This window comes from Hemiscyllium ocellatum, chromosome 21, assembly GCF_020745735.1.
Source record: "Hemiscyllium ocellatum isolate sHemOce1 chromosome 21, sHemOce1.pat.X.cur, whole genome shotgun sequence".
Taxonomy (NCBI): Eukaryota; Metazoa; Chordata; class Chondrichthyes; order Orectolobiformes; family Hemiscylliidae; genus Hemiscyllium; species Hemiscyllium ocellatum.
The window spans coordinates 35,652,654-35,773,830 of record NC_083421.1 but is presented as its reverse complement, the minus strand read 5'-3'; the positions used below and the strand labels follow the sequence as shown (position 1 = coordinate 35,773,830).

General features: G+C 40.2%; 1 protein-coding gene across 3 annotated transcripts; it reads left to right on the top strand.

The window, feature by feature from the left end:
- Positions 1–18,927: 18,927 nt before the first annotated feature.
- On the top strand, positions 18,928–117,993 carry LOC132825815 (dual specificity testis-specific protein kinase 2-like). Of its 3 annotated transcripts, none has more exons than XM_060841322.1 (9): positions 18,928–19,266; positions 57,898–58,094; positions 89,676–89,797; positions 95,213–95,261; positions 95,376–95,525; positions 102,399–102,572; positions 106,624–106,707; positions 108,685–108,771; positions 113,561–117,993. In XM_060841322.1, exons 2-9 carry the CDS (start codon positions 57,909–57,911, stop codon positions 113,660–113,662), a joined length of 954 nt encoding a protein of 317 aa, XP_060697305.1. In that variant the 5' UTR covers positions 18,928–19,266; positions 57,898–57,908; the 3' UTR covers positions 113,663–117,993. The 3 variants fall into 3 exon arrangements, with proteins under 3 accessions (XP_060697305.1, XP_060697304.1, XP_060697306.1); XM_060841321.1 differs by lacking the exon at positions 18,928–19,266 and adding an exon at positions 52,294–52,362; XM_060841323.1 differs by lacking the exons at positions 18,928–19,266; positions 106,624–106,707 and adding an exon at positions 52,294–52,362.
- Positions 117,994–121,177: the final 3,184 nt, after the last annotated feature.

The following is a 121,177-nucleotide window of genomic DNA, read 5'->3' as shown; positions in this document are numbered from 1 at the left end:
TTAGCACTGCTGCCTCACAGCGCCTGTAGACCCCGGTTCAATTCCCGACTCAGGCGACTGACTGTGTGGAGTTTGCACGTTCTCCCCGTGTCTGCGTGGGTTTCCTCCGGGTGCTCCGGTTTCCTCCCACAGTCACAAAGATGTGCGGGTCAGGTGAATTGGCCAAGCTAAATTGCCCGTAGTGTTAGGTAAGAGGTAAATGTAGGGGTATGGGTGGGTTGCGCTTCGGCGGGTCGGTGTGGACTTGTTGGGCCGAAGGGCCTGTTTCCACACTGTAAGTCTAAATAAAAAAAATAAAATAAAAAATGTTTGTGGGCGGCACGGTGGCACAGTGGTTAGCACTGTTGCCTCACAGCGCCTGAGACCCGGGTTCAATTCCCGACTCAGGCGACTGACTGTGTGGAGTTTGCACGTTCTCCCCGTGTCTGCGTGGGTTTCCTCCGGGTGCTCCAGTTTCCTCCCACAGTCCAAAGATGTGCAGATCAGGTGAATTGGCCATGCTAAATTGCCCGTAGTGTTAGGTAAGGGGTAAATGTAGGGGTATGGGTGGGTTGCGCTTCGGCGGGTCAGTGTGGACTTGTTGGGCCGAAGGGCCTGTTTCCACACTGTAAGTAATCTAATCTAATGTCAGACCTCCAAAATAAAGCGAAGAATTGTGGATGCTGCAAGATCTGGAACAAAAACAGAAATTACTGGAGAAACTCAGCAGGTCTGACAGCATCAGTGGAGAGAACAAAACAGAGTTAACACTCTCAAAGTTGGGCAGAAGGGTCAGTGGACTCGAATCATCAATTCTGTATTTGTTTTCCCTCTCCAGATGCTGCCAGACCTTTGAGTTTCTTTTGCAGTTTCCGTTTAAGGTAAAGCTGCTATTGTTGTGCTGGACCATACTGTACTGTTTCATTAGAGAGAGAGAGAAGACTGGAAGTAGTTTAACATGAGTTATCATGCCTCAGGTGAATGGAGAGGTTGAGAAGATGAGTTGTTCATGGTATTGTCAGCCAGTTTGAGAATTGAACTCACACTTGTCAGGCTTCCTGGAGAAGGGCTCATGCCCGAAACGTCGGTTCTCCTGCTCCTTGGATGCTGCTTGACCTGCTGCGCTTTTCCAGTAACACGTTTTAGGCAGAATCGCAAACCAGCTAACTGACCCCAGCAATTGAAGGTATGGCTGCAATCATACACCAATCTCTATCCTACATTTGGTTTATCATATGAGGGAAGGTCGCGTTGACAGGACCTGTATTCATTGAGATTGGAAAGAACAAAACAGAATCTCATATGTTTCTGATAGGCTGAACAGATTAGATGCAGGAATTATGTTTTGCCAAGTGGGTGATTTAGAACAAGGGATCATAATCTCAGAGTACGTTGTAGGTAATTTAGGACTAAGGTTAGGAGAAATTTCTTCACTCACAAGGTGGTAAACCTGTGTAATTCTGTACCATGGAAGGCTGTGGAGGCCAAATCACTCGATGTATTTATAAAATAAATAGGTTTCTAGAGGCTAAAATTGTCAAGGTAAGAGAGCAGGAATATGGTATTGAGATAGAGGATCTGCTATGATCTTACAGGGTGGGCATAATGGACTGAATGACCTACTCCTGGAGCAATTTTCTGTGTTTCTAATTGGAATGGAAGGGAGTATTACATGTAGTAGTAATGGATATTCATGGAAATGTAATGATTTACTTTAATTAACTGTAAAATCAGCAATTGAAAGTTACTGTGTATCTTGATTCTTCCACGCTACTGCTTGATTCTAGAGTCATAAAGATGTTCAGCATGGAAACAGACTCTTTGGTTCAACTCATCCATGCCGACCAGACATCCTAACCTAATCTAGACCCATTTGCCAGCATTTGGCCCATGTCCATCTAAACCCTTCCTATTCATATGTCTTTTCAATGTTGTAATTTTACCAGCCTCCACCACTTCCTCAGCAGCTCGTTCCATACACACACCACCCTCTGCGTGAAAAAGTTGCACCTTAGATCCCTTTTAAATGTTTCCACCTCACCTTAAGCTGATGCCCTCTAGTTCTGAACTCCCCCACCCCAGGGGAGAGACCTTGTCTATTTACCCTATCCATGCTCCTGATGATTTTATAAACCTCTATAAGGCCAACCCTCAGCCTTTGACCCTCCAGGGAAAACAGCTCCAGCCTATTCAACCTCTCCCTATAGCTCAAATCATCCAACCCTGGCAAGATTCTTGTACCCTTTTCTGAACCCTTTCAAGTTTCACAACGTTCTCTCTATAGGGGAGAGACCAGAATTGCACACAATGTTCCATTCTTTCATTGCTGCCTCTAAATTATACTAAACCTTAAGTTTGGCGTTTTTAATGCTCTTGTTTGATTAAATATATTTCCGGATGTAAGTTTGCTTGCTGAGCTGAAGCAGTGAGCAAACTTGCATCCAGAACATCAAACCTGAGCTTTAAATGATATCAAACTTCGCTAAATATATTTCAGTTACATTGATGGGCTTTAACTATTTGATCTATAAATAAGCAAAGAGAAACAAAATTACATTTAATTTCAGAGTATGCAACAATAACATGATAACAATGATCTCTCGATCGCTATATTTAGAACGTACTCAGTTTAGTTTTATTCTTGCTACGCGCTTGATAAAGAAATGAGCTGAATGTGAAAATAAACAGATGCTGAAAATTTGAATGAACTTTTAAAAAAGTTGGAACATTTTGATCAATGGATCAGAAGATATTTCTGAAGAGACACAGAGATAGTGTTTCAACTGATGACCTTTCATCATTTATAACTGAAAATAAATACTGCCATGATGAAGACTTTTTAAGCCATGGGGCGGGAGAGGAAATAGGAGGAACAAAGGAGATGATTTGTGGAAGGGTAGGGTGGAGACCATGGAAAATTAAATAACAAAATATTTCATAATACAACAGCCAAACAGTCTGGTAAAAGTAAAGTAACACAGATTCTCTCCAAGAGAGGCAAGAATAAAAAAACTCTACATAGAATGTGAAGGCATAAAGTGAGAAACAAGCCGTAAATCAATTCTAAAAAATACGAGGAAATAAAGCAAAGTAACAAAAGCGCATAAAACAAGAAACAACCCAAAAATTGCTGGAAAAACTCAGCAGGTCTGGCAGCATCTGTGGAGAGAAATCAGAATTAATGTTTTGGGTCCAGTGACCAACATTTCTGTCTCAGGTTTGCTGCAGTGCTCCTATGAAGTTCAACACAAGCTGGAAGATGCACGTTTTATTTTTGGCTTGAGGGCCCTACAACCTTCAGGACTCAACATCAAATTTGATAATTTTAGGACCAGAGCACCTTCTACCATGTCCTTTCTACCAGGCTATCATAATCATTTCTGATGAAGAGCTTTTGTTCGAAACGTCGATTCTCCTGCTCCTTGCATGCTGCCTTAGTGGCTGTGCTTTCCCAGCACCACACTTTTCGACTACAATTATTCCATTGTCAGCTACTAATTTTGGTAAGGTAAACCAGGGCAGGACTTATACATAGAATGTTAGGAGAAATGTTGCCGAACAAACATACTTTATTCATTGTTCCTTGAAGGTAGAGTTACAGGGAGACAGGGTAGTCACAAAGATGTTTGGTCCATTTGTCTTCATTGGTCATTGCACTGAGTGCAGGAATTAGGATATCACTTTGTGACATTGATTGGGCCACCTTTGGAAGACTGCATTCAATTTGCTATCGGAAAGATGTTGTTAAACTTGCTAGGGTGCAGGAAAGATTGACAAAAATATTGCTGGGGTAGAAGGGTTTGATCTATAGGGACAGGCTGAATAGGCTGGGGCTATTTTCCCTGGAGCATTGGAGGCTGAGGGGTGACTTTATAGAGGTTTATAAAATTGAGTGGCATGGCTATGGTGAATAGCCAAAGTCTTTTTCCCATGGTAGAGGAGTCCATAACTAGAGGGTGTAGGTTTAATGTGATGGGGAAAGATACAAAAGGGACCTAACGGGCAATGTTTTCATGCAGAAGGCAGTGCATGTGTGGAATGAGCTGCTAGAAGAAGTGGTGGAAAGGCATCTCTATGGGTATATGAATAGGAAGACTTTAGAGAGATGTGGAACAAATGCTGGCAAATGGGAATAGATTGATTTAGGAAAACTGCTTGGCATGGACAAGTTGGAAAAAGGGTCTATATCCATGCTGTACAATACTATGAATCTAATGGTCCCCATTAGCAGCTATTGATTCTCCTAGGCCGACCTTTACTTTGTCTGTCCAACTGTTTTTCTCTCTGGGCTTTATCTCCATCTATTGTTTACTCATTGCCCCATTCCCTCACCTCACCTTCAGCATGTATACCAACCTTTTCCTAGCTGCAACGAGTACTGAAGAAGGTTCACGAAACCTGAAACAGTAATTCTGCTCTCTTCCCCCAGATGCTGCCAGATCTGCTTAGTTTTTCCAGCAATTTCTGTTTATACCCATACAAATACCTTTTAGATATTGTAATTGTACCAACCTCCACCAAATCCTCTGGCAGCTCAAATCATACATGCACTACCCTCTGTGTGAAAAGGTTGCCCTTTAGGTTCATTTTATATCTGTTTTGTCTCTTTATCTGAGATTGTTTTAGATCACATTGGACCAGATAAATACTGCAATAATAAAAAAAACTTAAAATAACTATTCTCTCTAAATGTAAACAAAATAATCTACTTCACATTGATTTTGCTGATTATTTGAATATTCTTCCAATATGGTTGATTTAAATTCATTCCCTCCAATGACCTTCCATCCATCATAAGGTCAGAAGTGAGGATGTTCGCTGATCATTGCACAATATTCAGCACCATTTGTGACTCCTCAGATACTTGAGCAGTCCATGTCCAAATGTAACAAGAGCTGGACAACATCCAGGCTTGGACTGACAAGTGGCAAATGACATTCATGCCAAACAAATGTCAGGCTGTGACCATCACCAATAACAGACAATCTTAACACTGCCCCTCAACATTCACTGGTCTTACCATCATTGAATATCCCATTACCAATATCCTGGGAGTTATCATTGATCAGAAACCCAACTGGACTCACCACATAACATAGTGTCACCAAGAGCAGGTCAGATAGTAGGAATACTGCAGCAAATAACTCAGCTCCTGACTCCCAACGCCTATCCACCATCTACAAGTCACAAGTCCAGAGTGTGATGGAATACCTGGAGTGGGGGAGTCCAGAACTAAAGGGCATAGGCTTAGGGTGAGAGGGGAAAGACATAAAGGAGACATAAGAGACAACGTTTTTACTCAGAGGGTGGTACGTGTATGGAATGAGTTGCCAGAGGAAGTGGTGGAAGCTAGTACAATTGCAACATTTAAAAGGCATCTGGACGGCTATATAAATATGAATGGTTTGGATGGAAATGGGCCAGGTGCTGGCAGGTGGGACTAGATTGAGTTGGGATATCTGGTCAGCATGGACGAGTTGGACCAAAGGGTCTGTTTCTGTGCTGTACATCTCTATGACTCTCCACTTGTCTGCATGAGTGCAGCCCCACCAACCCTTAAGAAGCTTGACACCATCCAGGATAAAGTAGCCCATTTGATTAGCACTGTATCCAGAAGCATCCAGTTCCTCCACCATCTCAGTCACTCAGTTGGAGCAGTGTGTACTATTTACAAGATGCACTGAAGAAATTCGCCAAAGCCCCTCACACACAGCGCCTTCCAAACACATGACAATTTCCATATAGTAGGACAAGGGCAGCAGATGTATGGGAACACCATCACCGTCAATTCCCCTGCAAGCTACTCACTATCCTGACTTGGAAATATATCACTGTTTCTTCAATGTCACTGGGTCAAAATCTTGAAATTCCGCCCCCTAATGGCATTGTGGATCAACTTAACAGCAGATGAACTGCAGTGGTTCAAAAGTAGAGTTCATTGCCATCCTCTCAAGGGTAACTAGGGATGGGCAATAAATGCTGGCCAGCCAGTGATGCCCAAATTCCACAGATCGAATTTAAAAATTCTGTTTAATTCCCATGAGTTATTTGATTACAGGAAAAGTTTGCACTAGATTCATAGTCCACCGTTTAATTGGATTATAAACTCAACTTCAAGAATCTAACAAACCTAATATGTTACTAAACCAAAAAAACATACAAAGAACTGCAGATGCTGGAAACCAGGAACAAAACCAGAAATTCTGCAGAAGGTTCACTGGACCCAAACGTTAACTCTGCTTTCCCTCCACAAATCTAGTTGTTGCTTTATGATGCTGCATCTAAATTTATTCTGTGGAGATAAGTTCAGGAAACTATGAGCATTTATTATATAGGAGGAGAAAGTGATGACTGCAGATGCTGGAGATCAGAGCTGAAAATGTGTTGTTGGCAAAGCGCAGCAGGTCAGGCAGCATCCAAGGAACAGGAGATTCGACGTTTCGGGCATAAGCCCTTATTCCTGAAGAAGGGCTTATGCCCGAAACATCGAATCTCCTGTTCCTTGGATGCTGCCTGACCTGCTGCGCTTTTCCATCATCACATTTTCAGCATTTATTACATAGCTTGGCATGGTGCACTTTGTTCCCAGCTGCCTAATATACTTTCAAATCTGTCACGCAGCTGACGGTTTACTGATCATTTCTCAGTAGCTTAAATGTTTCAGTGCTTTAAGACATTGCCCACACTGTTCATTATATCAATAATTTTCTCCACTTGTCATCCAATCCTATCTCTTATTTTGCTGATCAATGCGCACTGCTTTCATCTACATGTACACCCTCACCATTCATAGACTTCAAGCCACTGATAGTGTGATTGATGAGTCACCATGTCATGATCTCGTCCACTACTTATTTGTCAGCTGCCTTTTAGCGCTGTACCATTTTCTTTTCCTTTCCCTTCACTCAAAGCCTCTGTCCCTTTTTAATACCTTAACATTTTACTCTTCCATCCCAACTTGGATAAATTGTTCTCCAGTGCCTCACCCAATGTTGCTCATTGGTGAACCATTTCTCTTACTGTTGTTTTAGAACACATTCTGTCTGCTTCATGTTTGGTATCTGCCATTGCACTGGCTTTTTCAGCCTACCACTTACTGACTGGTAAATGACCCATGCCTCATTCTAAACAAAACATCCACTTGAATTCCTTCCAAGAAAGTCATTACTCTGATTTCTACCATATCTCTCTTTTTTACCCCCAGTGTGTCTGGTAAGCCTCTAGCATTATTCTTCAAATTTTAACTCCATAAGCTTTACTTACAGATAAATATTTTTGACCCTGTATAACTCCATTGTAAGGTCTTATGAGAGGATGTTTACTGATGATTATGTTCAGCGCCATTCAGAACACTGTAGATTTTGAAGCAATGTGTATCTGTGGGAAGCAAATCCTAGACAATATCTAGCCTGAACTGATAAATGGTAAGAAACATTTGTACCACACAGGTGCCAAACAATGAACGTCTTCAACAAGAGAGAATCTGACAATCACCCTTTGACATTCAATGGCATACCCACTGCTGAATGGGCCGGCAATTAAATATCCAGGATTACACATCCTATCGAAAGGACAGAGAGATGGGCAGAGGAGTTAGTAAGAAATGAAACTAAATCAAAGGCAAGAAATGATATGGAATCAGAAGGTGTAAAATCTGTGTGGGCAAAGTTGAGGAACTGCAAAAGGGAAAAAAATGACTTTGATAGAAGTTGTATACAGGTGTTCTAGTCAGGATTTAGGGAAGAAAATAAATCAGCAGATAGAAAAGGCATAGAAGAAAGACACTATTGCAATTATCACAAGATACCTCAAAATGCAGGTCAACTGGAAAATCAGATTGGTAATGGATCCCAAGGAATGGAATTTGTGGAATGTCTACAAGACTTTTTTTTAACAGCTTGTGAGAGAGCTCACTAGGGAGCAGGCAATTCTGGATTTGGTGATTTGTAATGAGGCAGTCTTGGTTAAGAAGCTTAAGGTGAAGGAACCTCTAATGGGCAGTGACCATAATATGATAGAATTCAAACTGTAGTTTGAGAGGGAGAAGCTGGAATCAGATGTAACAGTATTACAACTGAGTAAAAGTAACTACAAAGATATGAGGTAGGAGCTGGCCAGAGTTGGTCGAAAGGGGAGCCTAGCAGGGAAGATAGTGGAGCAGCAATGGCAGGAGTTTCTGGGGCTAATTTGGGAGGTACAGCAGAAACTCATCCCAAGGAAGAAGAAATGTACTGAGGGGAGGATGAGACAACCATGGCTAATAAAGGAAGTCAGGGACAGCAGACAAGCAAAACAAAAACATACATTGTGATGAAGGTTGGTGAAAGCCTTTAAAAACTAGCAGAGGGCACTTAACAAAGATATAAACGATGAAAAAAATTAAATGAGGGTAAACTAGCTAATAACATAAATGAGGTTTGCAAGAGATTTTGTTTTGCATCTCTAAAAGTTAAGAGACAAGCAAGAGTGAATATTGGACCACTGGAAATTTGGGTTGGAGAAGTAGTACTGGGGAGAAATGGGAAGAAAATAAATGATGGAGGAACAGATCAGGTACTTTGCATCTGTTTTCACATTGGAAGACACCAGCAGCATACCAGAACATCAAGAGAGTTGGGGGCAGACATTTGCAGATATGTAGTGGGATGTAACCCATCTGGTCCAGGCCTCATTCCCAAAAGGTCTGATTCCCTCTTAGACCTTGATTATTGACAAGAAAAAGACAATATACATTTACATAGAATAGTTTTTATTGCCTCGACCTATCATGCATACACAAAGACAAGTCTGTGCATAAAATGACCATGCCATCAGCAAATGGTTACTCTTTATGTAGTTTGTAGATGTTCTGTTTAATCACATTCATGTCTTCCTCAACATTCACTCCTTGATCCTCATTAACTTCCACCATCCATGACTGAAAAAAACCCTCTTCTTTATAACTAGCTATTTGTCTGAGTCCAAATTCTCCACTACAACATCTTTCTCGCTGTTAAATTGCTCAACAAATTCCTGCTTTCAAAAAGCATTCCAAGATAAAAAGACAGAATTTATTTTTGGAAGGGGAAATGAGGAAACTGGTGAAGTCCACATTGATGTGCTGGGGTTGAAGGCTTCCCAGGCAGAGGATGAGGCGTTCTTCCTCCAGGCATCAGTTAGTGAGGGAGTGGCAGTGGAGGAGGCCCAGCACCTGCATGTCTTCCGCAGAGTAGGAAGGGGAGTGAGAAATTGTTGGTGGTCCTTACCCTCAACAATTTCTCTTTCAAATCCTCCCACCTCCTCCAGATGAAAGGGGTGGCCATGGGCACCCGCATGAGCCCCAGCCATGAACTGTCTCTTTGTTGGCTATGTAGAACAGTCATCTTTTGTAGTTACACTGGCACCACTCCCCACCTTTTCCTCCGCTACATTGATGACTGCATCGGCGCCACCTCGTGCTCCCGCGAGGAGGTTGAGCAGATCACCAATTTCACCAACACATTCCACCCCGACTTTAAATTCACATGGACCATCTCAGACATCTCCTTCCCTTTCCTGAATCTCTCCATCTCCATCAACGACAACCAACTCAACACCGACATTTTTTACAAACCCACCGACTCCCACAGCTACCTGGATTACACCTTCTCCCACCCTACCTCCTGTAAAAATGCTCTTCCGCATTCCCAATTCCTCTGCCTCCACCATATATCTGCTCCCAGGAGGACCAGTTCCACCAGAGAACTCACCAGATGGCCTCCTTCTTTAATGACTGTAACTTCCCCTCCCACGTGGTTGAAGATACCCACCCCCACGCATCTCGTCTATGTCCCGCATCTCACCCCCACCCCTCCAACCGCAACAAGAACCCCCCTGGTCCTCACCTTCCACCTCACCAACTTCCGCATAAACCATATCATCCGCTGACATTTCCACCACCTAAAATAGACCCCATCTACAGGGTTTATTTTGCTCCCCACCCCTATCCACTTTCCGCAAAGATAGTTCTCTCCGTGACTACCTGGTCCACCACCCCCAACAACCACACTTAACTCCTGGCACCTCCCCCTGCCACTGCAGGAATTGCAAAACCTGCGCCCACACCTCCCCCCTCACCACCATCCAATACCCCAAAGGAGCCTTCCACATCCATCAAGATTTCACCTGCACTTCCACAAATGTCACTTATTGCATCCATTGGTCCCAATGTGGTATCCTTTACATGTGGAGACTGGACAACTTCTCGCAGAGTGCTTCAGGGAACATCTCCGTGACACCCGCACCAATCAACCCCACTGCCCCATGGCTGAACATTTCAACTCCCCCCCCCCCACTCTGCCAAGGACATGCAGGTCCTGGGCCTCCTCCACCGCCACTCCCTCACCACCCAACACCTGGAGGAAGAACGCCCCATCTTCCACCTCGGAACACTTCAACCCCAGGGCCTCATTTCCCCTCCCACGACATTACCCCAGTTCCAACTTTCCAGATCAGCACCATCCTCATGACCTGTCAATCTTCCTTTCCACCCTCCTCTCTGATCTATCACTTTTACCCCTTCCTCCATCCACCTATTGCACTCCCAACTACCTTCTCCCCAGCTACACCCTCTCCCATTTATCTTCCACCCCCGAGGCTTGCAGCCTCATTCCTGATGAAGGGCTCCTGCCCGAAATGTCGATTTTCCTGCTCCTCAGATGCTGCCTGACCTGCTGTGCATTTCCAGCACCACTCTAATCTTGACTCTAATCTCCAGCATCTGCACTCCTCACTTTCGCCTAGAATTTATTTTGGGTTGATCCACGTATTTAGCAGGTACTGCGACTTTTAGGCATTGGTTAGTCAAATTGTGACAATTATGCTGGTCTGTGCGCTTTTGGAGTATGAACAAAGTAGTTTAAGTTGAGGTGATGATATTTTTGGATCTAGAATAAAAGCAGAGCTCTACTGAAAATTTAAAATTAAAGAATGATCATATTAACTCTATTTCTCTCTCCACAGATGCTGCCATAATAGCTGAGTTTGTCCATCTTTCATTTAATTTCCTTCCTTTTCAGAACTAGATTTTTCTGCAGGATGATATCTTCACCACCAGCACTTGTCTCAATGCGATGATCATGCAACTGCAAGTCTCTGTGGTCAAGCTTGTCAATTTATGCCATTAACATGCAGATTACAGATCACCTTTACGACACTCTGACTTCCTATTGCGTAGTTGTCTCCTCAGCAACGATAAGCTGCCATCATTGTGGAGCTCCAGGGCACCACTAAAAACATTCCATTGCCCCCAGAAATTAGATTAGATACTTACAGTGTGGAAACAGGCCCTTCAGCCCAACAAGTCCACACCAACCCGCTGAAGCGCAACCCACCCATACTTTTACCCCTTTACCTAACACTATGGGCAATTTAGCATGGCCAATTCACCTGACCTGCATATCTTTGTGACTGTGGGAGGAAACCAGAGCACCTGGAGGAAACCCACGCAGACACAGGGAGAATGTGCAAACTCCACACAGTCACCTGAGTCAGGAATTGAACCCGGGTCTCTAGTGCTGTGAGGCAGCAGTGCTAACCACTGTGCCACCGTGCCGCCTGAAATAGCTGCACCTCAATTAGTTTCCCACTGCTGATTGGCACACTGCTTTAGAAACTTCCTCCCAACAAATTTAGAAGAAGAGTAAATGTGACATTTATTTCTACCTCATTAAAAAAAAATCCTTGTGAGACCCCCACTTCCATTTATCTGCACATCCTATTCTGAGCACCTGGTAAAATTTGACCCATTATCAAGAGCATGGATTCCACAAGACAGTCAAACTCTTATCTTTTAGCATGATATTGCAAAGTGAACCAGAAGAACTAATTCCATAAAGGAAATGATTCTGAGCATAGAATGATATTTTACATGCAATGTCTCCAGCTTGTCTTTTATGGATGATGAAAACTGTTCTAATGCTTGCAATAGAACTCTATGACCAGAGGAGGGGGTAAAGTGACACAAATGTCTCAGTCTTTGATGAAGATGACTGCAGGTCTCCCTGAGGCTTTCACATCTGGGATTGGAGTCCAGGATTTGAATCCATGCAACCAAATCTCTCATGATACACCACCTACAAGAGCAACAACAATTAACTATTATATTGTGCTTTTAAAGTATTAAAACATCTCAAGCTGCTTCATGGAACTTGAATGAGAAACATATTCATGCAAATCTACAGAAGCAGCTCAAAAGTGCAAGCGAGCAGACGTTTAAAGCAACATCTGAAAACAGAGAGTGAGAGGTTGAGAGGTGGAGGGGGTGGGGGAGGTCTGTGCACTTAATGCCTAGATGGCGAAAGCCACAATCACCATTAGAGAAATAAAAAAATTAATGGAGACCTAAAAGAACAAAGAAGAAAAGACACATTTATACAGCATTTTACACATGCATTGAATATGTCAAAGTACTTTACTGCCAATGAAGTACTTTTTTCAGTGTATTCACTGGCGTAATGCAAAAAACATTGTGCTTGTGCATGTTTGGCTGCTGCTGGTCCTGGGTGTGCTGGTGATTCTCTATGCCTCTGTTGCACCCTAAACACAGTGGCATTAACCCCTGTTTTTGGCCAGATCCATTGCTCATGGTTGCAATAAACCAGGGAACATTGAAGGAAGACAGCTCTTTAGTATTAGAGTCATAGAGATATAGAACATGGAAACAGACCTAAAGGTCCATCTTGTCCATGCCAACCAGATACCCTTAATACATCTAATCTCACTTGCCAGCACTTGGCCCATATCTCTCTAATCCCTTCCAATTCATATACCCATTCAGATGCCTTTTAAATGTTGCAATTATACCTGCCCCCACCACTTCCTCTGGATCATTCCATACACGCACCACCCTTTGACTGAAAAATTTGCCTCTTAGGTCCCTTTAAATCTTTCCCATCTCACCTTAAACCTATGCTTTCTAGTTTGGACTTGCCCACTCCGGGGAAAAGACCTTGTCTATTTACCCTGTCCATGCCTCTCATGATTTTATAAACCTCTTTAAAGTCAACTCATCGTGAGCAGTCGGCAGTCAGATCAAACACAACTTACTATTTGGTATTGTGCTCAAAGTAGTGGGGGGCATGGTAAATTATGACGAGTGGCTATGGGATGCCTGCATATGGAGTTTGACATAGGGCTCTTATTCCAATGTATGCAGCACAAATCATGTTACACAAATACAATTGGAGATTGTTAAGTGCAGTAGAATTACCTTGTGCACTCACCCCCACCACTCTCAAATTGAAGAAAGGCACCATTGCATATAAAGCATGCTGTTAAAGTATTACAGTTCAAGGTGAGAGTAAAGCCTGTGAGACCTTGGATTGTCTTTGTGAATTGTGGCCAAGGTGGCAATTTAAAGGTCATCTATAATTACTTCTGATTCACAGAGATGACTATGTCAATTTTGTAATCTCAGCAATATGGTTACGTTTTTAAATTTCAAAAATAAACTTTGATCATAAAATCATTTATAAGTACATAGAGTAGTTTCCCTGTATCCATGAGAGATATACTCCATGACCTACCAAAGAAGCCTGAAACTGCAGAAGGGAGTGAAGCCATTCATTTAAGTGGGAACTGAGCCTTCCTGGCAGCCTCCTGGTTCCAGCATGTTCCCTATAATACGTTCAGGCCATGGGAAATCGTGGAAAACGATTCACTGGATATGGTCACCCTGTACAAAGGTTCTAAATCATGTCCATACAGTCTTTGCAGAAAAAAAGAACAAAACATGGGAATTTTAGCATTTCTCAGAGCTACTCTGCAGTTGCAAAACAGGCATTGTCGACTTATACAGGGAACTATTTGTGTCCATTTGAGGCACTGACATGGTCTGACAACTGAATGGATCCTTGTTACACTTAGGTAGAAAGAACTTATATAATGGTCTCTCCACATTGTACCTTTGCCCCAAGCTTTAGTGTGTCCCTCAGCACTTACTCCTCAACCTTGGAATGTGGCAGTCTGCAACACTCAGGCGAGGTCAGTTCTTTATATTTGAAGGCCAAGAAGTTTTGGGCAGACTAAAAAGGTGTTTTTCACCAAGTTTTGGTCATCCAAGCACAATTGATGCTTGTCTGTTTCTGTGTCCCGTGGAACAGCCCATACAGCATAGAGACCTGTATCACAGAGCTAATTGGGATGAACCTCAACAAAAGCCCCTGCATTTATCTCTAGATCTTCTTTCCAAATGGTCAAGATTGTTTCTGGCCAGCATATATATTTGACAGAGTTGATCACTGCATGTGGTTCATGTCCAGATTTCTGTAATCATAGTTGACTTTAATCAGTACTAAGTAAATGTCTAATTAAAGCAATTGTTTGTTGAACAGATTCATATAACCCACAAATAGAGCCTGCTCCCTCAGAAAGTAAACAAAAATACACTCCACCCATTCCAGGTGTGGTGGCAGCCAATTTCTATTGTGCATTTGCAAATCAAATGAGGTTGTAAATCAAAATGAGTAGCACTTCATAGATTGATTCAAGGGTGAGTTTATTAACCTAGGTTAACCACCCTCACCCAAATCTTAACTTTTCTTGCACTCCCTGTTTTTCCATTGCGTTTGAGCTTCCACACTCTCCCACCCAACTTTTATTTTTAACTTGTCATCTCCCACTGAGCCCTAGACTATAGTTTAGTTATTACCAATCATCAGGATGCTTTGACCAGCCCCACCCCACTGAAGCCACAGAGCTGGTCACCATTGATGACCATACCTTTTCCCTCCAACACTCTAATCATCTTTCACCCTCATGTGTTGAGTTGCCTCTCTTCACAATTATTGTCTCCTCTGCATCCCAGCATGCTGCCTCCAAGACCCATAACAGGCTTCCTCAACCTGACCTTCACAGCAGTGGCCCCTTTCACTTTCATGAACAGTCCCCAAGGATGACAGTGGCCCATCTCCTGACTGACTTGGAATGACAGCCTCTACTGCTGACTTACATTCACTCTAAGCTATGTGGGCATGCAACCATTTGGAGGTTCTGCTCAGGCTGAAGCAAGGAAGGGAGGTAGGGTGAAGGAACCTTGGATGACAAAAGATGTGGAACATCTAATCAAGAGGAAGAAGGAAGTTTACTTAAGGTTGAGGAAGAAAGGGTCAGACAGGGCTCTAGATGGTTACAAGGTAGCCAGCAAGGAACTGAAGAATGGACTTAGGAGAGCTACAAGAGGGCTACAAGAAAGCCTTGGGTGGGTAAGATTAAGGAAAATCCCAAGGTGTTCTACACTTAAGTGAGGAATAAGGGATGGCCAGAGGGCCATCAGGGATAGCAGAGGAAAGTTGTGCCTGGATTTGGAGGAGGTAGGGGAGATCCTTAATGAATACTTTGCTTCAGTATTCACTACTGAGAGGGACCTTGCTATTTGTGAGATCAATGTGAAACAGGCTGATATGCTTGAACAGGTTGTTGTTAAGAAGGAGGATGTGTTGAAAATTTTGATAAACATGAGAATAGAAAAGTCCCTTGGGCCAGATGGGATATACCCAAGATTACTACAGGAAGCAAGGGAAGAGATTACTGCTCCTTTGACAATGATCTTTGCACCTCACTTGAGTAGTACCAGATGATAGGAGGCTGGCAAATGTTATTCCCTTATTCAAGAAAGGGAATAGGGATAACCTTGGGAATTACAGACCAGTCAGTCCTATATCAGTGGTGGGAAAATTATTGGAGAGGATTCTGAGAGACTGGATTTATGATTATTTGGAAAATCATAGATTAGTTAGAGGTAGTCAGCATGGCTGTGTGAGGGGAAGGTCATGCCTCACAAGCCTTATTGAATTATTTGAAGTTGTGACAAAACATATTGATGAAGGTAGAGTGTGGATGTGGTGTACATGGATTTTAGCAAGGTATTTGATAAGGTTCCCCATGGTTGGCTTATTCAGAAAGTAAGGAGGCATGGGATACAGGGAAATTTGGCTGTCTGGATAAAGATTTGACTGGCCCGTAGAAGACAGAGGGTGGTAGCAAATGGAAAGTATTCAGCCTGGAGCTCAGTGATCAGTGGTGTTCTGCAGGGATCTGTTCAGGGATCTCTGCTCTTTGTGATTTTTATAGATGACCTAGATGAGGAAGTGGAAGGGTGAGTTAGTAAATTTGCTGATGACATGAATGTTGGTGGAGTTGTGGATAGTGTGAAGGGTTGTTGTAGGTTGCAACAGAACATTGACAAGATGCAGAGCTGGTCGGCGAATTGCAGATGGAGTTCAACCTGGAAAAGTGTGAGGCGATTAATTTTGGAAGGTCAAATTTGAATGCAGATTACAGGGTTAGGCAGGATTCTTAGCAGTGTGGAGGAACAGAGGGATCTTGGTGTCCAGTTCCACAGATGCCTTAAAGTTGCCACCCAAAGTTGATAGGGTTGTTCAGAAGGCATATGGTATGTTGGCTTTCACTAGCGGGGGATTGCATTTAGGAGCTGCAAGGTTCTGCTGCAGCTCTATAAAGTGCTGGTTCGACCACACTTGGAATATTGTATTCAGTTGTGATCGCCTCATTAGAGGAAGAAGGTGGATGCTTTAGAGAGGGTGCAGAGGAGATTTACAAGGATGCTGCCTGGACTGGAGGGCATGTCTTATGAAGAAAGGTTGAGGGAACTCAGGTTTTTCTCATTGGAGGAAAGAAGACTGAGAGGTGATTTGATAGAGCTGTACAAGATGATGAGAGGCATATATAGAGTGGATAGCCAGAGACTTTATCCCAGGATGGAAATGGCTATCAAGAGGGGGCATAATTTTAAGATGATTGGAGGAAGATTTTGGGGAGATGTTACAGATAGGTTCATTACACAGACACTGGTGCATGCATGGAATGCACTGTCAGCAGTGGGAGTAGAGTCAGATACATTAAGGACATTTAAGCGACTCTTGGATAGGCACATGGATGATAGTTAAATGAAGGGTATGTAGGTTAGTTTGATCTTAGTGTAGGATAAAAGCTTGGCATAACAATGAGGGCTGAAGAGCTTGTAATGTGCTATGTTCTATGTTCTAAGTTCTATGCTGATTGGCATACTACTGCCATTCCAAGCATAGACTTCCAGCTTTGGAAGCCGCTGACATAAACAGTCCTTGGAGGTTCATGCAGCAGAAAAATAATGAGAGGGAATTTTGTTGCTGACTGAACAGACTCCTGACTGAAAACTGTGAAGGTCCCCAAATGAGTTACCATTTGGACTACTGGACTACTTCCATCAGAACTGACTGTGGCCTACTCACAGAACTGTAGTGACATGGACGCCCTAACCCTGAAATGCACCAAGTGGCTGCCTGACCGTGTCCAAGTCTCTGGACAGAAATCAGATGCTGTTCTTGACTAACAGCAGCAATGTCCTTTGATTGGCCATAGTCCCCCTTGACTGAAGACAATTAGACTTGGCCATTTCATTGAGGGACATTCAGTGAGCTTGCTGCATAAGCTGCTGGCGGATGTTGTAGGTATGGCATTAACATAGCATAGTGCCATAAAACAATATGCCTCACCTTTCGACTGATTACTTCCCACAGCCATGACAAGCTGCCTGGCTTTGTGGTTGTGCTCAAAGACAAGGCAATGCCTTAAGTATTTTGTGAGAACAAATGCACAAAAAGCAAGACAAAGCGAAGATGCTGTTTGCGTCCAAGTAGATGCACAAAATGAGTCAGTGCTAGGGAAAAAGCTTATAGCCCTGAGATGCACCCTGTCTGAGATGAGTGTCTGTCCCTGGTGCAAAGCAGTTTGCTAGCAGCACTGCAATGTCAAATGTCAGTGAACTGTGGTATTGAAATAGTGAATTGTATTCCAAGTAAGAGGGAAATATGTCATGATACGTATGTCTGATACCAACATCTGCAGATTGGAGGTGGGGGGGGGTGTTGCAGATGGTCACTGTGCATGGTGCATGCATGTCCTGAGATGAGAGGAGTGTCAGCCAAGATACAGACCCAGAAGAGCAAGTGCTTGTGGGGCTCCGGGGGACCCAGTCTAACTTTCACATTGGGAAGTGTTGCAGTCTAGTTTCACGCCACTGGCTGGAAGAACTACAACTTCATGTAAATGAGGTAAAATGAGATAATCATAATGCATGCAAAAAAGCCTTTTTGCCACCACTGGTGAGATTCACATCTTGCTTTGAAATTGGACCTTATTTCGTGACATTGAGAATCCCATTTTCTTGATCGAGCCATTGACCATGTTATTCCGGAGTTGGGGATATTCTGCCAGTTAACTGTACTTCTCTCTATATAAATACTGCCAGAGCTGCTGAGTTTCTCCAGCACTTTCTGCTTTAATTTTGGGTATTATTTTCTGATTTAAATGAAGATGTTTAAAATGGCTATGATATTGAAAATAACACCCCTGCTCCTCAGGTATGAGACCTTTTTCCACATACCCAATGCCCCAGCTTAAAATGTTTAAAATGTGGTGCTTCCTACAATGCAGTACCTTCCGGATACTGTACCAAGTATCAGCCTTGATTTGTGTACATAAAGGTGGGGGGAGAAGTGGACACTGGAACCTTTTGGCTCCGAGGTCGGATTGCTAAGGACTGAGGAACAGTTAGAGAAGGAAAGAGACTTAGGATTGTTGGAGTGGTTTCAAGGCTGGAGGAGATGATAGAGAGGAGACAAGGATATAATGATGAGGGTTGAGTGGACTGTGAATCGCTGACTCCAAGACTGAGGGACGGAAGCAGCAATGTTGGAGTGTCAGTGAGGCAGGGGAGACTTATAACATCAGCTCGGGATTGTCGAGGGTAGAAAACAAAACCAAAACAGCTTGTTCCATTGATGTTTGTAATTTCAGGCCGGTCTTACCACTGTCGGTTTAGATTTCATTTCTCGGTTGGGTTTTTGAGACTACCGGCAATAAAGCGAGCACGCAGCGTGTGCCTGTGTGAATGGCTGTGGGGAAGTACAGCCCCGGCGCTGTGGGTGACATGCGCTGAATCCTGTGATCTGGCCGTGTTCTTGTGAGCGGCGAAAAGGAAGCCGGAGTTTCTCGGACAACGTGGGAGAGCGGAGCCCGGGGGGAATGCGACTCCAGCATCACAGCTAGCTGAGTCCGCTTCTGCCCGGGGGCTCGGATCCCCCCCCGCCAGCCATGCCCTCGGCAATGCTCCCGCCCCAAAACATCTTGGGGCTGTGAACCGGGAGGAGATTTCCCCCACTGCGGGCGTTTGACACCGAGATCGAACTCAGCTTGGAACAGAGGAGACAGGAGAGAGCCTGGTCCCAGTGACTGAAGCTGCCGGCTCCTTGCCACTTGCCGTCTGGGGTAGGTTTGAGAAGCCGGCTTTCGATTTGCGACCCAAACTTTCTGTGTTTATCCCGTCACCTCCGATCTTAGAATTGGGGTGATCGATGTATCGCATCGTTAAAAGTGTTTACAACCTTTTATTCTTTTACACCACAGTTACGGTAAAGTCTAATGATGATCAGGAATAATAGTTCTAGTGCCTTGCTCACGGTTAGAGCTCAGAAACGGTTGCCGAAACTCACTGGAGTCAGGTCTCAGTTTAAAGTTAAGAAGGCACTATAAATGTAAATTTACTTGTGTGTAAATTGCATGATCAAATTGACATCCGTAATGCCTCCAGTACAGTCTGTGTTCTGCTGGGTCAGTGCACCACCGCCAAGGCTATGGATTGATTGGGAACAAAAAAAAGACTGCGAATTCATTCTATCCAGATTAATAGAGAGCATTTTACTTGATCGGAGATATTTCAAAGTGCCTTTTTCCAAAATACGAAGGAAAATAGCCTCGGGGATTTGCATAGGCAGAGAGCGTCAACGGTGCGAGGTTGCTAGTTGTTAATGCATAAGTAACATCTGCTTCATTTTTCACTATAGTGGCCTTTACTAACATGCACCAAATGTAGATCTATACCTGGTTAGACATTAGACAGTTACCACCTTTTGCTCAGGTCTATAGTGACAAATTGCACTTCAAATCTGTGACTGGGTATTGGGAAATCAGGATCTTCATTATCCAGGCTGATCCCTTGAAGAAACAATCATTCTTCTTTTGTTATCTTTAGATTAGATTACTTACAGTGTGGCCCTTCAGCCCAACTAGTCCACACGGACCCGCCGAAGCGCAACCTACCCAGACCCATTCCCCTACATTTATCCCTAACACTACGGGCAATGTAGCATGGCCAATTCACCTGACCTGCACATTTTTGGACTGTGGGAGAAAAACGGAGCACCTGGAGGAAACCCACGTAGACACGGGGAGAATGTGTAAACTCCACACAGTTAGTCGCCTGAGGTGGGAATTGAACCCGAGTCTCTGGCGCTGTGAGGCAGCAGTGCTAACCACTGTGCCACCATTCCTCCCACAGATTTAATTATTCAACCTATTCCACATTCCATAGATTTAAGATCACCTAAAACTTAGCTTCTCATCTCTTAATTCTCATTAAGTCCCACTTAACGATTGCAGACATGTATTGACTCCAATTTGAGCAAAACCTTGACTTTAAAATCCTCAACCTTGATTTCAAGTCTATCACCCCTCTAACTTTACAATCTCCTGTTCTACAATGCTGTAACCTCTGGTGCCTCCAACTCACTTATCCTGATTCACAGTTTGAATCTTCACCAAGAGTGGCCACACTGCAGCTTCTGAGGATCTGCGTTTTGGAATTCCTTCTCCCAATCTCTCTGCTTCTCAGCTTCTCATTGAGTCATAGAGACGTACAGCATAGGAACAGACTTTTCAGTCCAACTTGTCCAAGCCAACCAGATATCCCAACCTAATCTAGTCCCACCAGCCAGCATCCAGCTCATATCCTTCCAAACCCTTCTTATTCATACACCCATCCAAATGCCTCTAAAATGTTGCAATTATACAAGCCTCCACCACTTCCTCTGGCAGCGCAATTCATACACATTCCACCCTCTGTATGAAAAAGTTGCCCCTTAGATCTCTTTTATATCTTTCCCCTCTCACCTTAAACCTATGCCCTCTAGTTCTGGATTTCCCCACCCCAGGGAAAAGACTTTGTCTATTTATCCTATCCATGACCCTGATGATTTTATAAACCTCTATAAAGTCAGCCCTCAGCCTCTGATGCTCCAAGGAAAGCAGCCCTAGGTTATTCAATCTCTCCCTATAGCTCAAATCCCCCAACTCTGACAACATTCTTGTAAATCTTTTCTGAACCCTTTCAAGTTTTTGTTTTCTATTTTAAGATGCTTTGTTAAAACTTACATCTGTAACCAAGCTCTCTGAATATATTATAATGTGACTGGTGCCAACTTTTGTCTGGTAATTTTCCTTTTACACAACGTTGGATGTTCCACGACGTTAAAGCTATTAGATAAATGCAAGTTGTTAGTGACAGTTCAATGTCAAGGCAACGCAGAAGCACGGACATAACTATTATACAACTACTGTTATGATCCCAACTACTGTTATTATTGGACAAGTCAGATCCTAGAATGAAATCTGTCTTTATTGGTTTAAATGAGGTTGTCTTTCACTAAAATATGAACATGCAAAACTGCTGATTTGGGTTTAACAATAAAACATAAGTTTATCATGCAAAAGAAATGTAGATAAAATACAATGAACCAAAATATTCACATATAATGAAGTTGAAAGATTTCAAAAGAAAGTAAAAATTCCTATTAATCCAAAAAACATGCCTTTGTAGTACTCATACCAGAGGGAATTCATTTCTATTTCACATATATATAAGTCTTATTTTAATGCGACTACAATAACTTAAGAAAATCTGATTGCCTCTTCTTGGAAACCTCATGTAACTGAGCATAGACTTTCTCAGCTTCAGAAAACCCCTTTCGGTTTTTTGATCAAATATTTCTGATCTGGAACATACAAATTAAACTACTGTCACTGATGTAACCTCTTTCTTATCAGTCCTAAAACTATGCCCTCATTCTCAGGAGCAGCTGGTTTACACGTTCAGCTTCAGCCAAGACATCTGGAACACTACCCCAAACTGAAAAAATAACACTTAGTCTCTCAGTGTTGGTGCTTCCCTAAGCAAACCCAAAAATCCAAAACCTTCTAGTGGAAAACATGATACAGTACAGTGCTTACTTTAATTGCTGGTTACTTTTTCCAGTGTAAACAAATCCTCATTATTTTTCAGGAGGTCACTGCTAAAACTGTGTTTTAAAAGAAATCACCATAGTTACAGAAATAATGGTGTTAATCATTAAACCCCATAAAATACATGAATATTCCATGTGCCATTAATTCTAAATTCAAAAATCCAAAAATTAATGATATCAAAATATATATGAATCTCAAACCCTACATCATACTACAAAGGAACATCAGTAAAACTGCACTTTTATCAGTTTACAGATTCCAACACCCAATTGTGAAACTGATGGTTTTAAACTAATGAAATGTACCCAGAAAATAATTAATACTAACTCCAAATTCATGATAGGCATGTGTCAGATGCCAATCTCTTATGCTGCAATGTAAATTATTGTCATAGTAGTGTACTTTGAGTCCACTTTAAAAAGTACTTCTGCTATTCCACTGTATCATTACTATTACCTGTATACTGTTCTAAAATCCCTTGGGAGATATTGCTGTACAGTAGTTCTAATTAGCATGGAACTCAGATACTTTTGCTTCCTGGTTTCTCCACTGTGAACTGCTAATGTTTCAGTGTCGGTTTCATTTTGGTTCTTGTAGTCAGAGTGGAGACCACGATTCTGTAAATCCAGAGAATGATTCAAATGTACAGAAGAGAAGTGAAATCATTATCACTGACAGATGTAGGGCTTAGCAAAATAGTGGTGAGCTTATATTGTGCATAGCAGCATTATTTCTAGGTACTGTGGAATCCATCCTGATCAAATTGTCGGGTGGATGTCAGAGCACCAACGGAAATGTAAAATTCAACCTATGACTTAGTTGGAAGTTGCAGCAATTGGCCCGTAGTTTTGGGTCAACAGACCTTTCCTGCTGTTGTGTGCTAACAGCATGAAAACAACACTGTTGTTTGATATGGGCAGACTTGAGTGCTGAGCACACTCACGGCCAGCGAAATTGGGTGGTGTGGAATTTAGCAGTAATAAAGTAAGGTAAAGTCACCATCGTCTTACCATACCGTCGGCTTCTCTCTCTTTAGACAGATAAAACTGGTGGTGGCTTACTCTGAGAACCACTATGTCTCAGGTGAGGGGAGAGGTTGAGAAGGTGAATCCTTCTTGGAAACCTGGCCTGGTGCAGGAATTGGAGCCACCCTGCTGCCAGTGCTGACGTCAGCGAGGAAATCATTTTACAGCTTGAAGCCTGTATAATACAACTTTGAGGAATCATTTGGCAGCTGGGACAATCACCTTCCAGTGTGTTAATATAAATTGAGGAGACAATGGCCTAGTGGTGTTATCACCAAAATGGTAAACTGGAGACCCAGATAATATTCTGGGAGCCTGAATTGAAATCCCAGCATGACAGAAAGTGGAATTTGTATTTAGCTCCACTGAAAGTCTAATTATGACCACAAAACAATTGTGAATTGTTATACAATCCTGTGAGACTCACTGGTATCCTCAAGTGTAAAAAAACCTGTCCCTTACCTTGGTTTGATCAGGTGTGATTTCAGAATCTCAGAACTGTGGTTGACTCTACTCTCCTAGCATGCCCCTGAGGTCCCTTTTAAATGTTTCCCTCTCACCTTAAACCTATGCCCTCTAGTTCTGGACTCCCTCACCCCAAGGAAAAGACCTTGTCTATTTACCCTATCCATGCCCCTCATGGTTTTATAAACCTCTTTAAGGTCACCCCTCAGCATCCAATGCTACAGGGAAAACAGCCCCAGCCTGTTGAGCGACTCCCTGTGGTTCAAATCCTCCAACCCTGGCAACATACTTGTAATTCTTTTCTAAACCCTTTCAAGTTTCACAACATTCTTCCTATATGAGGGAGACCAGAATTACACACAATATTCCAAAAATAACCTAACCAATGTCCTGTACTGCCTTTGGCTTGTTTTTTCTGGAGTATAAAGGAAGGAGAGTTGATCTCGTTGAAGCATATGAAATTTTTGCAGAACTCTACAGGTTACATTGGAAAAAGCATTCTCCCTTCCCCCAACATGAAGGTCGCATTGAGTTCTGATTCTGGAAGTCGCTGCTGTCACAGATGTTGGAGCTAATGCAAAGGAAAGGAAGTTTAGAAGGAATGCTGCTGTGGAGACTCAGTCAGTGTATTCAAGGTAGAGATCATTTTTGGGATATGGAGATAATGCAGAAAAATGGCATTGAGATGGAAGATCATTCATGGTCTAGTTGAATGTTGGGGCAGACCCAACAGGCCTGAATGGCCCACTCCTGCTCCTGTTTCCTATGTTACTATGTTACAATGCTGCTGCCAAAGCAACCTAGTGATGATAGTGTGATATGGTATCACATAATAATAAGCCTAACTAGGCCAGTACTGTCAACCCACACATATTATTTTCTTATTGTTTTATTATTCCTGATACAACAATCAATTGTGCTGTTCAGGTATTTTAGGAATTGCATTGCCAGTGAGTTCAACATGCAGCGAATCATTTACGTTCTCCAAAAAAAGTAATGTCTACACAGGCATGTTCTTAAATGTTGGAGGTTGTAAACAGGTTACTTTTTTTTTAAAAAAAGTCACTGCTATAATCTGCACATATGGATTTATGATCACCAAATATTACTTGATGTATATAAGCAAAGTGCTGTGTGAAATATTGACATTACTGTGAATGAAGTGAAACTGTAGGTGGAACTGAAATTACTTTTTAATAGATTCCTATTGCAGTCATCACTCATTTAGCCTTGCTAATATAGAATTTGACAGGCAGACTGGGGTATTGAGAATTGAAGGAAAATTGAGTAATAAGTACATTACATTATGGGTACAATAGGAAACCTAGCACCTTCTATGTGTGTGAATGTGCAATGGAAACTCTAAATTCTGGGATAATGAGTGGAAACAATCTTCATTTTTCTGAATTACTTCATGTAAATCTATTGAAAAATGGACATCATCAATACAAAGTATTTCCATTTTTTAAAGTTTCAGGGTAAAGATGTTAGTGAATGGGCCTCTTAATATTCTCGACTGTGACATTACCTAACTCCATTACAAAGACAACACTGTTCTGCGCAACAGCACTCTCATTCAGCAATACCAAACAAAAGAGATGTGAGAGCGGGGAGGGCAGGGGGGAAACTGTTGCAGATGAGCTCACTGATGATATTCAGGAACAGTTCCAAGACAAGAAGATTGAACTGTTAAAGGTTCGTGATTAAATAAAAGTTTACAGTTGTGTTAAATGTTTTAGCAAGTTTTCTGCTGAGTTTAAAGCAGAAAGTGAATTTCAGACTGGGCAAGAGAGCCTGTATTAATTAACTTTTATACTCCCACAGCATCATTACGCCTTCTTGCTTATTCACTTTAATCTTTAATACGTGTTCATGAAATTTTCCTCATGGAGTTTTAATGTCAGAAATCTTGTGCTGAAGGTAACAAACATACCAGCCATTGTTAGTGTGTTTTCAGTAATACCATGGGAAAATGATGGTACATATTACTGATTACATTAGCTGTCGCCATGGTTGTGATTAAATAGGCCAAACTCACATGTTTTCTTTTAAGTAGTGAATTAGGTGGCCAACTGAGTGGTGATTTCTTCTTTGATGGGTCAGTGAGTGAACAGCTTGGATGAGGGATATTGCTGAACCATGGAAACCAGAAACCAGCTTAGAACTCTGATCTGTCCTGAGTTCGCTGTCGTAGAGTCATCATAACTGGACATAGAATCTCAGGCTACAGAGTGCAGCAAAAAAATGAATCACACTGTTTCCCTTCCCGCTAAAAAGAGTGTTGGGGAGTGAATTGTGCCTCTTCAAGTGAGGAAAACATTAATTTTACAAGGTCAAAAATCCTGTCAAAACTGCCAATAAGAAATGCACTCAAAGATTTGATTGAAATGATAGAAAGTGCATTCCCCCCCAACCCATACCAACCTCGTTGTAAAACTGAGCGTGAGTCACAACCTTTAACAGTCACAGGAGAAAATCAGAAGTAGGCATTACAATATTGATATTGCAGGTGGAATACTCTAGTTCAGTTGGGATGTGATAATTTTTCCAGAAATGCACCATTGTATAGTGAATGTAGAGCATTGTGGAATTTGTTAATTATGCTAATTTTTCAGATTTCAAGGAGTGATATGAGCTATTTCTAAATGTTGAAGAGCTGGTGTGAATGCTGCTGAAATGATTCCTATTTCCGCAATTATCTGAAAATACCTGGCACAGATTTTGCGGCAGTCAGAGGAAGTACGGGGTGGCTGCTGTTGAAAGTTGTGTGTAAGTGTGCTGTAAATGATGTGACTATTAAAGGGATTAATCACAACAGGGTGAAAGTTTAAGAAAGAATCAAAATGTATCTCATCAATTAGAAACTTCTGTCAAGAGGAAAAGAACAAAGGATTAATGGACAAGCATGAGGTGAAAGGAAAGCAAGATTAGTTGGTTTCAGCAATGACTATGGGCTCATAATATGAAATTTTTTATTAAGATTTTTCTTTAATATGAAAAACAGAAAAAAAAAGTGGTGTCCTGCAGGGTTCAGTATTGTGGCCATAGCTGTTCACTTTATATATTAATGATCTGGATGAAGGGACTGGGGGCATTCTAGTGAAGTTTGCTGATTAAACGGAGTTAGGTGGACAGACAGGTAGTACTGAGGAGGTCAGGTGGCTGCAGGAAGATTTAGACTGTTTAGGAGAGTGGTCCAGGAAATGGCTGATCAATTTCAACGTGAGCAAATTCAAGGTCTTGCACTTTGAAAAAAAGAATACAGGCATGACCTATTTTCTAAACCGTGAGAAAATTCACAAAGCCAAAGTACAAAGGGATCTGGGAGTGCTAGTCCAGGATTCCCTAAAGGTTAACATGATTAAGAATGCAAATGTAATGTTGTCATTTATCTCAAGCGGGATGGAATATAAAAGCAGTGATGTGCTTCTGAGACTTTATAAAGCTCTAACTAGGCCCCATTTAGAATTCTGTGTCCAATTTTGGACCCCACACCTCAGGAAGGACATACTGGCACTGGAGTGTGTCCAGCGGAGATTCACACGGATGATCTCTGGAATGGTAGGCCTAACATATGATGAACGGCTGAGGATCCTGGGATTGTATTCATTAGAGTTTAGAAGGTTGAGGAGAGATCTAATAGAAACTTACACGGAAATGCATGGCTTAGAAAGGCTCGATGCTGGGAATTTGTTTCCGTCAGGCGGGGATACTAGGACCCATGGGCATAGTCTTAGAATTAGAGGGGGTCAATTTAGAACAGAAATGAGGAGATATTTCTTCAGCCAGAGAGCAGTGAGCCTGTGGAATTCAATGCCACGGAGCGCAGTGGAGGCTGGGACGTTAAATGTCTTCAAGGCAGAGAATAATAAATTCTTGATCTTGCAAGAAATTAAGGGCAACAGGGAGAGTGCAGGTAAGTGGAGTTGAAATGCCCATCAGCCTGGATTAAATGACGGAGTGGATTCGATGGGCCGAATGGCTTTACTTATGTTCCTATGTCTTATAATGGAGCAGCTCAGAAACTGACCTGTTTTCTAGCTGTTAAAGCGAAGCTGGTGTTGTATAATGGAACTTATGAATAGGATTGTTCAATATCCCATTCCATAGCATTATTATGTTCAACCTATGTTGCAACTTTCATTGAAGGAGATGGATGCAGGCCTGAGTAATAGCTGACTGGTACAGCCACTTGTCATTGCATCTTTCTCTGGCTTTTCAGCAACAGAATCCTTTAAAGAAACTCTCTAAAGTTCATAACTTTGCTCACTCTTTTCATATACTCTTCCAATATCTCAGACTTTGCTTCCATTTGTTTATAGCAAGTCCATGCTGGGATGTGACACATTAACTGTGCTAAAAGATTGTAAGATCATATGACGGAGGAACAGAAATAGGCCACTTGGCTCATCACGTCTGCTCTACCATTCATTGGGATTAAGGCTGAACTGATAATCCTCAACTCCACTTTCTCACCTTTTCCCCATAACCCTTGAATCCTTTCATGATTAAAAATCTCAGCCTTGAATATACTTGATGATTCAGTCCCGACAGCCTTCTGCAGTAAAACTTCCACAGATTCACTATCCTCTGAGAGTGAAAGAAACCCTCCTCATCTTTGTCTTATCTGGGTAATCCCTTACTCTGAGATTATGTCCTTTGGTCTTAGTCTCTATCAAAAAGGGAAACAACCTCTCTGTATTTTCCATACAAGACCCTTTAATATTCTTATATGTTTCAATAATGTCACCTTTCTTCGTTTGAAATGCCAACAAATACAGCCCAAACCTATTCAATCTCTTCTGGAAAGAAAATTCCTCCAAAACTGGGATCAATCTAAGGAACAATGATTGGTCTGTCTCCAATCCAATGTATCTTTCCTCAGGTACAGGGATCAAAATTGTTTACAGTATTCTAGGTGTGGTCTAACTAGTGCCTTGTATAGTTTGGCAAAACCTCCCTTTATTTCATACACTATTCCCTTTGAAATAAAGGCCAACCTTCGATTTGCCTTCCCGATTACCTGCTGAAGTTATATGCTGACTTATTGGGATTTGTGCACAAGCAACACCAAACCCCTGCGTTATAACATTGTGTTTTTTTTCCATTTAAGTAATATTTAGCTTCCCGGTTCTTTTTGCTAAACTGCATAACTTCATATTTTCCTACATTATATTCATATGCTAAGATTTTGTCCACACACTGAACCTATCTGTATCCCTCTGTAGACTCTTAGGGTCATCCTTACCCCTTGCCTTCCCACCTATTTTATGTCATCCACAAACCTGCCCAAAGGATATTCATTTTCCTCATCCAAGTCATTGATATATATTGTATAAATGCAATTCATTACTGATATGCATGCCACTTAGCAAGAACCCTGTACACTATAAACGAGTCATAACTACATCACATTTGTATCATTACCATATGTTTTGCAAGGTCTAATCAACCTGAGGTAGGAGTTACCCAATGCTACCTATTGTGCTATTTTCTCAAATGATCACTGCTGGTACCTTGTGGTTATTACCACTCACAGTATGTGGTACTGTTGGAGGTACTTCACTGCTACCGATATTCTTTTTTGTTTCTTTTGCCTTAGCCTACCCAGTGACTAGAGAACACACCACCTTAGAGCTTCTATAGAAGAGGAACTATTCTTAAATAGTGAGAAAGTTTATTGCATGATAGCAATAACTGCAACTACATTTGTTCAGACCTAATTACAAGGACCTACGTCTGCAACATCTGAAAGCAAGAGTCAATCTGCTCCCTACCCACAGACTGCATGAAAATGGTTGATGATTATGTAACATAAACATGAACCACTTCAGAACCATTACCTTTTACAATAACCATTTGTCTACGAAAAATGCACATCATGTACAAAATCTCTCTGCCTGTTTTACAATTACCTCCTATTATTTGTCAAGACTAGTCAATAAACTAATGGTGATCACAACAGGCCTCCATGCATTTTGAGTTTTATGGAAAAATATTTTGTAAAGAAATCACTTTATCAAGGTTGGTCAAGCAGTTGGAACTCAATCTCACATGAAACGGCAGAACCTTGCTGTATAAATAATTGCATGTCAATAGCAAATGATGCTTTTGGTGTGCAAATCAGCCAGCAAATTCAAGGATTAAGGTATCTATAAATTGTGAATTTCCAGAATTTGCCAATAAATATAACATTGCTTGTTTTTTGCTTAATACATGCAGATCTTGCTCCTCGCCTTCCAGTGATCTTTTTAGAAATTTTCTGAATTTTCACATTAATTGCCCATCAATCATACAACATGAAATTAAACATGACGTTTAAAAACTGCAAGCACTCCTTTATTACTTTAAAAATTGTTAATGCAATGCCAATCAATCTTTTCATCACAATCTCCTTCTTGCATGTTGGCCAAAATCCATATTTTTAAAATTTAAGAACCTTTATTTTCTTCTTTGTTTCTTGATCTTTTTCTGTGTTTTCTTAATTCAATCTTTCTTCAGGCCCATGCATCTTATTTAACTTCAATTCAACTTACTCTCAGTTGTTCCTTAATTTCTTCCTCAGTCATTGAATCACTTTGGTTGGAAGACATGGTATTGGTTGCACTATTTACTGAGATTGCAGATTCTGTGTTGTCCCTCACCACAGTGTTAGCAGTTCACATTTCAAAGAAGTTGTAATGTGAAAGCATGCATTTTGAACAAAGCTAGAATAAAAGTATAACAACACACACTGCTAGTTGCTCTACTCCAGCAAGATCTGGTCCAGTTCAGAATTTGAACACAATATACTGGGAGCAATTTCATAAACTAGCTGAAGTAAGATGTTTCCAGCTTTTATTAACTACATAGATACGAATGAAACATGTCATATTATCCTTGGAAAGTGAACCGTGTGAAAGTGGATAACTCAGTGGCCATAAGTTAAAAAAAATTAGAAATTGAGGGGGAATCACCGACATGGAATAGCGCTTTTTTTCTACGCTATAATTCAAATTGAACTACTTTCCTCTGAGAAACAGTTATATGGCAGTCTTTCAGCTTCATGTACTTAGGGAGTGATATTGTACTCTCAAAAGATTAACTGAAATACTATGCTAAGAGTGAATGCTATATATACATTGTTTACACCTTTAACTAGAACCTGGAAGAAGCAACTATTTTTCAAGAGTAGCTCAAACTACTTGGGGGCAAATTAATAGAGTTTGTGTTGCTAGCAGGAACATTAGCATGTTATTTAATCATTGCGCTGATTACAGCTCTGAAGGTATTTCACAGATTCTGTTTCAAAGAAATAGCAGTGTTTGGCAAGTCTCAAAATATAAAATTGCCGTAATTGGAATAAGCCCAGGTTGGCCCACTTTCAAAGGCTAATAGCAAAAAAGCTCTGTTGATGGCGAGTAAAGAGGAGATCCCTTATTCTTATTCTATGATCCCTAGTTCGGGATTCTCCCAAAACATGAAACACCATTTCCGCTTACACCCTGTGAGAACGCTCAGATTTTATATGTTTCAGTCAAGTATGTTACTGTTCTAAACTCCAGCAGAGTTCCCATGAGTCAGCATGACACTTTTAGGTCAGGTAAACCTTCCCTGAGCTGCTTAAGCTCATTTGCATCCCTCCTTAAATAAGGAGATCAATACAGTACACAGGACTCCAGATGCCTTACATAACTGAAGCATAACCTCCTTACTTTTAAATTCAGTTCCCCTTACAGTAGACAATAACATTGCATTAGCTTTCCTAATTACCAGCTGTACCCTCATATTATCATGATTTATGCACAAAAACACCCAGATCCTCTCAGAATCTACAAGCTCTCACCATCTATAGGGAGAAGCTGAATAAACTCAAATTATTTTCCCTGGACCTTCAGAGGCTGAGGGGTGACTTTATAGAGATTTATAACATCTTGAGGGGCATGGATAGGGTAAATAGACAAGGTCTATTCCCGAGGGTAGGAGAGTCCAAAACTAAGAGGGCATAGATTTATGGTGAGAGAGAAATATTAAAAAGGGACCTAAGGGGCAACATTTTCACGCAGTGTGTGATGTGTGTATGGTGTGAGCTGTCAGAGGAAATAGTGGAGGCAGGTGCAATTACAACATCTAAAACGCATCTGGATGGGTATATGGATAGGCAGGGTTTAGAAGAATATGAGCCAAATGCTGGCAAATGGGACTAGATTTATTATGGGTGTTAGCATGGATGAGTTGGACTGAAGGGTCTGTTCCCGTGCTGTATATCTTTATGACTGTATGATTTGTAACTTTTCCTGCCATAATAGACAATTTCACATTTTCTCACATTTGCCTGACCTTTGTTCACTCACTTAACCTATCCACATTCCTTTGTAGTCTCCTTATGTTGTCTTCACAATTTACTTACCTAATTATCTTTGTATCATTAGGAAACTAAGCAACCATACCTTTGATCCCTTCATGCAGGTCATTTATATAAATGGTAAATTTTGAGACCCCAACAGCCTTCCATACTGCACACCACTTATTATTATCGTGAGAACTAGAAAAATTATGGCTACTCTCTGTTTCTGTTAGCTGGCCAGGTTTCTATTAATGTCAATAGGTAGCCCACAAAACATGAGCTTTTATTTTATGCAATAACCTTTAAGGTGGCACCTTACTAAATGTTTGCTGCCGATCCAAATAAAGTATATCCACAGGTTTCTCTTTAGCACAGCGTATGTTACTTACTCAAAGAAGTAATTTCCTTTCACGAAACCATATTGACATTGCCTGCTTAATTTAAACTTTTCTAAGTGTCCTATTATAACATCTTTTACAGCTTCTAACATTATGACTGTGACAGTTGTTAAGTTAACTGGCCTGTAGTTTTCTGCTTTCTGTCTTCTTCCCTTTTTCAGTAAAGGGTTCCCCTCACTATTTTTCAATCCAATGGAACCTTTCCTAAATCTAGAGAATTTTGGAAAAGTTACAAACAATCCATCAATTGTTTCACTCATCGTACCTTTCAATACCCTAGGATGAAGTCCATCATGTCCAGGGGACTAATCAGCTCTCAGCTCCAACACTTTATTTACTTTCACCTCCCTGATGATTGTAATTCTAAAATATTCCCTTAAATGTCCACTACTGCATTTATAATAACATTTTCATTAAACAAATTTGCCATTTCCCTTCAGCTAGCTCTGCTATATTGTCTTCACAATTGCTCTTATTCAAGTTTGAAATACTAGCCTTGGGCCCACATTTCATTCCTACTTTTATTATTTATCATCTCTATCTAAATTTGCTTCTATATCCTCAAATCTTGAATTGAGGCCATCCCCCTCTGTTGTGCTACTACTATAAATAAATAACAGACCCATTGCTCCACCTTCTCCTAACTACCTGTTCTTCCTCAATGAAATACACCTTTCAATATTCAGATCTCAATCTATGTCATTGCACAACTATGATTCTGTGAGATTAAATTATGGTTCTTTGTTTTTCTTCCTTTATACTATAAAGTCATCTATTTTGTTTTTAATGCAACATGCATTCAGATACAGAGTCTCTAACTGTGTTCATTCATTATTTTTATACCTTTAGCTATATCTGTAGATTTACATTAGATTTGAGACCTTTATCTGTTCCTGTCATAATTGTTTATCCCATATTAATATACTTCCCTCTAGATTTGCCTTAATTCTTTGATTTCTCCTATCTTTCTAATTTTGATCTATTGCCCACTATTTAATTAAAACCATCTCTACTTTTCTAGTTATTTAGCTTGTAGCCCCAGAATCATTCAGAATCATTCAGATATCAACTGTCCACTTTTGGAACACTGCATTCAATTCTGGTCACCCTGATATTGGTGGGATGTTGTGAAATTTGAAAAGGTTCAGAAAAGACTTCCAAGGATATTGTCAGGGTTGGAAGGTTTGAGCCATAGGGAGAGGAAGAATTGGTTGGGGCTATTTTCCTTGGAGCATCGGAAGTTGTGGGGTGACCTTATAGAAGTTTCTAAAACCATGAAGGGCATGGATAGAGTGAATAGTCAAGCTCTTTTCTCTAGGGTAGGGGAATCCAAAACTAGAGGGCATAGGTTAAAGGTGAGAGGGCAAAGATTTAAAAAGGGACCTAAAGGGTAACCTTTTCACACAAAGGGGGGTATGTATGTATGGAATGAGCTGCCAGAGGAAGTGGTGGAAGCTGGTACAATTACAATATGTAGAAGGCATCTGGATGCATACATGAATAGGGATGGTTTAGAGGGATATGGACCAACTGCTGGCAAATGGGACTAGACTAATTTAGGATATATGGTCAGCATGGTCGAGTTGGACTGAAGAGTTTGTTTCCGTGCTGTACAGCTCTATGACTGAATAACTCTACAGCTTCCATTTTTGCCAGCAATAATGCCAGTGTCTCACAAACTGGAGCCCACTTCTACTACTACAATCTTTGATCTGTTAATGATATTAAACCAAAGCAGAACATCCTCAAATGTGACAGAATCTTTCAGTTTTAATAACAAAATTAGCATTTGAAAGACTTGAACCTTGGTGTTGCAATGTGACAGAAGGGACTTGAAAGGAGATAAATTGATTCACAGCTGATGGATACCATGTTTTCAAAGTAGAGCAAAATTAGATTTCAATATTCCATTTATATAAGTTGTGAGTGTAGATGACTGAGCTTCACAGAATCTATCAATCAGTCATAATTTTTAAAAATAGTATTGTTCAACAACACTTAATGAAAATGGTGTTCACAGACAATGCTTTAAGGCCAATTGAATGATAGCCTGCTTGACGCTGAGTTATACTTCATTAAATGACTGTTATAACAGAACAAACGGAATTAATATAGAGGCCATTTTATTGGCCATTGCTTCTACTGTCCTGTTTCACAGTTAGCACTTTGCAATGTGAACATGAGAACTGCACCAATTATTTGTGGAGATGATTATTATAATCACACTTACATCCTGTAGTGCCTTTAGCAAAAACAGACATCAACTAAAAATAGTGACCCAACAATCAAAAAAGAACTAATAATTTAGTTTTGTTTAGAGTGGAAAAAATGATTCATACTTTAGACAAATACGCTCCTCCCATGACTCAGCTGACAAATATGTTGGCTAGTTTGGAACCGAGCTATACAGTTAGACATTCAGCCAGTGCTTGGTATGCTGTGATCAATATATTTGGAAGTTGTTGCTGCGGTGTGTAGTCCCTGTGATTTTTCCCATCTCATCCATATTTTCAACTGTCCCAATAATGAGGCATAATGGTTTGATTTTTTTTTCCTCCCAGTTTTAATCCCTGCACCTTGCACTGGAACGCCATACTTGGCTTTAGTGTCTTTTTTCAGCTATGATAAATCAATAAACCTGGGTCATGCATTCATTCATTGTCCGATGACTTCTTAAAGAAAGCATACATTATTAGCCCTTGCATGAAAAAGGATAAAATTTGGAAATCATACCCCCCTCTCCCATCACTCAACATTCAATCATCCAACCTTATTCACCAATGATACATTTAATACATTGGACCTGACATGTTAACTCTGATTTCTGTCTACAGATGCTGCCAGACCTGTTCAGCTTTTCCAGCAATTTCTGCTTTTGTGGTTATGTTAGTTTGCTTTATAAATTTTTTATTGCTCATTACCCTCCCTAACGACTGAGCATTGTCTGAGGTGATTGTTAACATCCTTGTGTATCTATGTGATTAAAGCTTGTTGTTTCTACACATGTTCAAAAGAAATTCTTTGAATGATAGCCTTTGACTGAACTTTTGAAATGTTCATAGCTAATATGAAAACTCGTGTTGTTTACCACTCACTTTATTCAGTATTGAAAATGGTGAGTGCCTATTAAGTTGAGGCATAAAGGATTATGGAACCAGGTTAAGACACAGATCAGCCATAATCTAATTGAATGGTTGACTAGGCTCGAGGGCTTTAATGACCTATTCCTTTGCATTTTGTGTTTGACATTTAAATAATTGTGGAAGACCACAAACCCACAATGCTGTAAAAACTTAAATGAGACAGATTACAAGAGATCAATTTTGTTGATAAACTTGAGAGGGAAATAGAGTATTTGTAACAAAGTCATTTCAATTTGTGTTAAAGGAGTTTTACGCTAAGCAAAACATTTTTAATTTTATTATATTACATGTAGAAATAAATTAGCATGAAATTGATTACATTAGTTGTTGAAAGTAAAGACTCCAATTGTAAGCAAGCTGCTGAGTGTAGGGAATAATAGGAAGCGATGCAGGGATGTCCTTCATTAAATGCAAGTAACTGTTAACTGGTTTAATGTAAAACTTTCACAAACAGTAGTCTGCTGTAATGATTGTAACAAGGTCAGCAAGATGGACCTCACGGAATATGAGTTCCTTGATTGAGGCTATTAATGTGGTCCATCAGGGAGCCCTGGCTGACAGATAAGAACAAGGGTGTTAGACATCCTGTTCATTCTGAGAGCTGGCTCTGAGGGAGCTGGATCAGTGTCTAGGACAAATAAAGGGTGACTTGGTGATTGGATATCAGCCTCGGTGGAGTTATTTCATCCAACACTCATTGCCTTAGTGTTGCTGCAGCAGTAAGGAAACTAGCAATCTTCTCAACCACAGGAATTACTTTGCGTAGTTTTCCAAGCCATTTTTTTCTCTGGATAAAATCATGTGCGCACACAATAGAGTAACAAAATAACAACAACGCACAAGACCATTTGGTCTACTGTAACTATGCAGGACTCTGCAGCAGCAGTTCAACAAATCCTTCCCTAGCTGCCCTTTATCTGGAATCCTGCAATTTCTTCCTCTTCAGATGCTTGGCAAAATTCCCTTTTGAAAGCCATAGTTGAATCTGTCTCCATGAGCTGCTCAGACAGTGCGTTCTGGATCACAGTTACAAGTTGCATTTCATTTTGTATTGGGTTCTTTTGTCAGGTGGACTGTGATGGTTCAAGAAGGCAGCTGACCACCACCTTCACCTGGGCAATTAGTGGTGGGTGATAAATATTGGCTTAGCCAGATGCCCCATATCCCTTTTACTAAATATAAAGGAGAACTGGTCGTGTGTCTGAAGCTGTTCATGGGTTACTCGGCCCTCCAATGGTACAAAACATTCAAATTAGAGAAGAAATTTGGGAAAAACAAATCAAAAAGAGGAGATAGCAAATGTAATTTTTTTTTCCATTGACCTTTCACTCTTGGACATTCAGCACAATTGTCAAAAAAAAAGCAGACTGAGCCTTAGGTTAACATTTTTATTAAAGGTTGGAGTTATAAGAGCCTGAAAGTTACAATTGTTGAATTAACTGGAGGACCCTATCCCAGTCTGTGACACATAACAATGGAGGTGGCAAGGAGTGGGGCAGTCAAGCAGAGACAATATAGCCCCATGTTAGACACAATTCAAAATAACTCAAGCACAGGCTGAATTTGACAGCTGTAGACCGAGAGCAGGTTTCATTGTTTTAGATGCAGTGGATGCAAATGCTTCACTTCAATTAAGGCAAAATAACGTAAAAGATAACTTGCGTTTTGTTTTAATTAGCAATTTAAATCGGCACTTAAAAAAATTAAGCTTCAAAATCTAAAAACAAATGTGAATACATAATGCGTACATCTATTAAAGAATATGCAAGTGAATACTTACAAACCAGATAAAAAGAAAACATTATCAGACATGACTCCACCAAGACTTTAAGACATCCTGACATTTTGTAATGGCCTTTAAACCCCTATGAGGGCAGGGGCAGGTCTGCATGCAGTTCACTTCACAGTATACAGTAACTTTAAATTTGGGCCCATGATTATGACATTTAAATAAGTTTGCTTTCCCCAATATCTAACAGCCATTTGAAGTTGATGGCTTTTGGTCATTTATCCCATGATTCAGGAATCTAAAAGTTGAAGGAGAGATGGGAGCTGCACTTCCAGCAGATTAAGTGCTTTTCCAGCATTGTTTGGGGGACAGGTGGAACAAAATTGTTTCCTCTGGCCCTTTGGCAAAATTTCTCCCTCAATCTTCAGACCTCAACGTGTTCTTCAGAATCCTGCATGATCTTCAAATTCCCACCACCCCTCCTCACAATTCCTGAAAATCAAGAAGACTTGTCAATAACCTTAAACTATTGAGCCCTCCTCAGTCCTTTTCAAAAATGAGGTAGAATGGATGAAACGCAATTTAGAATTAGAATATTCTAGTAACGTCTAACAATTAGATTTTGCTCACTGCTTCGTGCAATTACAATGCTGTAGTACAGAATTCTATATACTAAAATATGCACATGCAGCTTAAGGGATGAAATTACAGGGCACATGCAGCTACGGCTATTTATACTGGGATGAATGGCATGGGGAATACACAAGGAAACTGGCTGAAGGAGACCAGAGTTCTCAGGAGGTTTTTGGATTAGAAGATTTACGGAGATATGGAGGGATGAAACCCTGTGTCGAGAGCAAGTGGGATATGCGCACAAAGATAAAAAAAATTAAATCAAGGCATTGGTGAACCAGGAACTGATGTGAAACAGTGAGCTTAAGATCTCCAAAAGAACCTAACTAGCCTCACTTTTGCTGTGGGTGGAGGATGGTGGTTTGGGTTGGACATACTTCACCTCTGTTCCTTCTTAACTGTCCAATTAATTGACAACTTGATAATGGAAATCATGTCAGAGAAATAAAACCATCAGTTGTTTTTGCAGGTTATATTTAGATTAAGGGAGTAAGGGGATACAACAAGTGTTGGGTCATTTCCATTATACGGTGAAGTGGAATTTAATTTCCACTTGTTAGGTTTTTATTCAAGCGTTACGAAAGCAGAATGCAGAACAGATGGTGATGTCATGGTGTACGCTTTTGGATTGTTAATGATGCAAATAAAAATGGTATCCCATACAAGCATCCACTTAATAATCTGTATTGTACATAAGTGAATGATAAATGGTACAGCTTTAAACCACTATAAAGCTTCCTAATGTTGTTAGTTTCAGAAGGTACAGTGCATTTAGTTTTCCATTGCTGGAGAATTAGGATGTGAGGAGCTACTTAAGCATGATAAGAATTTCATACCCTTCCATTTTCTATAACTAATCGTATCTAATCCCATTTTACCTGCCACAAATTTTGAACATCTTCTTCGTATCTCATTCCATTCTTTCCTCCTTCAAATATTTATTTCGAAATCCCTTACAGTCTTTTTTCTGACCTATCCATCGCATTAATGTAAGTGATGAACATTCTTTGTGACTGCAATGAAATGCATCATTCTTTGCCCTATTTGTGGTATGCAATAGAGTTGATCATTTCATCCTCCTCTGATAGTGCTCTGCTGTACTCAAGCGCCAGGAGACCATTCACACTTGTACCAAAATTCATCTAGCAATGACACCCATGCACCGTAAACTTAACAGCATTTAAAAGTTCCATTCCTGTTCCCCTCCTTGTTCTCATTTCAGGTTATCAATGGAAAATGAAGTCAGTTTCATCTGTCTCTTGATATGGGGAGGTGATGGTCTAGTGGTATTATCACTACACTGTTAATCCACAAAGTCAGGTAATCTGCTGCGGACCTGGCCTTGAACTCCACCAGGGTAGATGCTGGAGGTTGAATTCAATAAAAATCTGGAATTAAGAGTATGATGAACCCATTACCCATTGTCAGACATACTAATCTCATTCACTGATGTCCTTTAGGGAGGAAAACTTCCATTCTTACTTGGTCTGACCTACTTGCGAGTCCAAGCCTACAGCAATGGAGTTCTTTTAACTAATATCTGGATGATGCCCTCATCCTGTGAATGAATAATAATGATTTTGCTCAATCTTCTTCAGTTCTACTATTACAAGGATAGAAAAAAGATAGTTAGTAACAGAGGTTGAGTGGATAGGAAGAAAGAAATATAAATATGATATTAAATGTAAAAGATTCTGGACAGAGTAGATTTTTAAAAACTTTTTCAGGCATTGGGAATGTATTACCAAAGTTAAAGACTGAAGATTAAACAATATGAATATTTAAGAATAGGTTAGAAAAAGGGGTGAAGGAAATGGGATGAAGGAAATGGGAATAGGAATAGAGATAAGAAATTAGAACTGATATTTGGAATATTGATTTCAGTATGTATTTAGAATAAACACCAGTACAGACAGGATTTGTCATCATTTGTTCCCGCATTGTAATTTGTATATAATTCATAGACATTTTTGTTGGTACATTGGATTTCTGCTTTTACAACGGCCAAAAATGTGAGCCTTCTATACTGCCCAGTGAATGGAGCTGTAAATAATGAGCTGCTGGCATTAGGAGCTTTGCTGCACTAGCACACTATCAGTGTAAGAGGCACTGATCATTGGGACATGTATACTTTGCATTGATGTAAAGTGGTTTCAGCTCTTTTTTGATACAAATGTTGGAAGAAAACTTATCAAATTATGACCAAGTTACATTGTCAAATATTACTGAAAAGAAACAGAGATGCACAAATCTTTGAAACATATTGTAATCTGAACATGTAGATTTCTTTTTACAACACACACTGTTATTCAATCAAGTGGATGCAGTGCTTGTTGCCAGAACTCTCATTCTTTTCATTTAATCTTTCCTCATCCATTATTCTCTTCAGGCATGGGGTCAATTGTCTAATCCTTCTCTATGTCTCATCAAGTTTCTTTCTTAAATAGTAACACTAAAACTGCACGTAGTATTGAAAATGTAGAACAAGGTTTTCTTGTAGGTTATTGTACCTTGCTGTGAGATTCAGTTGAAGTTCAGAGACCTGCACTTTGTCGGAAACCGGCACTTAATGTGATTTTCCCTCATTAAGGATGGTACACGGACTCTTAAAGCTATAGGGTGAATCAGAGGTTGCTAAGCTTGAAAGCTGCAGCAGAGTAAATTACATGAGGCAGAGAAGTTTGAAAATGGAGTCCTGTTCTCTGCAACAAAGTTTAAATAACTAATGGCTTCTGCAGTTAGGGTGCCACTGCTAATGGGAGATGGAGAGTTGAGGATTGTGGGGGTAAGAATCTCCTCTGGGACAAATGTGGCTACTCCTTCAGCCATGCAAGCAGGGAGGGCTTTCCACTTACTTGGAGTGCTGATTCCCTGGTTTGCCTCCAGTCAGTTACACCTGTCCCCTTTGTTAACAAACCTTAATAGGTTCTTAACTGCTTTAAGTGGCTATCTATCAGGTAGGCCTGATAGTTTTAAAATGAGTTCTGTGGATTTATGTATTCATCCTTTATTTTGCATTTCAACTTTCTGTTTGTCTTTTAACATCAGAGGCATTGGACTAAAGATTTCAGTGACCTATCCATTAAGACCCCAAATTTGTTTTATTCTTTCATGGGAACTGGGAATCACTGGCATTCCTCTTCACCTTAAGTGTGTGGTTGTGAGCCATGTTTTTGAACCACTGCAATCAATAAGATGCAGGTACATCTATAGTGCTGTTAGGCAGGGAATTGCAAGATATTGACCCAGTGACAGTGAAGGAATGGCAATATAGTTCTTAGTCAGGATGCCTTGTGTGGCTTGGAGAGGAACTTCGATGTAGTGGTGATCCCATGTATCTGCTGCTGTTACTGATCTAGATGATAAATTTCACATGTTTGGAAGGTACTTCCAAAGAAGCTTGATGAATTATTTGGACTCTAATACCTGAAGTGCAATTTCCTTTAGTATATTGCATCTATTTTATAGGTTCAAACCCTTTTCATTAAGCTGTAATGTTGGATATTGTGTAACGTCTTTCTGAAATCAAGGCGGATAACATTTACTGCCTTCTCCCTAGCTTGAGGTGTGTTATCTTGTCAAGAAATAATAATTGTCTTGGGTTAGCTCACTTCTCAAAATGCTCCCTTGCATTGTCGTTTATAATACTTTCAAGCAGTTTCCCAATTTTGGAAGCAAGGTGTCAGGGTCTATAATTTAAAGATTCATGTCAAGTCTCTTTTCTGAAAATAGGAGAGGTATTAAACAGGAAGGCATCGTTAAAGTTATGAACTAACTTAGGCTACATGAATAGTAGCAACAATTTGGTTTAGCCTGTTGCTAAGAGAACCATCTGCTCTCCAGCTGTTTAATCTTAGTGAGAGATATTGCAAACTGTAGGTGGATTAACATCAAGGTTATTATCGTTAGGATGGATTGACTTATTCCTGGCCTTTTATTAAGGCTTTGAGTCGGTTTGCATATGTTTTCATGAACAGACATTGAGCTATTCACCCTTATAATGCAACTGTGTTATTCTACAGAAAATAGGCTTCCAGTGTGCTTGAAAAAATACTCATGTAAATGGTTTTTTAGCCAACAAAACAGTTGGTAATAAAGATAAAACTAAATAGTGTATGATAAAGAGTTCCTGTCAAACATTAAAAACAGAAACTAAGGGAGAATAGCATAAAGGATGATAACCCAAAAATATCATTATAGTTTACATTCTGCATGAAATTATGCTTTAGAAATTTAGAAATTTATGTTTAGTCTTACTGCAACATAAGGTTCCGCTACATATCTTTATGGTCTCCAATATTAATGTTTAATTCAACATAACTGAATGTAAATTGAAAGCATATAAAACTGGATGACCCAGGGAGATTTGTGCTTCCGTGAGTCATTGCCAGTCAAAATGGGTAAATGAGAGGAAGTACATTTTTCAAACGGCAGCAGACAATTTGTAATGAAAATCCCCTTGCTCCTTTGCTTGTTCTTCACAAGTATCTTTGTATCAGAAAGCAAATCTCTTTCTCTTCTGTCACAAGGCTAACACTTGTTGAAGTGTATCATTTGCACTTTTTAAAAATGACTGATTCTTTGTATCTTCTTGACACTATTCTTTACATTATTTTATCTGTTTTCAGGAGAGGAACTATGGACAGCTAGCAACGTAAAAATATGATGAACAAACGCAATATAATGCTTTATAAGTTGACATCAGAATGAGACATGATTTGTTATAAAATGGAAGGAAAAAACAAAACATTCTGAAATCATAATTGATAAAGTCATTATTGGCAAAACTGTGCTAGCAACAAGCAAACTCCTTGAATTGAGATACTTACTTCTATTATGTACACAATAAGAACAAAAAAATGCAAAATGGACATTTATTTTATCGCATGTCTTTTAGGGAAGGGAATCTGCTCTCTTTCCCTGGTCTGGCCTACATGTGACTCCAGACTCACAGCAATGCGATTTACTCTTAACTGCCTTCTGAAACGGGCGAGCAGTACACTCAGTTCCTGGGAAATGAGGGATGAGTAACGAATGTTGGCCTTGCCTGTAACACCATGAAGAAAATGAATTTAAAAAGGTGAAGATAACCATCTCTGTGATCTAAGGTGTATGCTGGAGATTTGGCACTGTGAGTTGTGAGTACTGATCTGAGTCCAACAGTTCTGCAGCAGACAGGCCAGATGCAGCAGATGATTTGAGTTTTTGGTTACGTTTCTGGCTGAGGGTTACCTCTTTTTAAATTAGATTAGATTACTTACAGTGTGGAAACAGGCCCTTCGGCCCAACAAGTCCACACCGACCCGCCGAAGCGCAACCCACCCATACCCCTACATTTACCCCTTACCTAACACTACGGGCAATTTTTAGCATGGCCAATTCACCTGAACCGCACATCTTTGGACTGTGGGAGGAAACCGGAGCACCCGGAGGAAACCCACGCAGACACGGGGAGAATGTGCAAACTCCACACAGTCAGTCGCCTGAGTCGGGAATTGAACCCGAGTCTCTGGCGCTGTGAGGCAGCAGTGCTAACCACTGTGCCACCGTGCCGTCCTCCTCTCCCACCTCTGATGTGCAGTTGCTTTTGAAGGAAACCCTGCCCTTTTTTAATTTTGCTGTGCCAAGTGACCCAAGATGAGCTTTTCCTGTGGACTCAGAGTCAACATCAAAACTCCAAGATGAAATTTGCAGAAATGTCTTTGCATTGTTAACTTAGACTGCACCCTAACCTCAACCTCTCCATACATAGGAAGTTCAACTTGATGAATAAGTATCAGGCATTCTGGCTACTGCTATGGACCAGGCCAGACTACTCAAAACATTCTTAAGCAGGTAGTCTCAGAATTTGTTGCAATTTGTTTCAGTCAGTGGACAGTGAACGTTACTTGGAGTAAGTTAGCTAGGTTGACTATTAGATTTTAAAACAGACAAAACGTATTCATAAAATTACACAATGAAACACAAACTACAGAATAAAGAACCCCTACAGAACTCAGTCTATCCAAACTAGATTTAATTATGTTGTTCTGAACACACACACACACAAAACAGTCCCAAAAAGCAATAAGCAAACTCCCTTTAAAAACCAGTATAAATGGAACACATGCTTACAGATTGAAGTTGTAGAGCAGAAAGAGAGGGAGAGAGTTCCCACAAAGTTCACTGTTAAGCTCCTAACCAGTTCAGGCCTGAAATAAACTGCTCAGCTAGAGAGCTGACCACTCTCATTATACAGGTCACTTCTAAAACATGACCACTCTGGCCTGGAATACTATCTGTTTACATATAAGCAAAAGGCCTCACAAAATATTTTTCACCTCTGTACCAAACCAGACTAATTGGAGCCCGGCTTGGTTTATTACCCCTCTGAAAAATATCAAGGACAGAGTCTCCTTGAGCCAAGGAACAGCTTTTAGTAAAAAAAAGGGGACTAGCTTTGTGATACTATATGAGCAACCCAAATCACTTCTGACTTCCTTAATAGGGTGTGGATGCTTGTTAAGCCAGTTCAGGGGAGGATCTTGATATTCTGGTCTGCCATCTAATTATCAGAAGCTTCTAAACACAGCTCAAGTCAAAGTGGTTAAGCTTCTTGGTATGCTGGTGTCAGGGTATGTACAAGCAGGGCTACGAGGACAGAGGTCATGGGCCCCGGTGCTGCTACTGGCTTGGCCTTTGTCCGAGCTCCTGACCCAAGCTCAGAGACTCCTGGCCTGACCTCTAACCTGAGTATAGCCCACTCACCACAGGGAGATTAAGCATCTTTCATGTGGGAGAGATGACTGGTTTTTGGGAGGCAGGATGCACCTGTAAGACACACGAGGCAGAAGGAATGGTTGCCCACACTTACTAATGGTGTTTGATGCATTCCATTGACTGACTGTCTGGTTACTGTGAGTGTTGTAGTGGAATGACAAATATTATTGATTAGATTAGATTACTTACAGTGTGGAAACAGGCCCTTCGGCCCAACAAGTCCACACCGACCTGTCAAAGCATAACCCACCCAGACCAATTCCCCTACATTTGCCCCTTCACCGAACACTACGGGACAATTTAGCCTGGTCAATTCACCTAACCTGCACATTTTTTTGGATTGTGGGAGGAAACCAGAGCACCCGGAGGAAACCCACACAGACACGGGGAAAATGTGCAAACTCCACACAGAGAGTCGCCTGAGGTGGGAACTGAACCTGGGTCCCTGGCACTGTGAAGCAGCAGTGCTAACCACTGTGCCACCGTGCCACCCATTGACTCTGGTGTTGGGTCATGCATGTCCCAAGGAGCAGTCCCCATCTACAAAGCATTTCAGAGGGTAGTTAGGGTCAACTAACTGATTAAATAAGACAGATTTGCTTTCCTGAAGTCGATTTATAAGCTAGATGCATTTTTAGGAAAACCCATGTTGGCTGTTACTGACTGAAGCTTTGTAGTTTCAAATATCATTTAATTAAACCCACAGCTATGGTGGGATTTGGTCTGAAGTCCCCAGATCCCTAAATGAACCAGTTTGATTACTAGGCCACTAACATTACTACTCAGAACTGTACCCTGGTTACCTCTGTGTTACAGTTAACAGAGTAATGCTTGCAGAAGAACATTGATAATTTCTTTAACATGAGTTCTTTCTTGACAGATGTGGTCAGTTGCACTAGGAGCAGCACCGAATAATAATGTAATGGTTCCTGTATTGAACAATGGCTGCATTACAAAATACACTGGTGAAGAGTCATCTAGACTAGAAACGTTAGCTTGCTGCCTCTCCATGGTTGTTGTCCGACCTTCTGTGTTCTCTAGCATTTGTTGTTTTCAATAAATTCCAGCATCTGCAGTAATTTGCTCTTACAAAATAGTTTGTCAGCTATAATACGGTTTGGGACATACTGAGTTTTAAAAATGTGTGAGAGAAATGCAAGGCTTTCTTTAATAAAAGGAAAAATTGAACTGAAATGGTGCAATTTTGAGCTGGGCTACTATCTTATATTCTTATTTTTCAGGTCAATAAGCAGTGGGAGAAAGTAGCAGGTCACAGTATCACAGTATCAGTCATGCTAACGTTTTGTGTTTCATGCATAGGAACAGCCAGATCTCTCGGTGCTGTCTTCTTTTGGACTTTCTGTCCATTTAATTAATGGTCTGCCTTATGATTCTTTCTTCCAGAGCACATGGCCTAACACTTTACTATACTTAATTTCATTTGCCAGGTTTTTGTCCACCTACTTAAACAATATGTATCCTCTTGCACATCCCTTATGCTCTGATCACAATATGTCCTCTCACCTATTTTGTATCATAAGCAATTTGAATATGCGACAGTCTGCCCTCTGCCAAGTCATCAATATTGATGGTAAATAATTGAGGCTCTCAGATTCACCCCAGTGACACTACACTAGTTCTGCCTTTCTGACCTGAAAACGAAGCAATAATCTTGACTCTGACTTCCGTGTGTAGTCCAATCCTCAATCCGAGCTATAACATTGCCCCTAATATTGTGAGCGATAGCCTATGACTTCATAGAATTTTAGAGGCATAGTTGCAAAGTCATCACCTTATTATGCAATAACCTTTAATGTGGCACTTTATCCAATGCTTTGTGAAATTCCAAGTAAACTACATTCATTTATTACCCTTTTCCAACTCTGTTTCTTATATCCCCAAAGACCTCTAGTCAGTTTATCAAACATATTTCCCTTTCATAAAACCATTTTAACTCTGATTGTGCTCTTAATCTTTAGCTGTCCCACTATTTCTTTCTCAATGTTGGACTCTGGCATGTTGGACTCTGGCATTTTTCCAATAACCAGTAATATGTTCACTGGCCTGTTTTCTGTTTTTTTATTTTATATTTCTGCTCTTGATTTCATGCCCTTCATGGGTTTTATACCTGATACACTTCAAATTGCAATAATGCCTCCTGATTTAAACCACTTGGCCCATCAATCACCTCCCTGTTTAACTTGGATGTCCCATTTTGGCTGTGACAGATAGAAACAGGTTGAAGGCACAATCTACCCAGATTTTATCTTCCACTGTTACTGTTTTCCTCACACAGGTCTACTTTTCTCTTTATGAAACTGCTGTCCTCTCTCTCTCTCTCTCTCTCTCTCTCTCTCTCTCTCACCCCCCCCCCTCTCTTTGTCTCTCCTGTTTATGAAGCTGCTGTTCTCTCTCTCTCTCTCTCACCCTCACCTGTTTATGAAACTGCTGTCCCAGCTTTCTGTCTTTCCCACTCTTTATGAAGATGCTGACCTCACTTTTTTTCATACACAGGGACCTCCTCTTCCTTACTTTTTAGGTACTAGTGGCTCCTCCTCCCTCCATTTTCTTTGCTTCTTTATTTGGTGGTGACTGTGTCCGCGATCTCCAATTTCACTTGATTAGGTGCTGGTGACTGTCCCTGGCTCCTCTTCTTTACTGCTCGTTTATGTCTAACGTAGACAGGCAAGAAGCTGGAAGAACCCAGCAAGCCAGACAGCATCAGGAGGTAGAGAAGTTGACGTTTCAGGTGTAACCCTTCTTAGGACTATGACTATGTCTATGTCTAATGCAGTTCCTATGAAGCACTTTGTATCATTTACAATGTAAAAGGTGCTACACAAATGAAAACTAGTTGTTATAGTTAATTTAAATTTGTTCTGGACCTGGTTAATTCATTGTAAGCATATGGATCCTAACACAAGTGAGCAAATTAGTTTATAGTACTATCAATAATCTGGTTCAGTTACCCCAACTGTATTTGAAAGATAGAAAAAATGCAAGATCTCCTTAAGAAAAAAGGCTTTGGAGTGTATTTAAATTATTTTATTGAATTCAAGAAGCTTTTGCAGTCATCTTACCAAGGGATGCATAAAAGGAGTATTTTATTGCATTCTGTTTGTGTTGATAATTATTTTCTGAGACTCCAACATGTCTTGCCTTTCAGTTTTGTCTCCAATGCTCCCTTGTTGTTTCCTGATTTTTTTCAGAAAAATTGAAAATACCAGAGCAAATAAAAAGCAGATTAATCTGATAAATGAAAGGCAGGTTAATATTTTGAATGCTACCTTTTTTTCACTTTATCCAAAATATGGAGCTATTTTTGTTTCTGGGTATAGACTAACTTGAGATGCACCTCCAATATTTTCTATTTTATTTCAAATTCCTAGCATTTATGGTTTGCCTTTGCCTTTGGTTCAAACTTCAATGTGGATGCTCAGTGGTTAGCACTGCTGCCTCAGTGCCAGGGACCCAGGTTTGATTCCAGTCTCGGGCGACTGCCAGTGTGGAGCTTGCACATTCTCTGCGTGCCTGCGTGGGTTTCCTCCGGACGCTCCGGTTTCCTACCACAGTTCAAAAGATGTTGGGTGAATTTGCCATGCTAAATTGCCCATAGTGTTCAGGGATATGTGGGTCAGGTGCATTAGTCAGGTGTAGATGTCGGGGAATGGGTTTGGGTGGGACTTTTCAGAGGGTCGGTGTGGACTTATTGGGTCGAAAGGCCTGTTTCCACACTGTAAGCATTCTAAGATTCTAAGGATGTGTATCAGTTAATATCAAGGTAAACACCAAAACATCATCAACTAATTTTTGTCCTCTTGCAAATCCTGACTGACACACCTTATTGCCCTGAAGTGCTGGAGATAGGCCTGATTCTTTACAGAAGCATTTGCTTCTGGTTTTTTTTTAATCTTCATAATGGCTCAGTGGTTAACATTGTTGCCTCACAGCACCAGGGACCCGGGTTCAATTCCAGCCTTGGGTGACTGTCTGTGCGGTGTTTTTACATTCTCTCCGTGTCTGCGTGGGTTTCCTCCCACAATCCAAAGATGTGCAGGTTAGGTGAACGGACCATTCTAAATTGTCCATAGTGTTCAAGAATGTGTAGGTGAGGTGCATTAGTCAGGGGTATACATAGGGTGGGGGAATGGGTTTGTGAAGGTTTGTGAGTGTGGACTTGTTGGACTGTTTCCACACTCTAGGGATTCTATGGTAGGTTATGTCTGAAACTGTTAAAATTTAGTCAGTGTGTTGAACTGGATTTGGGATAGGACAGCAATCTTTTGTTTCTGAATGACATTCATTAACCCTTGGTCTTTTATAACAATTTGAAAGTTTTCATTATGATTTTGTTTTGTTGGAACAAACCCTAAAACACCAAATTTATTACATTCAGCTTCACAACTTGTCTAATGAGATTTTGAACAGATGACTTCTGATTAGCAGTTTTGTACCATAACAATATACTGTAAATATAAATTTTAAAAAAAAGAAAATAACATTCTTATTCTGGTGCTAGTTGAAGCTTTCTACCTTTGTCTCCTGGGACATTAACGTTATTGTGGGATCTGTTTAAGAACAAGCACACAGCGAGTTATTACCCTATTATTCATACTGTAAAATCAAATGTGTCAATCATTTGCTTGTTTTATAGTTTTATTTTAGTTAAAACCTTGTAAGTTATAAAAGACATGAAAAATGCACATTAAAATACGTTAAGATGCAGTTGACATTGTGGAGTTCACACAAAGTTGGCAATGATGGGGTGAAAATCTAATCTGTTCTAAACAAGTATCTAATCTAAACAAGTATCAGAATCAAAATTCACCTTGCCTACTTGAATTTTTGAACTGAGGAGAGAAAAATTAGGCTACAACAATTTGTATTTATATATTGTCTTTAACATAGTATAATGCTTCCCAGGACTCAAGTCAGACAAAAAAATTCATGCCAAGTCAAAGAAAGATTGGCAACTAAGGGATTATTCAAACAGAGAGGTTAAGCCATGTATTAAAGAAGGAAAGGTGAAAGATTTTGGATATTTCAAAACTAGTTGACTTATGATGTGATACCAAACTAATAATGTAGCTACATTTGAGGGAAACAATGTAAGTAGTTGAGGTAGAAAGGAGATGGGCAAGAAGGTTATAAGAGGTAGGATCAGAGAAAACTCCTATGAAGTATAAGCACGGGTATACACCAGTTGGACTGAATGGTGTTTGTTCTGTAATTTTGATTTAAATCTCTGTAAAAGTGTATGTGAGAATGTGGGAATGAGAAAGAAATTAGAATGAATTATAGATGAAAGAGAGAAAAAGGGAAAGGGAAAGAAAATGATGGTGAATATGGCATGGGGAAGGACCGAATGGCAGAACCAGAGGAAAGGATAAAGAATGTTCAATTTTATTTTAAGTTGGAAGTTGTAAGCAAATCCAGATCATATTTATGTATAATAAAAGTTAATGTTGCTTCACTGAACTGGTGTAATGAAAATAAATGGTGAAGGAAGACATCAGGAATCGTTGCTCAAGGCTGGATTGAATGGACAGGTTTTGAGCAAATTTTAATAATGGAGACTTTATATTGTCTGTGAAAAGGTAGGAACGAAATGACCAGGAATCAATTATGTGTTTAAGTGTTTGAGTGAGCCACATTCATGGCTACATTGGAGAGTCGAGTTTTGTGTAAAATGACACCAGCCTTCCCAGGCTTCTTAAAAGGCAGCACCATGAGTTAGAATTGAAGACAAAGTTCATTGTGAGTGCCATCACCAGATGGAGCAGCTATCACACATGCACAGGAACCCAGTACAATGTATGTCACTATCCAGTGACAGACTGACAACAGTAGCTGCCTGTCACCAATATAATTATTAAACAGTGATTGTAGTGAGGCTCCCTTTCCTCCTGAGCAGCTAATTTCTCCCTGTTCCATCTCTAAACTGAATTGGCTGAACGTGCTGGGACAGAGCAAGAAAACAGGTTGGGTTGGCATGGGGGATTGGACATCACTTTTGAAAATGAATTAACTTGAAGTAAATGTCGGGCAGTCTGCAGTTCCTCTGGGGCTGATGTCGCTGTGTACACAATGTGCACACACAGAAGAATCCTGAAGCATATCCGGCCAATTTATGTCACCCAGCCTATCTGCACATGCAGCGAAGGCCATTGTAGTGCTCAGTGTAGTCATTTTCTTAAGACAGAGGTCACAGATTTCCAATCTAAAGGTGATTACAAAGGGTCTCTGATTTACAAAAGTCTGATATACAAATATTCATACTTGCGAACATGATCTCGTGCAGGGTGTAAATTTAAAGATGCAAAATATAAGCATTTCCTGTATTTATGAACAGCCACTTTACAATGTGCTGCATTGTGTCCCAACTTGCGTACAAATCAACTTGCAAATACACTCCAGAATGGAACCCATTCAGAACTCTGGGTACCGCTTGCTTTTCAAATATCTAGGAATTACAAAATAAGAACACATAATATTGAGAGAAATTCAGTGAGGGAGTCAGATTGAGGCAGTTCAGGATGCTGCCACCAATGTTGGGAATGAGGGTTTATGCAAGGAGTTGAGTAGAAGTTAAAATCAGGGGGCAGGATTTTTAGTTCCATAAGGAGGCAAGACTGGCTTTCTGCAGGGTAAATCCTGCCCAGGCCATTTAAGAGGGAAGGAAAACCTGGAGGAAATGGAATGAAGCGAGATCATGAACAGATTTATAGATAAGGGTCAGGGCTCTGTAGTTTGGAGAGGGAACCAATGATACTAGGCTAATGTAAGAGATTGGGGAATGATAGGTGAGTGGGATTTAGAATGGCGCAGCATATGTGTGTAAGTCATGTCAAATATTACACTAAATTTAAAAAAATACTGCAAATGTTTGAGATTTGAAATAAAGGAAAAACAAAGAGTGGTGGTGAAGCTCTGTAATTCTGGTAGCATTTAGGGAAAGAGAAACACAGCTACCATTTTGAATCCAATCAAAAAGAAATTGAAAGTCTTAGTGATGACCATGAATCCAATGTCAATTGTTAGAAAAACCCGTCTAGTTCACTAACGTCCTTTAGGGAAGGAAATCTGCCATCCTTATCTGGTCTGGTCTACATGTAACTCCAGACCCATAGCAATGTAGTTGACTCTTAACTGCCCTCTGGGCAATTAGGGATGGGCAGTAAATGCTGCCTAGCCAGTGAGGCCTTCATCCTGTGAATGGATAAGAGAGAAAAACTCTGCTTGAATTATGTGGGGAGGAGGGTCAAAAGTGATCATTTTCAAATAGTTGAAAAACTTATGAATGCTGACCTCCATTTTGATTACATCTTGCACCCCTCCCCGGGCATATTTTCCAGCTTTTGATATTTAAAAGATTAGCTACTCTTAGCAAGTTACAGAGTATGAGATTCTAATCTGTTCCATTTGCTGAGCATATTTACTCACTCAGTTAAGTTTAACTTTGTTCACACAAGCAGCCTGGGTTATAGCTCCAATCTATCAAAGAGTTCGCAATTTGCAATGCATGGAACAACAGTTAGTTGTTCTATCACAGTAACTTGCCTGGTTTCAAGAGTCACTATTGTGTGGTAGTTGTTCTTATCTCAAAGGTCAACAGCAGGATGAAAGCTTTTGCTTTCTGCTGGTTCTTTTTTGCGGAGGTGCTTCTTGTGGTTTGACTGATTCCTTCCTGTTAGAAGCAGACTGTCGGTCGAATAGTTTACAAATGCTTTGTTTGAAACAGCAGCGATGTCAAAGTTTGCAGGTTCCGAAGTGCACAATGGAGGACCTCCTTGTCAGATGCCTGAAGGTATTCCCTGGCTGTTATATTCTTTGCTTCAGGTTGAGCTTAGTCAGCATCTGCTGAGATTGCTTGCTTGGCTTGATAATCATCTGCTGTACGTTAAATCAGACCAGGGAAACATTCAGTTACAGAATTGGCAGTTTCTGAGCTTCTACAGAAATAGATTTGTATTCTTGTTTCTGATTTCCTGCATCCTTGGTTCTTTGTTTCTGTTTGTTTAGGTTGAGCTTCTGTCTGCCGGGTTTGAAAATTATTCTAACCGATGGTCATGTTGTACTTGAAGTAAGACATTATCTTTCTTGCCCTGTCATTAACCTATTGTGTTTTCAGAATTTTAATTTTCTCACTTGTCTCCTGCTTTCAAGCCCCTTTTTTATTATTTGCACGTTCATTACAATTATCTGGAATGGGGCAAGGTGCTTATTGTTCAGGTTCAGTTTGTTTATGGAAACATTGATATTTACATGATTCAGGCACATAGCTTGAGCATGCATAGATAATACAAGATGACAAAGTCTGCCTATTGTTGGAAATGCCCCAATGCAGAGGGTGAAAGGTAGATTAAGATGTAGCACTCTTTTTTCTCGAAAAGGAACAAAAACTGCTGAGTCCTGAAAAGGAGAAATTTCATTAACAAAGTTAGGAAAATTCCCATTGGAATTACAAGATTATTGCTACCTTGATGAACTGACGTGTGACGTTTCAGACCTGTTTATGAATGTATGCTTACGCAATTGCAATGCCAATTAGGCTGCTGTTAAAATCTTGAAGTGATTAAGAGCTGCGTTGCAATAGCTTGTATGAAATAACACAGCTGTGGACTACACCTTGTGGTTTGATACTGGTATCTACTTTTCACTAATGGAAGCTGGAAACACCTAACATCTCTCAAACTCTCCATTTAGAAGCTGAAGAGAATGTGTTGCAACTGCCCAGCTAATCATTGTTCAAATATGGGTCTGATTTATAATGTTAATGAAAAGCTTATGGTCTGTTGACTGTTTCTCAATGTTAAATACACAAAATAAATTCTACTGAACTATAAAACTGTGTTGAGATGGCTGCAAAATACAGGTGATCTTAGAATTCAGATCAATTTTGCTTCACCTACACTATCCAAATGATATTAATGTGTTACAATCCCTGAAACCATTGATAACTTTTAGAAAAAACTTTGAATTCTTGCTGGCCGACTAAAAAAGATCATGCAAGAGTTATCATTTTCGACTTTAACTGTAACAAACTAAAGCAGACATCCACTCACCATGCCTGGGCAGGTAACCAACATATTGCATTACAGGAAAGATGTCTCTCTTAACTTCCTGAAATGACCAGCAAGCCCACACCACATTTATACATTACACCAAAATGTGTTTACACACAATATTATACTGCACTCTTTTGCAGAACTGCAGTCTTAATTGTACCCCATTTCAAAATTTATCCTAACTTCCACCAGGATCACATCTCCCTGCCTTATAATATCCGGTGGTCATAGCAAATGGAAGTTAAAACACCTCCACAGTGCTGAAGTTGCACTGGTGATCTGCACCCATGGAAACTACACAGGCTATGCAAACCTTCTCAGTCTTTGATAGTTTTATGGCTGTCTTCCCCGGTTCCATCTTCCCTCGATGCTTCAGAAAATGAGCCTAAGCTAAATGATAATTTGAACCGCAACTGTGACTCTTTCTCATTACCATTTGTGAGCTCTTTCTGTGTGCCTTGGCAGTCATATCTGCGTTCACAGTGCCATTGCAAACAATAGTGAATCTTTGTAAAACCCTAATTGGATGTCAGTTTGAGTATTGGTACACGTCACATTTCCAGAAGGATTTTATTGCCTCAAAGAAGGTACAACACTGATTGACCAGGGTACCGTCAGGCATGAGGAAATACAAATATTAAGATGGATTTCAAAAATATTGTCTGTTTTCATTGTGGCAACATATTATGGACAATACAACACAAGTCTTTAAAATGATAGAAGAATGGGACAAGGAATAAGATGGAGGCGGAAGTTTCAAGCAGCTAAAGGGTAAAAAATGAAACATCAATTTACAAGATTAAATGTGAGAGAATTGGGACATTGGGCAGTGAATACTTTGTTCATATGGACAGGACTATTAAGATGGCTGCTTTCCCATCCCAGCACCCAAAGAGTCAATATCGATCACATTCCTGCCAATAGTGGCTGCTGCTCAACCCACTTTACACTCCAAGAAGAGTTAATAGCCATAAACAAGAAGTCATCAGTGAGCAAGTCCGGCTCAGAGAGTTGGAAAAAATCTGATTGGTCAGCAACTCAGCAGTCATGGTAACCCTGTGGGGAGAAAGTGAGGTCTGCAGATGCTGGAGATCAGAGCTGAAAATGTGTTGCTGGAAAAGCGCAGCAGGTCAGGCAGCATCCAAGGAACAGGAGATTCGACGTTTTGGGCATAAGCCCTTCTTCAGGAATGAGTAACCCTGTGGCCAGGACTGGGACTGCAAAGTTCTGTAGTCCAGAGTCCAGAAGCAGGTATGTACAAATGGTCTCAAGGTGGAGAGAGATGAGGTGAGGCTAGGTTGGGTTGGGGGCAAGGGAGTAGTGAAGGTGTGATGAAGAAGTTGGGCTGAGGGAGCACCTGTGAGAGCCAGAGCTTACAATGGGGAAGTGTGAAATGTGGAAAGGAGACCAGTGAATGAAGTTCTGCTACTTTCAAGGCTTCCCTCTGCCCCTGAACTGCTCCTGCCAGCCTGAAAATGGAGACAAGGGTCAGAAATTGACCCTTAAGTGGGCATTAGTTGCCCACTTAGGACCTCAGTTAGATAAGGTGGGCTGGCAGGCCTGGGCTTTGCTCATCCCATTGTAAAATTACAGAGAGGTCAGGTTGTGAGTAGGAAATCTATCCAGGGAATTTTACAGGCCTCTCCTCCCTATAATCCCACAGAACGCTAAATTCAGCCCAACAAGACTGTGGAATTATCATTTTAGGCAGTAACTATCTTGACCATCAAGACTAGATTGTGTCAAAGAAGGATAAATTACAATGCAGACATCTTACTGGAACAGATCGGAAATGTTTAATGGCATGGGGGATAACATTGATAAGGACTGAGTTGTATTGCAACTTTTGGAGATGGAATAAAAATTGGTTCACCAAACCTGTTTTGCTGTTGGGGAGTTGTTCACAATGGAAGCACAAGAGCCTTTTCTGGAGGGTTATCGCTGATCTGGAAAGTACAATTGCCTGTTTAAATTGTTTAATCAATCAACTTACCCTTTGTTAAAAGCCTTTCTGGAATATTTCAGGCTTAGGAACTGCATTAATTAATGGCAATTGTTTTGGATATTTATCTTGACCATCTTGTCACACACGTCCATATCGATGTAATATCTTTTATAAAAGTAAACAAAATTACCAAACTAAGAAAAAAAATTGCATTCCAAAAAGTCATTCACTCCTTGCTTAATTGCTTTTTTGAGAATTCAACTCAATAAAATTTGTAAAATCTATCCCAATGGGTCACTACCAAAGGAAACCACAAACCTTAGATCAAGTTTTAGTGATGATTTTATGATAGGGACCCTCAAACCTGGAATGAGCATGTTTTGCTTGGCATTCTACATAGGAGAATGAAGACACTTTCACCCAACTACAGTGCTGGGCTGAATATCAGGCATTTTGTGGGTTAAATGTATCCAGCTCCATGGACTGCAAAAGTATAGGAAGCTGCATTTGAACAGCTCCCCCAATACCTTCCAAATGCTGGGCAAGTTTCCCAAGGCTGGTGTGCACAATAAATCAGCTCTGTTCCACAGAAGTGGATAGCTAGTTATTGTTATTGAGGTGAGGACTGCAGATGCTGGAGATTGGAGTCTAGGTTTGAGTGGTGCTGGAAAAGCACAGCAAGTCAGGCAGCATCGAAGGAGCGGGAAAATCGACGTTTCGGGCAAAAGTCCTTCATCAGGAATGACGACCCAATTCCTGGTTAATTTCTGTGGTTTCACCATCATTTCACCATCAGTGGAATGCTCCCCTCCCCCTGCAACTAGAGGTTGTGCTTTGAGTCGACGCCTCTCCTGGCTTAAAGCTAGAGGGACAGCAGGCCAAGAGGCTTCATATTGTGAGAAGGGGATTATATTTATGAGACCTCATAATCATGGCAAAGACTGATCAAGCGAAATGAATTCACCTTCAGGCCAAATCATTGACCAGTTTAGATGCCAATTATTTGATACTTGTGTGTGAAAGCCAGTGGGAGTGTCTCCACCATGGAAGTGTGCTTGACCTGCTTCAGCAATGCCTGCCTCTCCCAGTGTAGCTGCCAGCTCTGAGGACTGCAGCGTGGCATGGTGGCTCAGTGGTAAGCACTGCTATCTCATTGCGCCAGGGACCCGGGTTTGATTTTAGCCATGGGTGGAGTTTGTATGTTCTCCCTGTGTCTGCATGAATTTCCTCCAAATGCTCTGGTTTCCTCCCACAGTCCAAAGTTGTGCAGGTTGGGTGGACTAGTCATGTCAAATTGCCCATGTTATTCAAAGATGTGCAGTTTGGTGGATTCGCCATGGGAAATGCAGGGATAGGATAGGGGAGTGAGTATGGATAGGATGCTCTTCAGGAGGTCAGTGTGGACTTGATGAGCCAAATGGCCTGCTTCCACACTGTAGAGATTCTGCGATTCTATGACTGCCATCCCAGATGTCCTTAATATGAAGAAGATGTTGGTGTACATGAGTTTGAGGGCTAAGGACCATCACTTCAGACCAATGTCAGGATTGTGAATCCCACAGGTTCATTCTGACATCAATCTCATTCTCAATATCTTGTTTTAACCTTGGTTTTGTGCAGTGATTCAAAATGGCAAATGATGAGTCTTTGATATGATCTCATGAAAATATACTTGACATTGGACATCACTAATGTGAGTGAGATTGAGCTGTGAACTAAAAAGGATTAGTAAGTGGATGACGTCACCAAGTGGAGAAAAGGAAATTGTGAGTAGTTTGTTTGTGGTCTAGAACCTTGTAAATCAACTGTAGGTCACTGGTAGTAGTTTTGCCTTTCTGACAAATCATTATGGGCTCAAGACCCATTCCAGAAAGCTGAGCATGTAATCTAGACTAATAATTGAGGTGCACTATTTCAAGGTACCCTTGTTTATGAAGCTTTTTGAAATATTTGTGAAGGTTATGCTTAAGTAATACATTAAACACATGCTGTCTGCCATCTCAGGTGGATCTAAACCATCCTAAGGAACTAATTGAATAAGAGAAAGAGAGTTCTCTCAATCTCCTAGGCAGGATTTATCCCTCAACCAATACCAGCTCATTTATTTCAGTATTGTTTATGGGAACTTGCTAGGTGCAAATTGGCACTTTCTACATTGCAATAGTGACTAAGCTACAAAATACTTCAATGGTCATAAGAGTGGTTTTGAGTCTTCTAAAGTTCGCGAACGGTGCCATCTCAGTGCACATCTTTCTTTTTTTTAATATATTTCACTGCTATACTTTGTTCATTAAAAGCTATAGTGTCTCTCTAATTTTTCCTGTTCTAGGCACCGCCAAGATGTGTGAAACAGGAAACTTATCAAATGACCCTACAAGTTCATTATCGTACTATGGCGAATCATCTAATTCATACTACCATGTTGACCGCTGGCAAAAACTCCGAACAGCTGTCCGGAAGCTGGAGTTCTGGGAAAACTTCAGTGCTGAACTGGCAGGATGTGGGTTCTTTTCTAACGTCTACAAAGTAAGAGAACCATTACTTACTACCTTAACGGCGCAAATCATAGGTACACCACTTATGCCAAGAATGAGATACCTTCTTGATTTTGTGGAAGTGAATACTTTGAAGGTTTAACTAAAGATTTGGTTGAAAATCCTTTCATATGGACCTTATAAGGGACAACTCATCTATTAGTAAATCACTTATTATTTAGTTCTGTTCTGAAGAAGAGTTATTTTTAAGCCTTAACTCTGTTTCTCTCATGACTTATGCTACTGGAGCTACTCAGTATTTCCAGCATTTTCTAATTGTATTTCATTATTAATGATTAGTTCTGTTTGAAAATATGAAATGGATCTTCATGGTATTGACAGTCTTGCAGGTGAACAAATTAGCTACTTGTTTTGAGACAATGCTCATGTACAGAAATACACAAATTATCCCTTGATGACTGAATAACTAAAGATCAGAATACTCAGCTTGATATTTGTCACTAAAAATAATCTCCTAAGTATCTTGTCGAACAGATAGTTAAAGAATAATCATGCCGCACATGAACTGTGTATGTCTGATTCACACAGTCAGTATTTACTCATGGCATTTTTCAATGGTGATGTCCTATGTAACAAAAAGTACCAATACACTAGATACATAGAAAGAAATGCACCCTGTTTGTGTACTCTTGCTCAAGTGAATAATTGAGGCCAAGAAATTCCCAACATAATCTGGTGACATTCTATCACTATCTTAACATGAGACTGATGATTTAATTTCCTCCTATGCATCACAATGTTTTTGATGTTGCATCAAGAAGAATGTCAAGTAGAAATATTGCCCAGGAAATATTAATGTTCAGAATCACTTGTGATGAGTTATGATAGAAGTTCATCTGAAAGGCATGGTAAGAAGATATAATGAGCAGTTACAAGGTCATCGATGCGGTAGATTAAATTTGTATTGTCATTTGTCAGGTTCTTGGGTGGCACAGTGGCAGAGTCTTACAGCATCAGGGACCCAGGTTCGATTCCACCCTTGGGTCACTGTCTGTGTGGATTTTATAATTCTCCCCATGTCTGTGTGGGTTTCCTCCAAGTGCTCTGGTTTCTTCCCACAGTCCAAAGATGTGCACATTAGGTGAATTGGCCATGCTAAAATGCCTGCATGTCTAGGGATGTGCAGGCTAGGTGGGTTAGCCATAGGAAATACAGGGCTATGATAGGATAGGGAATGGGGTTTGAGTGGGATGGTGTTCGGAGGGTCAATGCAAGCTCAATGGACCAAACAGCCACTTTCTGTACTGTACAGATTCTTTGGTTCTGAGCTTTTACAATGTCCACTGTGCTGCTTCATTTTTCTTCCCTATAGCAATATTCTTTGCACCAATGTGATCCCAAGTTACTTTAGTTATTTGGATAATATAAAATGACTCACAATGTTGTTGCACAGGTCAGGTTGCTCCAGAGATATTCTGTGTCACTCACTGACATTCTGGCATCTGCATTTACAAGAAAAGCTGTAAGTCACTTGCCGAGACTTGAATATGGCCACGTATTGACCTGATTAATCCAATGCAAAATCATTCCCCAGCAGCATCTGAAACACATAAAGAATGCATGCTGAAGTGTTTTTACAACCAAAATTTCCTGCTTGGTCACACTTTGCAAGATACCACCCATGAAGTCTGCAGCTACTGTCAAACTGAGACTGCGTTGATAAAGCAGAAAATATAAATCTGAACCAACAGCTACACGCAGCTCCAGCTGCGATATAATTCAGAGCTGGCATGACCAGTCAGAGATATCTGGAAGATCAGACCTGCCATCAATTCCCAGGCATTTATATTCAATCATGGGATGAGGGCGTTGCTGGCCAGGCCAGCATCTATTGCTCATCCCTAATTACCTAAGAGTCGATCGCATTCTTGTGGGTCTGGAGTCTGTAGGGTTGAACAAAACTCTCCATCATCTAAAAGGGACAAGACCCTGGATTTTCTAACATGTAAAATAGAGGACAGGATCCTGAGCTCAGGCTGCAATAAATATACACAAAGCCAAAACGATTTCTGTCTGGACTATTATTCAGCCTGAAAGTCCAATTTACACCTCCACTCTAAGAGAACATTCGACTAAGCCTAACACACTAGACTGATGTGGAGATGCCGGTGTTGGACTGGGGTGGACAAAGTTAAAAATCACACAACACCAGGTTATAGTCCAACAGGTTTATTTGGAAGCACTAGCTTTCGGAACGCTGCTCCTTCATCAGGTAGCTGTGGAACCTGACGAAGCAGCAGTGCTCTGAAAGCTAATGCTTCCGAATAAACCTGTTGGACTATGATGTGGTATTGCGTGGTTTTTAACTCTGGATTGAAACTAACTTTTATACCTGGGGCTACCCAATATGGAGTCTATTCAGATGCTGTACATTCAACTTAAATCAATATTCACTCACAGATACCGGGCATTCAACTTCAATCAAAATCTATTTACACAAATTCTTAACTGTCAGGAAGCCAATTGACTTCAAAGTGAACACTACGAACACCATGGCAAGTGCAGGTTTGGTGTGAAGATAAGAACCCCACAATTAGTTTAATTGCAGGCTCCGATCTCACCTGAGAGAGCTATTCCCACAGCTATCTCCAGAAGAGGGATTCCCAAAAGCTACCTCCCCAAAAGCGATTCCCCAGCAGCTAATCCCCAAGTGGTGTTCCAAACAATGATCCCCAGAAGAATTCCAACAGCTAATTCTCGCAGCTATTTCTGAGAGCTATCTGCACAGCTATCTCCAGGAGGGATCCCAATGGCAATTCCAAAACCTACCAACACAAGGCTGTTCAATACCAGGGGAACCAAAAGCAACTGACCACAACCAAAGAACTGACAACCTCCAAAAATCACAGACCCGACCAAGGCTTCAGACAGATCCTGAAGTGAAAACTGACCCACAAAACCATCACAAAGTAAGGAAACTCAAGTACTAACCTGATAAATGCAATACACGTCCTACTGCATGACTGGACTCAACCCAGACTCAAGGCTTGCACCGTCTGAAGTCTTCATTGAGACACCAGATACGGCAAGCAGGAATAGTCAGCTGTACTTCAAAACAACGTTTATCCTCAGTGGTGAGCTTAAACCTCCGAGACACCAAATGTTCTAACCTGGAAAAGTTGGAACCTGTCAAAAAGTTGCAGTAAAAAGATGTGTGTGTGTGTGTGTGCGCGCGTACATGCTATTTGGAGACTCACCCCGCTAAAGGCAGCAGCAGTCTTGTTGTGTCTAGTCTGGCTGGCTCGGAGAGGAGGTGAGGGTGGGCAGGGCCGGGGATGGGGGCTGGTGTTGGATGGGGTTGGGGGACAGGCGGGGGAGGGTGTGGTGTTGGACAGGTTGGGGAGTGGGCGGGGGTGGCAGTGTTGGACGGCTTTGGGGGTCAGGCAGAGGGTGGAGTCTCTCGTGCGGTGTGCTGCTGCATAGTCTCCTGAACGGGGAGTGGACTTCACAGAAAACCCTGAGCCCCAGAGGAAAGATAATCAATTAACTGATCGAAATAGTGCCCGCCCATCTCGTTCGGATAATTGAGGTTCCTCTGTATTTAATTACTGTCCTCTGTATAGTTTGTGTCAATTTCACTGTTTATTATATTTACCTTTATTTTTCTATTATAAATTTTCTTTTTAATAAATGTAGAGGTTCTTTGGCCCTGAAACACCTGTCTACTGCCTTCTTCATTTGATATTCCTAAGTAAGTCCAGTGTCAGAACCAGGAATCTGGGGGTGATTTGTACCAACTAAAATCAACAAATTACTGACTGCAAACAAGAACTCTACAAGTCACATGTAGCCAGACCAGGTAAGGTCAGCAGTTACCTTCCCTAAAGGACATTAGTGAACGAGATGAGTTTTTCTGACAATTGACAATGGATTTGTGGTCATCATAATTCCGAATCTTGATGTTAGCAAGCCGTGATATCAGTTATCACCCACATGAGCTGCCACTCTGTCATGGGTTAGGTTACCCTGCAATGGGTTTCTTTCTTTTCATTTCTGCTTGTTGTCTCTTCTTTTAAAAGAATGAGGGGGGGTCTCACAGAAACATATCAAATTATGAAGGGATTAGCTATGATAGAAACAGGGAGGCTTTTTCCACTGGCAGATGAAGCTAGACCAAGAGGGCATAGCCTCAAAATTAGGGGGAGCAGATTTAGGACTGAATTGAGGAGAAACTTTTTCACCCAAAGGGTTGTAACTCTGTGGAATTCCCTGGCCAGTGAATTTGTTGAGGCTTCCTCTTTGAATGTATTTAAAGCTAAGATAGATGATTTTTGGAACAGTAGAGGATTATTCCTCTACTGTTATGGTGAGAGGGTGCGCAAGTGGAGCTGAGGCCACAAAAAGATCAGCCATGATCTTATTGAACGATGGAGCAGGCTCAAAGGGCCAGATGGCCTACTCCTGCTCCTGGTTCTTATCTCTTACTCTCATGTATCATCAGCCTTTACAAAGTTTACTCATACATTCAGTGCCACTGAGCTTTTCTGACACCTTTTCATCACCCTATTGTTGATGTTTCCCTTTAATTAATCCTCTTATATAGTTTTTTTGACTGTAGCTGCTTCATCTTTGTATTTTAGATTAGCAACATACTTACTTTCAGGGCCTAATTTTTAGGTATAATGCTCAGAATAACAAACAGAAGACTTTTTTTAAAAAGTGCTGAACTTATCCTGTGCCTCCACCGGAACTTATTTCAATATTCAAAAAAAAACAGTAAAAATTTCAAAGTTTAGAATCAGGCAAATATATTGAACAAATTATGAAAAATTGAATATTTACATGTATAATAACTGAATTGACATTTTGAACAAAAATATTAAATTAACTAGATGCTAATCTTTTATTTTATATATATAAAATATTCTTGAACTGAAGAGTAACTGAGCTTAACCTAACTCACAGCACAGTAAAAAGCTATTCATCCTGCCAACCCACTGCAAGAGCCACTCAACTAGTCTCATTTTTCTCCTGCTTTTTCTCCATAGCCCCATGAATCTTTTTTAATTCAGATAATTATCTAGTGACCTTTAGAAAATTACATTTGAATTTGCTTCCACTGCATTTTCAAGCACTGCGTTCAAGAGTCTAACCTTTCACTGCATAAAATTGTTTATTCCTATGTCACCTCTTGATCTTCTGCTAGTCACTTTATATCAGTGCGTACAATTACTGAACCCTTCAGTTTCCTATATTACTCTGTCTGGACTCCCCATGATTTGAAGTACCACTAAGTTATCTCTTGATGGAAATATTCTTGCCAAGCCAACCTATCCAAGTCTCAAGTCTCTTATCCCTCCTTTTTGCACATGGTATCTGGAATTTGACACAAAACTCTAGTTGAGAACCATTGTTTTATGAAGGTAAGCACCTTGCTTTTTATAATCCATATCTCTGTTCAAAAAGCCAAGAATCCCATTTGCCTTAATAACCACTGATTGTTGAACGTTTACCAGCAGGTCCTTCTGCTCCTACTCTCCCTTTAGCATCGCTTCCTTTATTTTATATTGCTTTACCTTGTTCTTCCTGCCAAACTGTTTTCTTTCACACTTCTGTACAGTAATTTGTATCTGCCCATGTTCACCCATTCCAACATCCTGCCTACTTCTGAAGTCCACCACTATCTTTCTTATATTTAACAATACTTCCAAGTTGGGTGTGTCATCTGTGAATTTTGAAATTGTGCTCTGCATAGCCAAGGTCATTAAAAGATCAAGAAAAAGCTGTTCTTTAACACTGATCCATATATCTAACTGACTTAATGATTTGAACAATTGTAACTATTTATGTAACCCTGAAACATTTGCCAAGCTTCCTGGCTTCAACTAGTTGTCAACCTGATTACAAAAAGAGCTGTCAGTCATATGCTTTACTGAAAGTGGCATATTTCCTTCCCTTGAGATTTGCAAAGCTTTGAAAGTTCTTGGGCAAATGAAAACAATGTTTGCATTTATGTAGACTAAGTTTGTGAGAAGATTTGTAGCTCGGGTGCTCGTTGTTGTGGTTCTGTTCGCCGAGCTGGGAATTTGTGTTGCAGATGTTTCGTCCCCTGTCTGGGTGACATCCTCAGTGCTTGAGAGCCTCCTGTGAAATGCTTCTGTGATGTTTCCTCCAGCATTCATAGTGATTTGTACCTGCCGCTTCCGGTTGTCAGTTCCGGCTGTCCGCTGCAGTGGCCGATATATTGGGTCCAGGTCAATGTGCTTATTGATTGAATCTGTGGATGAGTGCCATACCTCTAGGAATTCCCTGGCTTGTCCTATAATAGTAGTGTTGTCCCAGTCGAACTCATGTTGCTTGTCATCTGAGTGTGTGGCTACTAAGGATAGCTGGTCATGCCGTTTCATGGCTAGTTGGTGTTCATGGATGCAGACCGTTAGCTGTCTTCCTGTTTGTCCAATGCAGTGTTTTGTGCAGTCCTTGCATGGGATTCTGTACACTACATTGGTTTTGCTCATGCTGGATATCGGGTCCTTCGTCCTGGTGAGTTGTCTGAGAATGGCTGTTGGTTTGTGTGCTGTTATGAGTCCTAGTGGTCGCAGTAGTCTGGCTGTCAGTTCAGAAATGTTTTTGATGTATGGTAGTGTGGCTAGTCCTCATTCTGTTGCCTTTCCCTTAGGCACCTGTTGATGAAATTGCGCGGGTATCAGTTTTTGGCGAATACATTGTATAGGTGCTCTTCTTCCTCTTTTTGCAGTTCTGGTGTACTGCAGTGTGTTGTGGCCCTTTTGAACAGTGTCTTGATGCAACTTCTTTTGTGTGTGTTGGGGTGGTTGCTTTCGTAGTTTAGGACTTGGTCTGTGTATGTGGCTTTCCTGTATACCTTTGTGGTGAATTCTCCATTTGGTGTTCTCTGTACCATCACGTCTAGGAATGGGAGTTTGGTTGTCCTTTTCTTCCTCTCTAGTGAATCAGATTCCTGTGAGTGTGGCGTTGATGATCCGGTGTGTGTTCTCTATTTCTGTGTTTTTAATGATTACAAAGGTATCATCTACATATCTGACCAGAGTTTGGGTTGAATTTGCGGTAAGACTGTTTGTTCTATCCTTTGCATTACCGCTTCTGCTATGAGTCCAGAGATGGGTGAGCCCATTGGCGTGCCGTTGATTTGTTCATATATTTGGTTGTTGAATGTGAAGTATGTTATGAGGCATAGGTAGACTGGGCACAAGATTCCAATAGGTGCTTTTGTTTTAAGGTCCAAAAGGCATGGGTTTATAAAATTGTTACATTTTGTCTCTTTAATTTGAGGTAAAATGTTGGAATGAAAAGGGTCATGTGACATATTCTGACTTTTAACCAACAAGAAGCTTGGGTTGCTTGGTTGTTAAAGGTAAAGGGTTGCTCACAGGTTGATTTAATGGGAAGAAGGTACAGATATTTACACTGTATAGATAATATGAGGAATATCTTTTCAGATTGTAAGTTTCCAAGTCTCACCTAGTGTTTTAGGAATGTCATGCTTTACTTTATACTTTAGGCTGTCCGTTTAATTCCAAGATAGAATAGCGTTGGTGTCTAATGGATGGTCAATTAGCATTCCTCAGTGGATAAAAGACCCGTGTGATTCACATAAAATTATAAGAATTCGTAACACCAGTAGGCCATTTACCCTCTCAGGACTGTACAGTGATTTGACCAGAAAATGGCCGATCCTTACTGGAATCTTTAATTTCCTGTCTATCCTCAGTACCCTTTTCTGCCTTGTCATCAATGTTGCTATGGAGATGGCCATTATAGAATTGGCTTATAGGGTTTCCTAAGATTTCACTATATCTCCCAGACCCAAGTATATCTGCAAACGTCTAAGTGAGGGAGGAGATACATTGATGCAGAAGATGAGTAAGAGCTCCTACTTAGATTGAAGAGACCCAGTTTGTGAGGATCCAGGGAAATTCTTCAAGGAAGGGTTGCCCAGATTTGAGTAGAGGGAGAAATCTTGAAGGTAGTGCACAACTTGAAAGCCGGTTTGGAGCTTAATGGTTGCCTACTGGGAGAAGGAGAACGAAAGCAGTCATTAGGAATGGAGAACAGCTCAGGACAAGAGAAATGAAGAGTCCATTTCAGGTGTGGACTAAAGTATAGCAGAGTTTTTTTCAGTTTGTTTAAAAGTTAAATGCAGGAAATTGTGCTCTTGTCTAGATTTAAGATATTCACAAAAATAGTGCCTTTTACAAGTCTTCAAGTACAAGTGTTAAAACTTGAAATCTTGTCAGTCACTGAGAATGCAAATATCCCTTTAAAAAAGGTTATTGGTCTCCATGGGATCATAGCAATCATCATGAATGGAATGCTGAGGGAAATGAGGCACGTGAACTACAAATTTTCCCCAATTTTTCCTTGTTTTAAATAATGTATTTATCTTGTTTATTTTCACAAATTTAGAACAATACTGCCAGTTCTCCTGTTAACCCTTGTACTTGTGAGAACAGCCTCAGTTCCCCAGCAGTCTCTCTTCATAATCAAATGCTTATTATTCTTAGAATTCCATACAGCTTATAGTGCCTACACATAGCGCTTCAACCCCAGTTCCCTGATATCTCACTAAGATTGTTAATTACTAAGATTGTCAAAAGCTTTCTGAAAGTTCAAGCTCATTCTGTCATCTATAATCCCTTACGCATAAGTCAGTAAATTGTGTTTCAAAGGAATATTTACTCCCAAGCATTGGGGTAATTGACATAAAATGTGCAGCTTCATAATGATGAAAAGGAATTGCAGTTTAATTGCTTTGGAAATATAATCAAAGTTCACACTGAGGGAAACTACTCTCAGAACTCATTATGTTTATTAACCAGTTTGAACAATAGCAGCCAGTCCAATGCGGTTATCCAAAACAAATCAATGTTTAATGAAGATATACCAAAAGGAGCATGTTAATATTGGTATAATATTTCAAAGAGCACAACTTTAAATATTAAAATCCTTAAATAATAATGTTGTGCAATCACTACTGAACAGATGTATTGTTAAATTAAATTACATAGGAGCAATTCACCAAGCATTGCTCATTTTGTTAAACTTGAAAGGGTTCAAAAAAGATTTACAATGATGTTGCCAGGATAGGAGGGTTTGAGCTGTAAGGAGAGGCTAAATAGGCTGGGATTATATTCCCTGTGGTGTACAGGCTGAGGGGTGACCTTATACAAGTTTGTAAAATCATGAGGGGCATGGATAGGATGAATAGTCAAAGTACTTTCCCCATTTCAAGGTAAGGGATCCAAAACTAGATGGCATAGGTTTAAGGTGAGAGGGGGAAAATTAAAAGGGACCTGAGGGCCAGGCTTTTCACACAGAGGGTGGTGTCTGTATGGAATGAATTGCCAGACGAAGTGGTGGAGGCTTATACAATTACAACATTTAAAATGCATCTGGATGGGTAAGTAAATAGGAAGGGTTTGGAGCAGTGAGGGCCAAATGCTGGCAAATGGAACTTGATTAATTTAGAATACTGGTCAGCATGGACAAGTTGGACCTAAGGGTATATTTCTGTTTGTGCATCTCTGTGACTCTATAATAGTGAAATTATTTCATGGTTTTATGTAATAATGGCCAAAAATGCCTTTTTCATTGAAGTGAACAATCAAAATGGAGTTAAAATTTGAAAGGAAACTTCAGGTTAAATTTATGTTATTTATTTAGCAAATGCAAAACTCGAAATGCAGGCAATGATCTCTTCTTTTTCTCAGTTTAATCATCACTTAGTCTGTCAAGATGGCATCCCTCAGTTAAAATCCAGCATGTCTGCTCTCCTCCAATGCATAAGTGATTTGTACTGAGGCCCAACGATAGATGTTGTTGGCACAGGGGCCTGGCCAGTCTGGGCCTATCAAGGGCCAGTCTTTGCTTGGTAATTAAAAGCCTGTCATTCAACAGATGGAGTTGGTTACCAGGAATTTGTTAATAACTTGCAGTATTTGCTATACCTTGATCCAAAACTTTCTGCTGATCATCTTGCTCAGGCAGGTTGTACCAAGTGAAGTGTTGTGATGGAAAGTGTTCAGCATATGGGTTGACTAAGTCAACATACTGTGGTAAGTGGTATGGATGGTTTCAACTAGTATATATGTTTTCATCAATCAGTTGATGTGCAGTCTGTTGTGATATAACGTGATAGGTCTGTTCCCGTGCGATTCTATATTATAAGAAAATCATGTAACAGCAGCACAATGGACCAGAATTGTGCTATAGCCAATACAAATAAGGAAAGTTTGCATTCTACAAATAATGATCTAAATTCTTCAATCGCCTTATAGTCAATTTGCATTGAAGAAATGCATGTTGTGGCAGAATCGGTTGTATAGTACTCTGCTCAGGACAAAATTTGTTACATTTCAAATCAGGAAATAAAGGGGAATATTGATTTTAAAGTACTTGCATGTGTTTTCTGTTCTTTACTCCTACTTCAAGGGGGAAAGTGATGGCTGAGTGGTATTATTGCTTGACTGTTGATCTGCATACCCAGGTAGTGTTTTGGAGACTCTGGTTCAAATCCTGCCATGGCAGATAGTAGAGTTTGAATTCAGTGAAAATCTGGAATTAAGAATCAAATGATGACCTTGAATTGATTGTTGGTGGTTGGGGAACATCTGGTTCACTAATGTCCTTTAAGGAAGGAAAATGCCATTTTTGCCTAGTCTGACCTACATGTGAATCCAAATGCATAACAATGTAAATTGACTTTTAACTGCCCTCTAGGCAATAATGCTGATCTAACCAGTGATAGGCGCAATCTGTGACTGAATTAAAAAGAAGAAAAAATTGTTGCACAAATCGATATTGCTTCTTGGATTACAGGTGATATAACATATTGCCGATTACATGATAAATATATCAATGTGTAAGAGTTCCTTCCGCAGTTTAATACATTTCGGTAGCATTATATATTAATAGAGTTGAGTTTGGTGCTGAATACAGGAAATACATCAAGCATGAAAATGAGTTCACTAGATATCAGGTTTCATTAAGTAAATTTTCAGTGTGTTTTTGAGTGAATGCTGCTATGACACTCTCATTCATTAACTGATGACATGTTCTATAGCTTTGATGACTGCTGTTTAAAATGTCACTTGAATGAAATGAGTCTTAAAGAAGAAGTCCCAGTGGCAGGTACCCTATAAATTGAGTTGGCAGCTGTTTAGTATTAAGTCTCCTAGAATTAAAGATGATGTGGAGGTGCTGGTGTTGGACTGGGGTGGACAAAGTTAAAAATCACACGATAGCAGATTATAGTCCAACATGTTTATTTGGAAGTACAAGCTTTCAGAGCGCTGCTCCTTCATCAGGTAACTAGTGGGGCAGGATCATAGGACACAGAATTATAGTTAAAGATCAAAGTGTCATACAACTGATGCAATGTATTGAAGAAATCTTGATTGTTGTTAAGTCTCTAATCTCTAAGAATGGGTTGCAGGTTTTGATTCATTCATATGTAAATCCTAGAACTTCTTTCAAGTCACATTCCTGAGATAACCTGAAGGTTTTATAAAAAGAAGGTGACATCTCAGCTCAGACAATGCATTAAAGGTGTGAAGTTAGAATCTGTATGTATTCCAACCTTGAATTAGACTGGTTCTATTTTCAAAGTAAGAATTTATAAAATGTCATATGAACTGACTGCCGAAACATGAAGTACATGGGGATGATTTACTATGTTAAAGATCCTATATAATTGCGATTTATTGTTGATCAAATGAACAACTGACGGACAACATTATGAAGGTTTTAAAACAATTTATGTCTTCTGTAAATTATCTTTGAACAATTTCATTTATTAGTTACAAAAATATTCGCAATTCAAAAAACAAGTTGTTTCATTGTTCGAAATAGTGAGACCGAACAGTAATGAGACTTTCTGGAATTAGATCAAATTAAACAACATTATTATGTGCAATGAAGATTACATTATCGCAGGTAAGAGAAATGTGGGGTTGTATTTTGGGCATCTGCAGAAAGACTGGATGAATAATTGGTATTAATTATATTTTAATTGCTTTGTCTCATTATATTCAGGTGATGGTAATATTGGACAAGTCAGATCCTAGGATGGAATCTGGTTTGATAGCCCATGAGTTTTATTTTTGCAATTTGGCTACCATAGGACAATATCCAAAAGTTGCTGACAACTTATTTTAACAAAAGGACATCAAGGTTTATTTTGCATAAAGGGAAAAAGAACGCAACTTACTTAACATTATCTAAACATTATTCGAAATAGACTTAGTACAAATATCATCAATAAAGATTCAACCGTTTATCCCTGAACAATGCTCTTACAGATACTTAACCTTCAGTTTTGGGTCACTCTGTTTAAAACCCCTTTTTCGGTTGGCATAGCTATAGTTGGTTTATTTCCAGTAAACATCAGCATTTACTCAGTGCTAGCTCCTTCAGCAAATTTCTTTTCATGTACTCCTTTACAAATTACTAACGGCTCACTTATTTCTTAATGTGAGTTCCTTAAATCCCTCTTCCACAGCCTTCTGTTTCTGAAGGTTCTCAGGACTTCCTTCTCCAGCCCTGACCATTATGGAAACTGTTAAGTTTCACTGCTGCTTTTTCACTCTGAAAAAAATCCTACATACATACACTTGAAGGAAACCTTCACACTTACGGAACTTCTGAATCATTCTCTTTCTAACAGGAAACTTTCTGTATCTGTCTCCCTATGTCACAGAGCACTTTGTTTCCTGGAAACAGGCCTCAAATAAAAACCAAAAGAACTGAAGATGTTGTAAATCAGAAACACGAACAGAAATGGCTGGAAAAGTTCAGCAGGTGTGGCAGCATCTATGAAGAGAAATCAAAGTTAACATTTTGGCTCAAGTGACCTTTTCTCAGTTAACAGGCTGGGGTTTTCCAGTCATTTCTGTTTTTGGTTTTGTTTTCTCTTTTTGCTTTAGTTTTCTCTTTTTTACTTTTTCTTTTACTATCTACCTCAAGAATTTCTTAAAAATGTCATTTAAATGCAAATGAACATGAGACAATCTTGCACAACTAACAGAACTCAAATTAAATTATAATTTCCTTAGCAGCTTAAAAACATAAAGCCATTATAATCTCAGGTGAGGTTAAGACCTTCATGAGACCGCAACTGGTAGAGGAATTGAACCTTGAATTGTTGGCCTCACTCTATTCCTGAAGAAGGGCTCATGCCCGAAACATCGACTCTCCTGCTCCTTGGATGCTGCCTGACCTGCTGCACTTTTCCAGCAACACATTTTCAGCTCACTCTATTGCCCAGCATTTACCCAACAGACCTAGCCTTTGTAACGTGCACACTAGTGAAATACAAATCAAGCTTAAAGCTATATACAGTTCTATCCACTTCAGAACCTAAGTTTCCAAATAATAATAATCATGAGCTTTCACCAGAGTGAGCATTAACTGTGAATACATATGTACTCCTATAAGTAGAAGCAGATTTAAATTGTCTTTGTTGGGCTGGGGATACACATTTATAGTGTCAATCTGTCGAAACAAAAGCTTAAGCAGTTAAAGAATAAGCCTTAGTTTTATCTTTCATCAGCTACTAGCTACATTGTAATAAATGTGACCAGCATTGATTATTTTTTCAGTTCATAGTCTGAAAGGAACAATCTCGGATATTTCTTTAAATTCTAGCTATCTGTGGAGAGATTTTTACTGAAGTGCTGACATTTCTCTGTTAATTTGATACTGGAAAAGAGACGTCATAAAATCAAAGGTTAAATCATTGTGAAGAGAACCAGTGCAATTGAATTATGCTACGTTTATTTGGCTTGATCACACTTAGGAGAAATTTAAAACATATTATGCTATGGAGGACTATTTACTCTTGTATTACAATTCCGTTATTATTTCTGGGAGTCATAAAATATGCAGTTGTGTTTGTGTGGCATGGAAATATTCATAATTTTGTGTTAGCGATGATGATGGCAGTAAAGAGATACACAAATTAGAAAAGTGCTTGATTACTGACATTCTTAAGAGTACAATAAATATTCAAATGCGATTAATTTTAATTTTAATTTCCCAACAATAAAAAAATCCTGTTATTGTCACCCAGAAATATTGGAATTGTATGATTGTTTAATACAGATTAATTATAATCATGATGTTCATTACCCAATCTCTCCAGCTTGAAGTTCAAACCTGTCTAATCCTGTTAGTCACCTTCCTAACTAAAATATGGAGTGGAGTTATTGTGAGCAGTGGAACGGATTTGATCCCTATGTTACAATTTAAGTATTGAGTGAATGACAGGTGTCTTCTCTCTAGGGTGGGAGATTTCAAAACTAGGTGACATATTTTTAAGGTGAGAGGTGAAAGATTTCAAAAAGAAATGAGGGCAATTTGTTTTATGCCGAGGGTGGTTCATGTGTGGAATTAACTTCCATAGGAAGTGGTGGATGCATGTTCAAAAGACATTTAGATAAATACATGAATGAGAAATGTTTGGAGGGATATGGGCCAAGAGCAGGCAGGTGGGATTAGTTTAGTTTGGAAATATGGTCAGCATGGACTGGTTGGACCAAAGGGTTTGTCTTTCAGTCTGTATGACTCTATGGATTAATGATGTTTGTGAGTTCTCATGGAATAGGGACTGAGAAACAAGATAATTTTTAAAATAAATTAATCAAATAGTTCCTATTTTAAATATCGTACTCAGGATTCTGCAATCCACAATGAAGCAACAAAAGTCACTTTTTATCTTTAAAAACACAGTCCACAAACCTGATGATCTTGGTGCAAGAATTTACCCTTTCTTATGATTATTTTGAATTTGTTGTCGAACAGGGTAAACAGCCAGTCAGATAGAAATATTGTTACCAACTACAAACTAGAAAGTAAAGTACATTGAATCCTGTCAATTTTAAATATTACATTTTACAAATAGTGAAATAATGCAATGAGACCAGTATCCCATCACCAAGTTACCCTTTATTTACACATGAGCAGTCCTTGACTTTAGTACTGCCTCTTCCGAGTCAGATATCAGAGCATCGGTATCCTTTTTGTCTGTGAGCCAGGGCTCCCTGATTGGACCAGATTAACAGCCCTAATCAGGGAACTCATTATCAGTGATGTCCAGCTGGCTGACCTTAGTCAAATTTCTACAAATAGGAAAAGAAATGGTTAGAAAATATGTGTGGAGTTAGAAGCTGAAATATCATAAATAAACTCGAAAATATGTATTTTAAAGCCCTTGTAAAAGTTTCATTTTTTGAATGAGGTAACTGCATTGTTCCATCTATATAATTACTACTAACCAACATTATTCATCCCGAAGGATAAATTTTATGTTTATTGAAAATCAGATTTCTCCGTAATGCTTAGGGATTGACTCTGGATGGACCTCAACAGTACTCATTTTGAAGGAAGCAAAAATCACTGGCTTCACCTTTTGGATGTCTATGTTTAACTGCTTACCTGTGGACTCCAGAAGTGCTGTCAATTTTAGGTAATAATGGACAGTGTACTCAGATAGTTTACCTCAATACTACTGCAAAAAAAAACAGGGGCTGTGCTTTCTTAACTACTTTCGGCAATGTAAATGATTCTGACTTAAGATGCTTAATACTGGAAATTAAATTTCACGTTTCCTTGAGGTTTCCACAATTCTCCTTTGAGACAGAATAAAAATTTGGAGGGATCAATGAATTCAGTTAAATCCCCAATATTTTAGATAGCTCACTGCAAGATTGGGATTGATGATCTGCATGACATTTCTTGCTTCTTTTTTTTGTGTTCTTTCATTGATAGTAACAATGAAAATGGTGTGTCATTCTTTCTCGTGAAGGCGTAGAGTTAAGGTTGATTTTGTTTGTGCAGGTCTCCATCACTTTCCCTATTCCCCCATTACAAAGGTTGCATTTACTGGGAAGACACAGCTGGAAAACTTGAATCTATTCCTCACCTCAGAAAACACATTTAAGCAAACTGTCAAGAACTTCAAGACTTCTTTTTCCTCTTATTAGGACCAATGTCAATCCTGCAGAAGAGGATTGTTCCAGTTATAAAATTCATTCAATGCAGAATGGGCAGTGGCCATATGTGCATGAGATGGAACATTATCTATATATCCCAGAACATTACAATTGTACATATTGGAGCCAATGACATAAGAAAGGAAAAGGTTGACATTCTGAATGGAGGTTACAGAGAGTTAGGCAGGAATTTAAAAAGGGGGTCCTTAAGAGTAGTAATATCTGGATTACTCCCAGTGCTATGAGCTAGTGAGGGCAGGAAAAAGAGGTTCAAACAGTTGAATGCATAGCTGAGGAACTGGCGTATGGGAGAAGGATTCACAATTTTAGATCATTGGAATCTTTTTTGGGGTAGAAGTGACCTGTACAAGAAGGACGGATTGCACCTAAACCGGAAGGGGACTAATATACTGGCAAGGAAATTCGCTAGAACTACTCAGGAGGATTTAAACTATTAAGGTTGGGGGGGGGAGGGGAACCCAGGGAGACAGTGAGGAAAGAGGTCAATCTGAGACTGGTACAGTTGAGAACAGAAGCGAGTCAAACAGTCAGGGCAGGCAGGGACAAGGTAGGACTAATAAATTAAACTGCATTTATTTCAATGCAAGAGGCCTAACAGGGAAGGCAGATTAACTTAAGGCATAGTTAGGAACATGGGAATGGGATACCATAGCAATTACAGAAACCTGACTCAGGGATGGGCAGGACTGGCAGCCTAATGTTCCAGGATACAAATGCTACAGAAATTATAGAAAGGGAGGCAAGATTAGATGGGAGTGATGTTTTTCATAAGGGATAGCATTACAGCCGAACTGAGGGAGGACATTCCTGGAAATACGTCCAGAGAAGTTATTTGGGTGGAACTGAGAAATAAGAAAGAGATGATCACCTTATTGGGTTTGTGTTATAGACCCCCGAATAGTCAGAGGGAAATTGAGAAGCAAACTTGTAAGGAGATTTCAGCTATCTGTAAGAATAATAGTTATGGTTATGGTAGGGGATTTTAACTTTCCAAACATAGACTGGACTGCCATAGCATTAAGGGTTCAGATGGAGAGGAATTTATTAAGTGTGTACAAGACAATTTTCTGATTCAGTATGTGGATGTACCTACTAGAGAAGGTGCAAAACTTGACATACTCTTGGGAAATAAGGCAGGGCAGGTGACTGAAGTGTCAGTGGGACAGCCCTTTGGGACCAGCGACCATAATTCTATTAGATTTAAAATAGTGATGGAAAAGGATAGACCAGATCTAAAAATTGAAGTTCTAAATTGGAGAAAGGTCAATTTTGACGGGATTAGGCAAGAACTTTCGAAAACTGATTGGGGGCAGATGTTTACAGGTAAAGGGACGACTGGAAAATGGGAAACCTTCAGGAATGAGGTAACTAGAATCCAGAGAAAGTATATTCCTGTCAGGGTGAAAGGAAAGCTGGTAGGTATAGGAAATGCTGGATGACTAAAGAAATTGAGGGTTTGGTTAAGAAAAAGAAGGAAGCATATGTAAGGTATAGGCAGGATAGATCAAGTGAATCCTTAGAAGAGTATAAAGGCAGTAGGAGTATACTTAAGAGGGAAATCAGGAGGGCAAAATGGGTGGCACGGTAGCACAGTAGTTAGCACTGCTGCCTCAAAGCGCCAAAGAACTGGGTTCAATTCCTGCCTCAGGTGACTCTCTGTGTGGATTTTGCACATTCTCCCCATGTCTGCGTGGGTTTCCTCCAGGTGCTCCGGTTTCCTCCCACAATCCAAAAATGTGCAGGTAAGGTGAATTGGCCATGCTAAATTGCCCGTAGTGTTAGGTGTAGGGGAATGGGTCTGGGTGGGTTGCGCTTCACCGGGTTGGTGTGGACTTGATGGGCCAAAGGGCCTGTTTCCACGCTCTAAGTAATCTAATCTAAAAAGGGGACATGAGATAGCTTTGGCAAATAGACTTAAGGAGAATCCAAAGGGTTTTTACAAATACATTAAGGACAAAAGGGTAACTAGGGAGAGAACAGGGCCCCTCAAAGATCAGCAAGGTGGCCTTTGTGTGGAGTCACAGAAAATGGGGGAGATACTAAACAAGTATTTTACATCAGTATTTACTGTGGAAAAGGATATGGAAGATATAGACAGTCGGGAAATAGATGGTGACACCTTGCAAAATGTCCATATTACAGAGGAGGAAGTGCTGGATGTCTTGAAATGCATAAAGGTGGAAAAATCCCCAGGACCTGATCAGGTGTACCCTAGAAACCCGTGGGAAGCTAGAGAAGTAATTGCTGGTCCTCTTGCTGAGATATTCACAGATGAGGTGTTGGAAGACTGGAGGTTGGCTAACGTGGTGCCACTGTTTAAGAAGGGTGGTAAGGACAAGCCAGGGAACTATAGACCAGTGAGCCTAACGCCAGTTGTGGGCAAGTTGTTGGAGGGAATCCTGAGGGACAGGATGTACATGTATTTGGAAAGGCAAGGACTAAGTAGAGATAGTCAACATGGCTTTGTGCATGGGAAATCATGTCTCACAAACTTCTTTGAGTTTTTTGAAGAAGTAACAAAGAGAATTGATGAGGGCAGAGTGGTAGATGCGATCTATATAGACTTCAGTAAGGCGTTCGACAAGGTTCCCCATGGGAGACTGATTAGCAAGGTTAGATCTCACGTAATGCAGGGAAAACTAGCCATTTGGATACAGAACTGGCTCAAAGGTAGAAGACAGAGGTTGGTGGTGAAGGGTTGTTTTTCAAACTGGAGGCCTGTGACCAGTGGAGTGCCACAAGAATTTGCACTGGGTCCTCTACTTTTTGTCATTTATGTAAATGATTTGGATGCAAGCATAAGAGGTACAGTTAGTAAGTTTGCAGATCTCAGCAGGGAAAGCAAATCTCAGCAGGGCTTATACACTTAATGGTAAGGTCCTAGGGAGTGTTGCTGAACAAAGAGACCATGGAGTACAGGTTCATAGTTCCTTGAAAGTGGAGTCGCAGGTAGATAGGATAATGAAGAAGGTGTTTGATATGCTTTCTTTTCTTGGTCAGAGTATTGAGTACAGGAGTTGGGAGGTCATGTTGCGGCTGTACAGGACATTAGTTAGGCCACGGTTGGAATATTGCGTGCAATTCTGGTCTCCTTCCTATCAGAAAGATGCTGTGAAACTTGAAAGGGTTCAGAAAAGATTTACAAGGATGTTGCCAGAGTTGGAGGATTTGAGCTATAGGGAGAGGCTGAATAGACTGGGGCTGTTTTCCCTGGAGGGTCAAAGGCTGAAGGGTGACCTTATAGAGGTTTACAAAATTATGAGGGGCATGGATAGGATAAATAGATAAAGTCTTTTCCCTGGGGTCAGGGAGTCCAGAACTAGAGGGCATAGGTTTAAGGTGAGAGGGGAAAGATATAAAAGAGACCTAAGGGGCAACATTTTCACCCAGAGGGTGGTACATGTATGGAATGAGCTACCAGAGGAACTGGTGGAGGCTAGTACAATTGCAACATTTAAGAGGCATTTGGATGGATATATGAATAGGAAGGGTTTGGAGGGATGTGGGCCGGGTACTGGCAGATGGGACTAGATTGGGTTGGAATATCTGGTTGGCATGGATGGGTTGGACCGAAGGGTCTGTTTCCATGCTGTACATCTCTATGACTCTAACTGTTACACTGATTTGATTTAGAACTGTGTCTTTAGTTACAGTAAAATGAAGGAAATTGTGTGATTGTTTCTGAAGTCTGTCTGACAGAAACAACGGATGGCCTGATTGTTAAAGATTGAAGGCCTTCCCGGTTGTTTTCCTGGGGAGAGTTTTCCAAGAGTTTGCACTTGAAGAACAAGCCAACAGTGTGTTTGCAGTGGATTTACTGAGAGTTTCCAACAACCCAGAACGGTATTGAGTGTGTGGGGCCACAATCAGTTCTATTTTAACCTATTTTCTTCCACTTCAAAAGAGATTTGGGTTTTCAGAGATGGCTAATTAGCATTTCTAACTGCATACAAAACCAATGTGTTTCATGTTGCCATCAAGATTGGCTTTGAGGGGGGAATGATTTGAAACTGAAGACTCTCAAACAAGATTCGCCTGCTTGATTCCAGGAGATGGAAAACTGCTACAACTGAGAGAATGCTGTAATCCGTCATGCAGAGATGTGGAAGAGAAAGGCACTTGTGCTTCACAAGTAGGGTAGGCACTCCTTACAAGTCAGGAGCTGAAAGTCATTCAAACACATGGAAAGTATAGTGTTAGACCCCAGTGCCAGATACCAAAAATACAATTTCAGATTCACCCATTGAAACAGACAACTAGGATGTATACCAGACTGTTTTGGCTCTAACATAGAGGATTGGCTAATTCATAGAAGGCAGAGAGTTGGATAAAGGGGCATTTTCAGGATGGCAGTCTATAATTAGTGGAGGTAAAAACAATGACTGCAGATGCTGGAAACCAGAGTCTGGATCAGTGGTGCTGGAAGAGCACAGCAGTTCAGGCAGCATCCAAAGTGCAGCGAAATCGACGTTTCGGGCAAAAGCCCTTCATCAGGAATAAAAGCAGTGAGCCAGAGGCGTGGAGAGATAAGCTAGAGGAGGGTGGGGTGGGCAGAAAGTAGCATAGAGTACAATGGGTGAGTGGGGGAGGGGATGACGGTGATAGGTCAGGGAGGAGAGGATGCAGTGGATAGGTGGAAAAGAAGATAGGCAGGTAGGACAAGTCCAGACAAGTCATGGGGACAGTGCTGAGCTGGAAGTTTGGAACTAGGGTGAGGTGGGGGAAGGGGAAATGAGGAAACTGTTGAAGTACACATTGATGCCCTGGGGTTGAAGTGTTCTGAGGCGGAAGATGAGGCGTTCTTCCTCCAGGCGTCTGGTGGTGAGGGAGCGGCGGTGAAGGAGGCCCATGACCTCGATGTCCTCGGCAGAGTGGGAGGGGGATGTGTGGTTGATTGGTGCGGGTGTCCCGGAGATGTTCCCTAAAGCGCTCTGCTAGGAGGCGTCCAGTCTCCCCAATGTAGAGGAGACCGGATACAATAAATGATATTAGTGGATATGCAGGTAAAATTTTGATGGATGTGGAAGGCTCCTATAGGGCATTAGATAGAGGTGAGGGAGGAGTTGTGGGCACAGGTTTTACAGTTCCTGCAGTGGCAGGGGAAAGTGCCAGGATGGGCGGGTGGGCTGTGGGGGGGGGGGAGCGTGGACCTGACCAGGTAGTCATGGAGCGAATGGTCTTTGCGGAAGGCGGAAAAGGGTGGGGAGGAAAATATATCCCTGGTGGTGGGGTCTTTTTGGGGGTGGCGGAAATGTCGGTGGATGATTTGGTTTATGCGAAGGTTTGTAGGGTGGAAGGTGAGCACCAGGGGCGTTCTGTTCTTGTTACGGTTGGAGGGGTGTGGTCTGAGGGCGGGGGTGCGGAATGTTGACGAGATGCTTTGGAGGGCATCTTTAACCATGTGGGAAGGGAAATTACGGTCTCTAAAGGAGGAGACCATCTGGTGTGTTCTATGGTGGAACTGGTCCTCCTGGGAGTAGATACAGCGGAGGCGGAGGAATTGGGAATACGGGATGGCATTTTTGCAAGAGGTAGGGTGGGAAGAGGTGTAATCCAGGTAGCTGTGGGAGTCGGTAGGTTTGTAAAAAATGTCAGTGTCAAGTCGGTCGTCATTAATGGAGATGGAGAGGTCCAGGAAGGGGAGGGAGGTGTCAGAGATGGTCCAGGTAAATTTAAGGTCAGGGTGGAATGTGTTGGTGAAGTTGATGAATTGCTCAAACTCCTCGCAGGAGCACGAGGTGGCACCAATGCAGTCATCAATGTAGCGGAGGAAGAGGTGGGGAGTGGTGCCGGTGTAATTACGGAAGATCAACTGTTATACGTGGAGTGCCAAAGGGATCAGAGCCAGGGTCATAAGTATTAGCAATGTATATTAATAATTGGATGATGGAAGTATTTGTATAATTACCAAGTTTGCAATGACACAAAATTAGGTGGGAAGGCAAGTAGTGAGCATGGCATAAGGAGTCCATGGATGGTTAAGTGAGTTGGCAAAATCTTGGCACATGGAATACAGTTTGGGAAGATATGAGGTATGTATTTTGACTGGAAGAATAGAAGAGCTGAATATTAGCTAACGGGGAAGATGGCAGAAAGCTGTGGCACAGAGGGATTTTAATGTCATAATGCATGGATCACAAAGAGTTAGCATCCACTTTCAGTTGATAATAGAGAAAATAAATGGATATTGTCCTTCATTTCAGAGGGAACACAGTACAAAAATAGAAAAATCTTGCTTATACAAGGTACAAGTAGAAAGTGAGGAATGCAGATGCTGGAGACTAGAGCTGAAAAATGTGGTGCTGGAATGAAGAAGGGCTTATGCCCAAAGCGTCGAATCTCTTGCTCCTCGGATGCTGCCTGGCCTGCTGTGTTTTTCCAGTACCACATTTTTCAACTATACAAGGTACAAGGGTTGAAAAATGTGATGCTGGAAAAACACAGCAGGCCAGGCAGCATCCGAGGAACAGGAGAATCGTCGTTTCAGGCATAAGCCCTTCTTCAGGAATGTGGCTGGTGTGCCAGGTGGGCTGAGATAAAAGGTAGGGGGGAGGGGATTTGGGGGAGGGGCGCTGGGAATACGATAGGTGGAAGTAGGTGAGGGTGATGGTGATAGGCCGGAGAGGGTGTGGGGGCGGAGAGGTCGGGAAGAAGATTGCAGGTCAAGAGGGCGGTGCTGAATCTGGGGGTTGGGACTGAGATAAGGTGGGGGGAGGGGAAATGAGGAAGCTCGAAAAATCTACATTCATGAGAGGATACAGTTTCCCTAAGGAGTTACCCATTAAAACAGAGGTGAGGGAGATTTTTGTTTTCTCTAAGGGTAGTAGATCTGTAGAATTTCTTGCCACAGTGGGCTATTGAGCTATTCATTGCCGCAGTGGGCTATTCATTGTGTATTCAAGTTTGAAACAGACAAATGGCTAATCAGTAAGGAAATCAAGGATTATAGGGGAAAAAGCAGGAAAATGGAATTGAGGATTATCAGATCTCAATGAATGGAGAAGGTGACTTAATGGGTCAAATGGTTTAGTTCCTGTGCTACATCTTATTGCCTTATGGTCTTATGGCTTGCTGAAATAAAGATTGAAAATCATATTCCTGACCTCACATGCCCTTTAACAAACTCCTTAACGAGTCTAATGGCCTGGATTTGGCAGCAAGGAGATTCCTAGTGCCCTTCACACTGCTGGCTCTTTGAAATTTAAATCTGTCCGCGATGCATGGGGATTCTGACATGACCTCCAACACTATTCTGTCTTGGGTACTGACCAGACAGGCACTTGAAAATCTCACTCCAGGATACTAATCCTTGACAGTTTATCCATCCTCTGAGAGAAGTACTGCCCTGAGATCATTTACATCCATTTGAGAATGTTGAAGGGTCCTTGGTTTCATGTCTCATTCAAAAGATGATGCCTCTACCGATGCAGAACTCCCTCAGTATTGCACTTGAGTCTTAACCTAATTTGTACTCTCAAGTCCTGAACTGGGACTTGAACCTGTAGCCTCTTGACTTAGAGGCAAGAATGCCTAAGGTTGACACATCATATATAATTTAAAAACTCTCAAAAGGGATCTTGCGCTGCACCCCCTGTGAAATGATTCATAATTTACCATAAAGTCATCAACCTGAAACATGGACTCTGTTTCTTTCCATTGACACTGAGTTTTTACAGCAAGTTTTATTCTTTTTTCAAGTTTCCAACATCCACAGTATGTTGCTTTTGTCATAAATCTGCTTGATTGTTGGCAGTTCAATTTCGACCTTGCCCTCGCACAGAGAATTTATTACTTCAAAGGGAGCCATATGGTGTCCCTGTAGGAACCATTAATATTGGAGATCACAGAGGAAGCATGGACTTAAACACAGTGCCGAACTCATCTTTTTCAAAAATTGGACTCTCTGTGGCAGTGTGGATAACATACTGGGGAGAAGATTCCCAGGCTCTAAACAACATGGGTAATGGCAAGAAATTTTGGGAAAATCACGTGAGAATTCCAGTGAGGCCCCTTGCAGCATGGAGACTGACAAGTTGTAATGTCACTGCTGTTGGGTCAAAAAATCTTTCTAGTGAGGGGCAAGAAGCTTATTAATGGGGCTTATCATTTATTCTCATCCACATTACTATCAAGTACATCCTCATTAATATGGAGGTTTTCATTCTTCTGAATGCCATAGTCTTATGTCAGCATGACACCTGTACCATGTATCAGCTGTCTGCTCCTCAGTACACTGCATACGCATCCACTGAATGGCTGTAAAGGAACATTTTAAGGGAGTAGTCCCCAGTCAAGTCAAAGGGATCAGGATACAGGGAATATGGATACAGTAGGCCAAGAGCAGCCTCAAGTCTCAGGGTCAGTGGTCAGTAACTGTGCAGTCCAGGCAATGAGTCATGTCTGCCTTAGGTCTAATGCATTCTTGGACTTATGGGAAGACAGTTGACAGAGGAGCATGACAATGATTAGTTAGGGTCTGGTCGCTCATCATCCTGGGCTGTCTGGCTGAGTCAATCAAGGGTATGGGTTACTTCGAAGGGCAATACCATGACTCAGGCACCAGTGACTCATCCATGCTTTGTATACCTTAGCTATTAGCCTTAAGTATGCAGATTAATTTCTTTCTCCAAGTGCTCCTGACCACTAGGTGCAAGATAACAAATTATGCTTCTAATTAGTTATTATTTTGTTGCATTTTTCTTTAACTACATCACTCTTTAAATTCCAAAAGAACAATTTCATTCATTTACAATGTAGCACAGCATGCTAGCTTATGGCACTCAGTGAAGATAACTAATATCTGTGATGCAATACCTTGAAAGATGGGGCATAGTTACCAAAGCAGCAGTCTGCTGTCATTTACCCATTAGCTATTTACCGTATGGCTCCCTCAACAAACAATGGAGATTTGACAGTGAAGTGCTCACCAGAAGGTTCTCCCGACTGTAATCTGGTTAATCTGACACATCAATGTGTCAGTGGGTGAGCTGGCAGGGGTACAGGGTATATCCTCTGAGATATCCTTGTACTCTTCTTCAGGGTGGCAAGGGGTATGTCTTACAAGGTAGCCCTTTTGACTGCCACCACCATGGATATGCTGCATGGACCTGCAGAAGTTGAAAGAGAGGACAACATTTCAACCAAGGATTAGATGTGGCATGTTGACAATAAAGTCATGGTTGGGGTAATGGGAGAGGAGCACAGCAGTGCACAATGCTTTGACTTGGTAGGTGGGAGATGGAGGTTTCCACATCTCCACAGGACTGGTCCCAGTCTTTTCCTGCAAAATCTACAATCATACCCTCTTAGAGGCTGAGGGGCCAATTAATCCCCACCACATCAGCTGTCCTAATGCTTCTGACCCTACCCTGTGTTGTTTTCTCCTGGAATGAGACGAAGAGAGAGATTGAGTGAGAATGAAGTAGCTGGCACTGCTGTATTGCCTGTGCAAGTGGGGGAACGGTGATGAGGTGTGCAATGTGTGTAAGTAGGAAACCCAGAGGGCATGCAGGATTAGTGGTGGCTGGGATTGGGGTAGTGAGAGCAAGTTAGGGATGATGTTACATGCAACAGTAAGAGCAGTAGAGCATGACCCTTGTTTGTGAGGTGGCTGCAGTAGCAGAGATAGAGTGAGAGTAAGATCGCAGGGAGAAGATAGTGGCACTTAGCCTGACTGTGCTGCAAAAGTTGTGGAGCTGCTACTTGCATTGCTGGCCTTTCTCCGGGGAGGGGAGGAGCTGGGTCTGGGTGGGATGCTCTTTGCAGAGTCAGTGCAGACCTGATGGGCCAAATGGCCTCTTTCCACACTGTAGGGAATCTATGATTGTATTTCTGCCAGATGAAAATGCAACTGAAGCTGATTTTTAGGCTTCTGCTAGTCAATAATTTGTAAAGAAGGCAATTTACTTGTGTTTTAAGAATGCCATACAGATGGAATTTCTCCTTCCACAAAGACAGTAGCAGTGTAGCTGGAAGGGCAAATAATCGAGCAGTTGGCACCACACTCACTTTCAGAGATTAATTTGAGTTTGGGAAAGCTCGGCATTGATTTTCCTGACCTGCTGCAAATCATGGTGAATTGCTGACCACTTCCGAATCTTGTCCTGCCTGAGCTGCAATTACTTCAGTTCCTGATGAAGGGATTATGTCTGAAACATTGACTGTCCTGCTCCTCGATTGCTGCCTGACGTGCTGTGCGTTTGCAGTGCCACACTTTTTGTCTCTGACTCTCCAGCATCTGCAGTCCTCACTTTCTCTGAGATGTGAAGGAGTCAGACTACCTGATACATAAACTAGGGCAGACAAGCTGCCATCTTTTGGGGAGGGGGGAGGGGGGGGGCGACTGTCCCTCAACATGACAGCCCTCCCCCTTATCACTTTTGAAATAGCTGTTCCTCCCCCGATCAGTGGCTCCAGAAAGCCCACCCCTAAACATGCAGCTCTTACCTTATTCTGATCCTGTACCCTGGGATCCAGGGGCTAGGACAGGGTCAAGCTTTGTAATTCCAACACAAAGTCTCCAAGCAGCCAATCAGCTCCCTGACTGACAGTTGACCAGGTGGGCTTTCTAAATCAGATTGGCCCTGGGTATCCCTTTGCTAAATGTTCCTGCTTTTGGAGTTAGTTGAAAAGTGGAAAAATGGGTGGCATGGTGACACGGTGGTTAGCACTGCTGCCTCACAGCGCCAGAGACCCGGGTTCAATTCCCAACTCAGGCGACTACACTGTGTGGAGTTTGCACATTCTACCCGTGTCTGCATGGGTTTCCTCCGGATACTCTGGTTTCCTCCCACAGTCCAAAGATGTGCAGGTTAGGTGAATTGGCCATGCTAAATTGCCCGTAGTGTTAGGTGAAGGGGTAAATATAGGGGAATGGGTGGGTTGCGCTTCGGCGGGTCAGTGTGGACTTGTTGGGCCAAAGGGCCTGTTTCCACACTGTAAGTAATCTAATCAAGCTTGATTAACCTATTGATTTTTGTTCTTATGTTCTTTCCTTTGTGTTAATACTTTGATAATCTTGACAAACAACTTTCAGAGTAAAAATGATCGCTGAAGAAGAGCAGATCTTTAAACGAGGATAGACAATCAGAGATCCATTAACTTTTACAGTGCAGAAAGATGCCATTCAGCCCATCACATCTGCATAGTCCACAAAGATAAATCTGTACCAATTGCATTTCCCAGCTTTTAGTCCATAGTCATGGAGGCTCCGGCAATGTGAGTGAATATTAGATTAGATTAGATTAGATTAGATTACTTACAGTGTGGAAACAGGCCCTTCGGCCCAACAAGTCCACACCGACCGACCAAAGCGCAACCCACCCATACCCTTACATTTACCCCTTACCTAACACTACGGGCAATTTAGCATGGCCAATTCACCTGACCCGCACATCTTTGGACTGTGGGAGGAAACCGGAGCACCCGGAGGAAACCCACGCAGGCACGGGGAGAACGTGCAAACTCCACACAGTCAGTCGCTTGAGTCGGGAATATCTAAGTACTGATTAAATGTTACACATTTCTGACTCAACTATCGTTTCAGGAAGTGAGTTCCACACTTCCACCACCTTCTAGGCAAAGAAAATTCTCATCACCACGTTGCTTAGCTCCCAACTTGTTACCTTAAACCCATGAACCCCTGTTATTCATCCTTTCAAACAATGGAAAAGATGCCTCTCTATTCCACCACCCACACTTATGGCCCTCATGATTGTATACACCTCTATGAGGTCCCCTCTCAGTCTTTGCTGGTCTAAAGAGATCTTTTGTCCTAGCTCAAACCCTCCAGCCCAGGCTACATCTTGGTAAGTCAGAGACAGAGGAGTTTGAAACAGTTAGACTTCAACTTTGCACTAACATTCTTCAATAAGTCAACAGTAATAAAGTTGGTCTCTCGTCTTTGAAAATCCATCTTAGAACTTTACTGTAACAGCCTTTTCTTTTCCATTTTTAGGATGTTGGTGACAATGCGCATCCCTAATTCTTTTTGCGACATTACGCTACCTCTCAAACTAGAGAACAGTGAAGATTCTTTCCTAAAAGACTTCAGAGAATGATAATGATTTTTGCGGTCACCATTACTGATCATATCATTTTATTCCAAATTTATTTAATCACAATTTAAAATTCTAAAACTGCTGTGCTGGGATTTGAACCTGGTGGATTGCTAACCAGTAACATGACAGTATACTACCACACCTAGGTTCATGCATATGTCTATCAAACAATTGAATGCTTCATACAAATCCTGCAGTGTAGTAGCAAGCAATTCAGCCCATTGACTCTGTACCGCCCCTCCGAAGAGCATCCCACCCTAACCCACGCTATCCCTGTAACCCTGGTTTCCCTGTGGCTAACCCACCTAGCCTGCACATTTCTGGACACTGTGGGCCATTTAGCATTGCTAATCCACCTAACCTGCACATCTTTGGATTGTGGGAGAGAACAAGAGCAACCAAAAGAAACCCACGCAGACACAGGGAGAATGTACAAACTGCACACCGGCAGTCACCAAAAGGTGGAATCAAACCCAGATCCCTGACGCTGTGAGGCAGCAGTGCTAACCACTGAGCCGCTGTGCTCCCCCAATGTTGAGATTGTCTCTTTTACCACCTTTCTAAATGTTACAATCCCAAGGTTAACACTGTTGGCCCCATGAGAGAAGCATTCTGAACATGTTAGGGCGGCACGGTGGCACAGTGGTTAGCACTGCTGCCTCACAGCACCGGAGACCCGGGTTCAATTCCTGACTCGGGCGACTGACTGTGTGGAGTTTGCATGTTCTCCCCGTGTCTGCGTGGGTTTCCTCCGGGTGCTCCGGTTTCCTCCCACAGTCCAAAGATGTGCGGGTCAGGTGAATTGGCCATGCTAAATTGCCCATAGTGTTAGGTAATGGGTAAATGTAGGGGTATGGGTGGGTTGCGCTTCGGCGGGTCGGTGTGGACTTGTTGGGCCGAAGGGCCTGTTTCCACACTGTAAGTAATCTAATCAAATGTTTGCTTGACCACCTCAGCAATTGCTGTTATATTTGAATTTGAAATATTTTTTCAACAAGCCAAATGCTACAGGCACTGTGGATTATTAGTGGTACGGTATTGGTAGCATTTTTAGAAGCACTCATGTTGACAGTTGCTGCCTTGGAAACCCAGTGTTTGAGCTGCAGTGAATGAAATGTGTGAGAAACAGTAAAGGGAATAGAACGCTGTTCTCAAGATTACTCTCTGATACCAGGGTAACAATACAAAGCAGGCATTCCACCTTCCAGTTTAAGATCTGGGAGGAATGTGCAGAATGTAACATTCTGCATAGAGCTGAAGAGCATAGTGATCGTATTAAAAAGAAACTGTTTATTTTGCCATTTTTGAGCACATGATGGGGTAGTAGACTATAGTAGGGCAGAGGCCCAGGCTATGTTCTGAGGACTCTGTTCAAATCCCATTGTGACAGCTGGTGCAATTGAATTTCAATTAATAAATCTGGAACTAAAAGATACTTTTGTCACTGAGACTGTCATCAATGGTCATAAAAGACCGTCTACTCCGCTAATGCCCTTTAAGAAAGAATGCCTTCCATCCTTACATAGTCTGGCCTTCATGAAAGTCTGTAGCAATCTGACTGATTTTGAACTATCTTCTGGCCCAATATGTTCACAGCCAATTAGATGTGGACAGCAAATGATGGCCTGGCATGGTAATGTAAGGGTCTGAAAGGTTTGATACTGAGAAGTGCCTTAATAACATTCCACTGTGATGATTTCATTCAGAGGGGATCACAGCTCAGAATATTAAGAGAGTAAAGCGTACTTTATAGTCATCAGGGAAATAATGAGGAGTTTCATTACTTGCTCTAAATAGTGAGAATTACTACAGCCAAACCATTTGACTGCAATATTCTTTTGCTAAATTACTTCATCCTGCTACCCAGACTGTTTTGTTTGCACATACATAATATACAGTTGAGTGGTATTTTAAAATTATAATAAGAGTCTTAATAATTTGCAAAAAGAAAAGGACATTAAATGACAATAAATGCAGGGTCTCTGTAACAATGTCTTGTATCAACAGGACTTGTACACAGCTTCAATTGTGGAATAAACTACATGTTGTTATGGATAGTTTATTCTGTGTTTAAGACATGTACGCTTTTTCCTGTTAGATGAGCCAGTGGTTTTCTCCCACCAGGCCCAATGGATCTTAAAGACACCTTGACCCTAAAAGAGGGTAACAACAAACCAATACTGTGTGAGCAATTGTATAGACAGCCTTCCATGATGTGTTACTAAATGTTAGCGATTGTTCATAAAACATCAATGATGTCCAACTCCATGCAGTAATAAAAAAAAATTGATTCAGTTGCTTTCAAAATGTGGTGCAGCAGTAGATATGAGTCAAGAGAATATGATGCCAAAATTCATGGATAAAATACAAATTATAGTTAATTATTTTTTGAAATCCATAGATAAATTGGAAAGACAGAAAATTGGGCTAAAATGTGGCCGATGGAAATCAATGTGAGTAAGTGTGTGCTATTAACCCTTGTTATAGAACAACAGCAGTATTTAATCTGGAAGTGGACTCCGTGTTGTAGCAGGGAAGAGGAATTTGAAAGTGCATTGATTTATGGTGCTGCTTTTGATGGCCATTCTAATCCATTTCATATTGAGTTGAAGTCGTTTTAACAATCTTAAGTCAAATTATTAAGGACAAATTTAACATTGTTCTTATCGCATAATGTCCATAATTTAACACTGTCCTTCAGAGACACCACTGAATTGTTAAACTAGATAGTGGCTACTTGTGTTTGATTTGGACACTTGTCTGAGGATAAAACAATGTTACATTGTTTGAGGACATTAGAGGATTTTTCCTTCAAACTTAACAATGAGAGTAGTTGCTGATCGTGAAAAGAGTGGAAATTATATTCTGTCCCGCATATTTATGTCTCTCTTAATCACATGTTACTTTCCCTCCATGTTTTATTTTGCTTTCTGTTTAGAATTTGGCTTTGAATTTGATATTCTAATTATCTCAGTCTATGATGTGGAGGTGCCTGTGTTGGACTGGGGTGGACAAAGTTAAAAATCACACAACATCAGGTTATAGCCCAATAGGTTAATTTTGGAAGCATTAGCTTTCACAACGCTGGTATTCAGAAAGCTGGTGCTTCGAAATAAACCTATTGGACTTTAATCTGGTGTTGTGTGATTTTTAACTTTCTCTCAGTCAAGACTTTGCTTGTCATTCTTCAATTTGATTTATTATGGAGGTATACAGTTGCTTGTCCTGAATACATAAAGCCCAGGTATCCTGTTGAACATATTCACTGTTTAGCTTTCTAATTAGGACAAGTCCATCACAAAGGCTCATGAAAAGTGTTGAGTGAATGTAACTATTATGAATGCCTGGCAAGATTTGTTCGCTACTGAGATCAAAACATGGGCCATTGAATTTCTAACCTTTGATGGGGGCAACCAAAATTGTGAATAAAATGCAATGATACTACCTTACTACTTTCTTTTTTGTGATTCTATCATAATACTTCATCTCCCTGTCTCTGTACAGGTGACTCACAACACAACTCATAAAGTTATGGTGGTCAAAATCTACAAGCAGGACGTTGACCAGGATGTCATTGTACGGGAGATCAGCCTTCTCCAGAAACTTTCTCATCCTAACATAGTCAGGTAAAAGTCAGAGATCTTTGGTGAACTATTCCAAAAATTTCTTCATCAGAAACGCACTAAACAATAGCAATTATAACACTGAATGACATCAATTGGCACAGTATGAGTTATGCAAAAAGTTAGAATCACATGCATGTTTTCACTTCTTCTTATATTGTGGGTGACATTGGCAATTGTCCTTTCTAGTGACCACAGCTTTATTTTTACCAGCTTACTGGATCACCTAAGAGGATGTTAGCACCAAAAGCAGAGTGATACCCTTTCAGGAAAGGACACTATTGAACCAATTAAATTTGACAAAAAAATTCAACAGGTTTAAGGTTACACATTCCTCAATGTTTTGAATTTATTTTCAGAATTTACCAGTTAAAGCAATGTGGCAGACAGTTTGCTGATTTGATGAAGGATTTGGAAATCTCTTGAGATTAGCCACTAAGGATTCTTTGAAAGAGACAAATCTGAGGAATCGATGGTTGGACCTAGGACACTACCCTGAGGAACTCCAGAGAAGTCGTTGAGCAAAGATGATTGATCCCTCACAATCCCCAAAATCTTCCTTTATCGAAACTGCTTTATCAGTGATCTTTCTTCCATCATAACATCAGAACTGGGGGTGTTTGTCGCTGATTGCACAACATTCAGCACCATTTGTGACTCCTCAGATACTGAAGCAGTCATATTCAAATGCAACATGACCTGGACAATGCCCAGATTTGAACTGAGAAGGAACAAGTTACATTTGCACTGCATAAAGGCATAGCAATAACCATCTCCAACAAGAGAGAATCTGACCATTGCCCCTTGACATTTACTGATATTACCATCATTAATTGGCCCACTATCAGGTTTCTAGGGGATTATACCATTGACCAAAAATTGAATTGAGCTAGCAATACAAATACTGTGGCTAGAAGAGTCAGTCAAAAGCTAGGAATTTTGTGGCAAGTAACCCACCCCTGTCTCCCCAGTCCCTGTCCACCATCTACAAGGCACAAGTTAGGAGTGTAATGAAATGGTCTCTGTTTGCCTAGATGAGTGCAGTTCCAACAACACACAAAGCTCGTCACCATGCAGGAGATTCGATTCGTATCCCATCCACCACCTTCAACATTCAATCCTTTCACCATCAAGGCACAGTGACGGCAGTATGTTTACGCTGCACTGCATTAACTCACCAAGGCTCTTTTAACAGCACCTCACAAACCCACAGCCTCTACCAGCTAGAAGCACATGGGCAGCAGATGAGTGGGAGTACCACCAATAGCAAGTTCCTCACGCTCCAATTCACATACCGTTCAGGCTCAGAATGAACTGCTATTTCTTCAGTGTCACTAGGTAAAAATTCTGGAATTCTCTTCCTAGCAAAACTGTGAGAGTCTTTAAGTACAAGGGCTGTAGTGGTTGAAAAAGAGACTTAATCACCACCTTCTTAAAGCTAGTAAGGATAATTAACAAATGAAATCTAGCTAGCTTGCTTACATTTTAGGGCGGCACGGTGGCACAGTGGTTAGCACTGCTGCCTCACAGCACCAGAAACCCGGGTTCAATTCCTGACTCAGGCGACTGACTGTGTGGAGTTTGCACTTTCTCCCCGTGTCTGCGTGGGTTTCCTCCGGGTGCTCCGGTTTCCTCCCACAGTCACAAAGATGTGCGGGTCAGGTGAATTGGCCATGCTAAATTGCCCGTAGTGTTAGGTAAGGGGTAAATGTAAGGGTATGGGTGGGTTGCGCTTCGGCGGGTCGGTGTGGACTTGTTGGGCCGAAGGGCCTGTTTCCACACTGTAAGTCTAAGTCTAAGTCTAAAATCCCCTGAACAAATAAAGAAAAATCTGATCCAATTGGTTCTGAATAGCTTCACTCCCAAGTCTTGCTGTCAAGTCAATACTACTGAAACAGACAGGTTTCAGGATGACCTTCAAGAGGTCTCAGTTTGATAATAATGAAAACCTATATTCTGAAATGAAATGAAGGTGTCTTTTTGTTTGAAATTCTAATACACTGCCTATGAGTAAAAACTTGAATACCTGATTAAAAAGTTGACATTTCATATTTTGACATTGAAAATGTCCAATTTCCTTATGAAACAATCAAGCTGACAAATGCATTGTAACGTTGACAGTCGATAAAGCTTGTGATAATTCTGCATATTATTGCACACATTAAAAGTCCTGATAATATTATTACATAACAGTTCAGCTTAGTTTGATAATTACATTTCCTCCTAATTCAGTAAAATGGGTTCTAAAAAGGAAGTAGTATTAAATTAACCAACACACACTTCAAACAGTGAGCTACAATCAAAGAGAAAGCAGATCAGAGACTGGGCCTTCAACTTTAATGTTACGTCTTTGACCTGAGATTTCTTAGTATGTAGCTGCTTGTGATGGGAGTAGGAACAATGAACTAATCAAATAATCTTACAAATGGATTTAGTTTCAAACATTTAGGATCTGAAAGAACATATGAAAGAACTGGAATCAATATGCTCATTGTAAAAGATGAGAGGCTTAACAAACAATCCAGGTCTTTTTCAATATATAATTTCAGTTACATCATACTGTAAACGTTTGGCATAAATTCTGTGCCTTATGATTTTATACATCACAACCACTTGATGAAGGAGCAGCGCTCCGAAAGCTAGTGCTTCCAAATTGGACAATAACCTGGTGTTGTGTGATTTTTTAACTTTGTACACCCCAATATATCTAAGCAAATCTGGCAAATTATGAATGAGTAATCATTGCAAGTTCCTTTCTTGTAGGAAATGATAACATAGCATTATGAAAGCTCAATAACCTGACCAGAAGTACCAATGACCCCTTCCTTCATTTCACTAGCTGCAAATAAATCACTCGGACAGTCCCTTATTCAGCATAGAATGAAGGGCAAGAGGATTAGATAGTGTGAAAAAACTTTGACTTGACTGTACTGAAACATTGAAGATTGCTTAGCCTATCTTTGGCATTACCCTTTAGTTGACTTGTTATCAAGAATTTTGATTACAGAATATAATTGCTAACTAAATCACATTTTATTTATTTGAAGTCTATTATTTAAATGTAGGTTAAAAGTTTGAAATCTTAATTTTATAGTTTGCACATGGTTCCTATGTGGCTGATCTTCATTCTCTGATTGACTATTACACTGGTAACAGAAACTTCAAGCATTTCTCAACCTTTTCTTGACTTGTTAAAGTTGCTCTTTCAGGCTCAAACTGGCCATCTTGGACAGGCGTGGAATTGATCAGAAGTGTAGGTCATACAACCTTTGGGCTTGAGTTTTCACATATTAAGCTTCTCAGCTATGGAAATGAAATAACTGTGCAGCAGCCAGTATCCTGTCAGCAAGTCACCCTTTATTTACTTGTGCACAGTACGCTGGCTGTGGCTAGCCAACATGGAGTCAGTCCCCTGAACTGACGAGATTCTCATCTCCTGGTTATATTAGTCAGCCAGGGCTTTCTAGATTAGCCCAGGTTAACAACCTCAATCAATCAATTTGTCCCTAGGGAAAGATTCAATTGGCAAAGAAGTTAAAAAAGGCAATAATTGTTTTTCTTTCTGTCAATCTTTAGGAAAATTGTTGACAAGGTCAACCTGGTTCCAGTCACTATAGGAAGATATTGCAGTAGTGCCAGATCTTGGTACGCTCTTCTTCTCTGTAATTCAGGTCACTAAAGCTAATTGTAGTGCACCTACCCCAGACCACTTGAGATCAGTTGATTAAACACAGTTCCTTCCTGTTCAAATAGATCAGTTTGTTACCAAATCTCCAATGGTCCTTTACATAATAGCTGAATAAAAAAACTTACATGAAAATACGAAAAAAAATGGACAAAAAGGGATATATCCAGTTTGAAAACCATAATTCCCATAACAGTATCTAACAACCCATAAATAGAATATAATCTGTATGGCATTGCCCAGAAGTAAAGTCAATCAAATGATGATGAGCTAATCTAAACTTGTCTCAGTCAAGTATTGGGAAAATGATATTGTACTATTCTAATAATGCCACTGCAAATGGAAAATGTTGATTAACTCTTCAGCGCACAGATGCATGGAAATGAACAAATACACAGTGATACAAGGATAGCATATTTTAATGAAAAACTTTCTTAAATAATTACTGGCCATCAGTAAGTGTTTTCAACCTATTGTGTTTTTTAGTTGCCAGGGAAATAGTGAGGAGTCTCATTACTTGCTCAAGATACTGAGAAGTACAACAGCTAAACAATATTACTGTAATATTATTTCAAAATATTATAGAATGTCTTTGGATTCTACTTAACTCTATTTGCCAGCGCTATCTTAATACCCAATTTTTTCTCTCCTGATTTCCCTCTTCAGTATTATCCCACTGCTCTTGTACTCCCCTAGGGACTCATTCAATCCCAGCTGTCTATATCTGATCCATGCCTTCTTTTTCTTGACCACTGCCTCAATTTCTCGAGATATCCAACATTCCCTAAACCTATCAGACTTGCCCTTCACACTAACAGGAACATACTTCCTCTAAATTCTCATTATCTTATTTTTAATTGCCTCTCACTTCCCAACCGTCCCTTTCCCTGTGAACAGCCTTTCCCAATCAACTTTTGAAAGTTTCTATCTAATATCGTCAAAATTGGCCTTACTCCAAATTAAAACTTTAACATTTTGATTATTTCTTTCATAATCTTTTCATAACTATTTTAAAACTAATAGAATTATGATCACATGCCCCAAAGTGCTACCCTACTGACACCTCAGTCACTTGCTTTGTCTTATTTCCCAACAGAAGCTCAAGTACTGCTTCTTCTACAGTAGGTATCTCCACATATCAAAGAAGGAAATTTTCACACACACACTTCACATATTTGTCCCATCCTATGACAGTGAATTCTCATGCAATGTCGATCCTTAAGGCAGTTAAAGGCTCATCATTGATCAAATGTTTTGTAGGTTGATAATTGTCCCTAGGGAAAGATTCAGTTGGCAAAGAAGTTAAAAAAGGCAATAATTGTTTTTCTTTCTGTCAATCTTTAGGAAAATTGTTTTTATGTATGAAGTATAATTCTAAACATAATGTCTGGTGCAATAAATGCCAACTAATTTCAAGTTAATTTGCTAAAATTCATCAGAACTGCAACTAAACCTTCAAAACTTCATGTCCTGTAAAGTAATTCCGTTGGAGCATGGAAGCGACTCAAGAAATTTCCTGGCCCAAATTCTATGCAATCAGTCCTTCACAACATTCATTAGTTACCCAGGGAAAGAGGTTTTCTACTTTCTAAGTCCGTCAAAGCTTTTGTTCACTATTTCAAGGTCACAAATTTCAATCTCAACTCAAAGCACCAAGTCAATATGGGAAGAATTTGGTGCGTCACACTCATTAATGCAACCTGACAAAAACCTTTTATATTGACTTTTTTCAGATACCTTGGTGTGTGCGTTAAAGAAGATAAACTGTACCCTATGCTTGAGGTAAATACCATTCTAGATAATCAAAATTTTACTTCACAAATATAAATGTAATTGTAGGATAAATAAATTGTTGCAGCTGTATTCTCAAATGTTTGCATGTGCCTCGCTTCACAGTATATTAATGGTGGCTGCCTAGAAGAGCTACTAGCCAATAAAGAGGTTAACCTGACTTGGAAGGAAAAAGTGGATCTTGCATCAGACATTACAAGAGGAATGGTGTACCTACACTCAAAGAATATTTATCACAGGGACTTAAACTCCAAGGTAACAGACTCTGCCTTCATACACTCAAATATTCAGCACGTCATTAATTGATGACTGAAACAATTGTATCCTTTCTTTTCTCAGTTATTAAATCAGAGTTATTTCTAAGTCCGCAACCAGATACTTACTTGATAGTGTTCCCTTCCAAACACTCCCACTTGAATTTCAGCCACACTAACAAAATATTTCTCTCAAGTTGGATGCATTGGCTCGAACCATTTGGACAGACTCAAACTAATTTGTGGTTAGCCCAGTAGGGCATATCTGCAAATGTTCCTGGGCAATCTTATCAAATTATCCACAAAGAAAGCTGGTGTAGAAAATAAAATGCCTCACATCTTAGGTCAGCATGAGTGAAATGTTTTAGGCAAAGCAACAAAAATAAAATAACAAGTGCTATCATATTGCTGAATATCATAAACTTTGAAATGAATCCAGCTTATCAGAAAATAAAACTTTTGAATTGTTGTAAATAAAGGGTTGTTTGATCAGGTACTGAAAATGAATGAACACAATGAGAGACAGTTACAAAGTAATTAATGTAACAAAATCAGTGGGTCAAATAGTGTGTAAAAAAAATTTGAATTGATATAATGTTTGCTTTTCTCCTTTAACTGTAGGATGGTTTAAAAGAGATTGAAATGGGTGCAAGTTGTGAATGGAAAATGTAGGATGATTAACAGTCCAATTATCCAAAGATAAATCAAAGTTGCTGTCTGAGAACAGCTAATGTTCACCAATTCAGAGGTACAAGAAGGGAACATAATATTTATAAGCTTCCCTGTAAAATATTTATAAGCTTTCTATTCAATCTTCAGACAGCTGTAAATGGATCATGTCCTTTGAGTACAATAAAGACCGATTTTCTCTTCATCATGTGGTAGAAATATCTTGTGTTGGAGGCAGATAATAAGGATTTACTTTTGTATTGGCAACAATTCAGCTGTTTTTTTTTCATTCTCTCCCTCAGTGTATTTTCTGAAAGGTACTATTTGACTGGAATTGCACTGTTCAGTTTGCTAGCTTCTGATATCACATAAAGTACTGACTGCTCTTCATGTTGTGTTATAAAACGATGCTGAATTATTTTTGAAGAATACAAAGACAAGCTCTCATGCTCACATTAAACACCAGATCTGGAAAAAGAACTGTCACATTGGATATTCCATTCCATCTTACACAGAATAGAAAAGAAAATATGATTGAATTTACACATGAAGGGATTTATTTGGAGTTCTGTGTTTTGTAACCTCCATGGCCAGAAATAAATTACTTCCACTTTAAAGTTGTATCAATCATGGACCATGGTGAACTTAAAGCAAAAAAAGCAAAGGACGATTGGATGGGCTTTTAAAAGAAAAAAAGAGTGAAAGAACTTGCAATGACATAATACATTTTATCTCCTTAGATTTCCTCAATGGGCTTTATAGTTTAGTGAAGTATGCTGAAATCATACTTGCAGATTACAAACAGCAAGATCACACATTCTATGAGCAATGAACCAGCTAATCTGCTTAAATAATGTTAGCTGGTGAATAGAGATTGATCAGCACACCAGGGAGGGTTCTTCTGTGAAATAACGGGATGGGTTCTTTTACATCTATCTAAGAGGGTAGAGAGCCATAGTTTAGTATCTGCTCTGAAAGATCTCTGACAATGCAGTACACCCTCAGTACATTCTACAATGAAATGCTGGATTAGGTAACGTCTGTCTCTGGACTTGGGCATGAATCCATAACCTTGTGATTCCGAGACAAGACTGCTTCTACTAAGCCAAGGCTGGTGATTTTAGGGGTAAATGTTTAGAGCCTGCATCAGCAGTGGGATAACCTACCTGTGAACAATGCTGATCAGACAATCACCTTCATATTTCCACAGTTTTGCAACTAAATGGAAAGAGTTGAAAACAGGCAGGCTGACATCAGCTCTGACTTATATTAAAATAAGTGAGGTTTGATAAAGTGATTTCTTCATGTTGCTAGCTATAGAAATGATAATTGCAGCCTCCTCAACGCCTCTAACCCCTCTAGACTAGCCACTATTTGTGGATTAACTGAATGAATGTGGCCATATAGGTAATGAATAAATGTATACATTTCCAAAGTTGCAATTCTGACATGGAGGTTTGCCATACCTAGGTGCATACTGGAATTTCTGACCAAGAACTGTGCACACCTATGTCCCTAATGTGTGACCCAAGTGAGTCTCTGCTTGAAACATGGCATGAAGAAATGATGATTGCAGATAATGCCACTACTAATCCAGGGCAGAATGTAGTTTTCATATAAGTGCCTTGTCAATTACATCTGTAAATTAAGAGGATTATTTTATTGCATTATTCTCTACTCAATGTGTTTTGCTGGAGGAATAACCATGCTTTGACCAGGAAACATCACTGCCATTTTAGCCATGTGTTGTTTGTCACAGTTCATAAGATTCTTTTGCTAAATAAATATATTAAGTTTGACAATGCAATGTTCACTGTAGCACCATTTTCAAAAATCTGGACTGTTGTTGAGTTGGTCAAGTTTTGCTGGATTTTCAGGTAATGGCCAGATATGCAAAGGAAATGTTTTTGACATTTGACTTCTGATTAATAGAAAAATGGCATATAGCACAAAGGTTGGTGCAGCAGTTTGATCTAAAGTCTAACATGAATAGTCATCTCAGCTCAACTGAGATATGACATCAAAGGTAGCCATGCTTTTACTTTATGCTGATGTGAGGTGTTTAGTCGTACACATAGAGTTATATCTGTCACAGGAAAGTTTGAACTCTTGTAGAGCTAGTCATAATTTGGCAGGCCTGGAGTCAAAGTGCTTTATACAAGCTCAGTATGAACTTCGCTTAGTCCTAATGTGTACAATCCTGGGCTTTGCTCAAGAAGCTTTCAACACTGGCCCAAATCTTAGGATATCGGGAGAGAACTGAGTCAACTTTAATTGATCACAGATGTGCTGAGGAAGTCTGATGTATGCACATCTATTTAACATGTAACTTGAGCTGCTTGCTGTAGAGAGATTTTCATAACAGATCTAAAGCTTGCTCAGGAGTGTAATTTGAAATAAATCAGCTGACAGATATGTTTAGCCTTTTCTGTTCGTCCCCCCTCTCAATGTCATCTCCCCTCCCAGACAGATCTCAACCACAGCCTCCTGCAAAGTGGCAGTCCTTACACCCTGACCTGCATCCTCTCCGCTGTTCTCAATTCCTAGAATCCCTGGCTCCTGTCTGGCAAAGGTCAGAAATGTCAGAATTATTGGGGGTGTTGCCGATCTCGGTGGAGTGAGAGAATGAGGCCAATGTTGTCAGTTGATGAGACAGGGTGTTGAATACTGTCACGGGAAGAGGGAGAGGGGAAGACTTTGCTGGGAGGTGAAAAAGGGAGGAAAACAATGGGGTTGTGAGGGAAAGAGGAGAGCAGGGACAGGGCTGAAGGAAACAGGAGAACAATCCGTGTGTAAGGGAGCAGTGTGAACACTGTTATGGGGAGAGTGTAATAATATTTTATATTAACATAAAGTGGATGCATAAATTGTGTTTACATGAACATGGGTGGTTTTACCTACAGTGAAATTATTTAATACCATATAAAGTAACCTCTAATCATAGCCTGTGCCTCATATGTAACAATGCAGAGAGTCTGTGGTCATGTAAAAGCATGGTTCATGGCCATATACCCGCCTGGCATTTGTTTGATGTACAGGTTGAGCCCCCGATGGGACATCACTCCAAACGTGATCACACAGTATCCTCTTTTTCACCAAAGATTGCTCTTGTGAGCTATAAGTCGAAACACATAAATATTGGGTAATAAAAAAATTGGTTGAAAAGAGATAAGGATTGTAAAATTTACAAGTGCAGACGTATATGTTTCTATATATCATTCCAACAGTTTTACAACACTTTTTGATCTTGATTTTGAGATGCTGGTGTTGCACTGGGGTGTACAAAGTTAAAAAGCATGCAACACCACATTATAGTCCAACAGGTTTATTTGGAAACACTAGCTTTCAGAGCGCTGCTCCTTCGTCAGGTGGTTGTGGAGCAGAATTTATAGAAAATGTTTCCAGTGTGATGTAACTGAAATTATATATTGAAGAAGACCTGGATTGTTTGTCATCTGAAATTATATCTTGAAATATATAATTACAATTACATCACACTGTAAACTTTTGCTATAAAGTCTATGTCCTACGATCTGATACTCCACAACCACCTGATGAGGGAGTAGTGCTCTGAGAGCTAATGCTTCCAAATAAACCTGTTGGACTATAACCTGGTGTTGTGTGATTTTTAACTTTTGATCTTGTTATGGCGTAACCTTCTGGAATTGTCGATTTTACCCTTAATTGTTCTTAGTCTGCTGACATGTCAATATTTTGATTGTTGTCCTGGTGACCCATCACACTATTACCTTCTAGGTATATTCACTGTCTGTAATAGCCATATTATACACATACCTTTCTGGTTTCTGTCCCTCCTTAGCATTCCTCTGTAATGTGTCATCATTTCATAAGATCTGAGTTCACTGTGCACTCTTATAGACCTCTATTGTAAGAGGAGTTCTATTGTAGGAGGAGTTGTTCTCTGTGCCTTGGAAGTGGTTCTGCACCTGCATGTTGTTCTGCATCTTGGAGAATTTGGATAGTTGGTGTCTCAGCATGATCATTCATTCATTGGCAGGAGCAGGGCAGAGGGGAATTACAGTAGGGGTGTGGACACAGCAAGGCAGCATAGGCACTGGCACAGGCACTTATCCTTCAGTATTTGGACTGATAGGATATTTGCATCAGCTCAGGGGTCAGAATGTGTCTGCCAGTGTTATTAAAACTAATTAGATTGATTGAGTCAAAGGTCTGTAGTTGATTGTCTTCATCCACCCAATGTGTTTGATTCTCAGTGTGGAAAGACTGCTCGATTTCTGCTTGGCACTTGTTTCACTCTGGGGCTTGACTCAGGTGTGCTTCCATTCCTGCAGGGCCGTGCTGCAGGCCTTGCTATAGCTGCCAAACATAGAGTGTCTGTGTTTGTTTGTTTATTGCCTCTGGCTGTAACTTTGGAGCAGATTTATTGCATAAACAGGCCCAGTATGTTTTTGTTTGGTACATCTGGCACAGATCTTGGAATACAGGACAGCTTCGTATGATATGGGTGGCACAATGGGCGGCATGGTGGCACAGTGGTTAGCACTGCTGTCTCACCGCACCAGAGACCCAGGTTCAATTCCCGCCTCAGGCGACTGTCTGTGTGGAATTTGAACATTCTCCCCGTGTCTGCATGCGTTTCCTCCGGGTGCTCTGGTTTCCTTCCACAGTCCAAAAATGTGCAGGTTAGATGAATTGGCCATACTAAATTGCCCGTAGTGTTAGGTGAGGGGGTAAATGTAGGGGAATGGGTCTGGGTGGGTTGCGCTTCGGCGGGTCGGTGTGGACTTGTTGGGCCGAAGGGCCTGTTTCCATACTGTAAGTAATCTAGTCTAATTTGTGATAGGCTACACTCATTGCAGAGCTTGCTTGTTTCCTTTGTATCCTGGTAATGGTTTCAATATTTATATTGAGGGAAGGAGAAGAATGAAATAAATCCAGAAAGGCTGGTATCCTGTTGCCATGGTTGAAGGGCTTGAGCTGTGAGGAGCAGCTGAATAGGCTGGAGTCACTTTTTCTAAAGCATCCAAGGCTGAGGGGTGACCTTATAGAAAATTATAAAATCATGAGGGAACATGGACAGTGTGAATAGGCCAAGGTATTTTCCCTGGGGTAAGGGAGTCCAAAACTAGAGAGCATTGTTTAAAGTGAGAGGGGAAAGACTTAAAAGGGACCTAAGGGACCATTTGTTCATCCAGATGGTGATGTGTGTATAGAATGAGCTGCCAGAGGAAGTGGTGAAGGATGATACAATTAAAATATCTGGATGGGTATATGAATAGGAAGGATTCAGAGAGATATGGGCCAACGGCTGACAAATGGCACTGGATTAATTTAGAATATCTGGTCGATATAGACAAGTTGGATCAAAGGGTCTGTTTCCATGCTGTACATCCCTATGACTCTGCATCAGTCTTTATTTATACATGAACAGTCCTTGACTTTAGTACTGACTCTTCAGAGCTAGCTCTCAGAGTGAGCAGTATCACTGAGACACTCCTTTTTATCTGTCAGCTAGGGCTCCCTGATTGGACCAGATTAACAGTCGCAATCAGGGAACTCCTATTTTATGAGGTCCACCTGGCTGACCTCATTACAATCACTCCAGGGAACAGTCAGGTAGCGATTGTAATGAAGGACAGAGGGAGCTTATAGAACATGAGTTGCTTGATTGAGGCTGTTAATCTGGTCCAATCAGTGAGCCCTGGCTGACAGATAAAATTGGTGAGTGTCAGAGGTGCTGACACTCTGGTACCTGACTCCAAACAAGGAGGGGGAAGAACGCAGTCAGAGTTAAGTAAAAAGGATGAACACTGTTAAGGAGTGGGGTAAAGATCTGAACAGCCAGGAGGTGAGGAAGGGAGGGAACAGCTGCTATGTCATAGCCTGGGCCAAACACTATTGAGAGTGGGTAAGGGAGGAAAACGTTGTTTGCCTTCAGTGGATGAGAGGGATGGTGAACACTCACGGGGATTTTAGTCATGTGGCTTATGAGATCCTTTGCAGAATGGAAACCATTGATTTACTTCATTGTAGCATTTATATTTCATTCCGACTTAACAGTTAAATGATTGAATCATAAATGTTTCATTGTCAATACATTTTTCAAAGATAGTTTATTTTCAATTTCAGTAAAGGGCTTTTATAACATCCCTCTCAGAGTAATTCATAGAAATTCTCATAGTTGCCTCACATATTAATGTCGATGTATTTTATTTTATGTCAGAACTGCTTGATTAGGATAACGGCACGTGGGAGAGAGGCTTTGGTTACAGACTTTGGGCTAGCACGGGAGGTCGTTGAGTTGCCTACGAAGGATCTTGAACGGAAGCTGTCCTTGGTTGGATCAGCCTTCTGGATGGCACCTGAAATGCTGCGGGGTGAACCTTATGACAGGAAGGTAAAGTGCGACTAATTTCCCTCGGTTCTAAATTTGGACAATGGCAAAATTCTTTGTTCATTCTTTTCACACGACATCAGGGTAAAGATTTGTCTGAATGCTTAGTTTTAAAAGGTTTTCCAAATAAAACATTAAAAAAGGATCCTACCATACCCTTGTTTAGTGTAAACGATGGTCATTTTGGGATGGAATACATTGGAGATTAAGCTTTGCCTGTCGTAGGTGAAGACTTGTCACAGCATTAACTAAGAAACCTAAAGCTGGCCTGGACTTAGGCATCAGACCATATTATGATCTGTTTTATGAGTTGCCAACCCCATGGATGGTGCTTCCATTGAAACTGATGAATATTGAACTGCTTATTTCATTGGCTTTGTGGCAGTGATCTGCCCAGGAGGTGAATGATTGTTCAGAGAGCGCACCCCTGCTGCACAAAAAGGTGTGTTTTTAATATTGAATAAAAGGAAGAAGTAGTCTACCTGATTATCAGCCCATTTGGGACCTTAAACTTCAAATTCTTTCCTATCCGTGTGTAACAGCAGACCTACTGCATATACCATCTATAGAAAGCATTGCCGCAACTTGCCATGGCTTCTTTGGTATCAGCACCCAAACCCATGACCTCTTACATCTGGAAGAATATCACCACTTTCAAGTCACCTGCAATCCTGGCTTGGACCTAAGTTGCTATAATAGGATCAAAATTCGGGAAATTCCTTGGCCCTGATATAGTGGGAACGCCATCACCACATGGATACAGTGGTTCAAGAAGTAGATTGAAACCAGCCCTCCCATGAAACCTTCCATCCCGAAAGAATGATAAAAATAATTGACTTGAATTGCTATTGATGCCACAAGCTGCCAACATTCATGGACTAGTGATCCAGATGCTTATAATATCTGAGCCTATAAGGGACCTACTAAATATATTCTAAGCCAACAAAAAAACGTGCAAATCGTTAATGAGTAACTCTTTATTCAATGAGGGTCTGGGCCTATGTTCAATAAAGATTAAACATTATGGATCACTTGTATCATAGTTTCCTTTCGTGTGGCCAATTTTGGTTACTAACCTTTTTTCTATTGAATTAAATCTCATTATAAGTTTAATATTGACCATGTTTCATTGTGACCACGAAGGACTTAATTAAGAAGATTTTATCAATGCTGTCATAGTTTTCTCCACTGGGAGCTTTAATTTCATTTGTGTGCAATATAACTTAATGTTTTCTCATGTATTCTTGTCCACAGCATTAGAACACAGCTATTAATTTTATTTTAAACTGATTGATAATTCTGCCATATGTAACACAAAGTAAGGGCTTTAATAGGGATACACTGCATTAAGATTCACACACTCAGGAAATTTCGCCATGATTAAATGGCGGAGTGGACTTGATGGGCTAAATGGCCTTACATCAACTCCTCTGTCTTATGTCTTATGGTCTTATGGAAATTTAACCATTGATTGTGGAACTCACAGACAAACCAGCAGATTTTCACCCTCGTTCAGGCTTGGCTGAAACTGGGAGTCTAGAAAGCAGACTTGGAATTGCATTTAGACATTCAAAGCATTCAGAGTCCCACAGCATGAAAACAGACTTTTCGGTCCAACCAGTCCATGTCGAACATAATTCCAAACTAAACCTGCCTGCTCCTGGCCCATATCCCTCTAAACCTTTCCTATGCATCTCCAAATCATTTCCTATTCATATACTTGCGGCTGACAGAGTTTAACATGAGAAAGCCATAATGGAGAAATGATTGCATAGTGGCAATGTCACTGGACCAAACTAATATTCCGAGGGCATGACTTCAAATCCCACCCTGGCCAGTATGAAATTTGAGTTCATTTAAACAAAACATTACCTGTTACAGTGTATTAGTTTTGAACTTCAGCAGAACTTTGGAAGGGGGCAGTGCAGTTTCACCAAAATCAGACCTTAAAGTGTTGAATTAAGGTGACAAATTGCATAAAGCTAATTTGCATTCCTTTAGGTTATGGGGTGTGGGGTGGGGCCAGTGATTTATTACAGGCATTAAAACAATTAGAGGAGTTGATACAGTGCCAAGTGGCAACTATTTGAAACTATTTCTTATGGTGGGAGAGATACTGAGTGCATGGACATAATGAGAGCTACGTCATCTAGAAATCAGAAAGCAATCTTTCATGTAAATGACAATGTAAATCCAGAGTTCTCGCTCCTGAAAAACTGCGAATGCTGGGTCTATTGAAATCTTCAAAGGTGAGCTGGGCAGGTAGGGGTCGCTGTGTGGGCAGCCAGCATTTGTTGTCCATCTGAAATTGCCCTTGAGATAGTGGTGGTTCATTTTCCATGAGCCAATTTCCATAAACTCTTCAGTCCATATGGTATAGGTGCACCCACACTGCTGTCCAGTCAGGAATTCCACGATTTGTTATACTGACCACAAAGGAACAGCAAAACAGTTCCCAGTCAGGATGATGGGTAATTGGAAGGGAGTCTTGAAGGTGGTGGTATTCCCAAGCACCTGCCACTCTTGTCCTTTTAGGTGATAGAAGTTGTGGATTTGGAAAGTATTGTCCAAGGAGCCTTGGTGAGTTGCTGCAGCACATCCTGTAGATGGTACACATTGCTGCCAATGTGCATTGTGAGAATGGGAATGAATTTTTAATATACTGGATGGAGACGATCCTTATCAAATGAGTTGCCTTTGTGTTAAGCCTTTTGAATTGTAGGGGCTGCACTTATCCATATTATTCTAGCTCTCTGATACATGAATCTTGTAGATGGTAGGCAGATTCTAGGGAGTCAGGAGCTGAATTCCTTGTGATAGAAAACCCAGTCTCTGACCTATTTGTGTAGCTACAGTAGTTATATTGCTAATCCAGTTAAGTTTATGGTCAATGGTAAACTCACAGTTTGATGATAGTATAAGTTGATTCAGTGATAGTATTGCCATTGAATGTTAACAGGAGATGGTTCAATTCTGTCTTGTTGAATATGGTCATTGCCTGGCAGTAACATGGCTGATAGTGCTTGTAAATCCCCAAACCTGGATGTTTTCCAGGTCTCACTGCAAATAGATAAGGACTGCTTTTATATCTTATGTCATATTGGAAGTGTGTGAATGATATTGAAGTTGTTTCATTATCAGTGAACATCCCCACTTCTGACCTCAAAATGAAGGGAAGGTTAATGATGAAACAGCTGAAGATAAGCCCATGATGTTAGCCACAGCAAAGCCCTGTGACTGAGATGAGTAAATTTTGTTAGGCAAATCTATTAAGGATATTGAATTGAAGCAAATTTTGAAGTACTAATCAATTGTGATTTCGTTTAATTGAATGATAGAATAGGGGCAAGGGAATGCATGGTCCATTCCCATTCTTCTGTTTAATTAAAGAGTTTATTCTAATTCGATAGTGATCTGATGGCTCAGAATTTGCTTCTGTTCAATTCACAATTTCAATTTATTTCACTGGCTGCAAGTCATAAAGAGGTTGGTTATTACTTTAAACTTATGAAGACAGAAGCCGAATATAAAGTCAACAGCAAGAGAAATTTAGAATTTGGTTTCTTCAGGATAGTGGATGTTTTCAAGTACAGAGTTGATACACACCATGAATGTAAACTAAATTTAATTCATAACTGGCATTTATAAACAGCAGATATGCATCTCCATTTATATCACATTCTAGTTATGTAACTCTTACCATTAGTACTAAAATGGGAAAATAGCATCGGAACTCTGAGGAGATTTCATTTTTAGCATGAACTATAGGATTACACCATTTGGTAGGGAATATACTTATTCAGAGAGTCTATAAAACAGTAGCTATGCCGAATGTAAAACCTATGAATTATGTTTGACTTTTACCCAGATTTCTTTGTCCTATAAATCCAATGGTTTTGACTGATTTATGATATGTGGAGGTATATTGTTGACCGGTTTAAATTCCAAGGTCTCATTTATCAACTAATGTTATTGTTTTTAAAGGTATGTCATTGTTTAGTATCAAATCAGGCATTGAACTGACAGTTGTTCTTAATGGCTACATATCTTTCAGGTTGATGTTTTCTCCTTTGGTATAGTATTGTGTGAAATACTTGGCAGAGTCACCGCTGATCCTGAATTTCTTCCCAGGACACAGGTAGCTATAAATGACTGGTCACCAGTCTGGCACTTGACCCAAAGGCAAGCGGGACAGTAGTAATATGAAACCAGATGGTGGAGTCATTTTAGGCATAATGGGATCAATTCCAAACCTTAATCATAAATTTATCTTTTATACCATTGAAACTTTGGAATGGCTGAACTCTTTTCGTTGAATATAAAGCCTGATACAAACACCTCACAGAATCATTCAGCCTGGGTGAGTCGTGCAAGTCAGCAGCAAAATCTTTTGCTTTTGTTTCATTTCCATTTTACATGAGCATAGAATTCACTCCTTAAACATTATAATATAAACCTGTTTATAATTCATACAGTCCTCCCAGATTCACAGTCGCAGAAAGCCAATTACCGAACCATCAGCAGACAGGATTAATTAAATGATAAGTGAGAGAAGATAAATGGGAATTCTAAACATCAAACTTTCAAACTTAGTGTCAATCTTTGATTTGACACCAGAATTCAAAATGAGATAACATCTTACATGGATATGGAAGAATGAATAATCACACATTTGTAACAAATTCTAAAGCAAATCAGTATTAACCAAGTCACATTGTCTACCGTGAATATCTAAGAGAAAAGCGAACAGTGTCTTTTGCACTGCATGTATTAACAAGCTTAAAATGAGCAATAAGGTCCCTTTGTATTACTGCTGTCCCAAAAAACATACAGATGCATTTTTTTCTGCATGTCTTTGTGTTTTCTATTGATTGTAGGAAAGACTGCAACAAGTGACGAGTTTAGATGTTCATATAGACAGACCTCAACAGTTTTATTGTGAATTTGTAAGAGGGGTCTTGAAGCACGGTTTCTTTGACATTGCACCATATTTTCCAGTAGTAATAGTAAGGAAAGTAGCAAAGAAGAAAGAGAAGCAGACGTACATTTATATATTGTCTTTCAGGACCTCAATGTCCTAAAATGCTTTTAAATGATAAAAGTACTTGTGAGGTGTAATCACTGTAATTATAAGTCATGACACTGTCAGTGTTCACCCATCATTATTCTGTGAAACTGACTGGAACTTCTGGTGAGAGCAGATGTGTAATTAGACACGGAAATTCAGAAGATGTTTTCGTTGATTCACTACTCTTCCACAGAGTGTGCTGGTGAAGTTCTCAGAAATGGAAATCTTCAAAATAATTTGGTTCAATGGGAGCTTCCACATTTTGTGCAGTTTATCTCAGCACAGTAACTGTCTAAAGATTGTGCTTTGTTGATTGAGGTGTAACTGGATGTTTAATACTCAGTCAAAATCTCTGCTGAACAATCTCTGCGGTCCTGGAAAACTAATTTTATATTGCTAGAAAGTCAAATAGTAATGAAACACAAATGAATTTTAAAATACTTTACAAGTTTGTCGATGATCTTTTAGTTTTGACCATAATTCTATGTGTACGGCTAAATCTTTATTTCACTTTCTGTGAAATTAATTAAAAGTGACAGTGTTTGTCCTTAGTTTGCTGTTTTTAAATATTTCAGTACTTAGCTGCTTGATGACTTCATTGTCATTGTTTAGTAGAGATCCTGACAGCTGATACTGTAATGAAATTAACAAGAGGAAAAGTGAAATCCATGCCATGCAGATCACTGAATCTCTCTGAGCCTCTTTCTAGGGGTGGTGGCGAATGCTATCATCTTATTTGGACCACTAAAATCCACTCCATAATTTCTCATAGTGACAGTGAATATAAATTGTTAATACAATATATTTACTTTTTTCTGTATAGTATACATCTGTATACTATATATGTTATATTATTAAAGGTTTACTGAAATTATTGATTATGAAAATGTATGATGCTATATAGTAACCAAATTAGCATTTAATTGTAAATGTACTGGCTGATACTCAATGATACAATTTAAAAACATTACTGTTATACCATGGTTCAACTTGGCAAGCACAGGAGCATGCATAATTCTGAAATCTCTTTCTGAAAACATTTTCTAGGATTATGGACTCAACTCTGAAGCATTCAAGGAAATGGTGAATGGCTGTCCAAAAGCTGTCCTGGAATTAACAGTTAACTGCTGTAGGGTATGAAGTATTTCTGACTTACCATCATTCTTTCTACATGATTCACTAACTCTGGTCTTGGTCACATTGCATAGACCCTTGATTGTAGTAGGAACTATATCACAACAAAATCAATAAACCATTCTTTTTCAATATAATGGTCCATCCAGAGAGGAGTCAAATTTTGATGCACGTGGAAACAAATGATATTCTAGTTAGTTTGGTTAACATCTGAAAGGGAGCATTAATTAAATATTTCAGATGGGGTATGTTGTCAAAATCAGCATCATAAGTAGAATAGATTGCACAATGGCTCAGTAGTTAGTATTGCTGCCTGTCAATGCTAGGGATCTGGGTTCGATTACACCCTTGGGGGACTGTCTGTGTGGAAATTTCACATTTTGCCTGTCTCTGCGTGGGTTTCCTCCAGGTGCTCTAGTTTCCTCTCACAGTGCAAAGATGTGCTGGTTAGGTGGATTGGCTAATCTAAATTGTCTGTATTGGCTAGGGATGCGCAGGTCAGGTGGGTTAGCCATGATAAAAGCCTCATGAGGGATTATGGGGATGGAGTGGGTCAGGGTGGAATGCTCTTTGGAGGGTCAGTGCAGATTTGATAGGTTAAATGTCTTCCTTCTGCACTGTAGGATTCTAACATCCCTTTAGAGTTCTCTTCTTTTACTACATAGACTGTGAAGGCAAAAGGATAAAACAGAAGTATTAGCTCTTGTAAAAACAGCAGCAAAATTCCATATGAGCCATTTGTTCCTGTTATCACTAATCTCACAGAATAATTCTAACTCTAACTCCTAACCTCTTTTTAGTGAAACCCTTAGTGTCATGGCCAATATGTCACTGCAGCAAATGGTAAAATGTTGATAAACTTCAAGACAGCAGCAAGAGAGGAGATGGGGAGTAAGTTGAAGCCCAGGTGCAGAGACCTGGGTTTAACATCTGCAAACTTTGGAGAGCACCTGATTTGGGGGGAAAGAACAATCAAACAGTGAGATTGCAAGAAAATTGATGTTCAACTGGGCTGTGAGCAACTATTGTTAAGGAAAGGTGTATACAGGTATGAATGAAGATTTTTTTAAAAGTCCAACAAATTGCAACTATTCAGTAATTGTCACCCCTTAATTAGTATTGCTAAAATAATGGTACTAAACTGACTGGAGGGCTTGTTAATTATAAATTAGTTTAATTTATAAATTATTGGACACACAATAAAGATGGCAGGGCATGTGATGCACTACTATGGCAGCGAGTGGGAGTTTCTAGATGCCATTGTGATCTAGAACAAGCATGTCTGTATTAAGTGCCTGCTGTGACAGGAATTTCACTCAAAGTCAGTGGACTGGAGAACAACTTGTGACTCCTGTGGCACATCATGACGGGGGAAAGTTACCTAGACACTCTGTTCCAGGACACAATTCCAGCTGTTAAGATTCAATGCATTAGGGGTCATCTGATTTGGTCAATGATCAGTGTGTGACTGTGAGTAGGGCAGGTAAGAGACCAGAGGGCAGGTATGCATGAAGCTATCATCAACATGTCATGGCTGGACTTCAGATTCCTTACAAAGTGTCAGAACTGAGCGAGGTGACTGAACTGGAAGGAAAGGACAGACATGTAGCACATATCAATGCTGTGAATGTATTCAAAATGAATCTGGGTCTGTAGTCCTCCCAATGAAAACATGGCAACAATTAGAGTCATAGATTTGTACAGCATGGAAACAGACCCTTTCGGTCCAATTTGTCCCTTCCGACCAGATATACTAAATTAATCTAGTCCCATTTGCCATCACTTGGCCATATTCCTCTGAACCCTTTCTATTCATATACCCATTCAAATGCCTTTTAAATGTTGTAATTATACCAACCTCCTCTACTTCCTCTGGCACTTCATTCCATACACACACCACCCTCTGCATGAAAAAGTTGCCCCTTACGTCCCTTTTAAATTTTTCCCTTCTCACCCTAAACGTATGCTCTGTAGTTCTAGACTCCCATACTCCAGGGAAAAGACCTTGTCTATTTATTCTATCCATGCCCCTCATGATTTTATAAACTTCTATAAGGTTACCCCTCAGCCTTCAATGCTCCAGGGAAAACAGCCCCAGTCTATTCAGCCTCTCCCTATAGTTCAAGCCTTCCAACCCTTGTAAATCTTATCTGAACCCTTTCAAGTTTCACGATATCCTTCCTATAGGAGGGAGACCAGAATTGCTCACAATATTCTAATAGTGACCTAATCAATGTTCTGTACAGTTACAATATGACCTCTAAACTTCTGTACTCAATGCACTGACCAATGAAGGCAAGCATGCCAAACGTCTTCTTCATTATCCTGTCTACCTGCGGCTCCACTTTCAAGGAACTATGAACCAGAACTCCAAGGTCTCTTTGTTAAGTGTATAAGTCTTGCCCTGATTTGCCTTTCCAAAACGCAGCACCTCACATTTATCTAAATTAAACTTCATCAGCCTATTGGCCCATCTGATTAAGATCCCATTGTACTCTGAGGTACACTGTCCACTGCATCTCCACTTTTGGTGTCATCTGTAAACTTACTAAACTATACCTATATTCACATCTAAAGAATTTATTATAAATGACAAAAAGCAGTGGATCCAGCATCAAACCTTGTGGCACACCACTGGTCACAAGCCTCCAGTCTGAAAAGCAACCTTCCACCATCACCTTCTGTCTTCTACCTTAGAGCCAGTTCTATATCCAAATGGCTCATTCTCCCTGTGTTCAATGTGATCTAACCTTGTTAACCAGTCTACCATGAGGAACCTTGTTGAGTGCCCTACTGAAGTCCACATAGATACATTCCATCATTTTGCCCTCATCAATCCTCTTTGTTACTTCTTCAAAAAACTCTCAAGTTAGTCAGACATGATTTCCCACCCACAAAGCCATATTGAGTATCTATAATCAGTCCATGCCTTTCCAAATACATGTAAATCCTTCCCTCAGGATTCCCTCCAACAATGTGTCCACCACCGATGTCAGACTCATCGGTCTATAGTTCCCTGCCTTTTCTTTACCAAGTTTCTTAAATAATGACATGATGTTAGCCAAGCTCCAGTCTTCCAGCACCTCACCTGTGGCTTCCAATGATCCAAATATCTCAGCAAAGGATCCTGCAATCACTTCCCTGGCTTCCCACAGAGTTCTAGGGTACACCTGATCAGGTCCTGGGGATTTATTCACCTTTATGCATTTTAAGACATCCAGCGCTGCATCCTCTATAATATGGACATTTTTCAAGATGTTGCCATCTATTTCCCCACATTCTCTACAGTACACACTGATGCAAAATACTTGTTTAGTATCTCACCCATCTCCTATGGCTTCACATATAAGTTGCTTTGCTGATCTTTGAGGGGCTCTATCTCTCCCTAGTTACCTCTTTGTCCTTAAAGCAGGTATATATAGCTATATAACGATCTAGTCAGACCACATCTAGAGAATCATGCACAGTTTTTGGACCCCATTTCTTAGGAATGATGTATTGGCCATGAGCGTGTTTAGAGGATGGTCCCAGGAATGAAAAACATATGAGGAATATTTGAGGACTCTGGATCTATATTCAATGGAGTTTAGAAGGATGAGGGGGGAATCTAATTGAAGCATACAGATTATTGAATGCCCTGGGCAGAGTGATGTTGGGAAGATGTTTCCATTGGTAAGAGAGACTAGGACTCGAGGGAACAGCATTAGAGTAAAGAGAAGACCTTATCAAATGGAGGTAAGGAGAAACGTCTTCAACCAAAGAGTGATGAATCTATGGAATTCATTGCCACAGAAAGCTATGGAGGCCAGGTCATTGAATATATTTAAGACTGAGATGGATAGTTCTTGAGTATTAAGGGTCACTGGGAGAAAGCGGGAGAAGGGCTTGAGAAACATATCAGCCAGGATTGAATGATGGAGCAAACATGATAGGCAGAATGGCCTAATTTTTGCTCGTATGTCTTATGGTCTTATGATGGACTTCATCCTAATATCTTAAAGGAGGTGGCTAATGAATCAATTGTATTGGCATTAATTTTCAAAAATTCACAATATCCTTGAATTCCTCTGTCAGACTGAAAAGGAGCAAATATGATGTATCTATTCAAAAAGGGAGGATAACAGAAATCAGAAAAGTACAGACTTTTCACTGGTATTCACTTACCAGGGAGAGCATTACAATCAATAATATAGGAGTAGGGCACTTAGAAAAAAAATCTTAAGTAAAGAATCTGCAAATTATTGTGAAAATTAAATTATTTTTGACTGAAGAAGTAATTGCTATGTGGATCAGGGTATGGTTTTGACATATTGTACTTGAATTTTCAGAAAGCATTCAATAAGATGCCACGTAAAAGGTGGTTATGCAAGTAGAAGCACATGGTGAATGGGGTAATGTACTAACATTGATCGAAGATTGGCTGGTTAGCAGAAAACAGTGTGAAGATATGCATTGGTCTTTGTTTTTCAGCAGGATATGAGAAGAAGGGTCCTGCTGGAATTTGAGGCCTCAACATTTTTTTTTCAATTTATTTGATTGATTTAAATGAGGGGAGAAGAAAAGAGTAAGCAGTCTGATGACCAGAGTAAGATACTTATTTCAAGTATAATTCCACAGTGTAAAAGTAAAAAAGTGGTGTTTTTATGCCAATACAGGCATTTTCTGATTTTTATTTGTGTATTCTCAGTTTAGCTATAGAGTGAGTGTTTTTTCCTATAAAATAAAAAAAAATAAGATGTTCCCAAACAGGAAGAATCCACCAAACATATTTTCTGCTTTTGCCCCATAGATTGATGCCTTCAAGAGACCGTCCTTCCTTGAGTTACTGGACCAACTTGAGGATGTGGCTGAAAGCTTGGAGCCAAATGAGGACAATGAGATCCTTGTATGAATTTGTCAGTATTTGACTCTGCCACAAGGCCTTACTTGGTTGATAGCAACCACTGTTATCTTTGTACAGTATATTAACAAAGAGAAGATAAAATGGATCTTTGAATGTGGGACTTGAATACGTATTAGAAAAAGCTTATTCACACGTGATAGTGAAAAGACACACTCCATTGCCTAAACACATCAGTTTGTTGATCATAGGGGAGTGGCACAATTTGGACTTTGAGTTATAAAGTTAAATCAGCTATATTGATTCAGCCATCTGTTATACTCTCAACTGACTTTTATTTCTACAAATGGAGATTAAATTGGGAAGAGATGTATAATGGATGGCTGATTTGATATCGCCCCATTTTTCATTGTTACTCAAATTCCAGATTATCCCACCCTCATTAAACAGAATTCAAGGTTTTAACTTTCAGCATTTGTTGGAAAACTGCCATTACAACTCTGTATCTGGGTTACTAGGCAGATAAGTGTTTTTATTCAATCCATTATATTTGAAGGACTTTACATCATGAAAACTGTTCTCACAGGCAATGCAACTTCTGTGAAACTAGAGCTGTAAATTTTAACAAGAGTCCATTCAGTGAAACACCTTTTCATGAGTGAATTTCCTCTGTAGTGCTCTTCAATATGTTTTTAAATCACCTCATGCTAAACATATTTTCTGTAAGTTGCTTATGTTGAATAATTTAAAAGAAACATTAGAGAAACAGAGAAGATCGCACATTAAATTTGTATAAGCAATGTTTTTGAATTTTTATTTTTCCTGCAAGACAAGTGACTTCCAAAGATTAGCAGTAATGTTCAATGAACTCAACTTGGTTCAACTCAGTTGTCACCAATCAAACACCAAGATCAGCTTTAATCTATAGAAGTGCCTCACCACATATCACGTAAGAGAAAGATACAGTAATATTGATCTGAATTCTTAAAAGTGTATCCATCAATTGACTGGAAATTCAGTCTAAGGCTCAGTAAAGCCAATTCTAGTAAACTTTTTCCAGAATAGGAAATTCCTCCTGCATTCACTTTTATTGGTCCTTCAATGACATTATACCAGCCTTACCAATAATGCCTCGTATTTACTGTACCGCATTCACCGAAGAAGGCAGTATTGTGTCCCCAGTAAACGTCAAAAGTGAACAGAAGCCAAGAATTACATTTTTTTTAAAAAAAGGCTGACTCATTGTGATTAAGTCTAACTTAAAGTGTCATTCTAGTGTATATAATTGCAATTATTACCCTCTGATAAAAATGTTTTGATAACTAATTGTAAAAAAAAGAGTTTTAACTTAGTGAGCACACCTTATCAAGTACTATAAGTAATGTTCATACCGATAAATAATCAAAAAGTATTTAGTATCTATTCCATTAATGAATTAATTACTCATTATCGTAAAATAAACCTGATTATTCAAGGTTCTATTGGAAAAGAAAAGGGGAAGTTGGATATAGCAACACCTTTGATTATTCACTTATTAAGAACTTGCATTTATATAGTGCCTATCACTTCCAAAGGATGTCTGAGAATACTTTACAGCCAATTAAGCACTATTGAAGTCTAGTCACTGTTGTAATGTAGGAAACTCAACAAGCTTGCACATGGCAAGTTCATACAGAGATAGTGGGTTGAATTTTAACAGCCTGTGTAGATAAGCTCAGGTGCTTGTGGGCATGGAATATCATGAACTTGGAAAACGTCACTGATTCCTGAGTAACATGTTTAGATTTTCAAAGGGAGGGGTTGTGTGAAAGGCGCTGGCAATCCACAAACCTCAAATTAGTTGTTTAATGCAACTAATAACAGTGTGGAACATAGTAGATAGAAATTTTCAAATGGCCAGCGTGGGGAGCATGGAGTGTATAGGGCATTTTTTGAGTATAACTATGGGGGACACATTGAAGAGGTATTAGTCCCAGCACTGCAGTGCAAACATGTTGCACAAAAGGGGGAAGAGTTGAAACTCAGTTTCTCTTACATTGGCACAGGATTACCTTGCTGGAGCTGAGGGGCTTGGTTTTGTGAGGAGAGTGTGTTTGGACTCTTGACAGGAATGTATAGCACCTGAAGTGATGCCTGCTTATCTGACCCGGTTGGAGTTCTTCTGCTGAATGGCGGGATGAGGGCAGCTCTCTTGTCTGCCATAGCCTCGATCAGACCCACTAAAGTTGGCATCGGAAGAGCATGAGGTACCCCCAGTTGCGTGCTGAACTCACCTCTGGTCCAATTAGCAATATTTGAGAATGGTTTCACATCACTACTACTACCGTGATGTGGTGTCAGGAGCTGGGAATGTTCCAGGTGTCACTTTCCTGACTCTCGGCTGAAATTTTGTCCCAATTTGACCCAATTAGAATCTTTATTTTTGGAGGAGAATGTTGCTCAGGGGATATATATTGGCGAGGAAACCAATTAAAAGGCAATGCCGAAATCAAATTGATGTTTAAACAAGCAAGGCTGTAGGTTTGGTTCTTGGTCTGTGCTACGTTTGCTAATATCACTTAGTTGCTGCAGCTATTTGTATCATTATCCTGTGAGCTGTGGATGTCCTGGAAAGAAGATGAGATGTAAAGGTAGATATCAACACAGTCATAATATTGTTTAAGTTACTAGTAGCTGGGCTAAAATATAAAGGGAGAAATGGTGTTTAAATTCTCCTTTAGTTCTCTTAAGTTACATCTTGGAATTGTAAAACACAATTCAGAATACTTCAATAAAGTGATGGAAATCTTTGCAGTTTGTACCTAAATTTTGAATGCTATATGCCACTTTTGATGTGCATATTGTTTAGGATATAACTATTATCATTTTTTTCCTTTGATTCATTTTAACCTTTGCTACTGCTGGTTTGGGGAAGATGGGGGTGATGCATCTATTGTATTTATTGATGAATTGATGCTGCAGTTTTCATTGCTGACCTTTTTCAAGTTCAATCTTTGGAGTAGGTGAACAGCGAAACAGTTATTGCACAGTTTCTTGCATGTCTCTGAAGGTGATTTGACACTTTTATTACTGAACTATTTCCCTCGTGCTATCTGCCATAGAACAAGCACAAATGAAGCATTTTAAAGTGTTTCTCATGTTAACTATAAAATAGATTTGTAGTATTTAATATTGTATGATTGTAAAGTAGATTTGTAATATGAATTGCACTAGTATAATATAGAATATGAAACTGGATGGTATGTAGCATATTTCTTAATTTCCAGTGTTTTTTGTATAAAGTGGTCAATCTATTTTGATGTTGTAATGCTTGGAAATTTATGTGATTTCATTGGCAGTTCCAAATGCAATTAAATTCATCTTCTTTGTATCAGAAATTTTTGACCAGAAACCTTAAGTTGGAACTTCCCAATGAGCACTTCTGGGCTTTTCTTGAATTATAGAAATGAAACAAAACTACCCATTTGGGCAAAATTTGTTTGATACATTGTCTCAAAGGCTGCCAAATATGGCCGGGCTTGTCTCACTCCTCATTGTTACAATTTCTTAGTTAAGACTGAGCTGTCTGGGTGATTTATTGAATAGAGCTTATGCTCTTTTTCTCTCAGGAAGGTAAGGAAATTCAAAAAAAAACTTTCAGGCAAGAGACAATTAGAGTCGCTATCATTTCTCCAAAGTTGCTGGCTGAGCATCAATCAAGTCCCAGGAATATGTTTCTTGCCAGCTGCCTTGTTGGGCTAATTCATACCAAATAGGATCATCCTTTTTTAAATAAAACAATACTTTAATGACTATTGAAACAGTACAATTAAAATGTGTAGAGAGTTTTTTTTGAATGAAATCATTAAGGGCCATGAGACCTATTAGAAACTAGTTTAAAATTTCAACTATGAAATGTGGTTGAACAAGTAAGGTACTACATTGCAGCAGTTTTTGTGTAATGCATGATTTCATTGCAAAGGTGTATTTGACTTGCTGGTTCACTATGAATCCCAATAAGTCATTCTTTATGATCCTTGTTCACAATGCTTACTCTCACCTGTTTTCTGTTACATTTGTTTTTACTTAAGCATTGTATATAATGTACAGTACAATTATGGACTGATACTGTGTAAATAATATGTGAATGCTGACACAAAGCATGTTGTTTAAACAATACCTGCTGGTTATAGACGGTGCTAAAATGTTGAAAACAATTGTGCAGAATTGAACAGCATCAAGCAGCTGCTGTTTGCCTTGCATTTGACTTTTCCAATTGAAAACTTCAGCTAGCTGTTATTTAATACTAAAACATTTATTGATACATATTTTGTTAAAATGGATGTTACTTTACTGTCTCAACTATCTTTTGTAACTTTCAGTATCTAGATTTGTTCTGGACCGTAAGGGTTGCTCACTCCATCAACACATAATCTTTTTAAAAATAATAAAGTTAAAATGAAAGAAATTATAGCTTCTGTATGTTCTGTTTATTTATTGATTGATTGAAAGAACAAATGTATATATGACAATCATTGCATAGTTTTAGTAAAATCTGGTTTATGTTCACAATAACTTTGAAAATATAGCCAACAAAAGGTCCAGTACTGTTGCAATTATTTTCATGGGGCAGGGTTCATTCCAGTAAATGGTGGTTGCAGTCCATTTTCTAATCAATAACACTTGTATTTATAGAAGCACCCCTCATACAATAATTGATTAAATGCTCGTCACATGATCACAGTCAGCCAAAAATTGATACTGAATCAGAGGAGACGAAAAGCCTAAAGAAAAATGTAGACTTGAAGAAGGAGAGAAATGTTTAGTGAAAAGAACTCCAAAGCTTAGTTCTGATACAATGGTGTGACCTGTAGGGCTTAGTACACCACTCCTGTTGCTAATTGAAGTAGATGTTGTCTTTCCTGTAAATCCTGATCAACAATCCCTTTTATTGAATTTGGAATGTGTGACCAATTCATTTAAATGCACAGGTCCAGTTGAGGTTGACAGCCTGCCTCCCAGGGGCTGCTGACCCAATCAGAGGGCAGCGTCACTGAGAGAAGTGGTTCCTTCTAAGGCTGCAGGAAGAAGAGAGAGTATGTGCATACACAGGGACCCTCTATGAACAGATAGGTTCTTTCATTCAAAGTGCCTGGCCAGGTAGTCAGGCCTTTGAGAAATAGATGGGCAGGCATTTGGTTGACACAGTCATGGAAGTGGCTGTTGTCATCAGAAACATTTCTCATGGGCCATGAAGTGACCAAAAATTAAGGACTTCTTCCCGAGAAAGCTGCATGTCTCCATGTTTGGTGGCCATCTATAGACTGTTGGTGGCAGTCTGAAATGGCTCTTCATTTTTCTCATTTTCTCTCTACCTAGAGTCAGATAGCTGTACCCCTAAGCCTCCTGCCTCTGAGTATATTACATGGTGGCATTAAAGTCCCCATTCACAAGGTCTTCCTCTGCAAGCCCATCATTATACCATAAACAAAAACAGAAAATTGCTGGGAAAACTCATCGGGTCTGGCAGCTTATGTAGAGAGAGAGCAGGGTTAACATTTTAGGCCCAGTGGCCCTTCTTCTTGTGTTCTTTGTTCTGTAGAAGTGTCGCTGGACCCAAAATGTTAACTCTGCTTTCTGTCCACAGATGCTGCCAGACCTGCTGAGATTTCCCACCAATTTCTAATTTTGTTTCTGATTTCCAGCATCCACAGTTCTTTGGTTCGTTTTGTCCATCAATTTACGTGCTGTCTAAAGTATATTGCTGCTGTTCCGGTCATCTTTCAAGAATCAAACTATTGATACAGACAATCAGGTTCTAATGAAAATTGGTCAGTTTCCCTATAAAACAGGAACTGATATCTTTAAGCCTACAGTTTTGCAACCATAGGAACCTGAAGCGTCCAGTGAGAATGTACGTTCTTTTGAGACACAAAGCAATTAGGGAGAAAAAGGAAAAGCTCAATAAGTCACAAGCACATTCTGTTGAAACACCATCTAAAGGAAACTGGAAAGGAACCAAGAAATCCAACTCAAAGTAAAATCGCTGAAGTATGCAGATTGGATTCATAGAATTCCTAGAGTGTGGAAACAGGTCATTTGGCCCAAAAGGTCCACACCAACCAAAGAGTATCCCACCCAGACCTATTCCCTATCCCTGTTATTTTCCATTTCCCCTGACTAATGCACCTAACCCACTCATCCCTGAACACTATGGGCAATTTAGCATGGCCGTTTCACCTAATCTGCACATCAGGTTTGCTGGCATTTGCCAGTGTGATTGCCTTGCTTGTTGACCTGGTCAGGCTTCACTCCATATACGGGTTCAAGAGCAATGAGCAAGACCACAGATGACAGAGCTGGGTTAGCTCAGTCAGGCTTCACCCTTCACACTGCAAATGTTTACAAAAAGGAGTGGCTTGTTATGAACGCAAAATAGTTTCCAAAGCTGACCTGCCTAATAGGTTCTGAGAACTTCATACAGAACCTGTAACTTGTTATCAGGAAACTGATGTTTCCCTCCTGTTCAATTCAGTTCCCTCACTCAGCCTTCTTAAAGCTCTAGTCAGGTTAAGAAAAGTCCATCTGTTGTCAAATTTGAAATAAAGCTGTCAATGTCCACTCTGTGGCCTCACTCTGTGGGCCCCTAGATTCATTGGTCACTTAAGGGCCTTAGGTGGTTGAAGGATTAAAGTTATGCCAGTGATGGGTAGGTGACAAACATGACACCTCATTACGGTACATTCCCACTTCTATGGTCAGGAGGCATAAAATTTCACATCTTTTCTTTCTTTGGATCAGTTCATTTGAGCTCATCCAACTAGACAAAAATGCACCAAAGAGATGCAATATCCCACAATGGCAAAGGATGAAAATCCCAGACAGGCATTGTACTTGACCACAGTGGGCACATCTGGAAAATGAGGAACTTCAGCTCTATCCATGTGGAGTGAAAGACCTCATTGGAAGATTGAAAAATTTTGAAAGACCTGAGCCCTGCTTTTAACCCAACCCACTTGGCAAATGCAAAACCTTCAGGAAGGTTAAGACAAATCAATTCTCCAGTTTCTAAAAGCTTTTTTTAAATATACAGATTAGTCAGAGGGAATCACGCAGATGGTCTTACTGGAATTGAATATGATACTGTCCAGTGAAAGTACACTTCTGGAGCTATGGTTAAGATGCATTTGGAGCCAGGTTAAAAACTAGTTATACGTAATCTGCAAATATTTAATTATTAAATTAGCATTCCATTCCTCAGTATCAAAAGCACAAGACCATCATAAAAATAATAAAATTAAAAGAAAGCAACTAAAAGCAATAATTTTAATGTATATACTCCTCTGTGGCCAATAAATCACCAAATAATTCAATCTTCTATGACAGGCACTGTTTTGATATCTTGTTACCAATAGCAACATGTTCAGTGACCTGTATCATGAGGCTTTATAAATATGAAGACAAAGATTCAAATTACTGATGCTCACACCCATAATAGACAACCGGTGAACATTCAGTCTCTTATTACAAAGAGGTTCTAATGAATGATTGATATACAATATTGATCAAGTTATTTTTAAAGACTAT

Bases quoted from the DNA above. Each gene is read 5' to 3' on its own strand.
- LOC132825815 (XM_060841321.1), top strand. From the start codon at position 52,302: ATGTCAAAGTTTGCAGGTTCCGAAGTGCACAATGGAGGACCTCCTTGT. The intron at 58,095-89,675 runs GTAAGAGAACCA...GTCTCTGTACAG, and splicing joins TCTTTTCTAACGTCTACAAA to GTGACTCACAACACAACTCA. The intron at 102,573-106,623 runs GTAAAGTGCGAC...CATATCTTTCAG, and splicing joins GTGAACCTTATGACAGGAAG to GTTGATGTTTTCTCCTTTGG.